Genomic DNA, 144,179 nt, shown 5'->3' on the forward strand with positions numbered 1-144,179 from the left:
AAAAATCTGGATACCATCTAATCGCTGTAATTTTCCCTTGATATAAGGAGCTGCTTGGTCTATGAAGGACAGTATCACTGTTGCCTTATATCCAGCTGCCGTAGGGTCAGACGGGGTATACATAAAAAACCCTTCTAGAAATCTTTCTAAAAAAGCAGCAGGGCTCTCGTCCTTTCCTTGAGTGATGGTTCTTACCTTGGCCAAATTAGTAGGGTGCCTTCCAGCTCCCTTGAGCCCCTCCAACAGAGCCTGGTGATAGACACGGAGACTCTCCCTACCTGCATTTCATAATCTACCTGGGTTTCATAATCCTAGTTAGGGTGTGTGAGGGGGAATCCCGCATTGATCTCATTAAGGAGTGTGGGTATGCCTCCCTGACCAGGGACATTTATTCTGCCTCCCAGGAGGACCCGTTGTTTCTCATCAGTTGTTAGGAGGACCTGGAGAAGTTGCTGACAGTCATCCCAGGTGGGCTGGTGTGTCAGGAGAATGGAAGTTAGAGCCTGGGGATCCTGGGAGAAAGGGGGGTTGTGAGATTTCCAGTTATAGAGGTCTGAAGAGGAGAAGGGCCAGTAAGTGATCTCTCCATTGGTTGTCTGGAGAGGGAGGATTGCCATTGACTCTCAGTAGGGCCTGGGCGGAGGCAGAGACGAGGTGGAGAGGGAGGGTGTGCTAGGGAAATAGAAGGAGGGTTGGGGGTAGGGGAGGCGGGGCGGTGGGAGAGACAGTAGAGGGAGTAGACGAGAAAGAGGTAGAGGGAAGGGATGGAGGTGGAGGGGTCAGGGGTTGGGGGTGAGGAAGAGGAGGAGGATCCAGGAGGAGAAAGTCCTGGGCAGGATCTGAGGGCAGGACAGGCTTCTGACTTTGCCGGGAATCAGGGTCCTCGGTATTCAGAGTCTGGCCCTGGGCAGTTGAGGAGGTCACCGGTAGGAGCATAGATTCAGGTCTCATCGGCGGCTGAGGTGGCAGGAAAGGGCGGACCCAAGGAGGAGGATCAGAGACCAGGTTCTCCCATGTTAGAACGTAGGGCACCTGGTCAGGATGGCCATGTGGGCCTGGGCTAAAAACAATAGACTTGACCTTGGAGATGATGAGAGGGTTAAAGGTCCCCTTAGGTGGCCATTCTACATTGAAAGTGGGCCACTCTAAGGAGCAGAAAGTCTGCCAGCGCCCTTTGCAGACATCTACAGAGAGGTTGTGCACTCGGGCTCGCACATCTTTGAAATGGTCAAGAGTCAGAGTCAAGGGGGTGGTCACAGTCTGTCCCATGTCAGTGTTGGTTGTCTCAATCAACACAAAAAGGCCGATAACACACATAAACAGAATTAGAAGACAGGAAGACACAAGTCACGTGGCGAAGAATCGACTCCAAACCAAAAGTAGATTCTGATGGCGGCACAGATGCACTGTTGCCTATGGAGTTGAGGAGACTGACAGTATCGTCAGAGTTCCTCCAGACCACCACCAGAGCGTCCTCCAGTGTGTGGGGGAGAAGATGCCAGACACGTCTGTCCCCTTTCTCGTCCCACTACTGGCTTGCACGCTACGGAGAGAAAGGATACACATGAAAACAAAGCGAAAGTAACTTATGTACACGTTAGTCCATTAGTCGGCGGCGGCACGGGCCAGGGGAAACCTTCAGTGGGTGAGTCAGGGGTCTCAGGGTAACCCCAAAATCCTGGACGAGCCCCCAAATGTTGGACCCTAACGCCCAACTCAGGAAGGGGGTCTCCGTGAAAGACCACTCGAAACACACAATGCACTGATGCAAAAGCAAAGGTTTATTTCTGACGGGTCAGGGCCCCTCAGCACTCGGGAGGTGAAGGACCCCGAGCAGCTGGTACAGGCTAGTTTTAAAGGCAAAAACTGCAAAGCAGGTGTGGTTGCTTATCAAGTTAAACCATATGGACATTAGGACATCTGGCACTGAGAAACCTCTTGTGGGGACTTGGGTGTGGGTCCCTAGAGCAGTTATTGGAAACCATATGGGGACATCTGATATTTGGAAACTTGCATGTAACTATTCTGGGAACTAGGGAAGAACTCTTGAGGTTAGCAGTTCCAAGAACTGGGAAAAACCTCTGAGGTCAGAAGTTTAGGTTCTAGGCAAGCAAGGTTGGGCAAGCAAACAAGCATCTTATATTTTATAATTTTACGGTTTCTCAAGACATAGATGGAGAAAGTAACTCATTGTAGTCGTAGTGAAATAGACAGGCTCCAAAGTCAAGCACATCACCTGGACCAGAGTTAAAGAGCTGCCCTATGGACTGGTGTAGGTTGTCTAAGCTCACTGAACTACGTGTGTGTGTGTGTGTGTGTGTGTGTGTGTGTGTGTGTGTGTGTGTGTGTGTGCATATATATGTATGAATAAACATGCATATTCCATCACACACCAAGATATGTTTTGAGAAACATGTTGCTACATTTCATTATTATATGAGTTTCACAGAGTATACATACACAAACTAAGGCATCCATGATATTTTACAAGATAGAATCTCCCAAGACCACAATCATATCTGTGCTCTGTTTTTAACTAAAAAGTCATTATGCAACACATGATTCTGTGTGTCTGTATATATGAGTGTGTATGTGTGTATATGTGTGTAGATCTAATCAATCATTTTTCTTAATTGGGAAAATGATCTCCTTATGTCTTGTGGCTGCTTCCTGTCTTCTTTTGTTCCTGAATTCAAACTGTCAGCTCCTTTCAAGCCCATCCCGAATCTGTGTGTGTGCATATGCGTGGATGTTCATTGTGCATGTGCGTATGTGTGTGAGCATGTGTATATGTGCATGTACTCGTGTGTGGTGCATGTCCATATGTGTGTGAGTGTGGTGCACATGAGGCTGTAGTACTGCATGTGTGTAAGTAGGACAGAGGTGAATTTCAGGTGTTGTTCCTCAAGGGTCATTCTCCTTGTTTTATCAGTCAAGGCCTCTCATTGTGACCTGGAGCCTCACCAAATAGGTGACCTGGGGCTCACCAAATAGGTTAAGCAGCTGGGATCCACCTGTTTCCGTCTCTCCAGCACATGGATCACAGACACATGCCACCAAGCTCAGCTTTTTTATGTGGGTTTTAGAAATCCAGCTCAGGACTTCACACTTGCACATCAAACCAACTGTTTCCTCCCCAACCCCTCCCCCACCCCCAGCCAGGCCTGACTGCACAAAGAATTTTCTTTGCAGGCTTCTATTGTCGATCTTGCCCATTCACCAAACATTCTAGCATATAAAACAGGCTTCCCAGCATGGCTGCTGCCTCCTTGCTGTGATTTCCATCTACATGTCATCCATCCTCCCCGGGATGCCCGTAGGAGTCTGTTCTGCCCCCACCTCAGTTCAGTTTGCACGGTTTCTTTCTCTGCTCTGCCAACGTTAGCATTTCCTTCTCTGTGAGCACTCTTGTCCTTTTGTGGATCCTGTGACTCAGTGACCTCTCCTGAGTGTTTCCCTGTCACTCCCCAACTAGTGCTCACCATTTTTGCAGTTACTGCCTTCTTCAAATAGCTAAGAGACACACAGTCAAGAACTACATCACATCATTTGGGGAATGCCATGGATTTTCTGTCTTCTTCCCTTCCTAATATGCTGCCCTAGCCAAGGCAAGACCAGGCTAAGTCATCTATTATGAAGCCTAATAACACAGCACAATAAAAAAAAAAGCATGTACCAAATGACAGACCTCAATTTACCCTAAAAGCACAGAGTTACTCAGAAAAAAGTACTACTGTTTCCCTGGAAAGTTTGCCTTTTCTATTTTTCCAAGAAAACTATTACACATCTCTTCTAACTTCCAACACCTTTTCTTTTATCCTTGGAAAACTGGTGAGCTGTCTTTTGTTTCATTGATAAAATAGTGCTCCTCGGAACTGCCCCTGAAAGGGAAAATTTTTAATTAGCATTAAAGCAACCAAAACAGCAGAGCTCTCTAACTCATAAGTGCAGGTCGACAGGTATGCTAGCCCAAGGTCCTAGATGATAAGTCACAAAGAATGCGGAGATAGGAGACAAAGGCCTACTGAGTGTTCCAGGGACCGGCTGGCCATAAAAGATAGGGAGGATACACAAGGACAAATTCCTGAGAGAAACAGGTACCGGACATGGTCGACATGGTTGAGTGAGTAATGAGCCAAGACCCCTCATCCGATCTTATGGTGTCTGCTTAATCCCCCCCCTTGAGGCCCGCACACAATGTTCCAGGTTTGAGTTTAACCAGATGTGTCGTTAGCTCAGATAAACATCTACCCTCAGGTTCCAAGAAAGACAGGAACCAAGGACTGTACCCATGTGATTAAGTCTGAGCTTACCCCAGATCTGTCTATGCAATTTGCTGATGTTCAAATGTTTGAAACAACCAATCATGTGTGGCCGCGCCAAAACTTCCCACTCCCCCCGACCCTTGCCCATATAAACCCCTAACCCCTGGGCTTCTGGGTCGACCCCTCTGTCTCCTGCGTGAGATACGTGTTGACCCGGAGCTCCGCCAATAAACTGCCTCATGTGTTTACAGCAAGACGGTCGTTTGTGTGTCTTTGGGTGCGCGCCATCCTGAGGCTTGAGTGAGGGTCTCCCTTTGGGGGTCTTTCACCCCAGCACCTACCTCACTACCTCTGTCAAAGGGCAAGCCTTGTATTGGACCCTGGAGTCCAATTCGGGAAGGGGGTCGCTGCGAGAGACCACTCAAGTCACACAGGCTGGAGGTATAGGTAAAATTTATTACTGACACATCAGAAGTCCCAATTGTCGATGTGTCAGGGTCCCTCAGCACTCGGGAGGTGAAGGACCCCAAGTAGCTGGTACAGGCTAGTTGTAAAGGCAAAAATCACAAAGCAGGTGGCATTGCTTATCAAGTTAAACCATATGGACATTAGGACATCTGGCATTGGGAATCCTCTTGTGGGGACTTGGGTGTGGGTCCCTAGAGCGATTACTCGAAACCATATGGGGACATCTGATATTTGGAAACTTGCATGTAACTATTCTGGGAACTAGGGAAGAACTCTTGAGGTTAGCAGTTCCAAGAACTGGGGAAAACCTCTGAGGTCAGAAGTTTAGGTTCTAGGCAAGCAAGGTTGGGCAAGCAAACAAGCATCTTATATTTTATAATCTTACAGTTTCTCACTTGCACTGCGTCTGCAATCCTCCTGCTTCTGCAAGAGCATTGCTGTCGGGCTTGGCCCACGCCTTCCTGCTGATGTGTCTTTTGGTCAAGCATCTCCGTGAATGCACAGTTATGCTGCAGCTCCACTGTGTCTGTGCTCGCAGAGGTCAGCGTGGGCTTCGGTGTCCTGCTGTGTCATTGTCTACTTTATCTCCTTGAGGCAGGGTCTTTTCCTGAACCTGGAATTAGACTGCCTGCCAGCAAGCCCCAGTGAACTTCCTGTCTCTGTGCCACACCCATGCAGGAGTTACAGGCAGCATGCACAGCTATTCCCAGCTTTTCCTGTGGCTGCTGGGGTCTGAACTCAGGCCCTCATGCAGGTATGCGTGCTCTTACCCACTGAGCCACTGACCCTGACACTCAAAAATTTTTAAATTCTTCCCTCACTGTTTATGTCTTTCTAGTCACCATCTCATTTATCTTTTCAGTTTTCAGTAAAGCACCCTATTCTGTTACCATGTGTGTCTTACACACACCACCTCACAAAGTGTATTCTTACCAAGCTCATCAATAACGTCCACAGTATTGAAATTAATGGCCAATCCTCAGTCCTCCTACAAGAATCCCAAGCACTCGCTGGTGAATCTCTGCGCCCTAGATTTTCTTGCCTCCTGCCTTGGGAGATATCATCCTTATGTTTGCAAATTTCTCTTTTGCTGAATATTCAATGTATACTAATCCCTCAGTGTTTGTACACCAAGTTGAGGCAGCTGTCTAGCCTGAGCGCTCTTCTTTGCCTCTTCCTCTGTGGGGAGCCATGCCAAATTCGGCCATGTCAGAAATCCCATGTTTAGGCTGCGTGCTGTGACCTTCCAGCTGCTGGTCTCTGCCGGAGGAGGTCTTTGTGCTCCAGGCCATCCTTGGACTTTTTACCTTTTAAAGAAGTAGGGAAATCCCTACTGAGAAACACCTGGAGGGTTAAGGAAACCATTTCAGAGAGCTACTCAGTAACAGGAAGTTCTTACTGAGAGCTACTCAGGCTATTGTGTTCTCCTTGCCTTGGGAGCTAGGGAGAGAGGGGTCAGAATAGATCCTATTGACTTTACTATAAAAAGCTTTACTCGTCCACATTAAACAGGAATCTTGATCAGAAATTTCTTGACTTGATTCGTTATTTCTCGCATCTCTGTATCCTACTTTCAATCCCCACTCCCTCTTTCAGGTGAATCCTGATTCTATTTTTCCCGTGGCCTGGGACCCGACATTCCTCTCCATTTGAGTAGGACAGAATTTTTTTTTCTGCTGTACAAATACATGGTAGAACTTACTTAAAAAGAGGAAATGCTTCTCAGCTCATGTTCCAGAGGTGTCAGCCCATGATCAACTAGCTCCACGGTGACATCACACATAGTGACAAAAGGGCTGGCTCCACAGTGACGTAGCACATAGTGACAAAAGAGCACAGGTCACACAAGTCCAGGTTGACCACAATGGGGAAACTGCCAACTTCCCAGCAACTAGGAAGTGGAGAACAGTCAGGGGGGTCAAAGGTCAAGACACACATCTAAAAGGTACGTCTCTGAGAACCCCGCTTCCTTCACCTGGACACCTCACAGCCCCACCACCTCTCCACAGGCAGTGCGAACCACAGACTAGGCCAGAGTTCTCGTTATCTAAGGTCCCTGGAAACCATCACAGACACAGGCAGAGTGCACTGTGTTAATCCCCTCCACGGCTCTCAACCCAATCTAGTTGACAGTCAATATTAGCCTCTGAGCTCTTTCTCTAGATGGAAAAAAAAAAGAGAGACTCTTTGAGAAAAGGAAGGGGACCAGTGGGACGAGTGAGGAAGAGCAGGAGGTGTTAGGGTACAGGTAAGAGCGAAGTCTAAGGCATACCTAGATGGAAATGTTATCATGAAATCCATCATGTTATATAATGAATATATCCAAATAAATAGAAAACCACATTCGATTACAGAAGTTTCCAAATGCTGTATGCTTTTCATTTGTCTGTCTAGTCAGACAGGAACTCACTATGTGGTCCAGGCTGGTTTCAGTCTCACAGCATTCTCCCTGCCTCAGCCTTCTGACCTCTCAGCTGAAAGGTGCACGTCTTACCTGGTGCCTTTGCTTGCTTTCTATCACAGAAGAAATGGTGGGAAAAAGAACAGCACACGGAATTCAGTGGAGTGGCTGCAGCTTACACATGGGGCAGACCCTGAAAGGGCCTCTCTCTCTTTGGGGAATCCCTCGGGGCAGAAGGTACATATTTTCTCTCAGATGGCTCTGTGATAGAATGCCTCTGATAACAAAATATACAGCCCAGTCCTCTTCCCTCTGCCAGGCTTTTGTAAATGTGAAACATACAAAATTTGGTGGACACAAAAGAAAAATGGTGCTATTAGCAAACACTTGGAAGTAAAAATCTCTCCAGAACCGTTTCATAAATCACATCTTAGATACTGTCAGAAAATACATATCACAGACTACAATAACAACTATTGTCTTTAACAACAACAACAACAGCAAATGGATTTTGAATCTGTCTCTATCTGTGAGAAACTTCCTTCACAGCAGTACTGTGTGGCTTTTGCCCTCTGGACTACACAGTGGTAGGGCCTGAAGGGCAGTCCTGGGAGCAACACTCTAGTGAGGGCAAGCAGAGGGACCAAGAAACAATATGGAAAGCTATCATAAATTATAGATTTTTATCAACTACCCCCACAGCAGGGAGTTTCAATTACAGAAACACACAGTTTACACAAGTAATTACTGAAGAAATTAGCGCAGGAGTGCATCCATTCATGGAGTTAGGAGGCATCAATTCTCTTCTCTGATTGCATCTTGAGCTCCGAGTGTGGCAATCACAGCTCCATACAAAGACTTTAATAACACGATCCTTGGGGGAATTAAAAAGGAAGGAAAAAAAACAACAGCAAAACATTGGATGCAAACTATATACAAGGAGAGAGGAGCAGGATTGAGGGTTTGTTGCAAAGATAAAACTGGAGCAGAGCTTTGGAAGTTGACCACTCAAGAGCCCTGCTCTAAACGTTGCTGAGGGCTTCTGGCATCTCACCAGGACAAACCTGCTAAATAAATTCCCTGGTGCAGCTAGAGTATGACCAGAGGCCTGGATGGCAGTCCACGGGCTTTTAGCATCAAATCTTTTCCTCAGGGCAACAGCTAGTGTAGAGATACACAGCGTGTTTGTATGGCCACATGTGGACAAACATCCTAGGCACAAATGGAGTGGTTTGAATATGGAATGGCCTTGAACCCTTGGTCTCTAGTGAGTGGTGCTGTTCAGTGGTGCTCCTGAAATCTTCAGGAGGTGACTAAGTGAGTCAGTGGGTGTGGGTAGACCTTTAGGTGTTATAGACACGCCCCACTTCTTATTCACTCTGTTTCCTGAGAGATCGTGTAACAACTATGACCAGATGCAGTCCCTGAAACAATAGAATGTGTGTCCCCGTCGCAAGCTCAAAATAACCCTCTTGACGAAAGGTGCTTCTTGGAAGACATTTTGGCCATGGCCATGAGAAAAACAAGCCATGTGCACATATGCACAGGCAGGCAAACCCCTTTCAGTGGACAGTCATCCTACCAACTTAACAGCACCACGGCTGTCTAATTACAAACCGTCTGCCTGTACCATCTTACGGTTGCATAGCAACTGCCAACATTTGGCCAATTTGTTCACTGCCTAAGTATAGTAAGTGCCTGCACTCTGCCAGCTGCTTTGTGAGGAGCTGTCATGAAAGGCACACAGCAGATATTTGAATGCCTCGGTGTAGGTTCGTTCTGATGCCCATTTTACCAATGAGTAAACTGAGGGTCAGCAAAATTATAAAAGGCAACCCAGGCCACCTGTGCTGTGTCCCCATACAGTCAAGTGCTTTGAATACTTGGCCCATATGGAGTGGCACTATCTTTGGCCTTATTGGAGTAGGTGTGGCCTTGCTGAAGGAAGTGTGTCACTGTGGGGGCAAAATGTGAGATCTGATACGCTCAAGCTCTGGCCAGTGTGTCACACAGTCACTTCTGCAGCCTGCAGATCAAGATGTAGAACTCTCAGCTCCTCCAGCACCACATCTGCCTGTGCGCTGCCATGTTTCCCACCATGACGATGATGGACCAAAGCTCTGCACTGTAAGTCGGCCTAATTAAATGTTTTCCTTGGCAAGTGTTGCCATGTCTCTTCCCAGCAACAGAAACCCCAACGAACACCACCCAACCTGCCATGGTGAAGCTGGGCCCTGACAGCTTGCCAGAGACCTCACCCTGAGCTCTATAATGCTTTCCCCTTCACAAGCATCACTGACCACCGTCCCTTGGCTGTTTCCATCAGTGAATCCCAGGAACTCTTCAAGGAGGATACACACTGGTGGAATTGACACAATTGTGCCTGGGACATCAATGTCCTAGCTGAGACTTCTTTCTCCAGCTACTAGGGAAAAGGAGCAAATTTAGGGCAGACACATGCATTTGCTTGTTTGTGTTGAGACAGGGTCTTGCTAAGTAGTCTAGGCTGGTCTCGAACTTCCAGCCGTCACCCTGCCTCAGCCTCTCATGGTGGCCACATTATCAGATGTGACTTTGGTGCCCTTTAGAACAGAAGACTTATACTGTCAGCAAATTGCACTTCCTGTCATCATCATCATCATCGTCATCATCATCATCATCATCATCATTGTCACATCATTGTCATCATCCACCTAACATTCCTCATCCTCACAGGGGCACTACAAACACCTAGTAAAGACCTAGGCAGCGCTGGGCCTTCACCACGTGCTACACATTTATATTTCCCTTCCCTCTTCACAGTGATTCTGCAGTGTAACTGATATCTACCTCAGTTTTGTCACTGAGAAAACAATCGGAGAAGCTGGATAACTTGCCCAGGATGACACACATGGAGATCAATTACTCAAAGAGAAGTGGCTTCACATTCTACTTGGATCCATAGCACTTCCTGCTTAACCAGATAGTACCAAGTGTCCTGGAAGAAAGTAAACACCCCGTTTAAGTCAAAGAAAACAAGGGGACATGCCAGAATCACATGAATATGACCTCTTCATCCGGGGAACGGCACGTAGAGGGACCCATCTCTTTGAGCCCGTGTACTAACAGAGAGGGAGCCTTGTTCATAGCCGTTACCCCAGGCACCACAGACCTCCAGATGGTTAGCAGCTCTTCCCCTCCCCTAAGAGGGAAACAGCTAGTCTTGGAAGCATCCGTTGTTTTAAACACTGCTGTCACTTGTAGTCATAGTGCCTACTTCTCCAGTAAATTTATGCATCTCTCCTAGGATGTGACAACCTAACCAAGAGGCATTGTCATGCTCCAGCCTATCACAGGGGCACTTGGAGCTCTGATCTATCCAAGACCCCCTTACCTTTGTCCCCACACTATAATTCAGGACTGAAAGCATGCCCTGTCATATAAGGACAGGAATAGGCCAAAGCCTCATCTCAAGAAAAGAAAGAATGCATGAATATAACAAAATACAGGTATGTAAGTTCATGTATGAACCCTGAGATGAGCAGACATGAAACGGCATGGGACAAAATCAATCACTCAACCAATCAATCAATAAATAAATCACCTTTTGTTCTATTCACATTCTCAGTGGACTGTCATAGGCCCACCTACATGGGTGAGAGGAGATCTTTACTCTGTCTACTGATTCAAAGTCTAATCTCTTCTGGAAAAAATCTCACCAACACATCAAGAAACAATGCTTTAGTGGCTGTGCAGTTGGCATAAACTTAACCATCACAGGTAAAAGGCAATAAACAGGCAGACCTCCCAGGAGAAGACTGTGGGATAAGAAATGACTTGAATGGTGTATAAAAAAATAGCATATAAGTAATCTTGGAAGGATTAACAGAGAACGAAGGTGATAAGAAAAAAAAAATAAATCACAGGACGAACTAGACTAGTGCAGAAAAGGAGAACAGCACGTGCAAAATCCCCAGGCGGAGAGAGCGTCAGGGAACAGAAACAAGCCAGTGTGGCTGGACCAGAGAGGAGAGGCCAGGCATTCTCACCTCCCTCCAGAACTGTTAAGCTCCATGGCAACCTCACTCACCTTATCCACAGGGTATCTCCAGCCATTCCAAGTTTCCTACCCTGGCCTTCGGTTTCCTCATCTCTGTAACATAAATTTTAAGCTGGTGGGAATACATGCCTTTGCCCATTCCAAGCATCTACAACTAGAACTTCCTGAAAACACAGCTAAAATACACCAGCTGTCCTGTCCCAGCAAAATGCCCGCCTATTGGAGGTTGGTCTGGTGTATTTTGATGCTAATTACCGTTTGCTGTCTCTGGACCCCACCTGTGCCTTGCCCTAAGAGCCTAACTTGTTTGACCAAGAAAAGCCCATCACATCTGGGCAGGGCAAATGGGATAGGTGTGGCTAAGGCTCCAGGGCTAGGGAGACAGAGAGAGACCAGAGAAAAGGGGACAAAGAAGGCTGTACCATGGGTTACATGAAGGAGGTGCACATGGCTGGCGTGGATGGAGAGTTGGCCCAGATGATGATAATTAGCAAGTATTTGGGCTTATGGATGGGAGGTAGCATGATAGAAGTTATTAGAAGCAGATGGCATAAGAAGTAGTTTAGGGCATTAATATCTGCCCCGCTGCAGATTAACTAAGGCCATTTTAAATTGTAAGAGGTGTCTGTGTCTTGATTGATTGCTAGTGGGTTAGAAAATACCACCATACTAATAAATAATAACACTGATAAGACAACCGCAACACCCACTTCATCATCATTTTAAGTCTGTCAAGTGGAAAATCTTATACACGAGTCAACACATATATAGGTTACCTGGTGATTTCCAGAACATTCTGTAGGATATTCAGTTCTCTTGAATGTAAACAAGGCAAGGCTCTGTGGGTAAGAATCCAGCTTCTGTAACTCTGGGCCTTTCTGAGTATGACAGATTCACTGAGGAGCATTTAAAATTAGCTCCCTTCCTACTTTAAAGAAAGCCTTCATTTTAAAAAAAATACCACTAAGTGTTCAGTGTGAAACATTAAGGTGGAATGAATTTACTAGTCAGGTTGTTTTTTTCTCTGAGAACTCACGTGGTCCTTGCTTCTTTTCCAGCTTGGCTTGTAGTGAGAACACATTTGGTCTAAGAGGTAATGGCACAGCTGGGCATGGTGTTGCATACCTGTAATCTCAGCACTCGGGGAGGCAGAGGCAGGTGAATCTTTGTGAGTTCTAGCTAGCCTGGTCTACAAAGCCCAGGGTAGTGGACAAACACTGTCTCAGGAAAAAAAAAAATAGAAGAAGGAGAAGGAGACGGAAGATGAGGAGCAGAAGTAATGGCGCAAAGATAAACATCCATTGAAAACCTTTGCTCTTCCTTCCTTGACGTGCACACACATCCGTCCGTTCATACCATGAACACATGCATCCCTCCAAGCACACATAGATGATGCAGGTGAACAGCTATCGGTAACACTCACTAAAAACACTCAAGCACCAACACCAACCTAAGTCCAGTCTTCAGTGCATGCACAGATATCATACACGTGTGTTGGGACAAACTCGTGCACAAGGTTCTGACGTTCAGAGCACAGTAGTAATAATACATATGCGGATTAGTCATCCATGAACTCACACACTCACAAACACACAAAGTGAAATAGGAAACCATCTGTATGCACATAACTCAGCTATAAGTAACAATTTACATACACACAGGTCAATGTATAAACTCTGAGATGTACATTCATGAAACGACATGGGACAACCCAAATGCACACCACAGTGTTGCAGAGGCAACTATGGGTGGATGTGGGTGAACATATATTCATATGCATAAGAAATCGGAAACACCCACAAACACACACCCTCTCACACAGAGAATTCACACACATAAACATGCACGCTAGGCGGGTAGGGACGGGTTTATGTCTTCCCCTGAATTAGTATGTCCAAAAAAAAAAACATGTTTAGTAAAGGGGTTGGTGCTGTATTTACTTCTGCTTTGTGCCTTTCTGAAATGAATCAGAAAATCAACTGTAGTGGAATAAGTGAAGCAGTCGGGACAATAAGATGCAGACTGCTCAGAATGAAGCCAGAGAGTGTGAGTTCACGCTCCACGGGGGGCTGGTTTTGTGCTCTTGAAATTCATGAACTCCTCACAGAAGGGGTCTTCCAGGCTGCTCTTCAGAATCCCTGAGCCAATATTAATGATATCCTTCCATTTCTGGGGTTCCTTTGGTTCTGGGGTTGGGAAAACTTTCTATGCTTAGGTCTCAGTGAACGTGTAAAGAGCACACGCCCTGACGCTGCCTAAGAGGCAGCATCCACTAAGCCTTAGTCACCAATAGGTGGGCATAGCTTAAGGTGCCTGGCACTGCAGCAGGTACTTTTGCTGCCTTCACTCGGTTTATCCTTTGCAACAACCCAAAGAGATAAGCCTATTACCACTGCCAATTTACAGACAGATAAAGTAAGGATAAAATCAGTAATAAGTCGCTCAGGGTCATGATTGATGTGCCGATATCGGAATCTAGCTCAGCTTCTGAAAGACAGGCTCAGAGGGTGGCAGAGGCTGGAGGGTTTTAAAATAACAAGTTATTTTTAAGCCTTGTGTTTTTAACAGTCTGTTTTGATTGAGTGTAACCAAGCCCACTTCACAAGGCCTGCCCAGCTCTCTTCTCTTCTGCCAGTTGGCCTTTGTCCATGATAACAACTCACCACAGGAAGTAGACATCCACAAAGGATCAAAAGGCAGCCATGTTGAGGTGATTGAGTACAGCAGTTCTTGGCTGCAGCACTATTGATGCTCTAGGTCCTAATAATCCTATGTTGAAGAGCTGACCTACACTTATAAGATGTTACTTTGCATCCCTAGCCTCAACACTTCAAGATGATGAACAACTGCACGCCTCCATCAGGTGTGTCAATCAAGGGTGTCACCAGATAGTGCTATCTGGCCCTAGGGAGACAAAATGACCCCGGCTTGTGAATCACTGGACTTCACCTTCTTAAACCTTGCAGGGTGTATTGCAGGGCACTTGCCCTCCCCAACAGCTCTATTCTTCCAAGATGGAAACTGAGGCACTGTATTCGTCACTTTGCTCATTGTATGACAAAATACCTGAGAAGCAGCAACTCAAGAGAGAAAAGGGTGTATTTTGGCTTATGGTTTGAGAGAATAAGGTCAGGCATTGTAGAGAAGGTGTGGTCACTGGGGCAGGTCACATTACACCCACACTCAGGAAACAGAGAAGCTAGGAAGGAGGACCAGGCATGCCATCAGGAGTAACCTACTTTCTCTAGCAAAGTTCCACCTCCCATGGGTTGCACAGCCTTCCCAAGCAGCATCTCCACCATCCAGGGACCCAGCATTCAAATCCATGAGCCCGTGGGAGACTTTTCACATTCAAACATCAATCATTGAGAGAATAGACTACCTGCCCCAAGTTCATCTATATGCGTGTGAAATGGCGCAAGTGGATTTGAAAGCAAATAATTCCCTGTGCCCCTACGATTGAGAATTAACTGCCATTTTCCTGTGAATCACTACCAAACTGTCACCTTATCCTTTAGTTACCACCAGTTAGCTCTCTTACAACTGAGCAGAGTTTACATCATTACAAGGACAGTGGGTAGGAATAGAGCTCCCGGAGTTCAAGCCTGATGTTGACCTTCACCTCTTTGTGACACAAAATGAGTGAGCCTGGACTGTTGAAGATTAAAAGTAAATTCTGCTAAAACAAAACGTGTTCTGGGTCCTCTAAACTGGTGCAAGATCAAAATGTCAAGTGTTTCAGTGCAGCACACTCTATTCTGGGAAGGTGAAAAGGAAGAAGCAGGAAAAAACAAATGCAATTGGGATCCTCCCTGTTCCTCTGGGGAAGCAAGCCCAGTTTGAGCTGAGTACTGCCCTCTTGTGTTGTGCTCAGCCTGGGTGACATCTGGGGGCAGAGAGGGGGGTGCTCCCGCTGGCTTGAACAAATCTCCATACTACTGAAAGTCACTGTGATTTTTTTAGTCAAGAGATAGGATTTGACCAATAAGATAAGCTGTTCATTTGCTAGAGAGCAAAGACTTCTTTTGCCCTACAGAGAGCCCGAGAACAAGGAAGCGTAGAGCTACAACTCTCAGCAGCCATTTGGACTCATAAAGACGGGTCATAGAACGTGTAAGACAAGAGGAAGGAGGAGAGAAGCCTCGGAGAACAACTCACACCCTGATGCTGTTCCACTGGAGTACCCCAGACCTTCCCAAGGGAGATGCAGCTTTACTCAGTATGCGTGATCCCCAACCTAAAACGGGCTGACTTATTTTTCTTCCAACTTTTCAAGGCTGTAAAACTGAAACATACCCAACGAAAATGCTGCTTCAGATTTTGAATCTCTCAGCTTTAGTTCTTCCCCCTAAGCTGGTGTTGTGCAGAATGAGACTCTCACAGAAGGGAGTGGCAAGATGAACTTCCAGTCCCTGGTACAACTGCACTAACCTTGCTGCGTTTGGTAGATGATGGGGCAGTAATGCTGTTTTGCCCTGTGACACTTCTTCTTACTATGGGTTGGCTAGGACACTCCCCAGCTCAGATAGGAGAGAGTACGCGAATCTCTTCTGTAGCTGAGAGTAACTTGAGTTGGATTTTCCAGTAAGTTCAATTGACCAGTCCTGCTGGTCAGTTATTGGGGGGGCCGAGGAGGGTCGCAACCTGTGAATAAAGAACGGGCGAGAGAATAGGCAGGGCTCAAGGAAACCGTAGCTTGTCAAGAGCCATTTATTGAAGGTGAGGGCAGGCTTTTTAAAAACCTGCTTTAGGGAGGGCGGGGGTAGGCGAGGAGGGTAATGGAAAAGTACAGGATCTTCTGGGGTTGAGCCCTGGGAACATCTGCAGGGGGAGGGGTTTTCCTAGTTCGGGGCAAAGCAGGATGTCTCTGTGGTTATCTCAGGGTCGGATCGCTCTCTTCTCAGGGTTAAGCCGGATGCCTTGCTTGCCTAGTGAGCGGCCAAGCAGGATGTTTGCTGCAGGTGTTAAATGGGTGGGGGTCGGCCATGGGCCGTTTGGTTCCTGGCATTCAATCATCCAGCTGCAGGTATCAAAGCCATGTTAGCTAAGAGCAGGATTTATCACCATGTCCTAGGGCTTTAGGAAAGGGTCAGTCGTGACTTCATAAACATGCTCATGGCAGAAGCTGTATATGCATGATTCTCTTAGTCCTCAAACAATCCCGAATGTGCGTATGCCTGCTGCCATTTTACAGATTAGGAAACCAAGGAAAGAAACCTATCTAAAGCCTCACAGCTTCAGCAGGGTTAACTGGAGTTGCCCTCCACAGGAGACAGCTCCTCTCAGAGCCATAGGTTTCCAAGTAAAAATCAAGAGATCTGATCCCAGGGTCAGGTGTGCAGTATCTCACCCCAAACTGTTGGTAAGAGGTGTTCTGGAAGCCCATAGAGTGCAGATGGTTGGCACTGTGCTTGACTGACCACCAGAACTCGGTAGCAAGATCCTGTTGCTGAAGGCACCACACACTGAGGTCATAGGAAGTGGAGAACTAAGGATGGCATTGCCCAGGAGGCTTCCTTCCCATGCCCGGCTAGTGCTCTGGTGAGGGTCCCGGGTAGTTTCTCTCTGGGGTTGGATTGAGGGTGCCCTTTTTGTTCACTTTATCTCTTGGGTGGCCAGAGCTGATGGCTCAGGCAACCGATCAGGATTGAAAGAAGAAAAGGGAAGGAAAGGGGAAAAGAGCCCAAGGTTTCTTCTCTAGGGACTGGCTGTACTGCAGCTGAGGAGAACTTAAACTGACCACCTTTTTTCCTATGGCTGAGGCTGTAAAAGCGGCTTCTGGCTAGAAATTGCACGGGGTCGTAAAAGGAGGCTCTTTGATCTGTAGATAGGCCTCTTTACGGAGATCTCCAATAAGTTGGTGTAAACTTAGGCTTATTAGCTGTAGAAGGCTGATGGCCCTGAGTCTGCTAACTTAATTCGCTAATTTATAGAAAAATAAGAAGTAAGAGAGAGATAGAAAATAAACCACTCACACACATACATTCAAGAGAAGAGGATCAGGAGAAAAAGTGGATGAAGTCAGGCATCTTAACTTCAACTGAAGTTGAGCTGCTTCATTTTTTCTCCTCTGTTCTCCAACTCTCTCCTTCTCGTTTATTGTAGAAGACCATACTTATACTTCTGAGAACAGGGAATTACCTCATAGTCAAAACAGTACAATTAATCACAAAAGCAGATGAATTCTAAAATACAACAGGTTACATGCTTTAAATCTAAACATTTCTTATCTATGTATCCATTACATAAGTTCATGGTGAGTTCAAAATGACGAAGGTTGGCAGGGTCTAAGGTTAATAAGGTCAGAAACTTACAAGAGTATACAACTTATCAGTTAGGATGGACCTGACTATACATTATCCAGCCATCTCTTAGTTCATTATGAGCTCAGGACAATAATTTTGTCTGTATTTCATTCTAAGAAACAGAGTAAATTCAGACATCTCTAGGTAACTTCATTCCACATAGGTTCACATGGAGTTTAAACAAAGTTGGCTATATTTATGGTGAAATACCAGGATTCGTGGTGCCATATGTGGTGGAGGCTTATCTGAAGCCACAAATCTGCTGGTAGGCTATCCTAGTGAGGCATCTGGAGGTCCACAAAGGTATTTATTGCAGCCATAAACTAACTTTAACTTTTAAAACTATTTGAGCCAAATCAGGAATTCCATAATCAGGGATTAATTCATCTGGATAACAAAAAGTACATCTTCAATAAGATCCTCTAGGAAGTTTGCTCAATCAGAGCTGGTCAGTACCCAGAAAATAACAATTCACACCAATGCCAGATGTATTTATTTTTGGTTTTTCGAGACAGGGTTTCTCTGTGTAATCTTGGCTATCCTGGACTCACTTTGTGGACCGGGCTGGCCATGAATGTAGTCCTGGCTGTCCTGGACTCACTTTGTAGACCAAGCTGGCCTTAGACTCACAGTGATTCACCTGCCTCTGCCTCCCTGGGTGCTGGGATTAAAGGCATGCGCCACCGTGCCCGGCTCTAATGCCAGATTTCAGAGAGATGCAGCAGTGCACAATTGACAGGGTAGTCAGAGGTTGGAAGCAATTCTGGGGCACATCACGGTACAGACCTTGCAAATATTGGATCACCTCCAGAGATCTCTCATGCCTCCTGGACTTTCCCAAATCAATGGCTCCTGACAGCATGTTAGAGGCTGGAAGCAGTTTCGGGGTACATCATGGTATAAGACCTTGCAAACACCAGATCACCTCCTAGACAGCCCACATGCCTAGTGAGCCCCCTCAACAGGGCAGCTCTTGGCAGGGGCTGCTGTGGGTGGAGGCAGTCATCAACAGTCTCACCCAACTCTAAACAGGACACACCCAGGCATGCAACAGTGACACAAATATTATAGGGAAATCAAACTGCTTTGTAATTGGATTTGAAGCCTTTTCCACAGGATGGATTATATGCCTGGTACCAGAAATCTGGCCCAAAATCCTTGGTTGAGGAATCCACAGACCCTATGCCTGAAGCTACAATCATTATTTTGTTAAATGGATGTAGTATCAAACTGCCCTCTGACGTTTTATACCTATCCACAGATTAGTTAGCGCAGCCTGCAGACCTCATCAGAGAAGCAGCTAGTTAAAGTGAGGAGAGCAACTGTCTGCTCAGCCCTAAGTGGAACATTTATACCTCCCCTATCCGGAACAGAAGCACGATGTGGCATGCATCTCCAGGTCTATGAGCAAAACTAATTTCCCACACAGAGTCAATGAATAGAGCAATGGCCTCTGTGAACATGCAAATGATTCATGGTTTATTGGTTCCTTCAAGTACCCTGCTTAATAAATTTGTGGGAAAAAATAATAGCATCTTTGTTACAGAATTTTACATTTTTTTTAAATTTTTAATGCTTGAGAGTCTCACACGTACACTGCATCTGTATCACTCTTCTTTTCCTCCTTTTTACAACTCCTCCCATGTCCCTATACTCCATTCCAAATTCATGGCCTCTTAATTATTATTGTTTTACACACACACACACACACACACACACACACACACTCACACACACACACACTCACACACACACAGCCTACTGAGCCCATTTAATGTTGTGCATATGTAAATGTTTTCAGTGCTGGCCACTTGGGATTGGACTGTCTATGTGGGAGCTCGTCCCTAGAGAAAACTGATTCTCCCTCTCTTAGAAGCCATGAACTGTAACATTCCATCTAAGGGTGAGACCTCAGCTTGAAACTAAGATCTGGAACTGCCAAGGTGGGTGGAAAAGAAACGTTGCTACAGGTTTTTGGAGTTCAAAAGAGCTTCCTAGTTCCACCGAACAGAGGCTACTGTTACCAAGGATGTTTCAAAAACTCCTTTGCTAGTACATTGGAGTTTGTTTAATTCAATATCACTGTTGAGGTTCAATGTAGAAAAATGGATTAAAGCAAATTTAATTGTCCACCAGGAAGAGGCACATGCTCTACATCTGAAGTCACATGTCCCCTTGATCTCAAACAATATGCCAAATAAGCTACTGGGAGTAAACAGCAACTCCAGCCTTGCATCCACAGATTACACAGAGCACACATTGCTTGGCTGCTTGTCATCTGTCTGTCTGTCTGTCTGTTTTTTGAAACAGTGTCTTGATATCTGGCCCAGGCTACCTTTGGGCAAATAAAAATCCCTTTGGATTGTGATAAGAATGAAATGAGAAAGTAACAAATTTTCAGTGCTATCCTACTCTTGCCTTTAATAGTCACTTGTCGAGTTTTAGTAATTACTATCTCTAGCATATTCTACCTGAACAAACGCTTTGTTTGTATTGCAACCTTAGCACTTGGTCTGGGTTTAAGAACATTACTACTCTCTCTTCAGCATAGACTGTCTTTGAAGAGGATGCTATCATCTTCCTTAAAATATTGATGAAATATTGATTGTTTTTACCTAAGTCCAACAAAGTTTGGTAAGTCCTAACAAAGGGTTCACAAGGCTCTTGGTAGTTAACATTGCCAACTTGACAGGCTGAGGTCACCTAGGAGATAAGCCCATTGGCATGTCTGTGAGAGGTTTTCTGGACTGGGCTGTTAGGAAGACTCAGATTAATGTAAGCAGAACCATGCCACAGCTGGAGGACTTGATGGAATGGAAAGGAAAGGAAAGGTTGGCTAAGAACCGCACCCACTTCTCTTCTTCCTCACTGTGACCAGCATCCTTGCTGTAGGGAAAAGATGGAGGCTTGAGCAAATGCTTTTGACTTTATCATGGCCATGTCAATGTCCCCAGTACCTGAGACTCCTGAGAATGGCAAAGTCGTCCCATGGCCCATGTGTAGAAGTCAGTATGTGCAGAAAGTGTCACCTATAGCTTCCTCCTTTGGGATATTTGCCAACAGGCCCTCTACAAAGAACCCCTTCCAAGAGTGGTTAATAAGAGTAGAAAGTAAACTTTCCTCCTTGTTCAGCTGGGTGCAGTAAAGCCTCCTTGGCTCATACATAAGTGAATGTGTTGACATTCCAAGCTGCTTCAAGCATGTCTCCATCAGAGCATACAGCCCACCCAAGCACAAATTTTCTACATGTCTGTCTGTCATTTCTTCATTCCCCTCCCATGATGTTTGACCAATCTCTAACTCTTGGCGGTCACAGAACCTCACACTCATGCTGTCCTGTTTGCCCAGGACAAGACTGTGGCCAGAATAAGCTCTTCCTCCTCCATTAGATTGTTTTTGTCACAAATTTGTCACAACAAATATGTGACAGAACCCTAACTAATGGAATGACTGGATGAGAATAAATAATCCTAAATGAACAAAAAGTCTAAAGTGTGCAAGAAAATTATGGTCAGGAATCACAAGCTACTTGGAAGGCTGAGGCAGGATTGCAAGTTCCACACCAGCCTGGACAAAAAGAGACTTCAAGGACATCGTTAAGTCATTTTTCCAAAATTAAAATTAAAATTACAAAAAGGGCTTAGTGGCACAGTGCATGCCTGGCATGTGTGAAGCCCTGAATTCAATCCACAGTACTGCAAGGGAAAATGAGCATGAGTGAGAATATATTATCTCATACGACTGCTGTCTGCAAATATCCAAGAGTTCTGTGGATAACACAGTGTGATAGATACTTTTAATTGTCATCGTGACTCAGTGGAAGATTGCCTTGGGGTGTGGGGAGGAGCAGCGGAGGCAGTGGGAGGCTGTCTACCTTAGGTTGCCTATGGGCTGTGTATGGGGATTTTCCTGATCAGTGGGAAGACCTGCCTACTATCAGCGGTACTGTTTCCTGAGCAGAGGATCCTTGGTGTGTAAGGATGAATAAACAGACTTGTACATTAGCTGGTGTGATAGTAAACATTATGTTTAGAAGATAATTTTACTGTGCTGGGCTTGTAAAATTAAAAAAATGTTTTTAACCTGTGTAAGCCATGAAGACGTTGCTCCTACCTTGTATGTTCTCTGTCAGCTAGCCTGAGATGGACCACTTCTTTCTGCAGATGGGTTATTCTTTAAAAACTTGACTCCGCTATTCTTACAAGGTAACGGTCACAAGATTAGACAGACTAAGAGCTAAATTCTGCTTTTGTATGAAACACTTGATTGGATAGATGAGGCGCCTGCTGGACATCTGTTACAAAATCAAGCCATACCCACACCCAGACACGATATGAATTAATTTGGCTCCCCAAAATTAGAACATTGTGGGTTTTGCCTTTATACTCTTGGCTAACAATAGCCAGGGCCTTACCTAGAGAACTCTCTCTGGTTTGGTCTTGGTCAGTCTTACAAAAAGTCCCTAATTTACTAAAACCAAAACTAGAGTTCTGAGTGACCTCAGCCCACAGCAGTATGCATGCATTAAACTACTGTTCTCTGTGCTTCCCTAGGGATGGGACAGACTCATGGCTCTAAGTTCTGGCTGCCTTGACTTCCTCACAATGATGGACTGTAACAGGAAGTAAGCCAGCCCTTTCTCCTTCAAGTTGCTTTTCTCAGGGTATTTTATCTCAGCAACAGGAGGTAAAAATGAGACAGATGACCTGCATGGTGGAGTAGTGGGCCATGAAAAGTCTCAAGAAAGCACATCTTTGGATTGCAGCAAGGCAGCCCACTAGTGCCACGTTTCATTGTTCTCTTTCTATAGGTTGTATCCTGCATGCTACTTAGATGGAGGGACTCCCAGGCTCTTTTGTATTTAGGAGAAAAATAACATTAATCTCCAAGCCCTATAGTGAGCCAAAGCCTGGAGAAGTAGATTGGCAATCAACCCTCTCTGGGTTCAGTTTGTCTTTCTAGGCTTAGAGCTCTGTCTGTGAGCTCAGTGATAAGCACCCCGACACTGCTGGGTCTCACCATCTTCATTAGTTTCCAAGAGCTAGGAGGACATACAGCCATTTCCCAAGTTTTTGCAGAGATCTAGATGAAGTGATCAAGCATTGCCGTAAGGCTCACTATACCCTGCCAGGTCCCTTTACAGTCAGGTCCCACTTTGTGCCCACATGGACCATATGTGCATACACTGGGCCTACCAAGCACTTCAACCAGACTACATCACACATGTGATGTGCTCATTTCTAACTAAATGCACTGTGACCCAGCTGCTTGCTCATCTCATTTTCCTGCTCAGGACTCTGAGGGATGAGGTGGGTGGGTAAATGACCTGTCTAGAGGCACACAACTTGTAGGCACCAGGGAAACCTCTGAACACAGTCAGGCTCCAGAGCACATATCTCAGCCAGGATGTCATCTCACTTGTCATTTAAGTGAGCACTGTGTTAGTCTTGGTACCCAGATCTTCCTCAGTACTTGAAACAATGCCTGGCACATAGTAGGTATTCAAGAAATATTAACAACGAATAGGTGAGCGCATCTGTGCTCAACAGATCCTTCTCCCTTCCCTCTCCCAACAACAGTAAGGAGCTGGTGAAACCAGCTACAAGCTTCTTACCCTCTCCTTGAATCAGCACCGGGGGACCATGGGCGCATGTAATTCATCCATGAAGATGAATTCAGATAATAAGATAAAAATACATCCCCATATGTCAGTGCAATGGATTTTTCTGGAAAGACGTTTGGCTGGAATTTCATCTGAACTCAGAGTTCCTTGGGGACCACTAAGGAGGGCTCAGCCTCGTGATGAACAGCACATCTGAGAGCTGCATTTAAATGATGATTAGGAGAGACCCCTGGAAAAGCAGGCTCATAACAAGATTAATTTGGGGGTGAGGAGAGGCTGGGTATGAGAGTGTCCAGAAAAGATGTCAGGCACTGTTGCCCCAATGAAAGGTGAATTTTGTGTTATTTATAACCACTGCTCAGAAGGAGCAGGGCACGGGGCACCAGAGGACAGAACCACACAAGGTGCACTAATGGGACTTTGAGGATAATTTACAGCTCAAGTTCAAGGACTTTGCAATAACAGAGAGCCTTTCAAACTCCCAGCAACCTCTGCCGAGGGAGGAGGCCTCCAGCATCTGAGCAAAGCTGTCAGCCTGGGCCTGCATGTGATGTCTTCCTTCTAAAATGCTCTCTTTTCAGCCGTCCCCTGCCTCTTACCCCTCCAGCCACAACCAGAGGAGCCCTACTAAGGGTGACCCTGACATTGGGATAGCCCGTTCAGTAAAGTGCTTGCTGTACAAACCTAGGCACCAGACTGCAGTCCTTAGAGCCCAGGAAGTCTGGTGTGATGGTTCACACATGCAATCCCAGGGGTGAGGCAGGAGAGGCAGAAGATCCCTCCATATTGGCGGCTGCCAGCCTAGCTGACTCAGTGAGTCCCAGATCCTCATGGTGGAAAGAAAAACCTGTCTCAAAGAAAATGAGGCAATCAAACCAAAGTAGGCGATCCTAGGAAGTGATGCATGAGGTTGTCCTTTGACCTGCACACACACACACACACACACACACACACACACACACACACACACACACCTGAAGAATGTGGCTCTAAGCAGACTACATAAGGATGCCTGTTTAAAGCACTGTTGTCAAAGCATCAAGGTGGCTCATCCTCAGTGGGAACGTGTGCATAAATGACCCACACATTTTCCAGTTTTATATGTGTCTGTAAAAGACTACCACAGCAAATACGATTATTTGCATTGATCTGAGGCATACAAGTAAATTCAGCAAGTAGTTTTTCTAATATGAGACCTGGAAACAATGAGAATGATATTATCAACTAAATTCCTTCCCCTAACATAATCTCCACAACTGTCGCTCTCTGTTCTACTCACTGTTGTGTCCGTAACAACTAGAAAACGGTAGCTGCTTGGCAAATGTTGGTTGCAGAGGTGAGCCTGGAAGTGGATTGGGATAGACTCACCAGCAGATCTGTTTACATCATCTGTCAGCAGAGCTGCACCTCGTTAGTGCAGGGGAGGGCTAGAGAGGCCTGCCAACCGGTGCCCTCACACCACAGATGCAAAGCAAAACCCCAGAGGGGGATGGTGACTTGTCGAGATCACACAGCAAATGTGAAACAGAGAAAGCGTGAGTTTCTGAAGCCTCTCCGTTTCCTTCCACTCCATTCTACCAAGAGCACCTTGCAGACTCGATCTTTGTTATTACTGGAAGGTCTTGGAGCATCTGGCTTGGTGCTCAGAACCAAGGGACTGTTCGATAAGTGCTGACAAGCTGGATTACAGGACAGGTGGGAGGTGCTCCCAGAAGAGCACAAGGCAGATGTGCCCTCAGCTACAGTCAGTCACATCAACTGAAAAGACTGACTTGATCTTACGCAGTGGTTCTCACTAAAAAAGAAAAAAGTTTATGGGGGAAGAAAGTAGAGCTCTGTGTGTTGGTAAAGACTTTACACACTCTAAGGTGTGAAGAGGTAAAGGCAGCTTGGCTTTAAGGTAAATAAGAGAGAATTTATCACCTCACCCAACAGAACACACCCTTTGTCCACACTGCATTTCAGGCATGGTTTCCCAAAGATCAAAAGCTCAAAACCACCCTTAAGTTTGCAGCACTGAGGTTCCATTTCCCTGTAATTCTAACAACTGTGTCTGCAGGATGAGATTACCTCACAGCAGCAGACTGTCTGCAGAGGTACAGAAAAGAGCCCAGTGCTTCAGACTGCCACCAAAAATCACTTGTTCTTGACCATGAATCCAGATATTGGTGATAGTATCTGAAAACATCATCAATACTTAGGGTTTATTTTCAGGGGGGACAGGATATGGATCCTAGCTGAGTTTAATTTCTACTGTAGCACACACACAGATGGGGCAGACGCCTCCAGGGACTCTAAGGAAGAGAGTTTGAGAAAACGTCATCCTCTGAAGCAAAATGTGTTCCCCTATAAACATCTTTGTGTGGAATCTCGTGGTAGTGAAAAACTCCTGATTCACACTTCACACTCACGATAAAGTTCAACTACCTCTCACAGGTCACAGACGTGTGAAAGAGGGAAAAGAAGCTGAAGAAATGACAGCGCCACCTAGCTCTGACACACATGAAAGCATTGTTTTCATGGGCTTTCTCTTCTCTCTCTCTCTCTCTCTCTCTCTCTCTCTCTCTCTCTCTCTCTCTCTCTCTCCCCCCTCTCTCTTCCCCCTCCCCCTCCCTCTAACCACCACCCCCAAAACATACGAGAGAATCCCACAGTTTTACAGGAGCTCTTCAACAGACAGCAGTTCCAGTTCCCAGGGAGTGTCTTTGCATGTGTGTGTGGCGTTGTTATGTCTGCACATGTGTCTGCTTGTAAAGTCCAGAAGACACCCTTGGGTATCATTGTTATTCAATGTTGTTTGCTTTGTTTTTTGAGGCAGGGTCTCTCATTCACCTAGAACTTTCTAGGTAGGATAAGCTGGCTGGTCTGAGAGTGCCAGGAATCCACACCTCTCTATGCACTCCCCAACACTGAAATTACAAGTGCTCATAATCGTCACCAAGCCCTGCTTTTTCTTACTCAGGTTCTGTGGAATTAAACCCCTGTCCTCGTGCTTGCGCTGCAGAGCAAGCACTGTAGTCACTGAGCTCAAAGGGAGTGTCTTCATGTCAGTGGCCTTGCCTATCAGCCACCATACACTCCTTATAAAATGTGTAGGGTCTTAAACTGGGAATGCTGAGTCTCACATGCATGATACAGGAGAGAGAATCCCCATGACTCTCTTCTTATGCTGTGGTCATGTTCCACAAACCACCCCAACCCCCCTCAACCCGGTCCCCCTCACCCCCCACAGCCCCCACCTCCGTGCTAAGCCTTCCAGGAAAGAAACCCCTCTGAGCAAGCTGCAAGCCCCTCCCCTTCTTACACTGACAGGATCCTGGGAAGGGAGGGCTCACCTGCTGGGGAAGAGGATGGCTAAATGGATGGAAGAAATTTCCCTTTGGCTCAGTTTCTCGGTAACATGCTCCCCAGTTCTGGAAGAACTCAAAACTTGTTGGAGAAACTGAAGAGAAACAGAACTGTAAGCCAATATAAACTTTCCCTAAGGTACTGGGAAGATAGCTCAGTGGGCAAGCTGTCGTACAAGCAAGAGGGCCTGGGTTCAAATCCCCAGCACCCTCTTAAAAAATGAGGCATAGTACTGTAGGTCTATTGCTCCGGCATCTGGAGCAGAGACAGGCAGATCCCTAAAGCCCACTGGGCCAACCAGTCTAGCCAATCAGTGAGCTCCAGGTTCAGTGAGAGGCTCTGACTCAAAAACTAAAGTGAAAAGTAACTGAGTAAGACACTTGATATTGACCTCTGTCCTCCATACAGAGGTAACACAACCTTGCACACACATACACACAGCCACATACATATACATACTGCATGCAAAACTACACACATATACCATAATACAACTAATGAACAAATGCATAGATAGATAGATAGATAGATAGATAGATAGATAGATAGATAGATAGATGAAGCATCCCCACTGGTTTCATGGGATGTTAATAGTTCTTAGATCTGGAAGAAGAGAAGTTGAGTGGCCAAATGGGTTTAGGAAGGCCTGGGTCTCTGCTACAGAGCTCTACCTACTTCAGTTGTCCAGGAAAGAGAGGGGGGGTGGTGGATCAATTTCTTCAAATGCTTCTTATCATAAGAAGCTTCTAACTAGAACAGATTCAGGACCTTGCATTCTGTGGGAACCACAGTGCAGTGGTAAGCTGCAGCTGTATTAGTGAATAGAGGCCCACACTTGTTCCTCCAGAGTGTACCGTGGTACCACTGAAGAATGAAACTCCAGAAAACCCTGATTATGTCTCACTGTATCTAAAGCAAAGAGGCAGGGGATGTGGCTCTGTCCAAACATGCCCAGCCCCCAGAACTGGGGTACTGAATTCTGACCCAAGCGAGCTGCCGTGCCTCAGCAAGTCTTTCCTGCCACCTTCCAGGCTTTTAGGTTATATCTCCCAGCATGCACTAGGACATGAAATACAGGGAGAGATGAGCAGAGCTTGAATTTCTGTGGTGCCTGGATATCCTGTTCTATTACTGCCAGTTCATGAAAATTAAGAACAGAAGAAAACTGAAGTCAAAAAGAGAGCTCTTTTATCAATGAAGATACAGTGTGGGAAAATGATTTGACTGGCTGGGAAAAGGCCTCATTAATCTTGACCTCTAGGCACAAACTGGGCGCTGCTAATCCCTTTCCATCCACTTCTTCAGCGGCTCTCAGTCATTCAACAGAGAGATGGAGACAACAGCATAATCACCTTAATCGTACTCCGGGAAAGAAGTGTGCAGTGAGTGCTTTCTGCCCTCCACAGTGGTCTGCCTCATCGTTTTCTCAGCCACGCCATATGCTGCCTTCCCATGCTGCTCCTCGCTTGGTATATGAGTGCTTGTCCAAGTCTGCCCTCTGCCAAGCTTCCTCTAATGAGCAGCGCCAGGAAAGCTCCTGTTCCCTTTGTGTTCCCGACCATCCTCCACCTTATGTTTGATCTCAACATCTCATTGAAAATTGGATATTGGTAGTTGCCTGTGACGATAATGAACCATTCATGTCTCAATTTGAAAAGGCATTTGAGACACCTGTTTTCATTAGTAATTATAGATAATTGCTATGGTGGAGAGTTTTTTCTTTAATTATTGCACAGAAAAAGGTCTTTAAGAAATGGAACAATTAATTTCCTGAAACCTTACTGAGAGCAAATTACGCCGTTAGCCCTCACTTTGTGAAGTATTTGTACGCAATAGAGCTTGGCTTCTTGCACCAGGAAGAAGTAAATCATGTTTTAGAACTAGGCTCCTGGCGTATCCCAGCCATAGCTAAGTATTTTTTCATGTCTTCTTCAGCGTTCAGTCATTCATTCTGTTATTGGATGACTGCATCAGCTGCCCTGTTAAATGCCAGGATTGCATTGTATTCATTTTATTTTATTGTTCATCACTTTATTCATTCACTTGTTCATTCGATGATTACATAATCACGGTGTACATGGCACTGGGTATTTGAAACACGCGGTAGTTATGCAGCCACAGTAGACAACGCAGGTCTGCTCTACTAAAGAAGCATTCCTATTCTCTAGCCTGCTTCCCACATCTGAGTTTGCCTAAACTGTATGAGTAAGAAGCAATCCAAATATTTATCCGAAGTAAGAAACTGTTAAATGAATCGTAATAATCTGTAATCATTAATAAATGTATTTCTCAAAAAAGGATTCAAGGAAATGATTTTTGATACATCGAAAGGCGTTAAAAAAAAACCTATTGAACAATTTCAATTCTGCAAAATAAAAGAAACTGGAAGAAAGACCAGGGAGATGGCTCAGTGAGTAAGTGCATATGCTGTGCAAGTGTGAGGACCTGAGTTCAAATCCCCAGCACGCTCATAGGAAGGTGGCATGGCTATGTAACCCAGCCTCAGGGGTCAGAGATAGGATCCCGAGAACTCACTGTCCAGCTAGCCTACTTGAGAAGGAGAACGGCCAGTTCAGTGAGAGACCTTGTCTCAAGGAGATAAGGTAGACACACACAGGAAGGTAAGAGACCATAAGCAGAGGAGGGGACGGCAGCAACCACCTTCCCATTAGCAAGCCCATATCTAGATAACTTGAAATCAAGATCTTGATGAGTGCCTGTGATTCAGAGCTTTGGAGGCTGAGGCAAAAGGTTCTCAAGGCTGCCTGGGAAACACAGCAAAACTGCCTCAAATAAAGAAAAGTAGCATAAAAGATTTACAAGAGATATCAACATTTGGTGTTAATTTCATCAAAATGTGGGAAGTGAGAAGAATGGAGTAATCTGAGTATCCTTCATCCTGGAAAGTGACCACAGCCTCCAGGCGGAGGGGCACACAGCGTGGATTAGTGCTGCGGAGGCGACACAGGTGGAATAGGCCCATCGCAGGGTGACAGCTACCTCACAGTCTCAGTTATTCCCAGTGTGTAAACTAGTCAGGTTCTCAGAACCAAAGAGGAGAAAGATGGTTACCAAGGGTCTTGGGGGAGGAGAAATAGTAATTAAGAAATTAAGAAATAGTAATTAAGTAATTAATAGGCATTTTTAATAAAGATGACAACACTCCAGAGTTCTGCTGTATGAAACTGTACCATGGTCAAAAATAATAATGAACACCTTTTGTTAAGAAAGGAGTATTTTACTAAGTATTATTACTACAATAAAAGAAGATATAAGCCAAAATTAAAGCTGTGAGTATATCCAGCAACTACTGCTAAGGCAGTCGTTGCATTTGGGGTGCTCTGGGGGTACACTTCCCTGTACTTCTTAATTCCATAGAATATACAGGTGTTGCTTGTACAACTGGGGAGAGGGGTTGAGGGGTACGGAGTGAGGGGGAGTGTAGAAGTTAGGGCTGCAGGCGTTGGGCGACAATGCCATGGTAAGAGCATCTGGTATGCAAAACCAGGCATGGCCACACAAGCCTGTATCCCTCAGCACTGGAGAAGGGAGACGGTGGGTGAAGCAAGCTCACTGGCCAGCCAGCCTAGCCCACCCATGAGCTTCTGGTTCAGAGAGAGACCTTGCTTCAAGGGGATAAGCAGAGACTCGACTAAGCTCCTAGATTATAATAAAATCCCGAAAGATAACAGTACAAATCCCCAGGACCCAGGGCTGGAGACAACAGGAAGTCAGGCCCTTCTACATCTTTGAGTGGAACCTCATTACAGAGCCTCAGCCTGGAATTCTTTTGTGCCATGCTCCAAGCACACACTTCTCAAGAGATTCATCCTCGGATGGGTCCAGGCATTGGACTGATCAGATTACCTGCATGATTGTAATGCGTAGTCACCAGGACTGATTCTCAACCTGGCTGTGCATCCAAATTACCTGGGAGATCTTTCTGGTGCCACCCGAACAGTCTGTTTTTATTTATCTAAATGCAGTTTGGTTTCCTGAGTTTTTAAAAGAGCTCCCCAGATTATTCTAGAAAGCAAACGATTAGGGGGATTGTCTCTCTTTATCCTTTTGCAGAAGTGGCTCAGGGACCAGCAGCATTGGTACCACCTGGAGCTTGCAGGCCATGCAGACTCAGCCCCCTCCTCCGATGCTCTATCCTGAGATCTCTGTATTAGCACACTTGGGTAGCGTATGTGTGAAGTAAACAACTTACATCATCCAGGACAATAAACTTGGGATCTCCAGCACTCTTTTAAGTCAGATTGCACACCCTTTCATCTCTAGGGCACCTCCACCTTCTTGAGGAGGAGGAAACCTAACTTGAGTTTCACAGATGACAAAATAGGACTCTGTTCTCACCAGTGAAAATCCAGACTGTTAGCCACCTCCCCCAAGCCCACCCAGCAGGCAGGCGTCTGCTCCGAGAAGCTGCAGGGGTCTATTGGGATGGGCAGAACAGGCCCAGGAGAGGACATTTCACCACAGATCAACTGCAAAAGCTCCCTCCTGCTCCAGCTCAGACTTCCTCCCAACAACCAGCAGCTGCCAGCCTATCTGCACTTGAGGGTCATGGAAGACAGCCAGCGTGCATGCGGTCTCAAGGAACCAGACTAATCAGCCCCTTTGCTCTTGACATTCAGGGCTGCCACACTCTGAAGGTGCAGTTCTTATCTCCAGCATCCTCATGAGGGATTCAGGTCACACCAAACACCCTGGGCCTCCTGCGTTAGAACAGGATCAAAGGGAAGAAATGGCACGTCTTCAAGAGCCCCATGTGCACCGTGATTACTTGCTAAGATTAAATTTTCTTCTGTGTTTGCAGCATCTCTGGAGAGGAATTCCTAAATACCATTTGTGTCATTAGCCTTGGGCCAAAGCAGTTCTGAGCCTGCCCTGAGGTGGGAGATAGGCACGTGGTACTCCTGTTGCGTAGCCATCTCCATCTTCAGCATCTTCAGAGGCCACATGGTGCAAGCAGAGGTACAGGTGAGGTCTCCTGCATCCTGACATGTTCTCCAGAGCAGACACACATGTCACCAGTATTGCCTGTCACCAGTACTCTTGCCTTCCTCCCTCTGGAAGGAACCCCACCCCCACCCCTACTCTGGCCAGATACAAATCTGTATGGTTTCAGACGAAGTGACTGGACTAAAGAATGAAAGCAGGAAGTTAACTCCTGAGAACATTTATAACAATCCGGCAGCATATTCCTCCTCACAGGGAGATCCTGTCTGACTTAAACCATAGAAAGAACAGTGGCGCCCTGGGGCAATCCACACCTGAAGCCCCAAGTAACATATGACTCCCTCGAGTCCTCTAAGCCATGTGAGTTTGGCTTGTTAGTTGCAAACAAATGAGTCCTAGTTGGGTAATGGGTATTTCTGTTCAATTCTTGTCCATGGCACCACCTGGGCTCTGTTTGTCACATCCTCTGCACTGGAGACAGCATATCATAGCAATGCGCCCTTGCCAGCACCACCAGGGAGGACTTCTTCTTTATGGGCTTAGGTTACAAAGGCTTAGGGTGAGCTTCGACTCTACAGATGAAGGAACCAGTGCTCAGAGATGTTTACCAAGCTCCCGTCCAAGGCCACCCAAGAAGCAAACTAAGACCAGAAATCCAGTCTAGATCAATGTACTTTATCACCATGAACCTAATACCCACGTCTCAAAAAAGAAAAACCTTGGCCAGACTACACTGGTTGGGAAAAAAAAACATTAAAACTTTAACCATCATTAAATTCCATTTTACACAGATCCAAATTTCGTGTATGTGTGTGTGTGTAAGTGTAGGTGCTCATGGAGTCCAGTAGAGGGCATCAGGTCCCCTAGGGTCCAGGCAGTTGTGAGCTACTCAACATGGGTGTTGGGACTGGGTGCTTGTGTCCTCTGCAAAAGCAATAAGCATACTGTACCACTGAGTCAGCTCTCCAGCCCAAAGCTTGAAATGCTGAGAGTTCTGAAAGCATCAGACTAGGATCCTCATATGGCAAGGCCTTGCTGCCATGAGGAGAAGCTGTGCCCCTGAACCACAGCACCGTTGCCCACCTCCCCAGTCCCTTCCTGGCTCCTCTTTCCCACTTTAAGTTTGCTTCTTGGCCCTTTTAGATACTTGTGCTTGCAGACTCTGTTGTGAGTGCTGGGGTGGGCATGGGAGGCTATGGTGTTCCTCCTTGTCATTGACTGTGCTGCTAATTTTGTCAACTTGACACAAGCTAGAGTCATCTGAAAGGAAGGGACCCCAGCTGAGAAAGCGCCTCCATAAGACCGGATATAGGCAGGCCTGTAGAGTATTATTTTTTAATTAGAGATTGATGGGAAGAGCCCAGCCCATTGTGGGTGGGACCATCTCTGGGCTGGTGGTCCTGGGTTCTATAAGGAAGCAGGCTGAGCAAGCCATGAGGAGCAATCCAGTAAGCAGCAGCCTTCCATGGCCTCAGCATCAGCTCCTGCTTCCAGGGCCCTGTCCTGATTTCCTTTGATGTTGAACAGTGGAATAGAAAGTGTAATCCAAACACACCCTTTCTCCCCGTCACCCAAGTGGCTTTGGTCTTGAGGCTTTACCACAACAACAGCAACCCTAAGACAGTGACATATCCCCCAGTTTCCAGCACAGAATCAATGGGGAACCACTCCTTTTTTCTACCACGTGAGAAGGAAGATGAGGAGATGAAACCAACCTATCTTCTTGACATTGCATATGATTGAGTCTTCAGGAAGGCTCAGATAGGGACAGAGGAACAGATGGAACCAGCTCTGGGACACACAAGCCATGTTGGTCTCCTTAATCTCTGCAGAGGAAATGCAGAGCCTACGGCCACAGCTTGGTGGTAGAGAGATTGCTGTGATGCACAGAGCAGGGTTTGTTTGATTGATAGTACTTCAAAAGAAAAAAAAGACAAAAAAAAAAAAAAAAAAAAAGAAACAAAGAAACAAAGAAACAAAAGAAAAGAAAAGAAAGAAAGAGAAAGTAAGTAAGAAAATGCAACCCCGGAGCAAGAAGGGAGAGCGAAGTCAGAGATAGAAACAAGTCAAACATCCCTGAGACGGATGAGATGATGCAGCAGGACTTATTTTCACAGAGGTGGTGAGGAGTTGAGGGGAGCGCACAGTCTGTCACTGAATGTTCACTGTGTGCCAGGCTCTGTGTGCTCAGGACACAAACATGAAATGCTGTCCTTGCCCTCCGAGAGCTCACACTCTACAGGGCTCCAGATGAGATGTGCTCACTCCGGATGCTGTGAATAGAAAAGTATATCAGAGAGCGAGCACTGAAGTACCTATGGCTGGAGCACGGAGAGCAACGGCGTCTGAAGGTCTAGATGATGAAGGTGGCAGAGGCCTCATAGTGAGCTCTGGCACTATGAGGGTGTGAACTCCGTTCCTTAGATCTTATACGACTTTCTGGTTGACCATAGGCAAATGACATGATTTTTTTTTGCCTCAGTTCTTCCATCTGTAGAATGAGAAGGTAGCAGGAATTATCACACAGGCCTGTGCTCAGATGCTATCTTGGTTCATATATGATCTGTCTTACCCAAAACAGGAGTACTGAAATTGTGATCCCCAGTACAGTGCTCAGACGCAGGTCTCTGAAGAAATGATTGATTATAACAGTTCTGGCTTAATCAGTAGATTCATTCATCCATGGATTCATAATTTGGTGGCCTTCTTGAGAGAAAGTGGAAACCAAGAGATGAGGGCCTACTTGGAAGAGTAGGTCCCTGAGAGTGAGCCCTTGAGGCATAGACTTGCCCCAGGCCCCTCCCTTCCTCTTTGCTTCCGGGCTACCATGAGGTAAGTACCGTTGTTCTACCATGCACCTTCAGCCAAGATGCTGAGATCCAAGGTAACGGGACTAAGCAACCACAGACTGCAGCCTCCAAAACTGTGAGCCCAACAGACGGCCCCTAGTTTAACTTGTTTTTCTCAGTTATTTTGTCATAGAATGGACAAACACAGATGCTGTTTGTGTCTTGCACTGAACAATTTTTAAAGACAAGTCCTGCAGAAATGTGGTCCTTCGGCTCCCATTGAAGATCTCTTCTGCCTGCCTATCCCCATCCCATTCAAGAGACACATCAAATGCCTAAGGAAGACAGTTTCAAGAGTTCTCGGCTTAGAAATGAAATGTGAGGCTTATTTCTCAATTTTCACTTCTGTGAATGTGTTGATGCTGTAGGTCACTCTGAATCACTTGGGCTCTCTATGAACAATGTCTGTGACAGAGAGGGTGCTTTGGAGCGGTATTTTCAGGACAATAGCATTTGGAAGCTATCAGAAACACTTCCTCAGACATACCAGAAGTTGCATGGTTAAGACCAGTGCTAATCATTTAAGCCTCCTGCAAACAAGGAAGGTAGAAGTAATGGAGGTAGGAAGGCACTGGTGTGCACTCGTGGCTCACACTGCAGCAAGAGATGGGTTGTGTGACAGCTACATAGGCAGGATTTGAAAGAGCGGAGACCATGGAGAGAGGTTGGTCAGTCATCCCACCTGTCCTGTCAGACTGGCACTGTGCCTTGTCACTCTACTATGCCTGTCACTCCACTGAGTCTGTCACTCCACTGAGCCTGTCACTCCACAAGCACTTGAAACCTGACAGCTCTGTGATCTTTTTTGAATTTTCAAATTGTAGCTTAGCATTCAGTAGTGTATGTGTGTGTGTGTGTGTGTTCACGTGTGTGTGCATGTACATGTTGAGGCTAGAAGTTGATGGCAGATGTCTTGCTCAATCATTTCCCATGTTATTTACCAAGGCAGGGTGTGGTGTCTCTGAAAATGCTGTGGCTGACAGGGAACCGAACTGTGAGATCTGGCTCAGCATGACTTAGCTAACCTGGCTGCTTCGAAGTTCCGGAGCAGCAGCCCTCTGCCTGTGGGTCGTGACCCCTTTGGGGGTCAAACAACGTTTCACAAGGGTCACATATCAGATAGCACGCATATCAGATACTTACATTATGAGTCATAACAGTAGCAAAATTAGAGTTAAGAAGTAGAAATAAGATAACTTTCTAGTTGGGGGTCACCACAACATGAGGAACTACATTAAAGGGCAGTGGCATTAGGAATGTTGAAAACCTCTGGTCTAGAGTCTGACATCAGGCGGTTTATTTTGCATACAGTATGGGTTTGGACAAAAGCTTCCTGGTGACAGTTATCTCAACCCCGTGTGCACAATAAAGCCTATAGTCTGACGTCATCAAACTCTGCAAAGTGTGTGGCTCTGCTGTGAAAATGAGTTCCGTAACTCAAGAGCCGAGGATCTGGCGTGGTCTCTGATTGAGATAGCGTAGAGGTCACTAGGGTAGAAAATACACGTGAGAGTGCAGAATCCTGACTACTGGACCGGGATGCTGCAAAGGGGGCACTTCAGGACTCTAGGAGGGCAATCCTAGCAAAGACCCCTAATAATGGGGGATGCAGATCTGAACCAGCCATCTTTTGTAACCAGGAATCTTAGTTGGAGTTTCTATTGCTGTGAAGATACAGCAGGCCCACGGCAACTTTTTCTTTTTTAAGTTTTTATTGATCCTTTATGAGTTTCACACCGTGCACCCCAATCCCTCTCATCTCCCTGTCCATCCTTCCATGTTCACCTAACACCCCTGCAACCTCCACCCAAAAGGAAAGCCAAAAGATTAAACACACATGCATACACACACACACACACACACACACACACACACACACACACACGCATACATGCACACACACACACACACACACACACACACACACACACACACACCTCCTAGGTTGTCATATGCAGCCTCAATATGAGGGGAGGTACCTAGCCTTATTGGGCTTAATAGGCCATATTTGGTTGATATCCCAGGGAGGCCTGTCCTTTTCTGAAGGAAAATTGAGAAGTGGTGGATCTGGGGTAGGGGAGTAGGGGGAGGAACTGGAAAGGGAAGAGGGGAAAATGTAATCAGGGTGTGATATATGAGAGAAGAACACATGTTTAAAATATGTACACGTGACATCCCCCCTAAGGATGGGCTCTATCGACTGAAGAGCAATGCTCAAGATACAAGTCTAAGGAGGGAGAATTCAGGATAAACATAATTGCCTGGGGGATTCAGGGATGACCCGGTCCTGTAGGTAGCACAGTCTAACAGGCTATTAACTGCACACACACCCAGGCTTCTGGGTGGGAAACAAGACTCCACACCCCTTCTGCTGGGGAGGCGAGCTGCGCACCTACCACTCCTGCTCTCCCTGTGCTGCTGGCAAGCTTGCTCTCTCTACAGCAGGCTCTCTCACTGAGCCTAGAGTCTAGTGCAGCCAGGCCAGCTTGCTTCAGGGGTCGCTTGACTCTATTTTCTGAGCACTACGATATCAGGGGGTCAGCACCCTCTCCTGCCTTTTATGTGAGTGCCAGGAAGCTGATCCTCATGCAAACATTTTAGCCACCAAGCCACCTCCTTGGCCCCTCCTTTTAGATTTCTTCTGGAAAATGCTAATACTTCTGGCAAAAGATGAAGACTTTCCAAAAATCCCAGATATGTGCTCTTGTACTTAAAAGAGGTGACCAAACAAACTGTGCGTAAGGGAACAGGAAACAGGTAAAGGCACGTTCAGCAAATGCACAAGTGACCATGGGTAGTGACGGGACCATCACAGAAATAATTCAAGGCCAAAAAACCACAAACTCTTCAAAGTGAGGGATCATAATCCTTGACCAAATGCTATAGTGATGAAACTCTGTTCGTTGAAATGGGCGCAAAAGAAAGAAATATGGTACAATTCAAATATATACAAATTCAGAAGCAGGCAGATAAATGTTTGAGGATCCTTGCTATGAAATGTTATGAAGACTTTCAATGTTTTACACCTGATGATACTGGCCTCAAGTACAGACCCTCAGCCATGACTATACAGGAGCCTTTGAAAGGCCTGGCACTCATTGTGACTAAGCTGGCCCTCATGGAAGACTCCCCAGGCTCTGGTGTATGACCAGGGAGGAAATACGGGCTTCTCAGGAGGCCTCCGTAGCTTCACTAACGAATAAGAGAGAAAGTGAGGCAAAAAAGGAAAAGTCAGACGTGAACAAATAAGAGCAAAGGCAATGTAATGTGTGCTTCATATGTCTTCACATGAGCAGTGTATAAGGTGGAAAACAATGTGAAAAATGGACTTTGACTGTCCAGTTCAGGAGCTGTGGAGGATGGTATTTGAATTTGTATGCATATTTTTCTCTGTGTATCCTATGTCAAGTCTCTCAACAAAATCATCACTAAAAATACACAGGATGAAAAAGTCCACATCTATTTGGTCTATGCTTATCACTGTTAAACAGAACTGACAGAAGCAGCTTACGAGAGGACAGGTTTATTCCACCTCCCCTCAGTTCACTGTGAAGAGATACAGATGCTTTGTTTAGGACTGTGCTGTGTGAGGATGTAAAGAAACTAGAATTTTCGGGCTGGAGAGATGGCTCAGAGGGAGGTCCTGAGTTCAATTCCCAGCAACCACACAGTGGCTCATAACCATCTAGAATGAGATCTGGTGCCCTCTTCTGGTGGACAGGCACACATGCAGGCAGAGCACTGTATACATAATAAACAATCTTTAAAAAAAAAAAGACAACAAACAAAAAACGAAACTGGAATTTTCCTACACAACTGGTGAGAACTTATCAAGGTACAGCTATACTGAAATGTAGCCCGGCTGGTTGGTTAAAGATTTAGGCATTCAACATATTTACCAAGAGAAGGAGAGATACACACCCTTATCGGGAGTGGTACACATGCAGGCTTAATCTGCTTCCATTTCAAAATTATTTATTTCTGTGTGTGTGTATGTATGTATGTGTGCATGTGTGTGTGTGTGTGTGTGTGTGTGTGTGTGTGTGTGTGTGTGTGTGTGCGCGCACCGCAAGAGTGTGGGTGCCCATGGAAGGCAAACACATGGCTTCAGATCCGAGGAGTTAGAGTTATAAGAAGTTGTGAGCTGCCTGATGTGAGTGTTGGGAACTAGAATCAGGTCCTTTCAAAAGCAACAAGTATCCACTGAGCCTTCTCTCTAAATTCAACTTTTTGTTAAAAAAAAAACAACAACAGAAAATATAAGCACCCAGGCTCGAGCTTGGGTCCTCAGGCCGCCCCTGCAGCACTTTACTGGCAGCCTTTCTCCCTGTCCCACGGCACCAGGGGTTTGTTTTGCTTTGCTTGTGTTTGATTTTGTTTTTTGAAAAGGTTTCCAAAGATGTCTACTTTTAAATGCACAGGTATGGTTTTGAAACCTTGGCATTTGAGGCCAGGAGGCAAAGCAGCACATGCTGTGCGAGAAAACAGTAATGGTTGAAGAGGAAGAAGAGGCTAATCACACACACCTTTAATCCCAGCACTCGGGAGACAGAGGCAGGCAGATCGATGTGAGTTCGAGGACAGCCTGGTCTACAAAGGGAGTCTAGGACAGCCAAGGCTGTTACATAGAGAAACCCTGTCACGAAAAAGTTAAAATAAAACAAAAACATAGCTTTTTAAATGCCCTCAAACTCACAACCACAGTCAACAAAATTCACTGTGTCAGTAGAAAAGTTTGTGTGACTCAAAATGTCTTTTGTTTGGGTACCTTTTGTTTTCCGTGTGTGCGTGCATGTGTGTGTGAAGCGTGTAGTGTGTGTGTGTGTGTGTGTGTGTGTGGCGACCAGGATGTGTGTGCCACAGTAGGCATGTAGTGTAGAAGTCAGGGAAAATGTTTGGAAGTTGTATCTTGCCATCTACCATGTTGAGACTAGGTCTCCTGCCCTGCTGTTCCACTGTGGATTCCAGGTCAGCACACCCTGGAGCTCCCAGGAATTCCTCATCTCTGCCTCGCACACTGCCACAGGGGTGCAAGGATTACAGATGCTCATGGCTCCCACATCTGGCTGCTACTTCTTTGGTTTAATGTGAGGTGCAGGAATCAAAGTCGTCAGGTTGTCAGGCAAGTGCTCTTCCCCATGGAGCCATTACCCCGGCCTTGAAAGAGTGTACTGCTTGATTAGCTGGTTGGTTTTATTCTAAAATCATTTCTGTCCATCCTGAGACATTGCCTACTTGCAGGTATGTTTTACCCTTGCCTGCCTTTCCTACTCACTTGACTTCCTCTCTTGCTGTGGCCCACCTTAGCCTCTGCTGACCGGGAAAGCTGGCTGGAAGGTCTCCAGGCCAGAGGTGGGGGAAGTGTTGGTGCGCTCAGAGCATTGTATTCCTTGTCTTTGTTTCAGAGAATGAAAACTCAGTTTGGTAATCTTCCCCAGCCTGAACGTTTCTTTTTACTCAACCAAAATTCTGTTTATATAAGTAACAACCATACCCCTATAAACAGGACTGGACTAATTTTCGTATTGCTTCTAGGTCCATTACGGTATTGATAGCAGTTGGACTCTGTGCTGAAAATACCCAGAATTGTCAGCTCAAAGAACCAAGCAAGCAACATAAATAAATAACAAGGGGCCTGGAGAAGCATCTCAGCACACTTGCATTACAAACATAAAGCCCTGGGTTTGAATTCTAACACTGAATAAAACTGGATGTGTTGGTGCACACCTGCAATTCCAGGATTCCAGGGGTGGAGACAAGAAAATTAGGGTCATCTTTGGCCAGACCTGACTACATGAGACCTTCTTGTCACACAAATTGAAAATGTAAGAACAGCACTATCTTCAGGCATTCCTTGATTTGAGGATGGAGTTGGGGGCTTCTTTGTTTCACTTCTTGGCTCTGCCAGCCTTTGGGGGCTTTCATTTTTCCACACCCTTGTTTAGCCCTGACTGCTCCAGCCCATAATCTCATAAAGTATAGAAAAGGCCATGCAGCTGACTTCAACCCCTCCCCCAGCAAAGGCTTCTTGTGCCTCACTTTCTCTCATGATGTCACATGATCATCCTTGACTCTGTTCCAGATCTGGTACTTATGGCCCAGGACCAACATTTACCCTGTTATTTGGGGGTCTGCCAGAGGCAAACCACAGTGCGCTAGAGTAGGTGACACTGGTGCTCTGCTGCTGGGTCCATCTCAAGTTTCTGGGGCTTGGTTCACGTGACGTCCTTTGCTGAAAGATTAGCTACTTCCCCAGACATGCTTGGGGAGGGAAGGCTTCCCATGGGGATGGACTAGCTCACATGGGGATGCGCAGCCCAGCTCTCTGCCCTCTAAGGAGGACACTCTATACTAGATCCATGCTCAAAAGCATCCCGTGGGATCAGGCTTAGTGGGACTTTCCTCTGGAACCATTACCTTCTATTTTCCCTGTTCTATCTCTCCTACGGCTCCTTTATCCATGGCAGGGGTGTCTGGATAGCAACTCTTTCGAGAAGCCATTACTCACGCAGCTCTACTGTAAGTGCTGCTTCTAGCCAACCCAACTAAAGGCAGATAAGCATAGTACAAGCATGCCAGGAACAATTTAATTGACCCAGATTATGATGATGCCATCATACATCAAGGACTATGTTATGTACTAACCGAGCTGATGAAACACACACACACACACACACACACACACACACACACACACACACACACACATACATACACACACACACACACACACACACACACACACACACACACACACTACTCCTCCTCTACAGTCTCAGAAGATGGCCATCTTTAATCCCTATTTTGAGAAGAGGAAGCTGAATCTTGGGGAAGGAATCAGAACTGACCCACCTCTCATTGTTAAAAGTAGGCAAAGCTGCATAACGAGCATCCCTCCTTCATCCCAGGTATTGCTGACATCAGTCCCATCTGCAGGACTATCCTGTAAATGTATATCGGACACTACCAGCCTTAGACAGGCCACCTCCTTCAGTTCTCACAGCTGCCCCATGTCACAGAGATGAGAAAAGGTTAAATAAAGAGCATTCCAAGGGACGACAATCTGGGCTTGAAACATCTACCTGGAGGTTCGACATTCTGCATGTACTTGGGTCCTGCTAACTGAAGGCCTTCCAAACAGCTGTAAGGAGCCAACTTTTATACAGACACAGGAAAACTGAACAAAGGAGTTTTCAACCCTCTCTGAGCACCGACTTCCTAAATAGGTAAGAAGTGCTGAGAAGCCTGGGTCATTAACCACACCTCAGTCAATTTAAGTCAATTCCAAAAATTGCCAGAGGCAGATATCAACTATCTCTTCTTGCTTTTGAGCTGAGGGAAGATACTGAAAATCACATTTTAAATTGTGAACCATTTTTCTAACTAAGTAAACAGAAGTTAGCTCTTTTTTTTTTAAATGTATTTGTCACAATTTCCCTATAGTTTATTTATGGTCTGGATCTCTATTGTCTTGGCTCCCTGAAAACACGGTTGTCTCTGTCTTGTTTGTCATTGTACTCCCACTGCCTCGCCCCAACATGCCAAGAACGTGTGCTGTAAAGATCTCTTTAAATGAGTACGTCTTCTTCTTCAAGGAAGGGCAGAGCATCCACACCAGGCTAGGTGTCCTTGATGTCCAAGTTCCTTTTAAGGAGAGAATTAAATGATCAGGTTAGAGGTCTGCCAACTCCCCGTGGTTCTACCAGTGATTAAAAGCCAATAGTTCCGTTATTTTGTTCTGTTCTGAGGTTTCTAGAACTTAATTCCGTCTTGTAAATTGAGGTCAGAAAACTGGTAGAGAATCGAAATCCTCTGGGCTGTTTCTTTCTTCCGGAGACCACGGGAGCCATCAGCGCTGTCTTAATGAATCTCCACTCTATTAAACCGCTATTTCCTTCTGCGGCCTCTCTTGCTCAGAACAGAGGCAAGCTGTGGAAAGGAACGGAAAACAGAAGGCAGAATGAAACTGAGACACATCCTCCAAGGGGGTTTCTCATTTAATTGATTTTTTTTTCCTGAACAAAATGCTCTCAGATGGTAGGCTTACATTGTCAAGGGGGTGACAGGTGGGGAAAACATAACATCCGATAGTGGTCCGGTCTAGAGAAACTCAGGTATACACTGTCTGTTTGGAGCACCGAGTCTCTTGCTGCTGCTGGGAGCCTGGAAAAAATTTAAACTTAGAAAATCAACTTAACTCAAATGGGAATTAATTAATCATCTTCTCTCCAGCCTCCGATCACTATGAAGTTCCTCATTCTATTGTTTCATTATCTTCTGCAAACTGAGGTGCCCACCACTGGTCCCCCACCCCTCCACTGCAGTGCTGATGTGATGGGCTTGCTCTGCACCTGGATCATCTAAGCATGCGACAGAGATGAATTCATTTCAGCCACACAAGGACACAGCAGGGCAGGCGGGACCACCACACTGGTTTTGCAGAGGAGGAAAGAGGGGCTTAAACCAGCAAGTGGTGTGCAAAGCCCCACATCCTAGGCAAGGGAGGGGGCGAGACCCCAGCTCTGGCAGCTCCCCTCCATCTGGGATACCAGCCTCTTCTTCTTTTCCTCCTGGAATCCTGAGTGGACATCAGTCCACATCCTCTGCGAGGCCCCAGTTGACTCGCAAAGAAGAGGAGAGTAGCTCCTCTCCTGTGGCTCCCAGAGAGCTCTTCAGACTCTTCCGGTCACAACGCGAGTTCTTCATCATCACTTTTTACGTGTTCCCCATGCAACTTGCTCAAAGATGGAAAGACCTGTTCTCCTTGAAGTATGCAGGATGTTTCTAGTAATTCCTGGCCTACAGCCTTATGGGATTTTATCCTTCTAGGGGATAGTTAACAGTATTGAAAGACTTTTTTCCTGTCACTGTTTCAGGAGAGAGGGAAAGCTATTGGCTTCTACAGAGTAGAGTTCAAAGGGCTAAATACCCAACAAGACAATACATAGGATGAGCCAGACAAGAAAACATTGTCCAGTGCTGGCTCTCAAGAAAGCTTAAGTTCAAGGCCAGCCTGGGCTACATAGAAGAGATCCTGTCTCAAACAACAAAACAAGCCAGATGTCATGCTCAGCCCAATAACTCCATCTATTTGGGAGGTTGAGGCAGGAGCATCACTCTAAGTTCAAGGCCTGTATAGACAACATATGAAGACCTTTGTTTCAAACAACAACAACAACAAAAAGGCAGAAAAAATGCAAAGACTCCAAGTTCAATCTCCAGTTGTGAAAATCAAAGACAAGAATTGTTCATTCTATCAGAGAGACTGGTTCAATTTCACTGTTATTACCACTCCGGGGGTGGGGGGATGCTGCTGAACCCCAAGCTCACCCTAGAGCCTGGTCATGGCACGCACATTCAGTCCTGTGGCTTTCAGGCCTCAGGTTGCCAGGGGGATATTTGAAGGCCCAGGCTCCACCCTTGAGCACCCAGCTGAAAACTCAGACAGTCAAAGATGGTAAAACCATCAGGAACCTGCTGGGGGGAATCTGAGCAGCTGCAACCTTCTGCCTTTTGTGCATATGGCGTGTGAAGAACACAGACAAAGGCAGGAAACCTTGTGTGGCCGAATATCATTCCGAAGAGAAGCTGCACGGATTCTGTTGTACTGCAAATGCTATGTCCACTGTGGAGAGAAAGCATTGTCAGAGATATAGGGCTGCTCGAGTCTGAAGGATAGGAAGTGTGAATCATGCACGGCCCTAAGCAAGCAGAAGATGTGTTGTTAAGTTGTTTAAAGTAGACTATAAAGAAAGCGCAGGCTCAGAGGGAGGAAGATTACAGTAGAGTACTCAACAGTGATTTGGGAAGGTCTAGGAAGAAACAAATGGACTATCGATAGTTATATAACATTTATTACATAATTTGGGAGACTGAAAATAACGAAGGGCATAGTTTGTGACAATTAATAGTTCTGGAAGGGTGTCAGTTTTCTGTCAACTTGACACAAGCCTGGGCATTCTTAGGATTGGCCTGTGGCCATGTTGTCAGTCATTGTCTTGATTGCTGACTGGTGTGGAAAAGTCAGACCCCTTGTGGGTGAAGGCATCCTGGGCAGGTGGGCCTAGGATCTGAGCATGACGTGGAAGACTGAAACTTCGGTTTCTGCTCAGACCCGGCTTCCCAGCTCCCACCGCGACTTCCCTTGATGATGAGCTGAAACCTCTAACCCAAATAAACCCGTTCCTCCCACATTGTGTTTGGGGACAATGATAATCAGAACAGTAGAGAAGCAAACCAGGACAAAAGAGTATCAACTGAGACTATGCCAGGGAAACTGGAAACTTAAAAAATATCCTATGGCAACATTCAGTGTTATCCAAGCCGCACATGCACGGCATACACACAGCCGTTTCTTACTCCTGTGTCTGCAGCAGACATTAGTAATTGAGTACAGATCCCTCCCTAGTTTGAACTAGTGAACTGTTCTCAATGGAACATCCCTACTATTGTCTATAAACTGAACAGCACTACATGAGAGCAGACTGTTCTCCCAGCAAACGTCCCACGTTCCCATTTGTTCAATTCATCTCTGTCTTGTTCTCCCCCCATGCCTCAGCTCTCTCAAAAACTGAGAATCCCCCCATTTTCAGATCCCTGTACAGAGGGAAGATCCTATCCTCAATGGTTGCTAGACAATTTTCTGAGTTTTTAAACATCTGTGCTTTTAAAACGCTTTGTGGTGTTTTATCAATTTAGTGTCTAAGGTCAATTAGGCACAAATATGACACTTGCTTTTCAAGTAATAGTTAATAAGCTAGAACCCTCAAATGAATTTCTGCATGTTGGAAGTTGTAAGGTTTGATTAGCATAGGGATTTTTTTTTCCAGGGAGAGATTCTGGTTTCTTTCTTGGGAAATGCACCGGAGAATCCCAGTGTGCTTGACTAACAACAACTAAACTGAACAGATCTAACTAAGGACAGTGATGGATCAGCTCAAAGTCACAGCAATCATGGGGCCGTATCTCTTTGTGAATGTTAATATTCTTCCTGCAGCAACTTAGGAGGACAAGGTCACAGGGTGGGACAGGAGCTTCTCGAGGACGATACACTAATTTGGCTATTTCAACCATAAAAAGCATCGGTTACCTGGAAGCAAGGTATCTATCTTGTGTGGTAAAATACTGGGCCAATTTGCCAAGGAGTAATCTAATTCCATATTGCTGTCCAGGGAACAGTATGATGTTTCCCACTGAAGTTTTACATCAAGCTCCCAAATTGGACTTTAACAGAATCCCGTCAATGCAGTGCAGTTTGCATGCTCACTAAGAAATGTAGTACTTCATATTAATCAGTCTCATTCAGTGTAAATTAAATGTTTGTTGCAAACAAAATACTATTTCAGCTGTAAAGCATTCTCTCTTTCAGATTGACAACTTATAACTAGCCTAAAAATGTGTTTTATTTGGTTCACACAATATGGTAGAAATTGTGTTTTCTAAAGTATTGAAGTCTAAAAATTATGAATGCTTACACATTAAATCATATTTTAAAAAAATAAATTTTAAGAAGCTGAAAGAGTAAACCTAGCAACACTGAGTATCCTCTCACCGGAAGACACTGGGCATTTTCCAGTTATAACTAACTTCACTTGTTTGTCGTGTTTCCTTCTAAACCCTGAGGTATTGTGGTTTGCAATTTCTGGTTTAGCTTAATAAGTCAATCACAAAGGAATCAAGCATGAAATTGAAGATGCAGTCACCCAGGAGTGTATTTTAATTTAAATTTAACATTAACCAATGTTCCAGGCTAATGATGAACATTATCGAGGTACAGAGAGAGAGAGAGAGAGAGAGAGAGAGAGAGAGAGAGAGAGAGAGAGAAGGAGAAAAGGGGGTGGACAGAAAGAGAGAAAGAGACAGAGGAGGAGAAGAGACTTGGGTGCCTACTATGTGCAAAAGTGATGTCATGTGTTTTCATAACAACAGGCTCTTACTTGGTTTCAGATAGCACAGAGACACACAGAACAAAGCCATAGGAGGGTGCACTGCAGAGAGAGAATCACTGGCTCAAATTATAGGAATACTGATGGGAAATATTTCTTTCAGAGTTTTAAAGGTACCTTTTACAGGCTTAGGCTGGAGAGAATACAGATGAACAATTTTCCTTTTGAGTTTGAAGAACTATTTAGGAATGATCACACACACATTTAGAGAGACAGAGGGAGAGGGGAGAGGGAGAGAGAGAGAGAGAGAGAGAGAGAGAGAGAGAGAGAGAGAGAGAGAGAGAGAGAGAGAGAGAGACCCATATGTATTTTTAGGACAGATACTAATTCTGCACAGTGGCTTGAAAAAGTGGGTCACTCGGAAGACACTAGGGAAGGCCTGGAGGGATGGCACAGTCAGTAATGTGTTGTCTTGTAAGCCTGAGAACTGGGAGCTCACAACTGGGACCCACATTAAACCATAACATCCAAACTCTGGGGAGGTGGAGACAGGTGGTGAGCTTCTTATGACTGCTGGCCAGCCTATCCTGCAAGGCAAGTTCCAAGTCAATTAGAGACCCTGTCTTAAAACAAACAAACTAATTAAATAATTATTGATGCATGGCACCTGAAAATGATAACTAAGGTTGTCCTGAGCCTCCACAGTCATGTGGACACTGGTTCACTTGCACCTGCACACACACACACACACACACACACTTAGGGAATACTTTGCTTTGCTTCCAGCCACTGCTATTTACTAGCCCCTAATTCCAACACCTTCAAAATCATGATGGTAACAAATATGTGCTGAAAGTGATTTCCATCCCATGGACACTCATCTAGAGAATGTCCCTTTGCACAAGAGTATCTGTGCTTCGGGAGAGGGTCAGCCTAGATCATTGCACCACCATTAGGAGCTCAGAAGAGTCTCTCTTAGTTGTGCTGATCCAATTCATGTTTGACAGGATGCTGAAAGAACATCTGTTCCTCAGAGTGAAAGAACCAAATCGAAAAAGAGCTCACTAGATGGGAGCAGGAAGCACAAGGCAAAAGATGAGCACTGGCTTGTCTAAATATTGCTTTGCAAAAAAAGAGAAAGCCATCAGAGGTAGGAAGACAGCTTAGTTTGGTGAAGTGCTTGATGCACAAACAAGAAGACCTAAATTCAGATCCCAAGAACATCAATAAGCAGCCAGCCATGATGGTGCATAACTGTAACCTCAGTCCAGAGGAGGAGGCCCTAGGGGCTTGCTAGCCAGCCAACCGAGCTGAAAGGGAAGCTCCGGGTTTAGAAAGAGACCCTGCAGAGAAAGTGGAAGACACCTATGTTGGCCTCTGGCTTCTACTCATGGGTACATAGATAAATGACCTAGAATATTGGAGAAGTTTGTATGAGCAAAGAAGTGACACATAAAGAGACACTAATAGAGAAAAGCTGCTGGCTTATAATAACAAACATGCACCACACACCAGCTAAAGCCACAGAGGAAATGTGTTAGATCACATGTACCGCAGTCTGGGGAGGAATTATTAATATTACCCAGATTTTTAATAGTTAAAACAAGTGTTGTCCCAATCTTAACGGCTTTCAACAACAAACATTCATTTTATTTTATTTATTTATTTCCTTTAGGTCCATGGGAACCTGGACTTGGCTGAGCCAGATACACTCAAAACTTGTGTTGATCATGAGAGCTCTGACCACATCAAAAGTCTGCAGCGGCTAGAGCAAAGCCACCTCACAGCTGGAAATACAGACACTTTGAGGGCTCTACTTGAACACAGACTGTGAAGGTCATTTCTACCCACTGGATATTGGCCATTACAGCCCTGTGACTAAGGCCACCACAGAGCATTCTATCCTGCTTACTGAAGGGTACAGTGGCTGAATGAAAATGTACATGGATGTGTAATTGTGTGTGTTTCCGTGTATGTTTGGTTGTGTGTGTGTGTTTTGTGCATGTGTGCAGCTGCGTATGCCTGAGTGTGCATATATATGTGGAGGCCATAGGACAATACTTAGTGCTGTTCTTTAGGCACGGTCCACATTATTTTATGACAAGATCTCTTGCTGGCCTAGAACTACCTGACTAAGTAAGAGTGGCTGGCCAGTGAGCTCCTGGGAACCTCCTGTCCTTGAATACTCAGGCTTGGGAATTAAAAGAGTGCACTCCCACATTAGCTTTTAGTATGGGCACAGGGTTGGTTTGTTTTGTCATCCATCCATCCATCATCCATCCATCCATCCATCCATCCATCCATCCATCCGTCCGTCCATCCACTCATTCTTCATTCAGGTCCTATGCTCATGAGCCAAACACTTTACTGGATGAGCCATCTCCCCAGCCCCCAATGGGTATATGACTCTACTGTAAGGAGCTGAACTGCCTTCTGGCTTCAGTGTGTCAGCATTCATTAACTCAAATTACTCTAGGTGAGATCTCTCTTCCCTCTCTTGGTTTTCCACCATGCTATCTTACGTCCCGAAATCATTCACAGCTTCTGTTCATATTATTAGGGATCTCCTATTCCAATGTCTTCATCATTATAATCTTACTCTTCCAGAAAGATAAAAAGTGCATTTGACCTTACAGTTAATTCAAGCACCTTTCATGAAAAGACCCAGGAATTCTTCTACCCAAATCATTAAACAGCTTAAACATTCACCCTCCTTGTCTCAAATCACTGATTTTTCCATATGTGCCCATTCTTTCACTGTAGTTGTGCCAGTTTAGTTTTTAACACAACGTCTTCCCATGTGGCCCATACTAACTTCAAACACGATCCTCATAGCACAGCCTCCTGAGGGCTGAGACTGCAGGTGTCTACCAATTATCACCTGCTATATTGCAATCTTTACCAAACCTATTCAAGTAGAAACTAGCCTTAAATTAGAATTCAAAAATATCAACACCTATATCTTCATTTTGTTATACCATCTCCGGAAGCCAGCGCAGACGCCATCAAAGCAGGGCCTCCTCCCTACAGTAAAAGTCAGCTCAACCTGATGATATCAAAAGGTTGTTTTGATGATATTTTGGGGAGCCGGCACTCAATAACCCCATTCTGAGGTACACGCCATAAAGAGGCCAAAGCGGCCATCACACCTTCCAGGTTGATCTTATTAAAAATCTGAGCATCCCTTAAAAAAAACAAGGAAAATCTGTTTACAAGTTCCTGCCAAAGTCAAGTGGAGTGTCCCACGATAAAGGGGTGAGGCCAGAGAAATCTTGGGCTCTGATGGTTCACACCTGCACCTCTCCATCACTGCTAGTGGTGTGGCCAGACTACATCCCTTCCATGTCACTACACTGAGAACAGGGATATGGAGTTCTCAGGAGGAAAACACGGCATTGCATCCCAGAAAGAGGAGTGGAGGTTGAGTGTGTGAAAATGAATGTTTGCCCATGTTCATTACAGAACTTACTGTGTCCCAGGTAGGAAAAAAGCTTTAGTGCCCTGGTTAATACTGACCTGTGACTGCTGAGGATTGGGTAAGATCAACAGGCACCAAATGAATGGTGATGCTTCCTGTGTTTGCTCCGGACAAAGCTATAGTGTCCTAAAAATACTTTTGGCCTTTGGCCCTTGTCTGGGCTTAACATTCCCTACGCTCTTGGAGAAGTGCCCGAGGTGACAGGTGAATCTTCTTTTATAACGAGATGATAGGTGCTTTAGAAAGCTTCAGGTTGAGGCTGGTCACCAAAAACAACAACAACAACAACAACAAAAACAAAAACAAACAAAAAACAAAACAAAACCTACATTAAAGTAAACAATACTCAGGGTTTTCAACTGTGGTACCTATGTGCAATGGCAATTTCATCAGCCAAGAACAAGAACCAAGTTATGTCATCTGTAGAAAAATGAGTGCAACCAGAGATGATCATACTAAAGGAATCAAGCCAGTCTGAGATAGACAATCACGGTGTGTTTCTCTGCCATATTATTCTTGGGCTTTATGCAGGTACATAGAGTCATAGTGTGTACATGTGGGGAAAACCCTGAAACTTTCTAGAGACAAAGGGGAATAATGGGAAGGGAGAACAGAAAAGGGGAAGACGGGGTGCAGGAGTGACATGGCTAGTGTCATTCCTGCATAAAATGTCCTTGTGTAACTCCATCATGTATAATAAATTGATACAATGGAAAATGCAAGGCACCATTTAGTTCCCCAACCCACCCTCCAGCTAAGGAAGGACTGAAGACCGAATAAGCCACTGATGGCCCACAGTTGAATGGCTCAGCCTCCTCTAAGGATCCTAAACACGCTGACACATGGCTGCAGAATCTGGGATGGGAGCATTCAGGAATGCACTGGAAGTTCTTTGCTCCTCCACCAACATGGCTTTTCTATTTAGCCACTTATGAGTCATGTCCTTCAAGATAGAATTGGTAGGAGTGAGCAACATCTTCCTAAGATACGTGAGCTGTTCTGGAAAATCATCATGCCTGGAGGAAAGGTTGTGGAAACTCAAACGTGCAGCTGAGCAAGTGTGTTTAGCTAGAGGCAGGATCCTCACACCTGGGGTCCCATGTCAGGGCAGTCTTGTAGGACAATCTGTCAGCCTGTAGGATCTGACTGGCTCAGGGTAGTTTTGTCAGACAATTGGAGGTGGGGGCATTGGAAATGACGCCATATGTTAGTGCCAGAGCAGAAAGAAAAGATGTTCCCCTCGGAGAAAACCTTACAGGCCTGCCCATACAAACTTAACTCACTCCTGACTCACCCAATTCAGTGCGACAGAAACTGGATTTCACATGAGTTTTCTGCACAGCACTTAGGACTTCAGCAACATTTGACAAACTTCCTCACTAGATTTTGACTGTAGCAAAAAATCCTATTCAAAGCACTGAGACAAATGCCAAAACTATGTCCCAAAAACGGCCACAAAGTGCATGAGTGTTAAGAAAAATGACTCAAATTTAGAAATAAGGCTGAAAGGAATTAATTTAAAAAAAAAAAGCACAGCACAGCCCTCAATATTATATCAGGGCACTATGTAGCATTTTATATTTATGTATTTGTGTGTGTTATGTATCTTTGTATGAGTGTGTGCCTTTGAGTATTCCCAGAGACCATGAGAGGGTGTCATCCACATGTCCTTCTCACTCACTTTCTCTTTATTTCTTGGTGGCAGGGTCTTTTCTTGAACTTGAGACTTGTATTTTTCTCAGCTAAAAAACAACAGTAACAACAAAAACCCAAAAAACAAAAACAAAACAGAAAGTCCCAGTGATGTCCCTGAACATGGGTTATGTGGGTGCTGTGATCTGAGCTCTATCCTCATGACTATGTGTCAATAACTATTTAAGTCATCTTTCCAGCTCAATTTTCTTAGAAGATATATCTGCTGGGTATAATAATCTAGGTCAGCAATTGTGGTTTTTCAGGACTTGGGATTCATCTTCTTATACCTTTCTGCCTTTAAAACATTATGTTGAATAATTCAGTCTTCTGATAGGCCTGCCCTTGTAATTGTGATATGATCTCCTCTCTCTCTCTCTCTCTCTCTCTCTCTCTCTCTCTCTCTCTCTCTCTCTCTCTCTCTCTCTCTCAGAGTTTAATGTAATTACAATATTTCCCCTTCTTCCTTCCAAATTTTCCCATATACTTTTCTTCATTCTCCTTCAAATTTCTGACCTCTTTTTCATTAATTATTGTTTCATGCATTTATATTTGCACATTCATATATATTCCTAAACAAGCACTAATTGAATTTATATGTTATTAATTGCATGTGTATTTTCAAGGCTAACCATTTGGCAGTGGACAACCAATTGGTGTACACTTCCCTGGGGAAGCCCCGCTCTACTGCTTCCAACTTTCCTCAGTTGCTTGTAGTTCTTTGTGTAGGGCTGATGTTTCATGGACTTTTTCCCATTCAGTTTGCCATGTTAGTGTCATCCTTGTTAAGCTCACATTTGGGTTGTCATGTTGGTAAGACTTTATAGGTATAACATGTGATGTTACTAGAAGACACAATCTCACAGCCAAGTCCCTGCTCTGCTGGCTCTTACAACCTCCCCACGCCCACCTTCAACAATTTTCCCTAAGCCTTGGGCGTAGGAGCATTTTGTAGATGTGTCCACTGGGACTAGACCACAATTCTGTGTTTTGATTAGTTGTATTTCTATTACAGAGAAGTTTCCTTGATGTGAGGCAAAGACTGCACTTATCTGTACATATAAAGACAAATGCTTATTTATTATTATTATTATTATTATTATTATTATTATTATTATTGATTATACTAATTTAATATAATTCTCCTCCAATAACCATATCTTTACTAGCACTGAGAAATAAACTAGGTTTCTAGTACAGGCAGTTTCCCTCTGGGTGAACAGTTCTCAACTCCAATTATAGAATGGTTGATTACTGCCAGGGTATGTGTGCCACTACTGCATCCACAGGGTTATTGTACCATGCTGCCATTGACGTGGTTCATGGGTGTTATGGCTGGGTGTACTGTCCGTTGATTCCCTCTTACAAAAGCTTGAATTGTGTCTGATACCATGAAATCTAGTCCTCAGAGATGGGATTTTCCAGTCAGTTCCAGCTCAAGGGTTGTTGGACCTTGTTGCTGAAGTACATGGTGTCTTCAGCAATAGGTATTTACCTTCTACTTCTCAGGGTAACCAAGAGCAACAGCAATAGGCTATGTGTTTTGGCAGTCTCTTAGACAGCCAACAAGTCAAAAGAAGAGTTTTGTTAAGTTGCCTTTTGTTCTCTGAGGGTACACCACACACTCAGATGAGAAAAGTTCAAAAGTTCACATATACATATACATATACATATACATATACATATACATATACATATACATATACATATATATATATATATATATATATATATATATATCAGTTTTTAAAGGTTTTTGCTAATAACATGCTTCCATGTGGCTTTTTTCAGATATCTATATTGTTATTTTACTACCTGTCTTTCTGTTGTTTTTAGCTCCTTCCACATTTCCTAAGAAGTACCCCCTTTTCCCCATTTCTCCCCTGAGAACACTTTTATTCTACAATTTGCCTTTACCTTATTCCCACTTTCTTCTGTACCTACCTCCCTCTCCATCTCTAAGGAGGCCCCTTTTCTCGTGTCCCTGGTCAGATTCTTGTACCCTGCTATTACCTTCCCCTATTCCTTCACAATCTCCCTATCCTGGCAATGATCCCATTTTACTTTATGTCGGTAGTTACTACAGGCCATGTACCAAATAAGAGACAACATACGACATTTGCCTTTCTCAGTCTGAGTCACCGCACCAAATAAGATCTTTTCTAATGTCACCCATTTATCTGCAAGAGTCATGATTTCCTTTTTCTCTACAGCTGAGTAGCATGCCACAGTGTGTATATTTACCATATTTTCATTATCCATTTGTCAGTTGTAGGACACTTAGATTCTTTCCACTTTCTAGCTATGTGAATAGAGCAGCAATGAACATGGGTGAATGTCTGTATGGTATGATGTCAAGTCCTTTGGGCACGTGCCAAGAAGTGGTATGGCTGGGTAAGAGGCTATATTCGTTTTTGAGAATTCTCCACACTGATTCCCGCAGACAATGCACCAGTTTACAATCCCACGAAGAGTGAATGAGGGCTCTCTTCTTCCATCATTCCCTCCAGCACTAATCTTGCCATTCGGAATTGAGTAAGATAAAATGTTAAAGTTGTTTTGATTTGCATTTCCCTGATTTCTAGGAATGGCAAAGATTTTTTTTTTAATATTAGTAATTTTTTTCTTCTTTTGAGAGCTCTCTATTCAAATCTCAGGTCCACTTTTCAAATAGTTCATTTGTTTTTCATTTTTCTTAATTTTGATTTTAAGTTCTTTTACATTCTAAATACTAAGCCTCTATCAGATTCTCTCTCATTTTGTGGGTTTCCTCTTTACCCAGTTGGTTATTTTTCTTGTTCTTGTTCTTGTTGTTTTGCAGACACTTGTCAATTGTTGGCCTTAACTCTTGAGCAAATGGAAGTTTTTTCATATACCTGTGTCATGTAGGGTCATGCCTATGTTTTCTTCTAGTAGTTTGAGTGTTTCAGGTTTCACATTTAGGTCTTTGATCCATTTGTAGTTGATTTTTGTGCTGGATGATAGATTTGAGTCTAATTTCATTCTTCTGCATGAGGACATGTGGTTTCCCCAGCACCAATTTTTTGAAGATGCTTTCTTTTTTTCCAAGATTTGTTTTTGGCATCTTTCCTAAATATTAAGTGCCTGAAGTTGTACATGCTTGTGTTTGGGTCTTCAGTTTTGTTCCATGGTCTTCATGTCTGTTTTTTATGCCAAAAGTATTTTGTTTTTAATACTATGGCTCTGCAATATATCTTAAGATCAAAAATTGTAATCCTCTCTCATTCATCTTTTTGCTTAAAATTGTTTTGGTTATCTATGGTCTATTGTAGTTCCATATAAATTTTAGGAATTTTTTTCTATGTGTGTGAAAAATTATATAAATTCTTTGTTTGGGATTGCACTGAGTCTTTAAACAGCTTATGGTAGAATGATCATTTTCACAGTGTTAACTCTACCAACCTACGAGCATAGGATGTCTTTACATTCGTTAGTGTCTTTTTCTCTCTCTTTCCTCAGAGGTTTAAAGTTTCAATTGTACAAGGTTTTTCTTAGTCAGGCTTATTCCTGGATATTTTATTTTCTCTGAGGCTACTGTGAATGGAGGTGTGTCAATGATCTCCTTTTTTTTTTTTTCATGTTTGTTGTTGGCATAAAGAAAAGCTATTTATTTGTCTAAAGATCTCTTCAAAAGAGACCTTTCTGTATTCGGCATTTTTAATGTGTTAACTATAATACATTTTGGAGAGCTTTCTTTTTGTTCTTTTTTATTTGGTGTTCTGTGGGCTTCTTGTACCTAGAAGGGTACCTCTTGCTCAAGGTTTCAGAAATTGTCTTCTATATCTTACTGAAGATAGCCTCTGTGCCTTCACTATGGTTTTCTCATCCTTTTCCTAGGCCCATACTTTGTCAGAGTAGTCTATAATCGTCCTGTGTTCATATTTTTTTAAACTTCTCACTGCCCTTTGATTGACTCAGTTCCTCTACTTTGCCTCTTATCCCTGACATTCTGTTTTTGGCACAACCCATTCTTTTGGTATGTAGTTTTTAATTGACTTATTTCATTTTTCATTTTTAGCAGTTTCAATTTGAGTTTTATTTCAAATTCAGACTATGTTCTCATGTCTTGGATTGGCTTCCTTATTTTATTAATCTCTTTTGCTTCTGTCTTCTTTGAGTTGTTTGACCCCTGTCATAATCATTCTTTTGAATTCTTTGTCTGGAAGTTCTTTCATGTCATTTTCATTAGGGACCATTACTACGGTTTATATTATTTGGAGATGATATGTTACTTTGGTTTCTCATGTTGGTTTATTTCTGTGTTCGAATTTGTACATCTGGAGCTATTTTTTTTTTTTTGGTTTGGTTTTTCTTTTATGTTCAAATCATCTTTCTTTTTTCAACAGAGGTATTTATAATGTTTAGAATAGGGCTAATTGTAGAAGGGTAAGGATGTCAATTTTCTCTGTTTGTCTACTATTTAGGATTACAGTCTCTCTTTCATATTGCTTGCTTTTTAGCTATACTCTGATTTGATCAAGTATCTTGTAATAAGTATCCTCCAGCACTGTGGACAGACCCTTAGCTTTAAGGCTAGATAGGACAGCTGGGGGTGGGGCCCTTTCAGACCGCTGCCAGGGCTCTGGTATATCCTTAAGGGAGCTCTACTAGTTATTTGTTCTAGCAAGAGGTCTACAAGCGATTTAGGGCAGGCAGAATGAGAACTGTCCCGAAAGCTGGAAGAGGGGCTGGAAGGAGGTAGCAGTCCTCGTCAGGCAGTGACAGGATGGTATAAATGAAGAAGACTTCTGAAGGGGACAGGTAGCCTAGCCTGTATTTAAGTACCATATGGGCAGGCTGGAAGGTGCCTTTTTGTGTGTGGGGGGGGGGAGGGGTGTCTTGAATCTGGAGAGTCCCAAAGGGAAACAGAGCAATCAGGAGGTAGTTGAGCAATCAGACTAGCTAGAAAAACTAGCTTACTAGGTCTGGATTAAACAGAGAGGTTCTGCCTCAATTTAGAAGGTCATGTATAAGTCATGGAGGAAGACGCCCAACATCAACCTATGATCTCTACACACGTGTGTTCACACATGGTACATGCTCATACACATTTGAGCATACATATATGTGTGTGTGTGCCAATTTTATACACACACACTTGCCACAAAAGAAAAAGGCTCATGGGGAAGAGGATGAAAAGGAAGAGGGAAGTAGGGATGAAGAAAAGAAAGTCTGTAGAGTAAAGAGAGCAGGTTTCTCCATCTAGTGGAAAACTGAAGAAAGTCTTACCTGCTGTAAAGGTTTGGGGATGTCCCTGGAAATAAAACAAATTAGTGGGGATCAGTGAAAGGAAAGAAAGCTTGAAGTGAAGTCGGCTGCTGCAAGGCCCATAGTCCGGGGTTTTAAAAAATGTAGGCAGTCTTTAAGTACCATTAATAACCACTAATATGCAAAAAAACACTCCAGGGACTTCCAGGAAGCCCCACATCCCCTAAAGAGAGACTAGAAGGGATACTTAAAACCCCATCCCCAGGCAGCCTGGCATATGGCTTTGACATCTGCATAAGTTTTCAAGTGGCTCCCACAAAAGAAATAGCTAAAGGGATCATCCCGGAACTAATCTGCGCTACTTTACAGCTCAGCCTCAGAGCACAGGGAACATCTCCAGGATCTCAGGATGTGAGAACAGTTTAAAAGCCTGACAGGAAAAAACCGGCTCTCCAGAGCCAGTGTCACAACAGGGTCTAATTAAATCAGCACCATTAAAGGCATTGGACAACATTTGGGTTCCGCTTTGCAGGGAGGGGTTTTGGGTAATAAGCACAAACTGCTTCTCACTTGGTTTCAAATTTCATAAGGCAAGGGGAAATTAAAGAAAAAGAAAAGGCCTGGGCTGACGTTGCCAGGACATTAAGCCATTCAACAACAGAACTGGAACAAGGAAAAAAGAGGGGGCTTTGTTAGTAAGCTTTGACTTGGAGAGATTCTGACAAAGTGCTTTGCTCATGTTCAGTCAAATTCATGTCAGCTGTGTGAAGAAGTCAGTCTACAGTGTGACACAGATAAAGGAGAGTAGTTGAGAATTACAATCATGATGATGATGATGATGATGATGATGATGATGTGACAATGTTTGTTGTGATGGTAAAAAACCAACTCTAGGAATACTCATAATGATTTTGGTACCTGGTTCTGCCATTTCTTGCTTTGAGACATTTCAAAAGTAAATTCAATTTCATCTGTGTTGGAAAGGGATAATGGTCCCTTACCTACTATGGCTTGAATGCTTGCATGATGCAGACACTAAAAGCCTACTCTTCCATCCTCGAGGAGATCAAGTTAGGAGGTACAGCTTGTGGGAAGTGAATAGGATGAGCCCATGACCCTGAAGATGCAGCTCCATGAAGAGGATCAGAACCTTGTAGGAGAACACTGTTTCAGCACTGTAGAGATGGCTCGGCAGTTAGGGGCTCACACTGCTCCTGCAGAGGACCAGGGGTAAATTCCCACCTGCGTCTGCACCAAACAACAACTTGCAGATCTAGTTCCAGGGTACCTGGTGCTCCTTTCTGGCTTCTGTAGATACCTGCACATACTTGCCATTCACACACACAGACACACACAGACACATACATACATACATACATACATACATACATACATACATACAGTAACAAAAACAAATCTGAGAGGGAGAGAGGGAGAGAGTATATTTCTCTTCTATGCCAGGTCAGCAATACAGAAGAGAGCTTTTGCCAGGACTCAACCACTCTCTTGCCTTGCACCTGAGCTCCCACTCTCCATAGCCTGGAGAAACGAGTTTTCACTGTTTCTCCAGTGATTCACACCAGTATTGATATATATTGCTACAGAAGTCCAAGCTAATACGCTGCCTCATGTGCCACTCAGAACACAAAGTGGGGTGATACATACACAGTGTATATCAAGAGTCCGATTGATAACTGTCACTATTGCAATTATGATGATGATGTGAGGGATCATAAAGCTTGCCTATAATTTTTGCTGTTACCAGGGTCTGACTTAAAATTCTACAGGGTCTGAGAAACTGTAAAATTGTAAAATACAAGATGCTTGTTCGCTTGTCCAGCCTTGCTCGCCTCTCCCAGTTCTCGTTAATGCTAACTTCAAAAGTTCCACCCTAGTTCCCAGAATAGCTACATGTAAGTTTCCATATATCAAATGTGCCCATACAGCTTTCAGTAACCACTCTAGAGACCCACACCCAAGTCCCCACAAAGAGCTTCCCAATGCCAGATGTCCTAATGTCCATATGGTCTAACTTGATAAGCAACCCCACTTGCTTTGTGGTTTTACCCTTTAAAACTAGCCTGTAACAGCTACTCGGGGCCCTTCACCTCCCGAGTGCTGAGGGACCCTGACACATCGACAATTGGGGCTTCTGATGTGTCAGTAATAAATTTTACATATACCTCCAGCCTGTGTGATTTGACTGGTCTCTCGCGGTGACCCCCTTCCGGAATTGGACTCCAGGGTCCAACAGGTCTGTTCTTTTATTTTCCTATTGCAATTTATCTTCAACTGGTTTGGAGGAAGATGGCAGTGCAATAGGAAAGAGCACACATCTTGATCACCCTCACTGAACTTTGAGAATCTAGAAGTGGGTGCGATATATTTCCAGCCAGGAGATGGTAGGGTGATGAGTAGCCTGTTTGCTCACTCCAATTTTTTTTCCAGTTTCAACACCTAAAGTTGGTCAAATGCCTGCCATCCTGGGCCAGCCTGCCACAGTTGCTCTAATTCTTTGCCCAATTATAGACTACTTATGAGTCACAGAGCCAGGCCAGATGCAGGATTAGAAGCCTCCTCACATCCAGCATGGCGTCCATACCTGACTCCACCCTCGGCTGCAGAGCAGGACGCACTCACAGAAGCTCTGGTTTACACATCCCAGGGCATGAGGTGACCCCTCCTCTCTTGCAGTTGGTACAGCGAATGCGTGAGACAGACCAAGGTACTCCTACAGTAGGCTGTGTGTTTCCTGTGTTTCAGCTATGACATAAGGACAGCCCTACTGCTTTCTGGGAAAGTAAGCCTACAACTGGCAGAGATGCCAGATGGAAAATACCTGAATTTTTTTCAATGTAAAAATGTCCCTGTTTACACAGGTGGGAAACTAAACAGAAAGCTCCATTGGCCAGACAGCACCCCTTCAAGGGCTGGATGAAGGCTGTTGGTCAGCAACTTATCGTCCTGACTTTCAGCAAGGCTTTGTACCCCCGGGTCTTCGCAGAGGCAGGCTGTGCTCTTACCTCTCTTCAAATCCAGTTTACTCTTCTTAAGAATCTGGTGCTCCTATCCAATGGTCCTGAGGCTGTGGAGTCCAGCATGGGTGATGGGGAAACATAATAACCATAGTCTTGAGGTTTTTAAATGGTGCTTTGCCTCCTGCAATAGGCAAGAAGTATACATTTTCTTGTGGTTCTGTGTCCTAGTAGGAGTTTTCCATTTCTCCGAAATACAGGCCGTTACCCCATTTCCTGTCACATGTGGTGGGTCTCTATGTGCCAGTTACACCATCGAAGGAAGAGGAGTTTGGGGTGCCCACTCCTATGCAGCTGATCTACAATTAAGACAAGGGCGTGACTACAGCTGCATCCATGCACACACAGCAAGGCTGGGGCTTCTGTTGCACTTATTGCACTTATTTCCTTGCTATGGACCAAAGCAGTACCCAGCCCTGCTCTAGAAGAGGTCCATGGATAGCTGCAGTCTGCCAGATGGAGAGAGGTGGGAGGGGTAACCTGCTGGGACACCCTAAACCCAGCACAATCCCAAATACCCTTAGAGATCATATCACTTAGGTGAGTGTTCTCTTCTGCTCTGAGCACTTTCTCCATCCTTATCTCTTTAACTGGTTGAGAGAGAGAACCCACCAAGCCTCGCGGCTATTGAGCCAATGTGTTCCTTGTATGCTTGCCTCATTTTGGAAGATGCCAGGGCTCTGTCCTGTAAATTCTGCCTTCTGCCCATGGCCGCCCTTCTATACTTGATCATTTTTCAGGTCCTTACACTGCATAGTCACCAGCCTGCACATCTTTCCTCACTGCAGACAGACATGCATCTGTCTACTCACCGTCCACTCTTGGTGTCTAATAGGCACTTAAATATGAACAGGTTGGGGCTGGAGAGACGGCTTCACAGCTAAGAGTGTCTGCTGCTCTTGCAGAGGACCTAGTTTCAGATGCCATTCCACTCATGTCAGCTCAGAACCACATGTAACTCCAGTACAAGTGATCCATTGACCTCCTCTGGCTTCCTTGGGCCTCAGGAATGCATGTGGTACACACACATACACTTAGGTAACACACACACATACACAGGCATACACATAATTAAAAATAAATGCAATCTTTAAAAACAGTATTCAAAAGATTAGCGCTCCTTAAAGACCTACTGTGGAGATTTGTCTCCATCAGGGTAAGTGCACTTCTGTTCCACCAAATTAAAGTCAGAGAAAAATTATGTAAGCCAAGAAAAAAATGTCTGCAGTGCTACAAAGAAAAAAAAAGTGTGGAGTTTTTTTTCTCTCACTGTTTCAAAGAAATAAGAAAATTGCCATTATATTGGTGGAAAATTTGGTGAGGGGCACAAAGTATCAGTTCCCAGGTAAGGGAGGGGTGCTAAATCACTAAAGAGATGCTAATGAAGACACCTAGACAAAAACTTTCACCCAATAACCTAGAAAAACATAAAGAAATTTGTCAAAAGCATTAGTGAGGCTACTGGGGGACAGGGAGAAAGCAGGTAAATCAAGGCAGTCCTGGGAAGGTGGTTTTTGCCACCACTGTGTAAAGGACAGATCACATACTCTATGACCCACTAGAAGTTTATCTTTTCCCTCCAGAAATGCATCAGGATATATGAACAAAAAGGTTTATAATATCAGTCATAAAACCTAGACTGCCAGCAACCAACAATCCAAGTCTTCTTCAGCAGAAGGCTGGTTTTTTTTTTCCAGTGGGCCAGGACTGTTACATTCTCCAAGTAACAGTAATACCTACTTGAGGGATTATGAGATTTCAAGCTACAGAACATGTATTTTCTTATTGCCTTTGTTAAAATGGAGGTGAGTGTTGTAGATATACATTTTTATGTCTAGATTTATGCATGCACTAAATAATTTATTTTTAAAAAACACTCAAGAAACTATTAAAAATGTCTGTTCTAAAATGGGAAATTTGAGGTGGAAGATCACCTTTAATATCACCTACATTTTCAAGGTATTTGAATGATTTGTACTTGTTTAATCTTCTAATAAAATGTCTTTTAAAAATATCATCCCACACACAAACGCTGGCAACTGTGATCCATAAGGGTCCCAGGCTCCCCATTTTTCCAACCAAGTGCACAGCTTTGTTCCTTTTTACTGTGATAACCTTCCTCCTGCCAATCTGAGTATGAAGGCTCCTCCTCCATCACCCGGGCCCTAACACAACCCCTTCTTGTCTGCCAAAAGATAATCACATTTAATGGCTTGTCCCCCTCTCCCCAGGCTTGGTCCTCAGCACAAGCTTTAGGATAAAGAACAGTCCTGGGGAGCTTTTGTCCCTATTTTAAAATTCACAGTTCAAAAGCTCAGCAATGACCTAAAAAAGGAAAAAAAACGGAAGGCTGAGTGAAAATTGTAGGCCCAGGATGCTTTGCATAAAAATGTAGTCATGTTGGGCATATTAGGATAAGGGAGGAAACCATGCACCTCAAGGACAAGTGCTCATCCTTGTTTTTGAGCTGAAACTCAAATCCAAGCTTACATACTAAAGCAACGGTTCCACTGAGCTTTGCTGACTGTGATGGTCATGAAAATAGGCTTGTGAATGCCTTGTGTTTCCTGCTAAGTTTTCATGGGTACATGTAGTTTACATCCATATCCAGTGGAGAAAATCTAACCTTCCTAGGTACTTAGGAAGTCAGTGGTCAGTGTGGGAAGTGGGGTAAAAGCCGAGGTGTCAAAGAGAAGAAATCAATGTTGACTCAAAAGTTGACTTAAAAAAAAAAAAGATTTAAAAGCACCCAGGACAGCAGCTATCTGACCTTCACCTAAGACCATCAGAAAACAGAGATATTCATACTATGTTTCACAACAGTAGCAAAACAACAGTTATGAAGCAGCAATGAAAATAACATTATGGTTGGAGGTACCACAACATGAGGAGCTGTACTAAAGTCCACAGCATTAGGAAGAATGAGAAGCACTGCTCTAGGGGATTAAGGAAGCATGTGTCTGGGTATCTGTGAGGGAGTTTCCAGAGATGGCCCTGACCTACTGCATCCTTGGTGGGTTTATAATGTGTTTGAGTTAACTGAATGTGGTGGAAAGGAGGAGGTGGGGTCCACTTAGAAAGATGTCACCGTGGGGAGAGTGGGTGTCCTTGGAACTGTATCTTGCCCTAGCTTCTCCTTATGCCCCTTTCTCTGCTTCCTGGCCACTGTGCTGTGAGCAGCTCTGCTTCACCACATGCTCCCCACCTGATGGACTGAGCCTCTGGAACCATGGGATATTTTCTCCACTCAGTTGTTAGGCATTTGGCCATAGGGGCACCAAAGTGATTAGTGGAAGAAGTGACAATGACTAAGAACAACAACGGAGGTCATAAAAAGTTATGGGAAACGGTTTTAGATTTTGCAGTCATACAGATATTATTAGGTCAGCTATCTCTTTCCAAAATGACCAGTGAGGGTGTTGTGTCCTTAGTTTAAGTCTGCCAAGGTCAGTATTCCATGTCTTATGATCATGGATGCAGTTCTAAATCCCAAACTCTCACCACAGCTCACTGTGTCATTGGCCTGCTCTTGTCTCCTCCTGAAGTACCACTCCCTGACACACCCAGCCAGCCTTCATCATTTCCAGCCAACTTCCCTGACAGCACAATTGCCATCTTTGCTCTCTCAATCACACCAAGCTCAGAGTTAGGAAGACTGGAGAGATGGCTCCATGATAAAGTGCTTGACGTACATGCAGCAAGAATAAGAAGCAGATATCAGATTCTAGAACCCAGAGCCCACATCGATGCTAGATGGATATGCTAGCTTATTTGTAGTTCCAACAATCAAAGGGTGGGACAAGGGATCACCGGCACAAGATGACTAACTAGACTACCCATTTCAGTGAGATTTGCGCAATTGAGAGACCTTAACTCAGTAAACCACACAAATGAAAATTCACATACATGCATAAACACTACATACATCTACACACACACACACACACACAAACACACACACACACACACGAAGTACTTTCAGCTCACCATGGATACTAGTGATATTTCAAGTGCTCAAATGGTTACATATGGCTAGTGACAATCGCAGTGAACAATACACGTAAGGAATGTTTCTTTCTAGATCACAGTGAATGCTGTTGGATAGGCTGGACTGTGTGAGTTTAATGCACTGTAGTTTTTGTGAGATCTGAGACCTCATCTAAAGCATTTCTGAGAACAGCCATGTGTGCCTGGGATATCACTTGTCTTGAGGCTCCAAATCATTGAAATGCCCAATTTAAATGGTGCAAAGAAAGGCACCAGTGGCAGCCCATGAGGGCCCCATGTGTTGTGTCTTGTTGCTTTGGATTGTTTGGTATGTCACACAGTATAACGTGCTCTACATGAGATATACACTTGTCCAACATCTGAAATAGCTTTCCTCAGCCTTCAACAGGGGCACAAAACACGGGACTCTTCAAAGCGATAACTATATGCTCACAAATCTTTCAATAAATGAAACAATAACAGAAAGTCCTAACAGGAGAGTTGAGAGGTACCAGGGCTGTGGGAATGTGAAGATAGTAGGTCAGAGAACTACAATCCATGGCACTTGGGAAACAGCTATGCTACCCTCCTTTGCTGTGACTCTTCTGCAAGGTGGCACAGCTCAACTACCAGGGGAAAAACTAGCATTTTTTTTTAGCAGCTACTGCTTCTCCAGGCACTGAGCAATAGTCTGTGCCCAGACTGAGCCAGACCAAACCAGGCTCTACCCTCTCTAGTTCCTCTCATCACATTTAAAACACAATCTGACACTTTTCCAGGGTGACCAAGAATGGCACTGGTATTGCTTTTCTGCCATGATCTCCTGTCACCCAGTATGTGCCACTGCCTGAGTCTCTTCCAGGCCTTCATTCTTGCCCAGGGCACTTCCTCCCCGGCCACTCTAACAGCTCTTACCTATACAAATGCTCCATTCCGCACCACTGCATGAACAGCTCCGTCCTGTCACTCAGCTTCTGCAAGGTTCATGACACTGATTTAGAGTAAGACCTTCTTCTCGGGCCATCCTCACTCTCCCGTCTCATGTGTAGTTCCCTTGTAGCCCTCATTACTCCTGGAATTACCTTCTCACTCTGCCCAGGCTCCCCAGCAGGAAAGCCTGGGGATTCTTGTACAAGGATTGACTTCCTGAGGCACTGTCTCAGACAAAGCTTGTAAGGTACCAAGGGAAGTAAACCACAGTATGAAAAAAGATGAGCAGAGATGGAATCTGGTGATGTCTGGTCCTCTGCCTCCCTTTGGGAGCCCTGGAGCAGAAAGCTTTTTCTCTCTGAGTCAGCTTACTTTGTGCAAGGGAGAGGATCTCTTGTCCCACACAGCCATCAGTCATTAACTGGTGGCTGCCCTGGGGAAATGGACAAAAAGCTTTAGGCAGCCCTACTTATATAACACCAAGACTCTGCACAAAGATGTAGGTGTGGGCTGCTCAGCAGGAACAGCTAGGGGATGGACACCCAGGGGCCCTAAGAGAACCTTCACAGCATGCCACGTGCCCCCAGGGGTCCTAAGAGAGCATGCTCAGTATGCCACATGCACACAGGACCCTAAGAGAGCCTTCACAGCATGCCACGTGCCCCCAGGGGCCCTCAGAGAGCCCTCACAGTATGCCACATGCACCCAGGACCCTAAGAGAGCCTTCACAGAATGCCATGTGCCCCCAGGGGCCCTAAGAGAACCTTCACAGCATGCCACGTGCCCCCAGGGGTCCTAAGAGAGCATTTTCAGTATGCCACATGCACACAGGACCCTAAGAGAGCCTTCACAGCATGCCACGTGTCCCCAGGGGCCCTAAGACAGCCCTCACAGCATGCCACGTGCACCCAGGGGACCTAAGACAGCCCTCACAGCATGCCACGTGCCCCCAGGGGACCTAAGAGAGCATTCTCAGTATGCCACATGCACACAGGACCCTAAGAGAGCCTTCACAGCATGCCACGTGCCCCCAGGGGCCCTCAGAGAGCCCTCACAGTATGCCACATGCACCCAGGACCCTAAGAGAGCCTTCACAGAATGCCACGTGCCCCCAGGGGCCCTCAGAGAGCCTTCACAGCATGCCACGTGCCCCCAGGGGCCCTAAGAGAACCTTCACAGCATGCCATGTGCTCCCAGGGGCCCTAGAGAGCCTTCACAGTATGCCACATGCACCCAGGACCCTAAGAGAGCCTTCACAGCATGCCACATGCTCCCAGGGGCCCTAGAGAGCCTTTGCAGCATGCCACATGCTCATTTGTTAACCTGTCTGTCTACTCTGCTAGGCTTTAAGTTTCATAGCGGTAAGGATATTGCCTGCCTCATTCACTGGGTTCTGCCCCTTGGTGTATAAGCACTAGTAAATATTGGTTGGAGATATAATGGATTAATTCACAGTCTCACATGCTTTATTTACTCCATCTAGACATTCCATACAGCCATCCTGGAAGTCATGACTTTCAAGTCTACATCCCTTCCAGCCCTGGAGCCAAACATGTCTGTGAGCTAATTAACTCAATGGGGTGGATAAAAATAAACCATAAAGGCAAGCTTTTCTGCAGCTTTTACCCTGAGCCTCCCCCAACTTCTACAACTTCTGCCACACATATCAACAGTTTCTTGCGTATTTCAAAACATTTATTCCCCCAAGGCTCAGGCCATACGTAAGATCAAAGAGCCACAGAGAATGAATGTAAGGGACTGTGTTCTGCCGTGCTCAGGTTTTTGTTGCTATGCATGTTAAGATACATTTTAAATAAGCACTAATGGCTCATACAGGGTGTGTGTATAGTTTCCTAGAGGATGCATTAAGGGACATTACAGCTACATCGCATTTTTATATTAAATTTCTATGGATTACTTCTGTAATCCCAGCTCCAGTGTCTTACTTAAGGTTTCTGTTGTTGTAATGAAGTATCATGACCAACAGTGATTTAGGGAGGAAAGAGTTTGTTTCAGCTTATAATTCATAGGTTACACTCTTATCACTGAGAGATGTCAGAGTATAAACTCATGGCAGGAATCTAGAGGCAGGAACTGAAGCAGAGGTCGTGGAAGAATGCAGATTACTGAATTGTCCTTTAGAGCTTGCTCAGCCTGCTTCCTTATAACACCCAGGACCACTTGCCCAGGGGAGCACCACAGTGGGCTGGGCCCTCTCACACCGATCATTAAATTAAAAAAAAAAAAACACCCTACAGGTTTGTCTATACAGGCTAATCTTAAAGTGGCATTTTCTCAATTGAGGGTTCTTCCTGTCAGATAACAATAGCTGTGTCAGGTTGATAAAATGACATACCCAGTTCATCTAGGGAAGAACAGGTAATAGGATCACTGAGGCTGTCTGACCAGCCACTCTAGCCAAGTCAGTGAGCTCTAGGTTCAGTGAAAGTCCTTTTCCTCAAAGGTATGGGGAGCAGGAGATCCAAGATGATGGTGTCAAGTACACACAGTATCTGAACAGGTGTCAAGTACACACAGTATCTGAACAGCCAGACAGCAGTGAGACCAGAGCAACTGAGTGGCCATGCTGTGGCCCCAGAACCCTAAAATCTGTATTTCCCAGGTGAGACAAGAGCCCACGGTGTGGGAAACTTGTGGGTCCGACCTGAGGACACCTGGCTAAACCTGAGAAAACCTCCCGGGCTTCTGCCAGCTTGGCCTCAGCCTCAGGCCACACACCTGCTCTCGCCTTCTATAAATACCTTCAAGGTACTGGGGGCTGTGCAGCCCCAAACACAGGTGCCCACTCTCACTGCCACATTGCAGATACTTTCCGAGTTCCTCAGCTCTCAGCCCAAAACTCGGACATTCCCATGGAGTAGAGACCTTCTGATACCTGGGCAGGCACTTCTAACCTTGGGCTGCCCGACTCAGTGAGCACATTGTCTGGGCAGTGGGACATTTTTAAACCTGGAGCAAGAAAGCCAGGCAGGCATGTAGCAAGGCAGCTGACATCATGACAAGAATATACCTTCTTGTCAGCATCTCATGGAGCCTTCTCAGAAATTGACCACATCATTGGGCATAAAGTAAGCCTCAACATATACAAGAAAATTGAAATAATCCCTTGTATCTTATCAGGCCACCAAGGACTAAACCTGAACTTCAAAAACAATAGAAATAACAAAAAAAGCCTACACATACATGGAAACAGAACAATGTTTTACTCAGCAACAACTGGGGCAGTGAAGAAATAAAGAAATTAAAGACTTCCTAGAATTCAATGGAAATGAAGGCACAATATACCCACTCCTATAGGACATAATGAAAGCAAGTACTAAGAGGCAAGTTCATTGCACTTTATGCCTTCATAAAGATATTGGAGACATTTCATACAAGCAACTTAATGGCACACCTAAAAGCTCTAGGAGACGAAGAAAGAAGCAGTCATGCCCAAGAGGAGTAGATTGCTCGAAATAATCAAACTCAGGGCTGAAATAAAAAAAAATACTAGAAAAAAAGAAAACAATTCACAAATCATTGAAACCAAGAGCTATTTTGTTGTTGTTGTTGTTGTTGTTGTTGTTTGTCTTTTGGGTTTTTTTTTTAAATCAACAAGATAGAAAAACTCTTAGTCAAAGGACCTAAAAGGCAAAGGGAATTTATCCAAACCAACAAAATAAAAAATGAAAAGGGAGACTTAATGACAGACACTCAGGAAATCAAAAGAATCATTAGGTCTTACTTCAAAAGCCTATATGCCACCATATTTGAAAATGTAAATGAAATGGACAATTTTCTTGATAGATTCCACTTACCAAAATTGAGTCAAGATCAGGTAAACAGTTTAAATAGTCTTACAACCCATAAGAAAAATTTCTCCTATAAATATTGGTGCAAAAATACTCAGAACAAATAAAAAATATCATCCACATGACCAAGTGAGCTTCATTCCAGGCATGCAGGGGTGGTTCAATATTGAAAATCCATCAATGTGATCCACCATATAAACAGAGTGAAAGGAAAAAAAAAACACATGATCATCTTATTAGATGCCAAAAAAGCATTTGACAAAATCCAATTCCCATTCATCTTGGGAATAAAAGGCAGGGATAAATAGAGAAAAGGCAATATATAGCAAGCCTATAGCCAACACCAAACTAAATGGAGAAAATCTTAAATCAATTCCGGGACACGTCAAGGCTGTCCACTCTCTACTTATCTCTTCAGTATAGCACTTGAAGTCCTGGCTAGAGCAATAAGACAACTAAAAGAGATCTTGGTGATATAAAAATCGGAAAGGAAGAAGACAAAGTATCATTATTCGCAAATGATATGATAGTATACATAAGAGGCCCAAAAAATTCTACCAAGGAACTTCTACCACTGATTAAAAAAAAAAACCTTCAACAAAGTGCCTGGATACAAAATCAACTAAAAAAAAAAATCAGCAGCCCTTCTGTATACAAAAGACAAAAAAACAGCCTGAGAAAGAAATTAGGGAAACAATACCCTTCACAATAGCTACAAAAACAAAGTATTTTGGTGTAAACCTAAGCAAGCAAGTGAAAGACTAGTATGACAAGAACTTCAAGTCTGTAAAGAAAGAAATTAAAGAAAATAACAGAAGATGAAAAGATCTCCCATGCTCATGGATAGGCAGGATTAACATAGTAAAAATCACCATCTTATCAAAAGCAATGTACAGATTCAATGCAATTCCCATCAAAATGCCAACACAATTCTTACACACCTTGAAAGAAATTCCTAACCTCTTATGGAAGAACACAAAAAAACCAGAAGAGCTAAGACAATTCTGTACAATAAAAGAGCGTCTGAAGGAATCTCCATCCTGGATCTCAAGTTGTACTATAGAGCAACAGTAATAACAGCTATATGGTACTGGCATAGAAATAAGCTGGTGGATCAATGAAATTGAATCAAAGACCCAGAAATAAAACCACACACCTATGGACACCATTCAATAGAAAAAAGACAGTATCTTCAACAAATGGTGCTGGTCTAACTGGATGTCTACATGTAGAAAAATGCAAATAGATCCATATTTGTCACTTTGCATAAAACTCAAGTCCAAGTGGATTTAAGACATCAACATAAAACCAGACACTAAATATGTTAGGAGAAAAAGTGGGGAAGAGCCTTGAGCTCATTGTCCAGGAGACAACTTCCTGAACAGATTACCAGTAGTTCAGGCTCTAAGATTGACAGTTAACAAATGGGACCTAGTAAAACTGAAAATCTTTTATAAGGCAAAGGACACTGTCAGCAACACAAAATGACAGCCTAAAAAATGAAAATGTTCTTCACCAAGCCTACATCTGACAAAAGGATAATATCCAAAATATATAAAAAACTCAAGAAATTAAACACCAACAAACCAAATAATACAATTAATAAATGGGGATCAGAGCTAGACAGAGACTTCACAACAGAGGAACAAAAAATGGCAGAGAAACACTTAATAAAATGCTCAACTTCCTCAGTCATCAGGAAATGCAAATCTGACTCTGAGATTCTACCTTACACCTACCAGAATGGCTAAAATCAAAATCTCAAGTGACAGCACATGCTGAGGAAGATGTGGAGAAAGGGGAACACTCCTCCATTGCTGGTGGGAGTGCAAACTTGTACAACCACTTCGGAAATCAACCTGGCACTTTCTCAGAAAATTTGGAATAGTTCTACCTAAAGACCCAATCATACCACTCCTGGGTATATACCCAAAAGATGCCCCACCACACAACAAGGACATTTGCTCAACTATGTTCCTAGCAGCCTTATTCATAATAGCCAGAATCTGGAAACAGCATAGATGTCCCTCTGCAGATGGGTACAGAAACTGTGGTACATTTACACAATGAAATACTACTCAGCTATTAAAAACAAAGAAATCTTGAAATTATCTGGCAAATGGATAGAACTAGAAACAACCATCCTAATGGAGGTAACCCAGGCCCAGAAAGATAGGCATGGTATATACTCACTTATAAGCAGATATTATACATGTAATACAAGAAAATCATACTACAATCTACAGCTCTAAAGAAGCTAAATAACAAGGAGGTCCCTGGGGGGGGGTGTGCTTAATTCTCATTCAGAAGGGCAAACACAACAGACACTGGATGTGGCTAAAGTGAGGGAACAGGACAGGAGCCTACCATCGTTGTCCTCTGAAATCCTCCACCCAGCAAGAAATTGAAGCAGATGCTGAGACTCACAGCCCAGCTTTGGAGCAGAGGACAGGGAGTCTTATGGAAGAGTTGGGGGATAGAAGGACCTGAAGGGGATAGGAGTTCCACAAGGAGAAAAACAGAACCAGCAAATCTGGGCCAAGGGGGACCTGCGCAGACCAATATACCAACCAAGGACCCCCTGCTCAGATGTAGTCAATAGGCAGCCTGGTCTCCAAGTGACTCCCATAATATGGGGAGTAAAAGTTGCCTCTGACATAGACTCTGTTGCCCACTCACTGATCACTTCTCCTTGGTGGAGTGGGCTTGCCAGACTGCCCAGGATGAAGATGCAGGCAGTCCAGATGAATCTTGGTAGGCTGGGGTCAGGTCATAGTGGAGGAGGGCTCTCCCTCTCTGAGGACTAAGGGAGGGGGAGGAGGAAGAGGCAGGGAGGGTAGGACCAGGAGGAGCTGAGGGACATGACTACAATCAAGATGCAAAGTGAATACATTAAAGATAAACACTATTTTTATGTATGGTAGACAGCAATTGAGGAAAACACCTGATGTCAACCTCTGATTTCCACAGGCTTATGCACTCACACTCATGCACCCACATGCACCTGCATATTTTTTTAACTATGTTGAGGAATTATCTGGCCAACAATAATATTTCAATGCCTCATACCATTCATTCATTGTTAGGAACTCATCACTCATGTTAAAGCATAATGTTTTAAGACCTCTCTCTTTTTTAAATATAATATTTACATTAATTTCATGAGGATTTTGTACAATCAATTTTGATCATATTCATCCCCACTCTTTCCCCTAACTTTTCTCAGATTCCCTCGCATCTCTCTCTTAACTGTATGGCATATGTGTGTATGTATGTATATATGCATGCATGTACGAATGTATGCATGCATATATGTATGTTGGCACAAGGTTATCATGTAAATCAAATGCTGATCTCTGTACCCCCCCATATATTGTTGCAAGCTTTGTTCTGAGAGTCTTCTTCTCAATGTTATATAAACACTGTTCACTGTTCCCCAATTGTTACCTGGTATGCTAATAAAGCAGTTTATAGCCAATCGCTGAACAGGGAGAAAATAGGGTTGGACTTCCTGCCAGGTAGAGGAGGAGGAGTTAGAAAAAGAAGTACAGGATTTAGCAGAGGTGCAGGAGAGATGACGAAAACTCAGGTGGAGCAAAGAACTAAAAAAGCAAGAAACTTATGGATTTTGGCAAAGATGGAGTCAGAATAACATGGAGGGTTTGGAACAGACTTAAACTGCTCAAGATTTATAAAGCTGTTATAAAGCTTTATAAACAAATATAAGAGTCTCAATTATTTTTTTGTGATAGCTGTGTTAAGAGTGAAGCTAAGAGAAACACAGTTTTATAAAAATAACTTCAACATATATATATATATATGTGTGTGTGTGTGTGTGTGTGTGTGTGTGTAGGAATGTATATATGTATACATATATAGATATACATATATACATAAAATTATATATATACACACATGCCAGAGTCTACACCCTTAAAGAAAACTGAATCTGCCTTCTCTAGAAGCCATCAACTGTCCATAGACCATCAGGGTTTAGAGCTCTTCTGTCTTGCACAGGTCATGTGATGGCAACTACAGCAGCAGTGATTTTATGAGTACAGAGAATTCTCAATGATTCTTGGGCCTTTGGTATCAGCACCACCTTCAGCGTGCTGCTCCCCTCCCCAGAATCTTACAAAAAAGAATCTCTATTTTAGCTTATTCCCCAATCTGTTCCTGTGTGGGTGAGGGCTTTAGAAGCTTTGCCCTGGTGCTTGCATGCAGACTTTGCCGTTGCTCTTCCCTTGTGGAGGCAAATCTGCCTGTAACACAATTGGTTATTCTCTAGATTGCTCCTACCTAGAGCAATGGAGGAGCAGAAGGAGGGCCTAGATCCCTCTTCTGCTTTATAAGAGTCAGTTTGGGAGAGCTGTACTGAGGCTTCACATCTGTAGGCCCAGCATTCCAGGGGCTGAGAGTTCAAAGTTAGGCCAAGCCACAAAGTGACTTCAAGGCCAGCTTGGGCTACTTAGTACCCCAGAATTATTTCAGAAATAAAAAAGAAGCATCAACTGGGGTCTTCAAAATCAGATAACTTTTGCTGCTTGGTTGTAATGTCTCCTAATATACATCTGGGACAATTAAATTATTTGCAAGGTGTAGCTCAAAACAGAAATGTGGGAATCCATTTTATAATTTTATGTGCTCAGATCTTGGTCCTTGGCATGATTCTGGCAAAGGGTGTGGTCCTCAGCATGATGATGGCAAAGGGTGTGGTCCTCAGAATGATGCTGGCAAAGAGTGTGGGGCCTTTAAGCAGTAAAGCTGAATGAGAAGTGATTATGTTAAGCCAGGAATGGTGTACTTCTTTGATCCCAGTACTCAGGAGGCAGAGGCAGGCTGATTTCTGAGTTCAAGGTGAGCCTAGTCTACAGAGTGAGTTCAAAGACATCCAGGGCTACACAGAGAAACCCTGTCTCAGTGAGAAAAACAGGAGGAAATTCTGTTCTCCAGAAGGCCTGATTAATTCCACTGGAAGGGCTGATATGAAAGACCTAACATGGAGTTGCTCGCATTCTGGATCTCAATCTGTCTGTGTTAACTCATATACACACATTCCTGTCACTATAATGTCATCTGCCATAAGGTCGCAATCAGAACCAGACTGACAGAAGGACCTAGCCCTTGAGCTCCCAGGACTGTGAGCTAAATCAACCTATTTCTCCTTATACAGTGTCCGTCTTCAGGGATATCAATATACAGTAAGAGTAGGGCTAAGACCCTTGTCTTGGTTCCAAGTTTCCCAAAAGGGGTAGGATTTCTGATTCTAGACAGACAGTCTTCCACAGACATCACAACCCCAACTCTTTACTCCTGAATATCATAACTTCTGTGGTTTAACTGTGTTGTTGTTTTGAGGTAAATACAGGGACTCTCCAGAGGCCAGTGATCCAGGAGCACACTGTGAATCTATATGAGAAAAGGTTTACTTTGTGTATCTGAGCGAACAGTGTCAGGTGTAATATATTTAAACTTTTTTGTTCCTTGGGAGTGATAATTCCTGGACTAGATCCTTTGATTCTGAAGATGGCAGTGCTGGAAATTGAATCCAGGGCATTTTGCATGAGAGACAGTGCTTTTTTTTTTTTTTTTTACTGAGCTGCATTGGTGTAATGAGACAGTCTTACTATGTAGCTTAGACTCGTGCAGACTTACTGTACAGCCCCCACACTGCCTCAGACCCATACTTTTCTGCCTCTACCTCCCATCCACACCAAGCTGAAGGTGTTTATTTTTTTATTATTTAAAAAAAAAAACAAATTCCAGTCAAGGTGGGAACTGATGAGTTTGGTAATTACTGTACACTAAAAATTTCCAAATTTACTTGATTATTTGTTAATCACGGGGAATACATTTAAAATGCTAATTCTCAGGCTCATTTCCTGAAGAGTCAAACACAGAAGCACACAAGAATACATAAGCCATTGAGCCAACTTCTTGCTAAAGGTGCAAGGCTCTAAGCTCCCCCCATCATCTTGTTTCCTGATTTTTTTTGAGTGTGTTGCTCAAGTATTCTCCAGCTTAATTTCTCCATCTGAATACTAGGTATAAAAATATCCTTATTACAAGGCTGATGTAGCAAAAATTAGAGAGCTAAACTATAGGAACATGCTTTATAACTCTATCAAGTGCCATGACAGATAAAAAAAAAAGTCCAGTTGTCAGCTAACTTTGTTGTAATTGTTGTTGGTTTATTGGCCTTCCTGATCTGGTAGGAAGAGGTCCAGAAAACCCACAACTCTTGAGGCCTAGGAAGGTATCCCAGCTCTGTCCCAAGGGAAGGGCATGTCCCAAGTCATGGCAGCAAATGTTGTGTTTTGGTTGACCTTCCTGGGACTCAGATGGAAGAGTATCCCAGGACTCAGAAGCCCAGGAACTGCACAGCTCTGAGAGTAGGCATCCTCTGCAGAGGCGGTGCAGCTCCCAGGGAGGGTTACATCAACCTCTGATCAACTGGGGAGCATAGGAGCCTGAGCTCTGCTCCTTCTCTGTCATCTTCTCTCTCTTTTTTTTTTTTCTTTTCTTCTTCCTCCGATGATGGAGTCCCACCAGGTGGTAAATCTCCTAAAGAGATTTATAAGAAGGACGAATCCAGGAGGGGAAGGACAAATCCAGGAGTGGCTGCCTCTGCTCCCAGAAGAAGGCAGAATGGAGCTGGGCAGGCACAGCTTTATATAGGCACAGAGCTTAGGTGGCAGAGCTTTCTAGGGCTGGATTTCCAGAGTGAGGATTTCAAGTCCTGAGTTTTGGGAGTTGGGGGACTGATAGGTTTTCCTATTCAGGGATTGGTCAGTTGTCCTGATCAGGGATTAGTAGGGTTTTGTTAAGATTTTTTTCATCTCAAATTAGCATAATTGGGAATGAGTCCTACTGAGGGACTGAAAATGACAGTTACAGAGGTCTAGGGGAGGAGCTGGGCGTCCTGAGCTTTCTCAGGCAGTGGTCTGGTCACTTTGTCCTTGAGGGAAAAAGTCTACAAAGCACAAAATTTACAAAGAGTCCATGGCAAGGAAGCCTTTCCCTGCAGCATGAATAGCTGACAGAGACAGAAGAGGAGGTGCTGCCATTTTGTCCCCTCCTGTCTCCACAGCCCCAGAACAAAGGAGAGCCCTGAGGTGGGAAGGAGGGGCTGACAGCATGCCATGCCACTGAAGTTTTAGTGGCCCTCTGCTCAAGAACTAGACATAGCTCTTGGGGGGCAATGCATCAGGCAACCCTTGATTATCTGTGGTAGGGATGGCAGCAGCAGGTCACTACAGCTGGCTGGGGTGGGGCAGTGGGCCTCCACAGCAACTGCTGCAGCTGCAGGAGACAGCAGGCTGCCTGAGGCTGCCATGGCTGCAGTGGACAACAGCCAGGTGAGGCAGCGTGGGGCAGTTACTGCATCATCGACAGAAGTCCTACAGTAATGTCTCCCAACTTCTATCTGGGACAATTAGATTATTAGCCAGGCATAGTTCACAACAGAAATGTACGAATATGACTTAAAAGTTTATTAAGAATTCATAGATGGAGAGCAGACTATTAAACCAAATGTCCCTTCTAAGCTTTAAGACCTGGGTACACGACATGTGTCAAACACACGGAGCCAGCCTTCCTAATTCCAGCTGACTCTAGAGCTCAGTCCTGCTATGTGCTCCAGTTTCATTTCTGTTGCTGTGATAAAATATCCTGATTAAACAGCAACAACAAAACAAAAAGGAAACGTAAGAGAGAAAGGGTTTATTTTCGCCCACAATTTCACATTACAGTACATTACTGTAAGGAAGTCGGGGTGGGAGGAGCTTAAAGTAACTGGTCACATAGTACTACATCAAGAGCAGACAGAGGATGAATGCACACATGCTTGCTTGCCTGTGCTCCTCCACTCTTACAGAGCTCAGGACACCCAGCCTAGAGAACAGTACTGCCTACAGTGTACTGTGCCTTCCCACATCAAATCACTCAAGGCAATGCCCCAACAGACAGTCCCCCAAGGCAACCAATGTAGGCAACCCTTCATTGAGACCCTCTCAGAGTGATTCGGGGCTGTGTCAAGGTGACCACTAATGCTACTCCCACACCTGGCGTTCAAGATTAGTGAAGAGGATGGTAGCGTGAGGCTCACATCTGAGAACCTCTTTGCATTTACAGAGCTTGCTCCACATAGGATGGGTCAGTGTGACTCAAACTGGCTTTGTTGTCAGACACTTGAGAGATTATCAAAAATCATGACCCATGATGAGGCACACCCAGAGTTCTCGCAGTTTGGAGGTAGAGATGTGAGTTTAAGTCCAGCCTGGGCTATGTGGTGAGACACTGCCTCAAAAAAAAAAATAATAATAATCAGCCGAGTATGGTGGTGCATACCTTTAATTCCAGCACTCGGGAGGCAGAGGCAGGTGGATCGCTGTGAGTTCGAGGCCAGCCTGGTCTGCAAAGTGAGTCCAGGACAGCCAAGGCTACACAAATCAAAACACAAATAATCAAAAAGAATCTGGACTCTTATGTTCTTCTCTTTAAATGTTCAAACATGAGAAATGTGGCTCTAGCAGGGTTAGGGGTGCCTTAAAATGCATGATGCTCTAGGCCCAGTCTGTATATAGAATTACAAAAGATAAAGAAATAAATCATTGTGTTCAATCTTTAAAAAAAAAATTCCTTCTGCAAATTTATAGGATTAAAAAAGAATCTGGAACACTTTTGGTAAAGTATTTGTTTCTCACATGGCCTTGTGAGGTAACAGAGTCATCAGTAGCTTCCCCAAGATCAAGAGAGGTTTGGTCAAGTTTTGGGGAAAGCTAAAGCTGGAATTGAATCCCAGGCATCCAAGGCAAAGCTTTGTTAGAGCTTTGTCATGCCACAGTTTGTGTGAACACATGTGTGCATGTGTGTGTTTGTGTGTGTAAGACACACAGAGAGAGACAGAGACAGACAGAGACAAACACAGAGACACAGAGACAGAGACAGACAGACAGACAGACAAAGAGAGAGAGAGAGAGACAGACAGACAGACAAAGAGAGACACAGACAGACAGAGACAGAGAGAGGAATCACTAAGAGTAAACCTTCCCACAGCCCAGCCAGGCTTTTTGTGCACATCTAGAAATGCTGACCTTTGTCTGATGCTAGCCTAACTTTAAAATACACTTCATTGGTGGCCTCTACTCAGGACTATTTTTCAAATCTTGTTCTTTATGTCAAAGGGGAAGTAAAGACTGCCTGACCTCACCTCCCCGAAGGCATGCATTTACGACTGGTCCAGTTGCTCATCCACTCTGTTTCATTCTCTGGCAGTCCTTTCTGCACCTTCAAGCTAACATGGCCTGGGAAAGATGAAGGCACAATAGCATGCTGTGCATCTCCTCAAACCCCCCAGGCCCTACTTCACTTAGTGCAGTAACCTCAGCCTACACAACATCCTACAAGGATTCACACAGCCAGTTTCCTCCCCTACCTCACCCCCAAGACCTCCTTGGCAAGAATAACTCAAAATGTGTTCCCTCAGTCCCAGCTGTACCTGCTGACGTTTGCTGTGTTTCACATGCTAGACCTGCTCTGGCCTCAGGGCCTTGGCACACCTGTTCCCTCTGACTGAAACACTGGTCTCCACACTCCGTATGGCTCCCTCCTCTTTGTTCAAATCAGCATCTTTCTACTGAGGCCTTTGCTGATCATTCCTCTTTGAGTTGGTACCACACCCATGGCTCTTCCAATGCACAATATTCCCGCGTTTGATTTCCTTAATACTGTTGACTACCTTCTTACATATGAAGCTATTTCAACATAAGTAGTATGTGCTCCCATCCCTTGACGCTCTGACATGAGCTAGGCCAAAGGTTCATGCAACACCTCTTCAAAACATAGCCAGGGCAGATTAGATTCTCAACAAATGCTTTTTTTAAAATAGAATGAGCATGTTCATTCACCCACTGAACTGTAATTTCTAGACCCAGCATAGCCATTGATCATGCAGAAATAAGCAAGACCAATTTCTCCTGAAGACCACACTCCACTGTAAGACAGAAGCCCAAACTCAAGTACATTCAGCTGGAAGCCATGAAGAGAATACAGTAGAGGTGTGCACAGGCAGGCGTGTGTGTTTGTGTCTGCACCTCTTGTACTTGTGTATCTGTACATGTACATATAGTTTGTGTGTCCATTTGTGTGTCTGGAACATGTCTGCCTGCACGTACATGAGCTGAAAGGGAAAATTTTTAATTAGCATTAAAGCAACCAGAACAGCAGAGCTCTCTAACTCATAAGTGCAGGTCGACAGGTATGCTAGCCCAAGGTCCCAGATGATAAGTCACAAAGAATGCGGAGATAGGAGACAAAGGCCTACTGAGTGTTCCAGGGACTGGCTGGCCATAAAAGATAGGGAGAATACACAAGGACAAATTCCTGAGAGAAACAGGTAACGGACATGGTCGAGTGAGTAATGAGCCAAGACCCCTCATCTGATCTTATGGTGTCTGCTTAATCCCCCCCCTTGAGGCCCGCACACAATGTTCCAGGTTTGAGTTTAACCAGATGTGTCGTTAGCTCAGATAAACATCTACCCTCAGGTTCCAAGAAAGACAGGAACCAAGGACTGTACCCATGTGATTAAGTCTGAGCTTACCCCAGATCTGCCTATGCAATTTGCTGATGTTCAAATGTTTGAAACAACCAATCGTGTGTGGCTGTGCCAAAACTTCCCACTCCCCCCCCCCCCCCGACCCTTGCCCATATAAACCCCTAACCCCTGGGCTTCTGGGTTGACCCCTCTGTCTCCTGCGTGAGATACGTGTAGACCCGGAGCTCTGCCAATAAACTACCTCGTGTGTTTACAGCAAGACGGTCGTTTGTGTGTCTTTGGGTGCGCGCCATCCCGAGGCTTGAGTGAGGGTCTCCCTTTGGGGATCTTTCAGAGCATATATCTTGTGTGTGTGTGTGTGTGTGTGTGTGTGTGTGTGTGTGTGTGTGTGATCTTCCTGTGTCTGCATTATGTATTTGTGTGTCTATGTCTTTGTGTGCATGTGTCTGTTGTGCATCTATCTGTATGCCTGTATATACAAAAGCATTCTCAGTTAAGACCAAGATAGGGAGGTACTTTAAAGTTTATAACTCCCTCTGTCTTCCAAACCAGTCTGTTTAAATGAAAAACATTTCTCTCACCCTTTTCCCACCAGATGTGTCTGCTCTCCCTTCACACCCCAAGAAGCAAATTGAGAAGCTATTTGCACACATGGAGGTTCATGATATTTCTTTCACCCGATACCCTGAGGTGACTGTTGATGTCTTCCTGCAGTACTATGAGAAGGTGTTGTTATTCCATGTTTTTCACAAGTTGGCTTCAAACCCCTGTGGCCCAGCACATCAACAACCAAGCCAGAGCTCAGGTCTGGCTGAGTGAAAGGCTGAAGCAGCAGCTCCTGCCCACCACCACCTTGTGGGAAAGATTAAGCTTTGTCACAGGTGGAAGCAATCTTGGCAGGCTTTACCCTTGGGACACCCCATGAATACCTTGTGACAGACTGAGTGGAGCCATCCTGGGCCTGGAATTCAGGAAGCAGACCTGGGAATCCCTGGACTATTGTTTTTCTAATTGACGCTCAACTGGAGAAGGAGACCGCCCTTCCCACGTGACTCAGGCAGGTGGGGAGGAAAGAACAACAGGTTCAGACCGGGCTGGAGCTCCTGTGGAGCAGCAAACAGGCTGGACCAGCACATGGGCCAGAGAGACAGACACCTAAGGACCCGTCCCTTGGAACGGATACCAGAAGGTTCACTCTTTTGTCCCTTTAACCTTTCTTCCTTCTTGTGTAAGCTAGTTGGGTTGTATAATAAAGTTTAATTGTTAAGAAACAGCCAACACCACCGAGACACAGGGCAGCAACTGACGAGTCCAAAGCAAAGCAGAGAATTCATCTTCCCCCTCTTCTTTTCTCTAGATCCAAATGAATATTAATTTCCTTTGTCTTTGCAAATACAAAAGTTGACGAAGACACACATCATAAAATATGCAAGAGAAAACGTTCACCTTCATTTCAGCTTTGTATTGAAAATGCATATGAATGACTTTCTTCCCTGCCGCCTGTGTTGACCAGAGATCATCTCTGCCCTTGGTCAGTGTCACTCAAAAGAACATGGCGTCTCTGAGCCAGCGGGTAATCAAGGACAAATCCCCACCAGGAACCTGACAGTCCTAACTCTGAGCATCAACCAACACTGCACTTTAATTTTTTTTAGGAGACAAAAGGCCCAGGAAGAGTCTGCTGTCTTGCCAGCCTAGATGAGGAGACAGGTTGAAAGGGGGAAATTGGAAAGTTGCGCTCAGTGGATCCAACAGGACAAACGAAATCAACTGCTTATTGATTTCCAAAAGGAACCTGAGACCTGCCGTTCCTGGCTTTTTAAAAGTTGGTAACTCTTGACCTTTTTTTTCCCCTTGGAAAATATCATGACCCAATATTTCCAGGATGAAAGTGTATGGAAAGAAGAGAAAAGTTAACTGTAATCCCCTGGAACTGCTCCAGTTGAACAGCATCAGTCCCTGTGGGGGGTGGGGTTGCCATGCGAAAGTGTTTTCAAGAGGATTTCTCTCTTTGACTCAATGTTGGAATCCTGGACATTCAGTTTGGTGCTTCTCTGATAAACTGCTGATACATCTTAGATAACGCAGAAGAAGTGTTTGAGAGATTGTGTCTCCTGTCTGGTGCCTCACCTCTGCATGATGAACCTTATCATCAGACCATGTGCCAAAGAGACCTCTCTCAAGCCATCTTTGACAGATATTTGCCACAAGGAAAGTAACAAGAAGTTCTTAGGCTGGGGATGTGTCTCAGGCAGTAGAGTGCTTGCTGTGCAAGCATTAGCACCTGAGTTCACATCCCCAGAGCCCATATAAATAGATGGATGTGGTAGTACCTACCTGTAAGCCCAACCCTGGGAAGCAGAGACAGGAAGTTGGTGAGCTCCAGGTTCAGTGAGATGCTATCTCAAAAAATAAAGTGGACAGGAACTGAGGAAAATATCTGACCTGATGTTATCCTCTAGTCTCCACATGTATGTGCACATGCATGCACACACAGAGAGAATTAGAAATAGTGCTTTGATGGATGGATGGATGGATGGGTGGATGGATGGATGGGTGGATGGGTGAATGGATGGATGGATGGATGGGTGGATGGATGGATGAACTTTAAGCTTTACTTTGCCTCTGGGATTCTATTCAGGCCCAATGAGAAAGCAGGTCTTTCCATGTCTACCCTGTAAACACCATGAGAGTTAGATGCACTGTCTTCTGTAGACTGCCTCTCCAGTTCCCTACATGCACATAGCTGACAGATGAGAAATGAGCCTCACTATATGTTTATTTTGTTCTTTCAACATTCTTGCCTTACTTTATAGAGAGGGGTACCCACCGCTCTACTGAAAGCATTCTCATTCTCTCGTTCTCTCTCTCTCTCTACCTCTCCCCTTTCTCTCTCCTCTCTCTCTCCTCTCTCCTCTCTCCTCTCTCTCTCTCTCTCTCTCTCTCTCTCTCTCTCTCTCTCTCTCTCTCTCTCTGGCAGATACAATGAAGAGCCCTGGGATATTCATTTTAATATAATCCCTTTGAACCTCAAAACACATTTGACAGAAAATAGGACCACACGTGCAATTTTACCCTTTCTTCCAGCTAACTGCTGTTTACAAATGTTGCTCACTCCAGCTTAGCTCAGGAAAGCTTTTCAAGGCTCTGGTGGTTAATTACAGCTGCCTCTGGGACTGTGAAACCTGAGCCACACTTGGAGATCAATAGCTTTGACTAGACTGGGAGGGAAGAAGTGTCACTCAGGCTAGAGGAGCTGAATGCTTGCAACCCCAGGAACCAAACTCCCTGTGAGTTGTTAGTGGGCTTTCTCCAACTTCTATTTGCAGTAGCTCCTGCAAACCCTTAGCTGGGACTAAAGCAGCCTGTGTTTCTCAAAGAGAACCTGATAGGTTAGTCACAGTTCCCCAGAGAAGAATAAATAGTATTAATAAGTATGGCATACAAATGCATAAATAAATACAATGTGAAAAATATATACTATATAACACACAGTATATACTACATGTGTGAAAGACAACTATCAGAACGTTTATTGTAAGGTATTGGTTTCCCCTGCAAACAGAAAAGCTGCTGGTAGGTTCCAACGCCCGAAGAACTGGACACTCAACGGTGTGCGTTTCAAGATGAAGCTGGTGGCTTGAGAATCAATAAAAGCAGGTTCAAAAGATTAAATAAAGTACCAGCTCAAAGAGTGAGACAAAAACATGTCCTATCCTTCCCCTCTTCACTCTTGGCTATATTTGGGCCCACTCACATTAATTTTTTTGTTGGTGTCTCCATCCATTTGCACTCTAATTTCTCCCAGAAAGACTCACAGGCACACCCTGAAATAATGGTTAGCCAGCTACCTAGGCATTGCCCAGTGAGCCCCGTTTGACACATACAATTAGCCTCGATTCTGTGGTGGGAAAAAAATACGACATGGTTCATCTATTTGACTCATATCTACTTAATGATTACCTACTACATGCCAAGATCTATACTGGGTACTAAGTAAGGATGTGCAGTGAATGAGATCTGACTATCCAAAACCTCATATTATCCCGAAGAGAAATAGAAGACAAATAGAAAAAGAAAATATAAAGGGATTAGTGCCTTTTCAAATAAATTAAAACAGAATGAAATAATAAAGCATGGGAGTGCAGTTACTTAACATTAGGTAAGTAAAATGCTTAGCGAAGAGAAGAAATGGGCTTTACAGAACCCTGAAAGTATGCTGGGAAGGAAAAGCAATGAGAGCAAAGATGCTACACGGTATATTAGTTAATTTTCTGACCTCTGTGACAAGAACATCTTAGGAGAGGAGATGGCTATTTTGGCCTATGGTTTAGAAGCCCATCAAGAGCAGAAAAGACACAGCTTACTACAAGGTCACTGTCCTAGTTATCCTTAACTGTCAACTTAGCACCATCTAGAGTCACATGAGAAGAGACTCTCAATTGAGGGATTGCCCAGGTCAGATGGGCTTATGAGCCTATCTGTATGAAATTATCTTGATATAGGATGGCACAGCCCACTTTGGGTGGCACCATTCCCAGGGCAAGCAGTCCTGGACTGCGGAAGCATGAGCCTGTGGGTGTGCTAGCTCCTGTGGTTTCTGCTTCAAGTTCTTGCCTGAGTTCCTGCCCTGACTTCCCTGTACTACGATGTGTAAGATGAAATAAACCATTTTCTGTCCTAAGTGTCTTCTCATCAGAGTGCTTTATCTCAGCAACAGAAGTCAAACTCAAGAAGGTACAGTCTAACCAGGAAGCAGAGAAAACTCAGGCAGGAGATGGAACTAAGTTACAGCCCTCAGAATTTCCTCCTCCCTTCGACCTACTTTTTCTGGCTTGGCCCCACCTGTTAGAGGTGCCACAGCTTTTTAAAAAGCACCATCAAGTAGGAACCAAAGTGTGCATGCCCTCGAGTTAGGGGGACTTTTCACAGTCAAACCACAGCAGATGGGACACTTAATAAGTGAAAGCAGACTTGCAAACAATATTAAAACGGTCCAGAATTGCCTTGAAAGCCGTGTCAGAGAGTTCCATTTGAGCCTAAGAGGTACGGAGAGCCTTCAAAGTGCTCTAAGCAGGAGTATAATGTGGTGAGCCTTGTGTTTTCATAAGATTTCTCTGGCTCTTTGTGGGAAACACGCCACACAGGGTGTGTGGAAATCATAAAACCGCCCTGAAGGGCAGATCAAAGGGACCTTGATGAGCCTGAACACTGAGAATGCTTATCTTGTCTGCTATCCTAGCAGAAAAAAACTTCCTCTGTACTCTCCTGGTGGGGGGCAGGGGGGGCGGGGGGAGAAGCTGCCGCTGGGTGGCAGAGGCAGAGCAGAGCATCCAAGCTTCAAGTTTATGTACTTGCTTACAATGTTGTGTGGCAGGAGGGAGTGAAGGTGAGAGAGAGACAGAGGCACAGAGACAGAGACAGACGGAGGGAGGGAGGGAGGGAGGGAGGGAGGAAGGGAGGGAGGGAGGGGAAGCTGGTTGCATGCTGATGCCTGTGCGTAGACCGTTACTAAACAGTACAGGACTTAAAGTTCACAACGCACACGTTTTAGCATTCCCATGCTCTCTTGGGCTGGGATTTTGTTCATTTGTGCACTTTTACGACCTTCCCACCAATTAAAATGTCAGCTCTGGATGGAGGAGCTTGTCTGCTTTCCTCTGCTGCTGTAGCTAGAGAGATAAGTGCTCAGAACTACTGATACTCATTGTTAAAGGACTGGATAATGCGAAAGGCCGGAAGGATAGCAGCCACGTATGACAGAGATTGCTCATTATGGGAAAGCTTTTTATGCATTGTTTTTATGCATTTTAACTTTTGCCAATTTTTACTTGAGTGGCATGTTTCTAAATGGAATGGGTATAGTTTTTGGGTAAATTCCAAGTCATCAGTAACATCTGACAATAAGTAAAAAGTGCAGTCAAGTTCAAGCTTGTTAACGTTCACATGAGCTCACAAGGTGACAATGACACAGTGCTTCATGGTTTTATTCATGCTACAACATTTATTGCTAGCCACCCTGAAACAGCCCTTGTCCTAGGCAACAGAGAAAACTGTGAAATATAACTTTCAAAAAGAGCAAAATCATGCAGATGCAAATGAAAATATGCTGAAGAATTTACTTATGAGTATCCTTGTTATCAGTGTCAACTTGACATAGCCTTAAGTTATGAGAGGAGATCCTCCTCTGGGGAACTGCCTACAGCAGATTGTCCCATGGGCATGGCTGTGGGGCACTGTGTCCATCATCACTTGGTGCTGGACGGCCTAGCCCCACTGTGGGCAGCAACATCCCTAAGCTAGTGATATTGGGCTGTAAAAGAAAGCTAGCTGACTGTAAGTCATAAAGAAAGCCAGTGAGTGGCATTCCTCCATTGTTTCTGCATCAGGTTCCTGCTTGAGTTTGCCGTGGTCCCCCCTCAGTGACAGCTCCAAGGGTAACATGAAGTAGACCCTTGGTTCCTAAAGTTGCTTTTGGTCATCGGGTTCTTATCGCAGCATCCAACGAAACTCTGACAATGTGCAAGTAACTGATTGCCAGCATCTCAAAGGAGTGGGCAGACCAGGTACACATGCCAGGACAGCTGAAGCGACTCTGCAAACAAGGCTGGCCTCTTCCACAGCCAAAGAACACCACTGCACAGAACTAGACCTCTGGTCCAAGCAAATTTAGCATGTGGGTAAATTGGAATTATTTTGTTACTACTAGTCATTTGTAGCTAAACGGAATTGTCAGATAACTCAATAAAGTGAGAGGTCACAGAATAATAATAAACGAGAGGAGTGGACTCACGACAACGCGTCTGCTATGGACTGTAATTTTTCCAGACATAGGGGAGACAGTTAAGATACTGTTTCTCACTTCTCATTAGTGTTTAGAAAACCCAGATCCACAATGGATCTGCTTCATTCTGGATAGGAGGGGGATGTTTCCTTGTCCTTTTCTGTTTATAAGGCCACTTTGGGAAAACTCCTATATATGTATTGTATGAATACATACATATGCCTCCACACATGAATACACAATACACCCACATGTGTGTATACACACACACACACACACACACACACACACACACACACACACACACACACATCACTCTACACATATAAATTCAAATTCCAGCTTGCAAGTCTCATGTCATTATGGCAGCAGAGGGCAATGGAAAACACTGAACCAATACAGGGCAACCCTTTGTCCTCTTTTGGAGGGTAGCTCTTGTTCCCTTTGCTTCGATTCAAGTCCCTGAACTACAGTATCCGTTCTACCAGCTCACCAGTTGGGGGCGCTTCACAGTCTTGTCTTCTCATGTGTTGAGTTTATTCAGGGTTCTGAAGGTGTAAACCGACATTATATATGATTTCACAGCCTCTACAGATGAACTGAAGGCCCAGAAAGCTGGTTAAGTTAGTGGTAGAATGAATATTTGTTTTTGGATCTCTTCCCTCCATGATGCATAGGATGGAGGTTGTAAGAGTGCTAACAACATTGTCTGGAAGATGGGCCTGTGGCTTGGTACCCAGGATGGAGAAAACACACATCACAACGTGAGCCGAAGAGGGATGGACTGGGCTTAGAGACCACCAAACCTTCAAACATTCTCCTTAAATCTCTTGCGATTTTAACATAATTCCTTTTTTCCTCTGACTCAGCCCCATTGGTGAGGCACAGGGCTCTATGTCTTCCTTAACATTTCCACTGAGAAACCCTCTGTGCTTCCATCTGCTAGTCTCCTTTCTCCATAGTCATATGATGTAAAGACTTCCAGCAGAGATTTGCGGTGCTCTTGATGGGTGTAGTGTGGCTTCAGTGTAGCAGCGCTTTTACCATGCACACAGGTATCAAACCCTGTGTTGTAATGCCTTCAATGGACAATGAAAATTTAAAAAATCAAAATACATGGTTGTGTTCATGTCTGAAAACTTCAAAGAACAAACAAACAAGCCAATAAATAAATAAATAAATAAATAAATAAATAAATAAATAATAAGATGTATGGTGCTCCAATCTAGGCTCTGGGGAACCTAGAATATTTGCCTTCTATTCAGAGATTTTTGGTGGAATCTAGAATCAGTTTTGTGAGTCTTTCTTTTCTTTCTATTCGTGTGTGTGTGTGTGTGTGTGTGTGTGTGTGTGTGTGTGTGTGTGTCTGTGTGTCTGTGTGTACGTGCGCACAGGTGACTGCAGAAGTCAGGAGAGGGCTTCATGTGTCTGTATGTGTCTGTGTCTATCTGTGTCTGTGTGTCTGTGTGTCTGTGTGTCTGTGTGTCTCTGGGATTGAGGTGTGGGAGGTTTTGAACTGCCAGTGAGCTCCCGAATTCATCTCTCAGCCAGTGCCCAGTTTTACATGGCTGCAGGGGATCAAATATCTCGGGTCCTATGGCTTGTAAATTACCCCCTCAGTGACTTCTGTTGTCGGTTGTTGTTGCTGCTACTGTTCCTGATAATTTTAGTTGTTCAGTGGCTGATTTTTTTTGTACCTGGTATGTCAATGGAGAAAAATGGTCTTCCAACAGTCTCCAGCTCACTGTGGTTTAGGATTTCTCCACTTCGCAGCTCACAATGGAGCAAAAGCAATCCACAGTTACAAGGAACACTCCATTTTTCTCCTGCACTTTTCTCCACCCTAATCCATGATCCTATCTTACCATGCTGATTGGTAGCCGTGCAGTTTGGGAGCAGTAACTGGGGATGTAGCTTTATTGGTACAGTAGTGTCCTGGCAGGCACGAACCCCTGACTTCCAGACTGTCAACTAGAGAGAGGGCGTAGAAGCCCAAGGTCACTTTCAGCTACGTCAAGAGTTCAGTGCAGACCTGGGATACGATGACAACCTGTCTCAAAGAAAACAGAGGAGCAATGAGGTGGCTCGGTGGGCAAAGCAGCCCCTGTCCTAGAGCAACACCATGCAACCCAAGCTCCAAACTCTGTAAAAAGAGCTGGGACAGTAGCGTGCATGTCTGTGGTTCCAGACCTCCTGTGCTGAGTGGGCAGCAGAGACAACTAAAGGCCCCTAAACTGGGAGGCCAGCTAGCCTGACTTACACAATAGGAAAACCAGAGATGCTGTCTCAAATAAGGTAGAAGCTGAGGCCTCACATCTGACACTATTCTTCAGATGCAGACACTTCAGAAAACATACACGCTTGGGGGGGGTAGGTGGTTACCCTGATATTTTCAATTTATAGGTTTATTGGAATCTAACCCACCAACAGTCAAGGATCACCTGTACCTCATCATGGTAGTAGAAGTTTTTAAAAATGTATTGGCCGTATACAGTCTTTACTGCAAATGAGTTTGACAGAAGCAAGCACAAGGTGCAGTGGACAGAAAAGGCACAGTCACCTTACCACACAGGCACACTTTTCTCCATCCAGTTCCTTTAGTGTGAATGCAGGCAGCTGGTTTGATCCTGAATCCCCGATGCTTCCTGGAGCCACATCACCTGTTCCCAAGCCTCACTCAGGCCAGGTCCCTTCTTATGCAGATGCTTGCAGCCCTGCCTTGTACCCCAGAGGTGTTAGTGGCAGGTCAGGTAGTGCTCTGGACACACGGTAGGAGTCAGAGAAATTAACACATTTCCAAGGGCCTCTGTGACGTAAGACCATCTGCTCAGACAATTGGAGCAAATTTAGTGTGGGGAAACGAGGGTACCAAGAGCAAAACCACAACATAACCCATATAATTGGCACGTTATTGGACAGGGGAGCTCCCTTCTGGATGCCATGATACGAAAACCAATCCAGAAGCTTACAAACCATGTTATTACAGTTTGAAAGAAAAACAGTCCAGGCAGCTTGGCAGCATGGAAAATGGTGAGAGGAGACGATTGGGCCCAGGAGAACAATGGACAGGATCAGTGAGAGCATGCTCGGGACACTGGGTGGCATCCAGAGAACACATAGAAAGGGTTAGCATGCCTTTTGGTTCAGGTTTCATTAAATATATGCTTTGGGCAGATTAGAATGTTATCTTTGCCCAGGGCCAAGGTAGAACCCAGATTCTATTCTTGTCCACAAAGAGATAGCTTTCCTGTAATGAACCTCTAAATAACACTGCTTTCTCCACCCACTCTCTTGTGGTATTTTAATTTTTTATTATTTTTTATTTATTTATTTATTTATTGGTTTTTGTGAGACAGGGTTTCTCTGTGTAGCCTTGGCTGTCCTGGACTCTCTTTGTAGACCAGGCTGGCCTCGAACTCACAGCAATCCGCCTGCCTCTGCCTCCCGAGTGCTGGGATTAAAGGCGTGTGCCACCACGCCCGGCTTTTTGATATAAGGGGCAATTATGGTTCCTTTTCCTAAAATTGGTGTCACCAGGGAAATGGGGTGTGAAGCTGACCCCCTTGAGGATAACAGGTCACAAAGACAGTGGCTTCCTTTCTGGCTCTCAGGTGTTCCTTTGCCTTTTTTTTTTTAAGGTTCTGAGGGTTATTGGCAAACTTTACCTTATAAACACATCACTTATCCATGTCTCTATCATTATATGACATTCTGTCCCCATAAACTTTATTCTAAGCTGAGTGAGCAGTCTATATGATAAAGTTTATTGTAAAAGAGGGAAAAGTAGATTTGGGGAGCTCTCTTGCAGGCCTGTAGCCAGGATGCTTTGGAAGGCTACTGTCATGCCTACATCTCTGCTGAATAGGATCCACCTGAAGACTCCTGCGCCCTTTGCTGCCTCTCTTCTGCCTTCATCCTGGCCTCGGGATGTCCTGCATGGGTCCCTCTCAGCAGCTGTGTGAGTCTGCTCAAGAATGAGCCCAACACTGTGACTTCATAATTTACAGGGCTTCAGTACCTCCTGGCTGGCCTCTGACCTCGTGTCTCTTCCTGCAATCCCTCCCTTTGGGGTACCACTCTTTTCCTCTTGGGTGGCAGGCAGCAGCAGAGCTGTAGTAAATTGGCCCTAATCCTCTTCTTCCACCTCTTCCAGACCCTGCACACACCTTGGACTGTGTCTGCAGTCCCACTGTGCTGTGTCTCTGTGGGAACCCTGACAACATCAAGTATGGGTGTCCTCTTCTCTAGGCAATGGCGGGGAAGTACAGGCAGGACAGCACTTCTTTTCAGCCTCTTCCCTACCTGATGGCTGTCCTCTGGAGAGTCACTTTTCGAGGATGCAAGGACTTGAAAGGCTGGCTTATCAGCTGCCCTCTTTTGATGCCCAGGGAAGTCAGCCGGATCTGTGGGAGTGGGGAAAGGTGTTAATCCTGGTTGTACTGACTCGGCTTGGCTGATGGAGTCATCCTGCTGGCGTGCCTGGCGTTTCAATAGGCTGTAAGTTGCCATGGGTTCATTGAACAACCTATGAAGTAAAGATTTCCAGATGTCACTTGTGTCAAATCCCATATCCACCATGGCTGCCATGATTGCAGGGTCCAGGCTCCTAGGATCCATATCATCGCAATGGTTTGGTGAGCCCTCATCTCCTTGCCTAAGCCAAGGGTGCTCCATAATGTCCTTTACTGTTGGTCTCTCTGTAGGATTTACAGTTAATAAGCATCGGATAATGTCCTGCAGTTCTTGCGAGAGGTATGAGGGAACATCATACTGTCCTAGCAAAACTTGGCTCCCTAGCTCTTGAAAAGTGGTACCTTCAAATGGCAGGGTCCCAGTCACCATAAAGTATAGAAGAATACCCATGTTCCATGTGTCCACTTTGGTGCCATCATAGGGTTGGTGCAGGAAACATTCGGGAGCACCAAATTGTAAGGCACCACAGAACCCAGAAAGCTTCTTGCCCGGCTTGACTAAGGCACCCACGCCGAAATCTATGATTTTGACTTTGCCTGTGGCATCCACCATGATGTTATCTGGTTTGAGGTCTCTATGAACGATGCCTAGGTCGTGGCAATAGCACATGGCATATACGATCTGCTTGAATATTTTCCGAGCCACACCTTCCTGCAGGTAGCCAACTTGTTGGATCCAGTCCAACAGCTCGCGTCCGTCAGCCAGTTCCAGGATCAGAAAGATACTCTCTTTGGTTTCAATGACCTGGAGCAATGAGACAATGTTGGGATGGTTCATCCTCTTCATTATCTCCACTTCGGACCTAGCTGGGAAGGCCTGTTTTCGCCCTTTCCGCAGGACTTTTATCGCTACCTCAGAGCCGGTGAGGCGGTGCTGGGCCAGCTTCACCTGGGCACAGGCCCCCTGGCCAATAGTCCTCAAGATGGCGTACTGCGCCCGGAGCGCCTCATAGGTGAGGATGGGCACTGGGCTGGGCCCTACTGTCAACCCACCCCTTGGACCACACATCTCTGGTGGCAAAGCTACCCAAACAAATGTAAAAAATTTAAAAGTAGAGTGAAAATAAAATTTCCAAGCATAGAACAAACCAAAACAAAATATATGCTCTCCCAGATATACACACATCAACAAGGAAATAAAAACCAAACACCCAAAAGCAAAACACATTCACATACAAAGGCACACACGCATACAAACAAATTCACTATCAGTCAAATTCCACTGAACACTGCACCAATCAGACCACCTCTCAAAACACCCACAGAAAGCCAGCCTAGCCCATCCTCCCTTTTACCTACTGTTCAGACTCCATCACAATGACCCCTCCTCATGAGATCACATCAGGACAAAGACAAATTGCTATGGGCACAGCTCTTCACCAGCTCCTCCATTGTGACCTCTCACCTTGCTCCCCGCCAAACAGCCACAGGCAGTCCTCGAAAACCATAAATAACAGAATAAAAATACCCCTTTTTAAGTTGTTCTGGTCACGTGTTTTATCACAATGGTTATAAATTCGCACAGTTTGTGACTGAACACACTAGTTTGCCTGCACTCAGCTAGAGATAGATCAGAAGGGAATCCAGGACTGAGTGGACAGGGGAGAGAACAGCTGAGCTGCAGAGGAGACTGTCTTCCACCCAACATGCTTATTTTACTGGGAGAACAGGGACCAGAGAGAAATAACTCGCGAGAGCAATGGTTGGCAGGCAGAATGCAGCCCACAGATCCTGCCTCCAACCCCAGAGGTCTATGTGCTCCTTCTAAAGGTGGCTGATGACTTCAGCATTCGGGTTGAGACCTTCCACCCCGTGCTAGGGCGGCTTTCCACATGTAACGGCCTTCACATTTTTATATGCACACACAGGTACATGAGAATACAGGAAGAACCCTCCCACACAGTGTTACAAAACCTCATTGTTAAAGCCTGTATTAGAAAGTTGAATGGGAATCAAAACCCAACCATAGTTAATTAGCTTCTATGCCTCCTTGATTACACCATTGTGGAAACTTTTGGCTGTAAAGAAATACCTGAACTGTAGACAGAACTAGTGCTATATGCACAATGAAAGAAATTCAGAGACAAGGGTGGGAGCGCTTGATAATGGCACAGAGGGTCTCACAAAAGCAAGGAGAACTGGGAAAGTGTCACAGGCTCAAATCCCTTGTTTCTTAATTACTGCCTTGACATTGCAGCCCAGGAATAGAAAATCAAGCATTATTTTCATGCCTAACCCTATGGTGATATTCCCTGAGCTGATCATCATTCACAGTATAAAACAACATAATAATTTTTTTAACTTTCTTCTACGTCATATTTCTGCATGTACTTATCCAGTAATATTTGACCTGTCAAAGAAACTTATAAGAATTTAGTGTTTGTTTCATAATTTTTTAAAAACCTAGTCCTTTGAAGAGGTATTTCTCCTGTTCTTTTCAAATTGGGCTATTATAGTGATTGCTCAAATGTTGCTAAACACTTTGAGAAACACACACACACACACACACACACACACACACACACACACTTGCATATGGATAGATGGAGAGAGAGAGAGAAAGAGAGAGAGAGAGAGAGAGAGAGAGAGAGAGAGAGAGAGAGAGAGAGAGAGTTTTGTTTCTTTGTGGGATCTCTTTGAGACAGGACTTCATGTAGCCCAAAATAGAATCAAATTTACTATGTAACTGAGACTAACTTGAAGTCCTCATCATCCTGCCTCTATTTCTCTAGTAGAATTACAGATATGTGCTGCCATATTCAAATTACATACAGTTTTATGCTTCCATTGTCTTTGTTTATCAACTCATTTGATCCTGGCAACTACTCATTCGGTTATCCCCATGCCCATTTCAGACTCGGAATGACCGAAGAGGAGGAAATGTGAGGGGATTGCCCAAATAATGCCACACTGTGGAAACAGCTCACCTAAAATCCTGAGGTCAAACCCTCTCCTCTTCTCCAAGTTTCCTATCTGTCACATGACAAGTTCAAATACAATCTGTGACAGGCACACACTTCTCTAGAAAGGAGAAGTTGTTTTAAATAATATATTGGTGAAAATTACATATTTGGAGTGTTTTAAAACTCAAAAAAATAAGTACTCAAAGAAGAAAAAAATGACAGGTGTTCAAAAAAATCTAACAAAGACATAGTACAGGAAACCTCTTGCTCTATTACGGCTTATATCAGAAGTGCCCCTTGAAGACCCATGGGCCTGAAGGTTCCCCATGGCTTTTCGAGAGTGCTTAGATCTTGGGGACTCTGGCCTCCTCAATGAACTACTAAGTTAATGGATTCATAATTTGATTGATTGATAGTTGAGAATTACTGGGAGGTGGCAGAAACCTAGAAAGTGGGACATACTCAAAGGAAGTAGGTCCCTGGGTACACCCTCAGGAGGATGTGTATCCCTCCCCCTCCCCCAGCTCTCAGCCTCCCATCTGCTTTGGTGTGTCCCAGTCTGCATTACCACACACATTCCTCACCATGACACTCCACCTGACCATGGACCCAGAGTCAGTGGGCCAATAGAGCATAAACTGACAGCTCCAGTGCTGAGCCAAAGCAAACATTTCATCCTCGGAGCTGTTTTCTCAGGGGCTTTGTTACTGTGATGGAAAGCTGACTCAGCAACATTTGTTGAAATGAGAACAGGGATGATTAAGGTCTAGAACAAGATATGTCATAATAGCAGGAATGTCTAGACCAATGGTTCTCTACCTAGGGTAGGGGCTGGCACAGTGGTGGGAACAATGTCACAAGTTACCCAGGGACAGAGGCCAAGGGTGCAGCTAAACAACCATGATAAACACAAAACTGCTGCTTGATGCCTACTAAATAAAAATAATAGTATTCAACAGATTAACATAACCACCCCAAGAATATTGTCTTTGTATTGGCCATTCTATCTGTAAAAATAACTCATTCATAATCCAAAGCAAACTGAGGGAGACGCCAGGCCTGACAGTGAGAGGCTGGTGGATGGAGAACCCTAAAGGAGTCTTCTGTTGGCCTTTTATTCTGCAAAATGTTAGTCTTATTCTGTATAAATATCAGTCATGGGAGAATGCCATAATCACGTTCTTTTTTCAAAGCTTCTTGGACCCCAGATGGATAAGAACGTTGGCAAGCTTACCAATTATGTTCTCTGAGATAATAATCACCTTGTCCCTCATTGAAATCCTAGGTAACCCAAAGAAAACTCAAGGTGACTGAAGCCCCTTTGTCATTTTATATTTATTTCTTTACAAAGTGAGAATAAAAGACATATTTGTTTATGGTAGAGACTGTTATTTGCTTCCCCATCAGCTGTTATTATTCCCTTTCTTTCTCCCCAGGAAAATATCTGTAATAATGCCCCATGTATCCCCTAGCCTGGAAGCTACAGCTTACGTTTAAGCCATCCTGACAGCTCCCTTGTCTGTGGATGGACAAAAAGTGAATCTATTGGAGGAGAGAGCAGAGTTCAGGAGTCTGAAAGGCCATCCTCAGTCCTGACACCAACTTCAAGTCTAGAGGTCTCTATAAAATCCTTGCTTGGTCACAGTGATTACCGAGGACATACAGAATTCCATGGACTGGAAGCTCTGAACCCAGGAGCCAAAATAAACGTTTTCTCCAAGTAGGTTTGTTTAGGTATTTTGTTAGCACAGTATAGAGCAACTCACATAGCAGAAGCCTGGCAAGCCCAACTGAAGCGACATGTTAAATGGTACCTCCCTGTGTGACGGTGAGCAGTTCTCTCAATTTTTCTGAGTCCCCATTTCCTCGTCTGAGGTAGAAACTGAACAAATAATTTACTTAATTGGTAGTATTTTTGGGGAAAATCATATGTCAACTTTTGCCTTTGAAGAAAGGAAACCTAATTAAAATAGCTTAAACTATTCTAAGTAGAAATAGAAAGTTCACTTGGTGGCAGAAAGTATTTGTGCACATGATTTCAAGGCCACATGGCAGTTCTGGGGTAAGCAGCTTACCTACAGTATTACAGGGTCCCATTGGAAGTAGCTACCCTAGGCTGAGTGAAGGTACATATCCATAGTTATATCTTAAAGAGTGGATTGGCCAGGTCTCTGTGAAGTGATCAGTGGTCTTCTATGGAAAGATAAGGAAGAAATATGAGACATACATAAGAATATTTATTTTATATGGGCAAAGAAGAGGTCCTATGACCAACAACAAAGCATTGCCAAGGACTAAGCTTCGCATAAGAGATGACAGTCTGGGCAGGTCTCCAGGGACCACTTTATACAATGTCTGTGCCACATAAATGCAAACACATTGGCTTTTCTCTTGTCTGCCAGGGGACATAGCCAGCAGAACTCTGTAACCTTCCCTCTGGAGAGGCCTAACAGCCCCAGGAAGAGCCAGGTAAGAGCCTATCCAGCTTTTCTCATGCCTGCCTGGGGACACAGCCTGCAAAGCTCTATAACATGCCCTCTGGAGGAGGTGTGCTGGCCCAGGATCATCGAGGCCTGTGGGACCCCAGGAACAGCCAAACTAAAGTCCACCCAGCCTATCTTCTGACTGTCTGGGACATAGCCAGCAAAGGAACATCCAGGCTTGCATGTCTCCAGGAACACCCAGGCAGCAGAAGTGAGCAGTCTGCTATTCCCAAGGCTCTGCTTGCCTCCTGGAAGAGTCTTTTCAGTATCAGAAACATCTAACCAAGACCAGGAACAATCAGATGGCTAAAGGCCAGAGTAAGAACACAATCAACAAGAGCCAAGGCAATATGGCACTGCCAGAACCCAGCTACCCTACTACATCCAGCCCTGGACACCCTCACACAGCTGAAGCAAAAGAAGATGACCTTAAATCCAACCTTATAAAGATGATAGAGGCCTTAAAATAAGATATGAATGAATTCCTTAAAGAAATACAAGAAAATTCAATCAAATAGGTGAAGGAAATGACTAGGCTCCTTAATGAAATAAAGGAAAATACAAATAAACAAGTGAAGGAAATTAATAAAACTGTCCAAGACCTGAAAATGGAAATAGAAGCAATAAACAAAACACAAACTGAGGCAATCTTGGAGATGGAAAACCTAGAAAAGAAAAGAAGAACTATAGACACAAGCATCATCAACAAAACACAAGAGATGGATGAAAGAATCTCAAGTGTAGAAAATACAATTGAAGAAATCAATACCTACGTCAAAGAAAATGTTAAATCTAAAAAGTTCCAGAAACAAACAAACAAACAAACAAAAAAGTTCTAGAAACAAAACATCTAAGAAATCTGGGACACTATCAAAAGAACAATAAGAAGAGGAATAAAAAAGGAGAAAACTCCAAGCTCCAAGGACCAGAAAATATTTTCAACAGTGCTGTAGAAGAAAACTTCCCCAACCTAAAAATGAGATGCCTATAAACATACAAGAAGCTTACAAAATACCAAATAGATTAGACCAGAAAAGAAAATCCTCCTACCACATAATAATCAACACCCTACAAATAGAGAACAAAGAATGAATATTAAAAACTGTAAAGGAAAAAGGCAAAATCACATACAAAGTCAAACCTATCAGATTATACATGACCCTTCAAGAGAGACTCTACAAGCCTGGGCATATATGTTGCACACACTAAGAGATCCCAGATATCAGCCCAGACTACTGTACCTAGGAAAGTTTCAATCAGCATAGATGGAGAAAACATGATATCACATGACAAAACCAAGTTTAAATAGTACCTAGACAAAAATCCAGCCCTACAGAAGATACTAGAAAGAAAACTCCAACCCACTGAGGCTAATTACACCCAGGAAAACACAGGAAATAAATAACTCCACATCAGCAAACCCAAAAAAGGGAAGCACAAATACACATATACCACACACATAGATGTTTTCACCACCAATATCAAAATAAAAGGAACTAATAATCATTGGTCATTAATATCTCTCAACATCAAGGGACTCAATTCACCAATAAAAAGACACAGGCTATCAGAATGGATGTGAAAACAGGATCCATCATTCTGCTGCATACAAGAAATACACCTCAGCAACAAAGACATTATATCAGTGTAAAGACCTGGAAAAATTTTTTCTAAGCAAACAGACCCAAGAAACAAGCTGGAGTAGCCATCCTAGTATCTAATAAAATAGAACTTCAACCAAAAATAATCAAAAGAGATAGGGAAGGACATTTCATACTCATCAAAGAAAAAAAGTTCACCATTCTCACTTCTGAATATCTATGACACAAATGCAAGGGCATCTACATTCATAAAAGAGACATTGCTAAAACTTAAATTAACACCAAACCCCACATATTAAAAGTGGAAGACTTCAACACCTTACTCTCACCAATGGACAGATCATTGAGACAGAAACTAAACAGAGAAATAATAAAACTAATAGATTTCATTGATCAAAATGACCTAACAGATATTTACAGATAGAAAATTTCACCCAAACAAAAAAGAATATATATTCTTCTCAGCACCCCATGGAACCTTATCCAAAATTGAGCATATACTTTGTCACAAGGCGAACCTCAATAGATACAATAAAACTTTGTATCTTCTCTTCCTCAGTCACAGACACAGGGGAAGGGAATAGGGTGAAGGAATGGGAGGATACAAGGGATTGGATAACAATTTAGATGTAATATGAATAAATTAATTAAAAGACTCTTTGTATCTTATCAGACTACCATGGATTAATGATAGATTTCAACAACAGAAACAAGAGAAAACACACAAACTAATGGAAAATGAACAACTCCCTACTTAGTAACCACTAGACCAGGAAATAAAAAAAGAAATTAAAGACTTTCTAGAATTCAATGAAAATGAAGGGATAACATACCCAAAATTATGGGACACAATGAGAGCAATGCTAAGGGGAAAGTTCATAGCACTGAATGCATGCATAAAGAAACTGGAGAGTGACAATACTAGCAATTTAAAAGTACACCTGAAAACTCTAGAACAAAGAGAAGCAAACACACCCAAGAGGAATAGATGGTGGGAAATAAGCAAACTCAGGGCTGAAATCAATAACTTAGAAACAAACAGAATAATACAAAGAATCAATGAAACAAAGAGCTGGTTCATTGAGAAAATCAACAAGATAGACAAACTCGTGGCCAAACTAGTAGAAGGCAGAGAGGAGAGAAGATATCCAAATTAACAAAATCAGAAATGAAAAGGAGGATATAACAACAGACACTGTGGAAATCTAAAGAATCATTAGCTCTTACTCCAAAAGTCTGTATTCTACAAAATTGGAAAATCTAAAGGAAATGTATGAATTTCTTGATAGATTTCACTGACTAAAGTTAAACAGAGATCAGGTAAACAGTTTAAGCAGTCCTATAACCTCTAAGGAAATAGAAATAGTCATCAAAATCTCTCAACAACAACAACAACAAAAAGCCCAGGGTTTTAACACAGAATTCTACCAGACTTTCAAAGAAGAGCTGATACCAATACTCCTCAAACTATTCCACAAAATAGAAACAGAAAGATGATTGTCAAACTCATCCTACGAAGACACAGTCACCCTGATACCTAAACCACACAAAGACTCAACAAAGAAAGAGAATTTCAGACCAACTTCCCACATTAACATCAATGCAAAAAATACTCAATAAAATGTTCACAAACCAAATCCAAGAACACATTAAAAACATATTTTTTTTTTGGTTTTTCGAGACAGGATTTCTCTGTATAGCCTTGGCTGTCCTAGACTAACTTTGTAGACCAGGCTGGCCTTGAACTCACAGCAATCTGCCTGCCTCTGCCTCCTGAGTGCTGGGATTAAAGGTATAAGCCTCCACCGCCTGGCAAAAACATAATTTACCATGATCAAGTAGGCTTCATCTCAGGGATGCAGGAATGGTTCAACATATGAAAATCCATTAATGTATATGTATATACTATAATAATAATAATATAAAATATAATAATAATAAAATGTATCTACTATATAAACAAAGAAAAAATCACATGATCATCTCATTAGATGCAGAAAAATTTCTTGACAAAAGCTAACACTATTTCATGATAAAAGTCTTGGAAAGATCAGGGCTACAAGACCTACACCTACAAATAATAAAGGTAATATACAGCAAGCCTATAGCCAACATCAAACTAAATGCAGAGAAAATCAAAGCAATTCCACTAAAATCAGGTATAAAACAAGGCTGTCCTTATCACCATGTATTTTTAATAATATTTGAAGTTCTAGCTAGAGCAATAAGGCAACTAAAGGAGATCAAGCAGAAACAAATTGGAAAGGAAGATGTTCAAGTATTCTTATTTGCAGGTGATATGACAGTATACATAAGCAACCCCAAAATTTCTACCAGAGAACTCCTACATCTGATAAACACCTTCAACAAAGTGGCTGGATAAAAAATTAACTAAAATAAATCAGTAGCCCTCCCATATACAAATGACAAGTGGACTGAGAAAGAAATTAGGGAAACAACTCTCTTCTTGATAGCCACAAATATACTGAGGTAGTTCTAATGAAGCAAGTGAAAGACCTGTATGACAAAAACTTCAAGCCTCTGGAAAAAAAAAAAAACTGAAGATGGAAAGATCGCCCATGTTCATGGATCAATAGGATTAACATAGTAAAACTTATCATTTACCAAAAGCAATCTATAGATTGAATGCAATTCCCAGCAAAATACCAACACAATTCTTTACAGACATTGAGAGAATAATTCTCAACTTCATATGGAAAAAAAACTGAGAATGGCTAAAACAGTCCGACACAATAAAAGTATTTCTGGATCTATCTTCATCTCTGACTTCAAACTGTACTACAGAGTGTAGTAATAGAAATGGCATGGCATTGGCATAGAAACAGATTGGGTGATCAATGAAATTGAACCAAAGATCCATAAAGAAACCCACACACCTATGGACCCTTGATTTTTGACAAAGGCTCCAAAACCATACAATGGAAAAAAAGAAAACGTCTTCAACATATGGTGTTGGTCTAACTGAATGTCTACATGTAGAATAATGCAAATAGACCCTTATTTATCACCCTGCACAAACTCAAGTCCAAGTGGATCAAAGACCTCTTTTAGAGGAGGAAGTGGGACCCAGCCTTGAACTCAATGGCACGGGAGACAACTTTCCAAATAGAGCACCAAAACCTCAAGCTCAAGATCAACAATTACTAAATGGGACATCATGAGGCTGAAAAGCTTCTGTAAGGCAAAGTGCACTGTCAATAGAACAAAATGATGGCCTACAGACTGGGAAAAGATCATCACCAACCCTACATCTAACAAAGGGCTAATATCTAAAATATATATAAGGAACTTAAGAAATTAAACACCAACTAACCAAATAAGCCAATTTTAAAATGGGGTACAGAGCTGAACAGGGAATTCACATCAGAAGAATCTCTAATAGCCAGGAAGCACTTAGAGAAATGCTCAAGGTCCTTACTCATCAGAGAAATGCAAATCAAAAAGACTCTGAGATTCTATCTTATATCCATCAGAATGGCTAAGATCAAAACCTCAAGTGACAGCACATGCAGGTGAGAATATGGAGAAAAAGAAACACCTCTGCATTGTTGGTGGTTGTGCAAAATTGTACAACCACGTTGGAAATCATTCTGGTGCTTTCTTAGAAAACTGGGAATAGTTCTACCACAAGACCCAACTTACACCACTCCTGGGCATATACCCAAAAGATGCTCTCCCATACCACAAGGATATTTGCTTAACTGTGTTCATAGCAACTTCATTCATAATAGCCAGAAATTGGAAACAACTCACATGTTCCTCAACCAAAGAATGGATAAAAACAAAAGAACAAAAAACAAAAAAACAAAAATCCTGTGGTACATTTACACAATGGAATACTACTTGGCTATTACAAACAAGGAGATCATGAAATTTGCAGGCAAATGGATGTAAATATAAAAGATCATCCTGAGAGAGGTAATCTCGACCCAGAAGGACACGCATGGTATATACTCACTTATAAATGCATATTGGCCATATAGCAAAGGATAGCCATACTACAATTCACAGACCCAAAGAAGTAACAAAAAAGGTCCAAGGGAGTATGTTTGACTCTCACATAGAAGGGGAAATAGAATAGACTCGGAAGTGATTGCAGAGAGGGAACAGGATACGAGAGGGAGTGCTGAGGAAAATAAGGCTGGGGACATCTCTGAGACATGCTGGAAACCTATGGCAGGTAGGCTCATGGGAGGATGTAAAAGTGGTTCTAGCTGAGACTCCTAGTAGTGGGGATCATGGACACTGAAGAGGCCATGCTCTAACCAGACAGGACCCCTAGTGGGGGGAGGGGAGCACCAACCCACTCACAAAAACTTGGACCCAAAATTTACCCTGACTACAAGGTGTGCATGGATAAAGATAAAGCAGAGATTGAGGGAATATCCACCCAATGCCTGGCCCAACCTGAGACCCACACGAAGGGAGAGAGCCAAACCCTGCCACTATTAAGGACAGTCTGCTTTGCTTGTAAATATGAGCTTAGCATAGTGGTCCTCTGAGAGGCTCCACCCCTGTTTTGTTGGATCGAAACAGATGCTGAGACTCACAGCCAAACATTTAGGGGGAGCACAAGGAGCCTTGTGGAAGAGTGGCGGGAGGAGAAGGAGCTGGAAGGGACAGGAGCTCTACATGGAGACCAGCAGAGCCAACTAACCTGGGCTCAGAGGGACTTGTGGATACTGAAGCACTAACCGAGGACCATGCACGCATGGTCTGGACCTAGGGCCCCAACACATATGTACCTGATGGGCAGCTTGGTCTTCATGTGGGTCCCCTAGTAAGGGGAGTGGAGGCTGTCTATGACATGCGCGCTGTTCCTTCACTCCCTAGTGGGGCTGCCTTGCCAGGCCACAGGGGAAGAGGATGTACTCAGTCCTGATGTGACTCGATGTGCTGGAGTGGGTTGGTGGGGAGCTCCCCTTTTCTGGGGAGTAGGGCAGGGAGAAGAGGGTAAAGAGGGTGGGAGGTTGGGACCAGGAGCCGACGAGGGAGGGGTTACAATTGAGATGTAAAATGAATAAATAAATAAATAATATTTTTTAAAAAGATGCACACACATTGACTTTGAACACCCCTTTTTTACTGTGCAAAAATAACAGGACCCCCTCCAGGGGATTCTTAACCCAGGCAAGCGCGCAAGCGCGCGCGCGCACACGCACACACACACATACACAAACACACACACACACTCACACAAACACACACACACGAGCTGGGGTGGGGAGACAGAGAGAGAGAGAGAGAGAGAGAGAGAGAGAGAGAGAGAGAGAGAGAGAGAGAGAGAATGCTTCTACCACACCAACACACAGTTTCACTCTGCCCTTTTTTTTACTGTATCCCCAGTCAGGAGGTAAGTATCTTTGTCATGGCCCTTACTGGATTTTCATTTCAAGCTAACTTGAAATGCTTGCTTGGGGCTACAAGTCAAAGCAGAGTTTACAAGAAAAAGAGCAACCAGTTCTCCCTTCTCGCCCAGTGTTCATCTCCTAGGAAGGAAACAGACTTGTCCACCTTCTCCCCATTTATATAGCTGCATGAAATGGTGTGCAGGCCTATGAATGTTTTCCTCCACTTTTGGAAAACTGAACCATGCTGCTCTCAAAGCAGCGCAGCACTTGTCTAGGTTAATACATAATGCACGCAAGTTCATTCAGTCCTTCAGATGTGGTACAGCCTCTATAGAGTGAACAACCGTGCTTAGCGCTGAGATGTCTACCCTCTGTAGCCAATCTTAATAGTGTAGTACCCAGATATCCCAGATCGCGAGACTCCCCGAAAAGACCGCCAGGACTCGATACCGATGCAACACACACAGGGTCCTGTATTACAGGCTCGAGCTCAGGCCACAATCCTTCCTAAGGCAACATGATAGGAGAGTGACTCAGAGCTTCAAAGGTAGTGGGTTTATAAAAGGGGGGAAAAACATAAGTGGGGGTTGTGGGTCACAGGAATGGTGACCTTTAGGCAGGTTGGGTGGAGGTTGGATCCCAAGGAGAAGTTTGTTGTTGTTTTTTTTTTAATCTCAGAGGAACATTAGGTGCTGATTGCATCTAATCGCTTCAGTGGAGTTTCTGGAGACTGCTGGCAGGTGCAGTTGACAACAGTACATGGTCATTCCCAGAATGCAGGGGGAAGTAAGGGTCACCTAGAGGACACGTTCTCACAGAACGTACAGACCACAGTATTTAGTTACAGAACACACAGGACATGGCGTTAGTTTGGTCCTTGCAATAGCACTAATAAATATGCTAGTGCATTTATCTTTATGCTTTAGTGCTTCTATTTGTATAGAGAACATTCCTTGAGGTTGGAACAATAAAGATGTTATTATATCTTATCTTTGGAGATTTCCTGAATTATCTTTACTTATGTGTATGTGTGTGGGGTGTGGGGTTTATGCACATGAGTGCGGGTGCCCATGGAGGTCAGAGGGAGGTAGCTAGAGTGACAGCCAGTAAGGTGCTGAGAACTGAACTTGCATTCTCTGCTCTAGCATTAACTGTTTTGCCTGCTGACCTATGCTACCTTAGCCACTTCTGTGTACAGTTTAACGGCTACAGAGTCTATGCCTGTGTGTGGGTTCCTTTCTCTGGGAGGCTGGGCTGAGAATCTGGACACAGAGTTTTCTTCAGCCTTCTGGAGGCCAGCTGAGGAAGGCTCTGGCCTGAAAACCAGTCATGAAGAAGGCCTCCTGGGCAGCTTTCCAGCCAGATCGCCCAGCTCTAGGGAGTACAGAGTAGCTAAGCTCAGCTCAGCCACTCACCAGCTCACCCAGGGTTGAGACCATGGGAATCTGGGTCCCTTCCAGAGCGGGAAAGGAGCCTCTGACTTGTGAAAAGCTTGATTAAAATGAAGACAGTCAAGAGTCAAAGAGCTAGATTTTAAATCACTAAGCTTAATGATAACAGAAAGACAAGGACAGAGAGCTAGGTTTTTAAACCAAGGGTCCCTGAATAGCAGGAGCCACTCCCAGGTCACTTCCAGGGGCTTGTCTCCAGGGCACTTTGATATGTTTTTCTTCAAAGAGCCAGCTTTTGACACATTTTGTGTGGGTTTGGGGTGGGGGTGGGGTGGGAGGGAACACACAGGAGGGGAGGGGGGGAGGGTCTGGGGGCCTCCTGTCATCAGGGCCCACACCTGTGACCATCTATCCAGTGGCCCCAGCTCACCCGCCCCATCTTACTGCCTAAGTGAATCCAGGTTCATTTTTTTTTAAGTAGCACTATGTTTGAGGGTTTTGTTGTTTGCTTTGCAGTATGTGACCTAAATCCTAGGCCTTGCACATGCTAAGCAAGCATTTTACCCTGACATACATCCTTAGCTCTTTAATATTTTATTTTTATTTTGAGACAGGGTACCATTACATTTCTTCCAGTGGTCTTAAATTCGTTCTGTAGCCGAAGCAAGCCTTCAGCTTACAAATCCCCCTAGCCTGGCAAGTGACTGAAATTACAGGCCCATACGAAAACAAGCAAACAACCCACAGCATTATATTTTAACTTCTGCATTGTTCCATTTCCCAGATAAGTAAGTACCAAATGGGCAGACACGTCTTATTAAGTATACACATGCATAAAAATGTTACACAAAATGAAGGGACAAAAATGAACAGCTCTTGAGAGATATGCTAAACACCTGGATGCTGGGGCTTCTGTGATTCTCCCTGTGGTCTTAACACCTGGACCAGAGACATTCATTTTAAGTTACTCACTTGGATACACAAGAAAGACCACCGCCTGTGCAAAAGAGCCACACACAGTCACTCTGGAACAACTTGCTTTAAGTAGATCATCTTAGAGCTAGAGCATTTTGCCTAATGGGCACAAGGCCCTGGATCCACCTTCAGCAACACACACACACACACACACACACACACACACACACACACACACACACACGTTCTTTGGCAGGTGAGGGAACTAAGCCTCTGGGAGGTTGTCACTATCCTTGGGATGCTGGACTAGTAATTCTGGAGGGGGCTTACCATCTAGTTTTGCTGACCTCAAATCTCAAATTCTAATCATTATTTTAAAAAAGAGTATTACATGTATCCCCCCCTTCCTCCCTCCCTCCCGCTTTCACCCTATTTCCCTCCCCTAGGTCTAAGACCCAGTCTCATCTTGGTTGCCTACTTATTCTTTCTTTGAGTGCCATCAGGCCTCCCCACCAAGGGGAGTTGGACAAATAGGGGGCCCCAGAGTTCATGTCAAAGTCAGTCTCTGCTCTCCACATGAGATAACAATTGAGTTGTAATCTGAATAAATTAATTTTTAAAAATTTAACAGAAAACAAAACAACAACAACAACAAATATTACAATAAAAAAAAAGCATCAGATGTTTTCAGTGATGGTTCCTGGATGTTATATAGACACATACCATCATGCATGACCTGGTGGTAGGTGTGATAATATGAAGGAAATACAGAAAAGGTAGGGAGGTGAGGGGAGACTTATCAACACACAACCTATAGTTGTATTAAAGCTTACAGAAATCACTAACTGTATTAAAAATGAATTCTGCTGAGCATGTGCCTCCTTTAATGGGCCCATTGCTTTGTAAACACTCCATATTTTCACAGCAGCCTTACCCCTGCATGAATCTTATGAATGGAACCAAGCTGTCAAGCTCTACAGTAAGTGGCACGCGACGTGGTGTTACCCCAAATCAAGCTTTCTGTGGCTAATTTTTCACTGAGTAGCAGGCCTTAATTTAGCTGTCAGGCCCTAGGTCTTTTGCCAGCGCTAATGGGGAACTGTGGCAGGGATAATTATTTCCAGACTCCAGCACCTCCTTTCTTTACCTTCTGGTCGCAAACACTCAACAGCTTCAAGCTAATTTCCTCTCTTATTTTCTTCACTAGTTTGCAAACTACCACTGCCAACAAAACAACCCATCTGATAAAAAAAAAATTCTCACATAGAGTGCTCAACATATTAGAAGGGGAGGGATTGATAATTGAGGGACTGGGGTGAGAGTGGGAGGAGAGGATGGGGAGGGGCCGTGATCAAGAATAAAGTGAATAAATAAATTAATGGGAAAAATTAAAACTATCAAATAAACCTTACATTTTTACATACCAGCTCAAATGGGTCGTATATGTGGAAACTGATTTCCAAAAATAGATTGTATAGATTATTAATTTGCTGGACTTTTTTCCCCTACATTATCAAGGCCCACAGTGACGGTTCTTGTTCATGTTGGCCCAGTGTCTTCAAAATGAGCTTCCAGTCTATTCTTGGACAAGACTGATTTTTGTCTTCTCTTAATGCTAGTATCAAATGTCCCTCACTCAAATGAAGGCTACTGGGCTTTTATACTCAGTGAAACTAACAGGAGAATTACCTGAAGGAAGAAACGAGGATTTGGCTTGCTGTTCGTATTTCATTCTCCCCACCACTAAATGATGCAGACAGAAAGTGGATCCTGTGGACCACTGCTTATTATCCAGGGTGCCTTTCTCTAGAAAATCTCAGGCTAAGCATCGTGATTCAAATTGCTAGGCAGCAACTAAAATTGAAGATGAGAATAAAAGCGACAAGGATAATTGAAAACCAGAGAAAAAAAGGTAACTGGCCTTGGGTAGGGCTGAGCTCCAGGAAGAGACAAAAGAGAGAAGTACGAACGGATGATATTAAATGAGACTTCAAAGCCAGAGGCAGAATTCTTCCAAACAGGACGCTTGCTTGTTCAAGTAAACACTATCATGTCTGCAGCATTTTATAGAGAAGGACTTATAGACAAAGAATGCTTTACTGAACCTCTCCACTTGGCCTAATTAAAGGAGGCTTTGGAGAGAGGGCAGTGGGACAGGATGCGTTACTGAAGCTCACCTTCCCTTGAAAAAAGGAGTAGTTAGTACAAGGTGAAAGCAGCAGCTGTGCACGGCATGAGCATGTGTGGGCGCACATACAATATGCACTATGCGCATTGTTTGGGGACATGCTAGAGAAGAGCTAGAAACACAGAAAAGTAGACAAAAGCAGAAACCAAGAGAAAGATGGAGAGATGAGCTGACAGAAGACAAATTCACTGAGAGGCTGGAAAAAAAAAGGGCAAACTGGATCGATTTATGAATGAACGACAGTTGCACGTTCATTCAATCAGGACTTGGTTATGAGTCTTTGCACGAGTTTCTTAAAGCTTAAGTCTATGCCAGGGAGAAACAGAGGAAGCAAGGACTTGCGTGGGCTCCCACACACATTCAAGAAAATGAGCAAGAGAGATGTTCAAGTCTACCAAGGAACATGTGGGCAAGAGGAAGAGATCAGAATTTCTAGTTCACTACAGTGAGGTTTCCATGGCATTGCCTTTTGCTTAATTTTTAAAAGATTTTGCTTTCATTTTGATTTATCTGTGTGTATCTGTGAGTGTGAGTGCACACATGTTTATGCAGTTGCCCAAAGACGGACTTAACTCCCTGGCCATGTGAGGCACCCAACACAGGCGCTGGGAGCCAAACTTGGGCTCTCTCTGCACGAGCAGCACGTGCGTTTAACTACTGTGTCACCTTTCCAGCTGCATCACTGCATCTGAAGGCTCCGGGTTCTGCAGCGTTTGAGATTCCAAATCCTATCACCTTGCTCCTTTTCAATATAGATCTGCATAACAGTGAACACTGATAACTACACTACGGGGTCAATAGTAGGCTGTTTTGAGACTTCTGCCAACAAAATTAATCCAAAACTCATCACTCTGGCCTCAGGCAGACTTTTTGGACAACAGCAAAAAGCAGCCACATTCTTAACCGAAATATCACAAGAACAGTCTCTAGACCACATACTAAAATTCTTCTCTGAAACCTTTTGAGCCAGGACCCCACAGTTCAAATCACCCCCAGCATCCTTGTCTTCCATGTGCCTACTAATATGGTACATTAAGGTCTGCTGAAAGCATTCCACTGGTATCCTAATCCAAAATCTACATTCTTTCAAATAAAAGCTTGGTCAGAACTATCACAGCAATATCCCAGTCCTGATCCCAACATCTGTCTTAGGCAGTGTTTCTATGGCTAGGAAGAGACACCATGACCAAGGCAACTCTTGTAAAGGACAGTATTTAATTGGGGCTGGCTTACAGTTCAGAGGTTTAATGCATCATCATCATCAGTAGGAAAGACATCGGCTGGCATGCGGGTAGGCGTGCCACTGAAGGAGGAGCTGAGATGCCTACATCTTGATCCCCAGGCAGCAAAAGTGACTGTCATACTGGGCATGGCTTGAGCATATATGGGACTTCAGAGCTCACCTCCACACACTTCCTCCAATAAGATCACACCCACTCCAACAAGGCCATAACTCCTAACAGGGTCACTCCTTGTGGGCCAGGCATTCAAGCACATGAGTCTACGGAGGTGGGGGGAGGGAGGGTATTCCTATTCAAATCACCACAATCATCTTCCCTTTGCACATGAGAACACTGAATCACAGAAGACTAAGTAATTAACCAAAGTTCCATAGCTGGAAGACATGGGGCTGGGATGTAACCTAGGCAGATCTGACTTCCATGTTTAACGTTCTTAAAACTACAGTATCTTCAGCCCCTTTTATCCTATCTTGCATAGGGTACATTTAATTCTAGTGTACAGAATACAGTGATAGAACTTCCAAAGATACAAAGTAACAGAGACAGAGACTCTCTTATAAGCTAATGCTAGGGAAGATGGTAAATATTGTCACTTGGATGGGGCCTCCCTGCTTGTAGGAGGAACCAGACCTGCTTTGAGCAGGGTCAAGGCCCAGGCCTGGCGACATGCATCTGTGCAGAAGGGGGCCTTTATGTAGAGTCGGATCCAGACCTACCTGAACATGCCCGGGCACACCCAGAGACTGACTGCCCAGAGTCTGGTGACATCACAATGGGAAGCAAGGAGGAGGAGCCACAGCAACAGCTTGCAGTTTGGGAGCCAATGGGACACTGGGAGGCGGGTATAAAGGCATGTCCTATTTCAGTAATAAATGAGTCAGCTTCAGCCTCATGCATGACTCCACACCAGCTCACCCTCCCACCCCCAAGGGTCCTGGGCGTGGGTCCCAGAGACACCTGCGCATGTCTATCAGGGAGCTTCTAGACTGGGTTAACTGAGATAGAAGGAGCCACCTTGAACATGGGTGGCGCTATTATATGGAGTGGGGTCCCAGGCAGAACATAAAGGGGAAGGAAGTCTGAGCATCTGCGTTCACCTCTGGTTCCTGATTGCAGATGCAGTTTGACCAGCCGCCTTACATCTCTGTTGCATGATGGGCTGTTCCCATGACTATGAGCAAGAGTAAACCCCTCAGTGGATTGAACTAGAAATGACCATAATGAGTGAGTTAACCCAAGAAGCAGAAAGAGTCAAATGGTATATACTCACTTATATTTGGACACTAGCTCAAAGGATATGTCCTATGAAAGTCTTCACTTAACTAGGAAAGTGGGACAGAGGGGAGGACATGCTACTGGGACTTTAGGTGAGAGAAGCATGGAAGAATGGGGAAATAGAAGGATCCAGAGGGTCCTAGAAACCTACAAGAAGAACATTATAATGGGCAGATCTGGGCCTAGGGGTCCTGCTCAAACTATGGCACCAGCCAAGGACAATACGTGCAGTAAACTTCGAACCCTGACCCAGATCTAGCCAATAGACAAGAGATTCTCCACAGTTGAGTGGAGAGTGGGGTCTGACTTTCACATGAACTCTAGTGCCTCATATTTGACCATGTCTCCTGGATGGGGAGGCCTGGTGGCACTCAGAGGAAGGATAGCAGGCTACCAAGAAGAAACTTGATACCCTATGAGCATATACAGGGGGAGGAGGTCTCCCTCAGTCACAGTCATAGGGGAGAGGAGTAGGGGGAAAATGGGAGGGAGGGAGGAATGGGAGGATATGAGGGAGGGGATAACCATTGAGATGTAATATGAATAAATTAATAAAATATATTTTAAAAAAGAATAAACTCCTCTTCTTTAACTTGTTTTATTGTGATCCCATCTTTCAGGAGGCAGAGACAGGTGACACTGATGTGAGTTCAAGGCCAGCATGGCCTACAAAGTGAGTCCAGGACAACCAGGGCTACACAGAAAAACCCTGCCTCAAAAAAACTAACAAACATACAAAAAGGATAAAAGGAGTGTGAAGAGTTACCAGCACCCCCAGCTGTGTTGGAGCAGGAGAGGCCTGGGAAACTGCTTCCTCCATGGCAGTCCTTTCTGCCTGTCCTGGCTTAGCATACATCACAGTTCCCAGGATGAATTCCTTCCAAGCCTTTCCTGTATTCCCCTGATACATTTCTAATAAATCCAAAGACCTCAGAGCTAGACTCAACCAAGCCATCTGATTATTATGTCTGCCTGATGGCTGGCTGGAGTCTGAGAGGAAAATGAGTCTGTCTGTGGTCCTAAACAGGTATCAGAGGCGAGGGAATGGACCAGAATAACAAACCAGATTTAACCACTGTGCTGCTTATCTCAGTGAGACTGTACATTTTTCAATTTTTATTGTCCGCAAAGGATGCTACAATATAGGCAGCAGCTGTATTGAAAAATAAAAGAGGTATTCCTGGCTCAAGGCTGAAGCATTCAGATTACTAATGAAAACACCCACAATATTTTAATTCAATAAATTATTAATTAGTGGCAACCTTCAATTAACAACAACCTCCATGGCCTTGGCTTTATTTTACACTCTCGGTTCAAGATAATGAAAATCTAATAAACCCACAACTTTAGTGTCATTAAATACTAATTTTTTTCTTAAATCATTGCAGGTTAAGCTTCCTTCATTTGTATGCATTATTTGAGAGGGTTTTGAGGCGAGGCAGAAATGTGATTTTTTTTTTCAAAAGCAGTCCTCTGAGCTTTGTCAAGCTTTTTCCTCTCCACGGTTGGTGACTACAAGAAACTCTCTAGCTCTGTTTTTTGTTTATCAAGTTTCAGAGAACTTGTATCTGTTCATTTGGATATGAAAGAGAGAGGAAATGGGATAGATTGCAGATAGGACAAATAGGTAAACTGATGACAGATAAATAGATGATAGATAGGTGGATGATAGATAGATAGATAAATAGATAGATAGATAGATAGATAGATAGATACATACATACATACATACATACATACATACATATACATAGACAGATAGATAGATACATACATACATACATACATACATACATATACATAGACAGATACATACATACATACATACATACATACATAGATGATACATAGATACATAGATAGATAGATACATACATACATACATATACATAGACAGACAGATACATACATACATACATACATACATATATACATATACATAGACAGACAGATAGATACATACATACATACATACATACATACATACATAGACATAGACAGACAGACAGATAGATAGATAGATAGATACATACATACATACATACATACATACATACATACATATACATAGACAGACAGATACATACATACATACATACATACATACATATACACATATAGATACATAGATAGATAGACAGACAGATAGATGACAGATAAAGGTAGATGATAGGCAGAGAGAAAGAATATATATTAGATGAAAACAGTAAAAAACATTTATGTCCAACCACAGAAGAAAATACACACTAAAAACATCTTTGTCGATCTTCATAGGAACACTATATAAACCTTAAATTTATTTGTCTGGTTTGTTGGCTTTGGTTTCTTTGAGGCAGCATCTTTCCATGTAGACCTGGCTGTTCTGGAGCTTGCCACATAAACCAGGCTGGCCTAGATCTCACAGAGATCCTCCTGGCCCTACCTCTCCAGTGCTGGGACTAAAAAGATACCTCATCATGCCCAACATAAACTTTTTAATCCCCATTGTGCATGAATAAACTGAATCTGAGATATTAAGTAATTTGTCCCAGTTACTCAGTGTAGGCACACAAAGGAAACGCTGAAAATGACAGTGTGGATGGCTCCGGTGCTGCTGCTGGCAGTGGTGGCCATGGTGGTAGCTGATGGTTGTGATGGAGAGAAGATGGAGACAGTGATGGTAAGGGAAAGGGTAATGATTGAGGTGGGGTGCTGATGGTGAGTCATGACAACTCTTTAAAAATCTATGTGGGTCTGGAGAGACAGTTCAGCAAGTAGAAGCCCTCACTGCTAAGCCTGGTCACTTAAGTTCATCCCTGCAATACACATGGTAGAAGACGAGAAAGGACTTCCGGAAGTTCTCCTCTGACATCCACACAAGCACCTTGGCAAGTGCTCTTCTCTCTCTCCCTCCCTCCCTCCCTCCCTCCCTCCCTTTACTCCCTCCCTCCCTCTCTCCCTCCCTCCCTCTCTCCCTCCCTCCCTCTTTCCCTCCTTCCCTCTCTCCCTCCCTCCCTCCCTCCCTCCCTCCCTCTCTCCCTCCCTCCCTCTCTCCCTGCCTCCCTCCCTCCCTCCCTCTCTCCCTGCCTCCCTCCCTCCCTCCTTCTTGCCTTCCCTATTCCCTCACATACTAAATAAAAATGCAAGAAAATTATTAGTGTGCCAGGCATTACACTTGCATTTCATATATGTATCTATTATGTCATGGGCACAATAGCACCACTTTACCTGGCACTCTCTAACAAAAGGAGCTAGAAGACCAGAACCAGAGCTGATTCAGCATAGCACAAGGCACCGAAGTAAAAATGCTGCAGGAGCCCACAGCATTCCGTTTTCTCATAGCATATTCTGCCTCTATTCACGTGGCCTTTTGGAATTTTAATCAGTGTTGAATCCCAAACTCAGTAGCTTCCTCTGTGCTCATTTCAGAGGTCTGCTAGGAGGTCTCTGAAACTCTTAGCACCCTTCTGGTTCTGTGCTTGCCCACAGAAATCACAACTACAGAACATCAGAAAGGCTCTGCTGTGAAATATCTCCTGGGTATTATATTTTGAGAGTCAAGTAAATAACAGCTTCTTTTAAGACGTAAGTACCACTGGAAATTTTAAGCCTATTAGAAAGTCACACCTTAGTTTTAACAGATACTTCAGCTTAAACCTGAGTAGCATGCTCAGTGTGTATGCAACTGTGAGCAAATGAGTCAGCACCTTCTTTCCTTTGAGCCTGAGACATTGAGAAAGAGAAAGGGAATTTTTTAAAAAAAAAAAAAATATGTGCTTTTCAATTTTTTCCTAGGTTGGGATTTATGGGGGAAAGTCGTAACAATAAGGCAAAATTGGTACTGTGCATTTATCAAAATTAACCAACCAATACAGTATTATGAACAGTGGTGTGTAGTTACTTCAGTTAACCCTGTGTCTGTCTCATGCCTTCTGGCTGCCCCAGGATCCCAGGCGGACACCGCCACACATTTAATAGCAGTATCCCCTTAGCATCCTTTAGCTGTGGTACTATCTGAGATTGATATGCTTTTTATAACCTCATGTTTGTCAAGTATCTGTGGCTGCTCCCATGGGACTGTAAGAGGAAGGACACTGGGGTAGAGAGACGTGATACGGAGGACACACACTATCAAAGCGACTGGACCCTGCTGAGGCTAACCTTGACTGTTCTCTAAGGTTCTCCATTTGCAAGGTGTGGGAAACGCTGACAGGAAGTGATGTAAGGGAGGGAGGGTTTTACTTTGTGCCACAGTTCAGAGGGATATGCTCCAACATGGTGGGAAAGGCGTGGGTTGCAGAAGCAGCAGGCCACTTGACACATTGCACTTCCTCCTTCAGAACTCTGCTTTCTAAGAGCACCACCATCTGAGGGCCAAGAGCTCTGGCTCTGAGGAGCATCTCACACTTAAGCTACAGCACAGGCTTACTCTTTTCCTTCTTTTCCATACCATAGTCTCCACAGGAAGGTACCACTCGTAGCCTCCACATGTGGAGTGGAGGCTCACACTTTCTTCCTTGAGGAAGTAGTAGCTATACACATTATTTGGGTTGCTTCTGCATTAGAGGAGTTTGTTTGTTTGTCAGCATTTACTGGTTTGTTCGATTTATCTATACAAGCATAGATCCACGGGTATTTATTTTACGCTGTGGTCTGTCACCAAACACTTCTGTTGTCTAATTGAACTCTGGCCGGCCCCTTCAAGAGCTCTTTAAATTGACTCCTGTACATCTTCGGCCCCATCATTTTGGAATTTTGTCTTTAGTGGTTCCGTACTTCCTGTTACTCCAAAGTGCTACAGTTTTTCCCTGTGAAAGTTTTCTCCAGTCTTATAATCACATCTCTTTAAAGGCCTCTAGTTTCTTTTATTAGAAATTGGCGTTATTATAAAATGCTATTGTAAAAAAAGAAAGAAAGAAAAAAAAATGCTATTGTAACTAGGATATAGTGGTTCCTAGGATGCTTTTTGGTACTGGAGTGTCATTGCTTCTAGGTTATCACAGCTGGCAAAAAAGTATGCTAACAGTGGATCGATGGGAGATAGATGATAGATAGACAGATAGATATGATGATGATGAAGACAGATGATTGATAGACAGACAGACAGATAGACAGATACATCTACATAAGCACTCACACATATTGCATTTCTATTAGTTCCAACCACTGCATCCCTGTTACTTAAACAGGAGTCGTACAAATGGCTGAAATCAGTTGAACAAGAATCAATAAGCACTTCCAAGATGGCATCTGATGCCAAGCCTGCTGGCAAAGCTAATGCCAGAAATTTGTTTTCTGACCTCCACATATACACCATGACATGTGTGCACCTGCATACATATGAGAAATATATTAATGAAACTCTTCTTTTTTAAAACAATCAGTTAAATTTTAATCCAGGAAGGCGGAGGAGCTGGAGGGCACTGGCCACGTTTTGCAGTCTCCTCAGGAAGCTGAAATATGATCTTATCCTTCAGAGTCAGGGGTGGAAACAAGCCAGCAGATGGAAAGGTACAGTGAGGCATTCCAGAGAAATCACTAAATTACCAACAGATGAAAGAATTAGCAAAAGAGTTTTTCTAATCTCTCACACCGTTATACCATTAGAGTTTTCCTATGTTTTTATTTGATTGGATATTCACTAAGAGCGCAGTGGAAACAACATTGATACATAAGAATTAAAAAGAAATGGAGTCACCCAAACCTATTAACAACAAGAACCAGGTGAGAAGAAAGGTTCAGGTAAAGAGAACACACACACAATAAAATATTCATAATTCCCAAGGAGACTGCAAGTCACTAGACCTCAAGAAGGCAATGGAACACCTATGATGTATAAAGTACTGTGCTAGGGACCTAGGTTAGAATGTGATACAGCAATACTCTCCATTAAAAATAGTGGTACATTAATAATATAAAAATAGAAATTTTTTCTTTGTCTTTGTTCTTCCTGATTGGTCCTTAGCACAGAGTGACAAACAGGATGTAGGTGCAGCACAGCAGCTCTGACCACCAAGCTCAGGGATGTATCTAGGGATGGTCCAGGACGTAGGTACAGCATGACTGCTCCAAAACAGCAGCGCCTGCTTGTTCAAAACCTTGCTGTTCTCACAAGTCTTCATGTGGCTGTCTCTGTCACTTCTCTTGATGTGGTGATATTAAATCCAGTACCTTACAAGTAAAGACAGTCTCTATGCTGTTACTCACCAGAGGAGCAGCCCTCTGAGGACATGTCACAGGCATGAGGATACGAAAGGCTGCTCGGGAGATATTTGGCTATTAGACAGATTAGGAAAACCATCAGCAAAATTTCTCAGTTAAACAAATAGAGTCAGCCAAAAGAAAGTCAACACACACACACACACACACACACACACACACACACACACACACACACAGTGGCAAGCACATGATCACCTTGAGTGTTTAATATTCTCACTGATGTAAACCCTGCTCCTCTCATGGGACTGGCATGCCTTTCGGCTTGGGGAGTTTGAGAAGGCAACCGTACATGTTACTTTTCTCATGCTATAACCAAATACCGGACAGCAGCAACTGGCAGGAGAAAGGACTTATTTTGGTTCATGGATCAAACACAGTACAGTTCATCATAGAGGAAAAAAAACATGGAGCCTGGGAGTGGTATAAGCTTGTGGCTCAGCTTTCTTGCATATTCAAGGCTGCAGACATAGAAAAAGAGTTGGCAATAAGGACAACTTATAACTCTCAAGGCCCACATTTTAATCATAGTAACTTTGAGGGGAAAGAAAGGCTTAAACAACTACCAGCCTAGGCATGCATAACTGCAGCCAGTGGTCCTCAGCTCACTTAGAAACCACCTTCTTTAGAAACTGCACTCTTAGGAGATGGCTCAGTGGATACAGTGCTTTTTCTGTGAGAATGAAGGCTGTAATTAGAGACCTTGGGACACACACAAGGCAGAGACTGGAGTCCCAGGTATCTTAGTCAGTATTCTATTGCTGTTAAAAAGGCACTGTGATGAAGGTAACTCTTATTAGAAAGCATTTAAGTGGGGGCTAGTCCACTGCCAACATGGCAGGGAGCATGGCGGCATGCAGGCAGGCATGGTGCTGGAGAAGGAGCTGAGAGTTGTACATCGAAATACCTAGGCACCAGGAAGAGAAAGACTGGTCCTGATGTGAGCTCCTGACACCTCAAAGCCCACCGCCCCTGTTAACACACTTCCTCCATCAGGGCCACATCTCCTACTCGTTTTTTTTAAGTAGTGTCACACACTTTTTATCATTCAAAATATGAGGCTGTGGGGGGCCATTCTTATAGAAACAACCATAGGATGCCAAGCTAGAGTTAGTAGGGCTGCTAGAGACCCTGCCTCGGTAAACAAAATGGAGAGCAAAGCAATGGAGAAACACACACGTAAAGTTTCTCGAGCTGTCTGAAGCCCTCTGCTGAGTCATTTCTTCTCAGAGCAATGGTCACACAGCCACCCCCACATTGATCTCTCTCGCCGTCTGCTCAGGCTGCTCTGACAAAACACTGTAAATTGACCGGGTGGCTTAAACAGGAGAAACTTATTGTTGAAACCTGGAGACTGGACTTTGAGATCAGGTGCAGCGTGGCTGAGTTCTGGTGGGGACTCTGCCTTAGAGTCTGCTTCGTCCTGTGTCCTCACAGTGCAGCAGGAGTGAGGGCCACAGTGCTGTCTGGTCTCTTTCCTTTCAAGGATACCCATCCTATCAGAGAAGCCACCACGCACAGGACTTCACATAACCTTAATTACTTCCGAGGAGGTCTCAGCAGGAAACACCATCACATTATGAGTTAGGACTTTCATGTATGCATAGAAGGGTGAGCAAGTATTTATCTCCACTGTGTACACACGCAGCATCCTCTGCAGGTATGAATTAGCACAGCCCAGCAGGTGTGCAAACTCACTGACCTGGATGCCAAATATAGTAGCGAGTTAAATGCCCATACGATGCGGAAATCCTGCACCTGGATACGGAGGTAGCCACGGGGAAGCTGCACTACCCCTCTCTGTGTGAGGCCCATGAGGTAAATCATACACCTGCTGCTGAGCTGGAACGCCCTGTGTCTGTGGAAACAGCTTCTCACAGAGAAGGGCTCAAATTTGAAATGTGTAGCGAGCATCCATGCAGCCTGGAACAGGCCAGCCAGGAAAAGAATAAGGCAAATTGCAAAGCCCCCGAGAAGAAACACTTCTCTGCAGGTCCCTGGGCTGAGCCATGACAGCAGAGGAAGAAGCTACTGTCAAAAGCCTATGAAATGTGCCACCTCACGGTTGTTTCACTCCCAGCAATGGAGTCTTCGGTTAGGGTCAACAGCCACTTGATCACAGTGGCTTCCGAACGGACCTGGCATGGCTCTCAGCCGCCCAAGTGGCTGCTTTTGAACTTCCCTGTGGCAGGTGACACAAGACACAGACAAAGGAACAAAAGTTTTAGGGTCAGTGGAGGGCAAGGATTAAAGTTACTTTCGTCTCTTACAAACTACCATAAGATGCAAGTTCTTGACCAGGAACTTGCCCTGGAAGATCTTTGCACATCTGTAGAACAGATAATGGGGTGTTTTCTCCCAGGGACAAGTGGAAAGAAGAGTTCAGTGTTTACTGCGGCTAAGGTATCATGTCAGACTCACAAAACCCTCAATAGTTGTGAAATAGACATTGTTTGCTTGTGCTTTGAGACCTGGATAGTCCAGCAATGTGCCTGCTCCTTGCCATGATGCTAATGAGAGCAAACAGGCCACCCAGGAAGACTCTCAAGAAGTCTTCTCCTCCCCAGGAGGTGCTGGCACTTGAGGTTTTTAATCTTAGCCATTCTGATGGGTATAAGATGGAATCTCAGAGTTGTTTTGATTTGCATTTCTCTGATGACTAAGGACATTGAGCATTTCTTTAAGTGTTTCTCAGCCATTTAATATTCCTCTGTTGAGGATTCTCTACTTAGCTCTGAACCCCATCTCTTAATTGGGTTATTTGGTTTGGTGGTTGCTGGTGGGAGTGCAAACTTGGACAATCACTTTGGAAATCAATCTGGTGCTTTCTCAGAAAATTGGGAATAGGGCTACCTCAAGACCCAGCTATTGGGCAAGGATGTGGAGAAAGGGGAATACTCTTTCATTGCTGGTAGGTATGCAATCTTATACAACCACTTTGGAAATCTATCTGGTGCTTTCTCAGAAAACTGGGAATAGGTTCCTCAAGACCCAGCTATTCCACTCCTTGGAATAGACCCAGAAAATGTTCTACCACACAACAAGGACATTTGTTTAACTATGTTCATAGCATTTTTATTCGTAATAACCAGAATCTACAAACAACCTAGATGTCCTTCAGTCAAAGAATGGATTAAAAAAAAACCTGTGGTACATTTACACTATGGAATACTACTTACTTGGCTATTAAAAACAAGGAAACCAGGCTGGGGAGATGGATCAGCAGATAAAAGCAGTGCCTGCTCTTTCAGAGGTCCTGAGTTCAATTCCCAGCAACCACATGGTGGCTCATGACCATCTATACTTGGATCTGATGCCCTCTTCTGACTGACATGCAGGTGTACATACAGACAGAGTATATATATGTGTGTGTGTGTGTGTGTGTGTGTGTGTGTGTATGTATGTGTGTGTACATATGTGTGTGTGTGTGTGTGTATATATATAATCTTTAAAAAACAAAACAAGGAAATCTTGAAATTTGCAGGCAAATGGATGGAACTAGAAGTGGTCATCCTGAGTGAGCTAACCCAGCCCCAGAAAGACACGCATGGTATATATTCACTTATTAGCCCAACACGGATGTCCTCTGAGAGTCTTCACTCAGGGGGGATCCAGACAGATGCTGGGATTCACTACTGAACACCAGATGAGAGTGGTATGAAAGAATGGGGGGTATCAAATGACCCAGAGGGTCCAGGAGCCCCACAAGAAGACCATGAAGACTGGCAGATGTGGACGCAGGAGAGCCTACACAAGCTCTTGTACCAACCAAGGACAATGCATGCAGTAAACCTAGACCCCCTATTCAGATCTAGCCAATGGAGAGCGCATTCTCCACAGTTGTGTGGAGAGTGGGGACTGACTCTGACATGAACTCTGGTGCCCTCTATTTGATCATTTCCCCTTGGTGGGGAGGTCTGGTGGGCACACAGAGGAAGGGTAAGCAAGCTACCAAGATGAGACTATGAGCATGGTCGGGGAGGAGGTCCCCTTCTGTCACAGGTCTAGGGGAGGGGAGTAGAGTGAAAGAGGGAGGGATGGGGAATGGTAAGAGACAAGTGAGGGGATAACAATTGAGATGTCATCTGAATAAATTATTTAAAATTTAAAAATTAAAAAACAAATCCTTCTCACCCACCCAGCGTTATTCATTCTCACCAACGAACTTTGGGTTTAGGCAGCCAGGCCTCTTTAAAATGTAGATATTTTAACTAGGACAGATAGCACTTCAAAATATACCAGCCATGAAATCCAATTAGCTTAGCCTCTTGTTTTCTAAATTTCCCTGAAGATAAAAATCACCTGGGGCACTTGATGTATCTCTCCACATCCCAGGACACAGCCCTAGAGACACCAAGGGGCTGTGGCCTGGAAGGGGTGGGGATTTGTGTTCCTAGAGCACTTCACAAGGATGTCATCTGTTGCTGAGGCTCAGGAAGTCAAGGAGACAACACAGAACATCCCTAATAGGAATCCTGTGTCTGTCTAAATTGCACCAGCAGTAGGGATCCTGGACTTGGTTTAAAAACGGATCTTCATTTTATTGATGGAGAAACTGAGTGCCAGCGAGAGAAAGTGACTTGCCCAAGGTCACACAGCCTGGATCCCTGAAGCTTGGGGGCTACAGTGGGCATCCTGAGTCCTCAGTTACCTTCCTCTAACATCATTGGTTTAGAGTGGGAGGCACAAAGCTCAAAGGCATCAAGAGCCCAGGGAGACAACTAAGTAGAAAGAGCCTTGGTTTCCCAGCACAGCGACTCTAGTTAATAACAAGGCCTTGGACACTTGACTGTCATCACTTAGACAATAGCTTGAAATGTCCTCAAGGAACTAACTATGAGAATGCAAGCTAAGAGACACAGTAAGGAGGTCGACTGAGTCCTTCCACCGTATAAGAACGCCAAGACACCTTGCTGCGCACAGTAAATCCATACAACTTTTAGCTGTCAATTAAAAGGTAAACATGTTTCTGAAAACTGTGGAGCCGACACCTGTGGGTCTGTGCCTGAGCACCCCAGGAGGAAGCATGAGGGGCGTGAAGGGGCGAGTCCAACAATTGCCTCTGATACGCTGCGTGGGGACCGCCTTCCTTGCCGTCATTCATTATTAGAGTCTTGCTCCCAAGCTGCTCTTGTCTGTCTGTCTGTCTGTCTGTCTGTCTGTCTGTCTCTCTCTCTCTCTCTCTCTCTCTCTCACCTTTCCTCTAAACAAAGTGCAGAATTCTTAAGAGTTCTTATCCAATGCCTGAAAAGGGCCAGATTTTTCTTTCCCTTGGCGATATCTATTTTCAAAACAAAATGTCAACAACAAAACACTTCTACTTCTCAGAGAGGACTCCCTTATTGGCCACTCCGTCTGCTTCATTTGTGTAGCAGTCCTTCAGAAAGCACACAAAAGCACCCAGGCACTACAAAACTGCACGTGCCTGGGGTTTGAGGTTGTGAAGCCCCATCCTGGGCTATGAGGCAAAGTCTGAGCATCACGTACAGTTTTATTCCTCTGTACAAGCCTCTGCATTGAGGGCACATCTTGACTTCAACAAAGAGGTATGCAAAGGAAAACACAAGCCAAAGGGAGGTGCTTAGCTTTGCTACAATTGACTTCCCAGAGTAATGGGGAAAGGCATGTCTGGGCTTCAGAAACAAGCAAGCCACTGGTCCTTCCAGGCTGGGAGGGAGCAGTCCTGATTCAGATGGAAGCCAGGGGCACAAGACAGACTCAGAGGAATCCTGTCAGCAAAACACATTCCTGTAGCCCCTGGGGAAAAAACATCTAATCAAGAGGTTAGCCACAGGCCTCTGCTGATGCCCTGGATTGGAGGTTTTCCAAAGTGGATCTGAACGTGGTCTCATATTCCTCCAAGGTGCTGACATCTGAGAATGTCAGTGTAGAGCCATAGAAAAGACAACCTCTCACTCTTCTCCCCAGATATAATTTACCAACTCGGGAGAACAAGCCAGCTGCAAGATGGCAGGGGCAGGGAGGGCGAGCTCTTTCTATGAGAGGCAAGGGGAAGCCTCCCTCAGCCTCCACTGTCAAACCTGCTTAGCTTCAAATCCTGGCTCTGCCACTTAGCAGCTGCATAGCATCTACCCCACCCAATCAAGCCAGAATTTCTTCTTGTTTTAGTTGAAAATAGATTATTTTTTCATAAAATATAGTCTGATTATAGTCTTCCTTCCCCAGCTCCTCCTAGAGCTCTTTCTCTCTCTCATTAGAATAAAGACAGGCATGGGGAAGAAGAAGAAGAAGAAGAAGAAGAAGAAGAAGAAGAAGAAGAAGAAGAAGAAGAGGAGGAGGAGGAGGAGGAGGAGGAGGAGGAGGAGGAGGAGGAGGAGGAAGAGAAGGAAGAAGATGAAGATGAAGATGAAGAAGAAGAGGAGGAGGAAGAGGAGGAGCAGGAGGAGACAAACCATAATAGGACAAAGTAAACAAACAAGTAGAAGACACTCCCCCAAAGCACAAGAAACACATACAGACACTGAGACATGTACATTGTCAAACACAGAAACCACCCCCCAAAAAAAAATTGGGAACCACAATATATAAGCAAAAGATTTGTATGGAAAACCAAAGAAAACAGCAAACAAAAATTCCAAAAACACTATTGAGTTCATTTCATGTTAGTCATACACTGCTGGGCACAGGGCCTGTCATGGTTTGTATACCCACTGAGACCAATTCTTTCCTTTGCTAGTGGTTAGCAATTGGAGAACCCTCTGGATTAGGGATGGAGGTCTGTGTTCACTTCCCCTCCCAGCATAAGTGTAGTGGACATAAACATGGTTTTGTCTTGATCCCAAGTGTGGGATGGGGAACAGACTTGTGAGAGAGTGGGTGATATTTATCCACTTGGAGGTTGAACCACCTCATGTAGGGGTTTGGTTTTTGCCAGTTGAAAAACATCCTAGTACAGACTCTGAGAGGATAGAGGCGGGGCTTTTTGGGTCTTGGTATTGTTTGGCTGTTCATTGCTGTACTTCAAGATGCTCCAAGAGAGAACCGCTCTAGCAAAGGCTTCAAGGCTTTGGCGTCCAGCTGAGGCTCCGGGTTCCAGTTGCTCCTGGTTCCAGCAGCAACTTTGGTGGAATTGCTGGTCTGCTGAAATCCTGCTGACTATGCCAAGGGAATTGCTCCCAGGAACTGAATTCAACAAAGTCTACTTCTCCTGTTCCCCTAAATCTCCTTTCTCTCCTATCTAGAGTAGAGAGGGTTGGAAGGGAGGTATAAGCACTTAAAGAACCCCAAACAAAGTAGGTTTGGAAAAGTTGGAGCCTACACACAAGCCAGATTTCTTCACCTGCAAAGTGGTAAGGGACTACCGTAGGGGGATTGTGAGGAGTGCATGAGATGGCAGGTACAACACCTAGAAAAGCAGCTTGGCTTGAGGCAGAGCTTTAACTAATAGTATAGCTACAGTTGACTTGGCTGATTATTAAAACTTGGTTTTTCAGTGAAGAAAAAAGCCCCCAAGTGGAAACAATCATTCATGGACAGTGGAGACTCTTCACAGCCATTTGCCTATCCTAAAGCAACAGCCAGGGCCGTAGAGTGCAGCTAATGAGGGTACCAGCTGATCATGCCGAGGCTGCTTTGATGTGACCTTTCAGTAGCTGGTTCACCCTGCTTGTTATTTTGTATTGTAGTTAATATTAAAATAAGCATCTAGGTCCCCAAAATGCTTACATGGCTTATATTTATGGTGGGTTTCAGAAGGAAACCCTTGCTTATGCTAAGGTAGGAAATTGGTAGGTGATGCCAACTAATCTAGGAAGAGAGTTAGGCTCACCAAGGTCAGGATTCTGTTTTTGATTTTTTGATATTTTGCATACCATTTGGGGGCCATTCTCTGCATTCCTGAGCCATTGTCCCTTGCCCTGAAATGGAGACTGTGCTAGCAATAACTTCCATAGTGTATTGCAGAGACTAACTAAGAAGAGTTATAGCTACTCAGATCTCTGTCCTCCTTCTGCTTTTGGTGACACCCCCAGGTTCTCTGGACTCTGTGACTCATGGGCAGAGAACATGTCTGCCATTTACCATTCTATGTTTAGAGCCTGAATGCCTTACTCAGGACAGGTAATCAATAAATATCCACGCAAAGGGGGTATGTTTGGATGGCCACCAGCTTTCGAAAAAACCTGGGAGCCCTGTGTTTTTTCATCAGTCCCTTCCTTCTCCCTTCCATGCCTATCCCTTCCCTCCTTCCACACCCCTCAGAATCATCTGAGCAATATTCTGGCAGAAGACATCTGTGGATGAGGATGCTGAGCATTGTGCTCCATCTCTCCATCTGTCTTTATCCTGTGCTACCAAGAGTTTTTGTGAGGCTCCCCACCCTCCTCCCCCCACCCCCCACTTCCCATCCCCCACCCCCCACCCCCACATAGAATGAATGACAGCTCTTAGCAAAGAGTACCTTTTGCAGTGACCCTGAGGGGTGAAATCATTTTAAACCCATAATATCTCATCAGTTGGGCAGTCAAAGGTGAGGTCTATAGGCCTTACTATAAATATATATCACAAGATAGATGCTCGAGGAACAATATAGTGAGGCTTCTCTTCCATGCCCAAATGCCAGCTGAGGGCAGAGAGCAGTCATGGACCTTGATGCTGTTAAAGCTTAGCTCATTGTGAGCATTGCACACTCACATCTGTGGGCCCAAACATAGAGGCAAGATTAGAAATAAGAAATCTGGCTTCACTGACCACCCTGTCCATCCTGTCTTCTCACTCCAGCCTTTGTTGACTTTCCTGAAAAGCCTATGGCTCCTCAGTGTTTATATTTTATTTCATTACCATAATTTCACTCTCACAGTGTCCCCAAGCTTCTTTTTGCTAGTCTATGTTTTAAACTCACATTTACATGTTGCTTAATGAACTAATTTTTCAACTTACTTACAAAAACAAATTGAGCTTTCTTTGTTATTTCTTAATGGGCTTGCCCCCAAGTCTGCATCCCTCAACCACCAGCATTGCATCAATTAGAAACTGGCACAGAATTACATAGCTGGTAGATTCTCAATTAAAACTCAAGGAAAGTATAAAATCATGGACTACTCTAAGAAGAAGGAACTAATATTAGGATTTATTACAACTAAAATCAAGACTATCACCTTAAAATAAAACATGTTTTCCCCTCTTATATAAATGTTTTGAGGTGAGCAGTTCATGACTGATATGGTAACCCTATTTCATTAAGAGAGTGGGGAATAAGGGAAAAAATCTGTGTTGATTTAAACACTTTGAAAGTTTTAAAGCTAGAGAACATCCTGTTAACTGAAATAAGGCAAGCACAGGACAAGTATTGAGTTATTCTTTCTCATACGCAAACTATAAATTTAAATTTGTACATTATTGTCACCTATATGATACAAAAGTAGAGGTGGGATTATTAGTAATTATATAGCAATTATATAGTACTTACACATTACTTTTAATAAATGAATTAGCATATATTCAAATAGTGGGTGTTTTATGGAACTTAGCTCACTATGTCTTTTAGATCCCAGCCAATGATGTGGTGTCACCCCGACACCAGTAAGCACTCCTCTTTAGGTAAACCTTTCTGGGGGTGCCTTACAGACACACCTAGAGGTGTTTCCACAAATACACCCAGTCAATTAGACAGTAACAACCAAGTGTCATGAGAGCTGAGTACCAGACTTGGCCCTTCTACATAATGCATTCGCACACCTGCTTTCGTGAGCTTTCTTCCTTTTACAGTGCCTAACCAGCATGGATGTGTACCATTGTCTTTCCAAGTCATGTCTTCATCAAGACTCGCCTCTTCCATCTCTCTGGTCTGGAACTGGCAGGCAGTGTTTGACTCTAAAAGCCATACAGGTCAACACATTGTTTCTTGTTTAATACACACTTTGCACCAACCTCATCTGAATCAGAGATCCTAACCTAAGACTTATTTAAATTAAAATCTTTCTCCAAGGAAGGGCCATGTCACAGGGTAACTCTAAGTCTGTAACCAGGAGGTCACACAGTTGGTCTGTGAGAGGGCCGTGTCACAGGGTAACTCTAAGTCTGTAATCAAGAAGTCACATAGTTGGTCTGTGAGAGGCTTCTGATTGCTCTTCTAGTTTTGATCCCTTCCCACATGTTTTTTTCCTGACCTTATACAAATAAACTTTCTTTCTTAGCACCCCCTCCTCCCCTCTCACACATGCTTGGCTTTCAGCTTTTGTAATGTTCTCCATCGGTTACTTCTTAACCCATCTTTTTTCCCTCAGATTTTCAAATTGTGTCGGCATGTCTTGCTTACTGGTATGCCCATGAGAGGTGTTTTCATTTTTTACTTCTTGTCGTGTTGTGGACTTTAGGTGGGCCCATCCAAAGGCTTGGGCAATGTATCCCACTTACAACACTGAGCTCGTGTGTCTTCTTTCAAAATCAGAGACATCAGTATTCTCTATTGGGGATGTAGAACCAAATACTAAGATCAGGAAGATCTGATACCAGGTACTAAGATGCCCTGAACAAAACACACAAGATGCATACGTGTAACAAGAGCCTATAGCATAGCTTTACTAAAATACACTTCTCAAGCAATCATCTGGCTTGCTGTCTACAGTGAAGGGCCAAAGACAACATGTTTAATTTTATTACCATGTAGCAGGAAGAAACAGATAGGTTCACAAATATTGACTGTCTAGGATGTGTAACGCCAGTGCAGACTTTCCAACTGCAAGCATTGTGCTATTCTCATGTCACTTCTACTGTGTTCTAGATGTTTGGGTCCCCCCCAAATCCATGTGCTGCAAGCTAACCCCAATGAGGGAATGTAGCAGTCTGACTTTACCCAAGATTTTTTTCCTCCGGTGATCTAGTTTGCTTTCTTTTACTATGATAAATACCATGACCAAAAGCAACAGGGGGAGGAAAGGGTTATGTCATCCTGCAGCCTGTAGTCCATCATGAAGAGGCGCTCAGGAACTTGAGGCAGGAACTGAGGTAGAGGCTTCTCACTGGCTTGCCCCTCCTGGCTAGCTCAGCCTGTTTTCCTAAACACTTCGAGACTGCCTGCTCCCAGTGGGCTGTGATCCCTCAAGCCAATCATCCATTAAGAAAGTACACCACAGACCACAGGCCAAGACTGAAAGAGGCATTTTCTCAGTTGATACCTCTTCACAGATGACCCTAAAAAGCCAATAAGCACATCCGCTTTCAGTTCCCTACAGTTACCTACATTGACTCCATATATTAAATGGAAAATTCCAGGGGCAAACAAAGCTATGAGCTTGAAGTTGTGTGCCATTCCTCGTGGAGTGATTGGAACTGGCAAAGTCTCCTCTGACCCCTGACCCTGAAAAAGCCCCTAATCAAGCTCACTAACCAAGCAGTATCAGAGGGATTGTAGGGGCTGAGCCTCCTTGCCACCCAAAAGACAAAATTATTATAAAAACCAAGTGAGATAATGCATGTAAAACAATTGGTGTACTGCCTACCATGTGATCTGTCTTCAATACATGTTAGCTCTTGTATCCTGCTATCTTGATTTTGAGCTGTGGCCTCACAGCTCCTACAAAGCATGTAGGAGACATACTTTGAGAGACTCGTTTAATGACATTCATCCCTCACCGTGTTTTTCTGGCTCCTATAACCTTCTTCTCATAGAGATATTTCTTGCTGTTTTCCACTGTAAACCAAGAGGCTTTGAGCCGACCCTGCCATTAAAAAAGAATAACAGAAAGAAAAAAACAACAACAATAAAAAACACCCTGTGGCACAAGCAATGTTTAAAGTGTGTTGATTTAGCTCCAACATTTTAAGACCCTTCACTTCTCACTGTTCCTGCCTGGGTTAGTATAACTTACATCTATTTCTTTGAAGATGACACTCTCCATCTCTAGCTTGTAGATCATTACTAAGCTGCAGTCACTTAGTGTGCGGCCTGTGCGGTGCTTTCCTCAGCCTCTGGACAGCGTGGGCAGGAGGGCAGGTGGTGAGACAGTGCTCATTACAATAAATGTGAATGTGCCCATGCCTCATCTTAGTCCTTAAACCTGCCTCACAGGCGGGAAAAAAGCCAAATTCATAAATTACCCAAAACCTAGTATAACTCACTCTCTGCCTTTTCCCTGTTTATTATGCTACTATGCTGTTTTTTACATGAAATATTTCAAGAATACCCGGAGTCCAATGGTGGGCTCCTCTTACTAATTTCCAGGGACGTTCACTTTTCTCTTGAAGTCTTGTCACTCGCTGATTGGTTTTCCCAGATCTGTACTATCCCGGACCTGAGCATCATTTTATTCTGCTTCGAAAGGAAGCTATGGATGTGTCAAATTTGTTGATTGACCTCTACACTACCTCTCCCTGAAATTGCTAATGGGAGGGGGAAACCGTGGCTGATATTTTCAGTTAATGACATTTCCTGTCTGGTTTTCATGGTAGATTTGGGGCAGAGCTTGCTACATCCTTAGCTTGCCTGTAGGTGCTCAGTGCTTGTTAATTCGGTGAGTGCATTAATTATATTTCCTACCACTGTGACAAAATACCTAAAATAAGGCAACTTAAGGCAGGAAGGGCGTACTTCAGCTTATACATTAAGGGGTACAAACCATCAGAACATCAGCAGGTGACAATATGGCAGCAGAGCAGCACGTGGGCGGTCACATCGAGTCTAGTCAAGAAGTAGAAAGTAGACATAAGTAGACTAGGCTGTGAAGCCCCAAGGACCACTTGGTGACACACTTCCTTAACAAGTCTCCATCTCCTAAAGGTGATGCCAGGAGGGGACCAAGTGTCCAAACATAGAAACTTCTGAGGGAAGTTCACATTCACGCTACAATCAGGACTCAGTTTTGGGGTGTGGTGCTGGAGACCATGCCTAGGGCCAGACAAGTGTTCTACCACAGAGCTGCACCCCCAAGACCCTACTATTCAGCCCTCAGCAAAATGCGCAGCTGCCTCTGCTGCGCATCATTTGGTTCTGCAGCCATTTTGGTGCCGTATCCTTTAAACGGAGCTCATCTCCATCCCTTTATCCCGTCTCCAGATCCTCCCTTCCAGTGACTGGCACCTCTTCACTGGATTCAGCAGTTTCTAACCTGGCGTCTTAGCTGCCCTTCCTGATAGTCTACGATCTGCTTCTCACACAGAACGGTCTTAAATCAGATGCTCCGTAGCCCCTGATAACACACTTTCACTTTTGATTCCCAAATCTTCTTTCGGCGACTCTTACTACCACGCGTTACCTTGTGCCCCGCCCCCCACCCCCCATCTCTCAGACCCCGTCTCCTTCACTCTGCTCCCACCATGTCAGCCTCCTTTTCTCTAGAAACTGTGTGCTTTTGACCTTGCTGGCCAATGCCAACACAATGGCCCCCCGGCTGACGTCTGTGTGACGACGACCATTCTTTCTCCTTCACAATGGCCCCCGGCTGACGTCTGTGTGACGATGACCATTCTTTCTCCTTCACAATGGCCCCCGGCTGACGTCTGTGTGACGACGACCATTCTTTCTCCTTCACGTCACTCCGTATAAGTCTTGACTCATCCTAACACCACGCTGCTTCTTACTTGCAAACAAGTCTGTTTGTGTGACACTTAGCACTTGTTTAAATGGTCCAGTTAGCATTTTCTGGCTTTCCTAGCAAATGTGTTATCAGAGCAAGGAACACAAATGTTTTGAAGTACATAAATCTAGGAGGCACAATTCTGAGATAGTCCAGGGTCCCAGCCTTCTACCTCCTTACAGTACAACCCCCCCCCATCCTTTGAATGGAGGTTGAATTTATAAGTAAGATGAGAATTTACACTTATGATAAAGTTATATTATATTTGAGAAATATTAAGACATCCTGAGGATGTCTTTGAGTTTATTATCCTAGCTGTGCTGACTTAGACAAGTCTTTAAATGAGGTCAGAGTCAGGTGGCAGCAGCAGGAGCCTGTGACAAGGCTTTGCAGGTGGCCCTGAGAGCAGAGCGTGATCCTCAACTAACAGTTAGCTTGCAGTAGGGATATACAACTTACAACCTCAAAATAAATGAATTTTACCAACAGCCTGTTGACAGCGTGAAAGGACATCCCAGGTATCACAGGGCTTTAGGTGAAAGGGCATGCAGATTTTAACGTGGTGAGACACTCATCTAAGCCATGCTGTGGGCTTGACCGACAGGAAGTACACAATAACAAATGTGTGTCATCTACACCATGATGAACTGTACAGCAATAGACAGCTGAGACAAACAGTAAAGTGCTTGGCTCCTGTCGGCCTGCTGTATGTGCTGTCAAGTGAATAGCTGTTGAGTTAGTATTTCTAGGCACACATTTAGATATGAAGAGGGCTGAACACATGAACAAACTGAACTCTTGAGTGAGAGCACACATAAAGAAAGGGAGAGAACGATCATTGGCCTGTGTTTCCCACCTGCCCTGAAGATGAGCCCCACCCTTCCAGCACAGCACAACATCCAATACTTACTGCTCAGACACATGGGCCTGGGTGAGGCTGGGAATGCCAGGGAAGTGGAAAGGGAGGGGGCGGGTTACTGGATGTAAACCGAGGAAGGTTTTATCCAGAAGAACAACACAGCAGAAACTCAAACAAGACCTCCACTCAAGAATGGCAAAATGGGGGCTGGAGAGATGGCTCAGTGGTTAAGAGTGTGGCCTCCTCTTCCAGAGGTCCTGAGTTCAATTCCCAGCAACCACATGGTGGCTCACAACCATCTCTAATGTGATCTGATGCCCTCTTCTGGACTGCAGGTTTACATGCAGGCAGAACACTGTATACATAATAATAAATAAATAAATCTTTCAAAAACAAAAAATAAAAAAGAATGGCAAAATGAAGTTATAATTCCAGAAACCCAAACAAAAGCAATCCCTGGCTCACTCTGAACCCCTCAAGTCAATGGTCAGAGAAGAAGGGGCTCAGCAGTTTTGTTTGTTCTTTTTCCCCTACAATATCTTGAGCCTGATGTGCACATCTTAGTTACAGTAACAAACCACACCCCTGAACTTCATCAGAGCTGCTCCAGGGACCGCCAAGGACTGCAGCCCCTGTGAGTAGGTGGAGAATGCCAGCAAGGTTGGATCACATTGATTTTCTTTGCAACGCCTGCACTGGGAGGCCAGTGACAAGTCCCTTCACTTCGATCCTGGTTGCTATGCAAGGGAAACAGCAGTCATTCAAGGCATCCATCATTTCTCCAGGATGAGCTCAGGCCACAGAGACAAGTGGAAGGAGCTATGCAAATGTGCAGCTTAGTCAAAGTGGGTCACACAGAGCAGTCAGGAAACCATTTACTGGCAAAGATCTGGCCCCTCTCTGTCTTCTGTTTGGAAATCAGCTAAGGGATCCAAGGAATAATCAATCTCCCAGGGATGTTGCTGAAGGACTTGCTCTGTTAGTTGTCCAGGGAGCTAAACACCAAGAGAATGTGAAGCAGCCATTGGCCACAGGGTGATGGGACCCATAGGCTGCTCATGTTAGATCGATTCTGATGTAGGCTTTGTCTTGCTACGTATGCAATGGATGAGCATTCAATATGTTGAATGTCTGACTGTAAACATTAGATATATGACAGAAAATAAAATAAACCCCTTTGCTCCACATACATGACAGGCTGAAAGGCAATCTTTGTCTGTTGTGTGTCTCTAAGACTTTAGTCCACCCACGTGTACATGCAAGTCACTCAAGCATAGCCCACTGCTGGGACTCCTCCTTTATAGAGACTTCTCTGGGTCTTCTGATTGTTCTTAGAATATCTAGCCATACGCTTGGGTCAGGAACTCCTCAAGGGATGTCGTATATATTTCTCATCTCCTCTCCTTTGAGAAATTTAAAGGAAAATAGAGCAAGTTGCAGGACATGTCACCTAAACTCAAAGAATGTCCATCAATACTAAAGGCTTTCAACCTGGTTTTATATAAATTTTATGTAATTTTCTTTTGACAAAAGTATGACGTTTATAATGTCTTTACAAGATGAACTAGGGGCTATTTAAGGTCCTAGGTCCTGTCCTCGTTCAGTTCTTGCTGTTATGATCAAATGTCCCGACTAAACAACTTTAAGGAATAGCTGACTCAGCCGAAAACTCTAGGTCTACCATCACAGAGAAGGCAAGGCAAGAACTTGAAGGCATCAGTCAAGTCCACACACTCTCTCCAGGGTGCCAACACTACAGTCTGGGCCATCCCAGCAACATAAGCCCCCAGACCTACCCACGGCACAGGCCAAGCAGATCGAGGCAGTCCCTCTCTGAGACTCTTCTGTGGTGGTTCTAGGTTACACCAAGTCGACAGTTAAAGCTGAGCAGGAGAGCCCCAGAATCACATGAACTTGACTAGTCTCTTGAAGGGAGGATGAAAAGGAGGCACTATCTCAGGGAATAGCGGCATTGTAATAATTTGAATGTGAGAAAGGCCCATTCATCGCGGTGGGTCCCCAGTGAGTGGCACTATCTGAGGAAGTGCTGGGAAGTGTAGGAGGTGACTCTTAGGTGGAGGGGGTGTGTGGAGACTACACATATCTTGCCCTGGGTGCATTTCACTCTCCCTTCCCTTCTATTCCCACCTCCACCTGTTCCTCCTCTTTATCCTCTTCTTTCTTTCCGTTTCTCTCTTTCTGATTCCCAGCAACCACTAAGTGAAGACACTCCACCATGCACTCTCACCACCATGAAATTTGCCAACCAACAAAGGCCAAAACAATGGAATAAATCACAGAAGCCATGAAGAAAATAAGTTCTCTTTCATTTAGTTTATTTCTCTTAGGTATTTGGTCAGAGTAACAGAAGTCTAATTAATAGAAGTTGATAGTAAAAAGAATTCTCTCTCTAAACTATCTATAGCTAACCAATGTTCACAGAGTGTTCCACAGCCTTCCAGTTTCTTCTGTGCCCGTAAATAAACCTGTGCTATCCTGGAGCCATACTTTATAAAACACAATGGCAGAGGTTATATAATGTTCCTTCATTTAGTCTACGTTTTCTGGGTGGACTTGGGCTTGGCTCCTTTTTCTTTTGTGTTTAGGTGTACAGTTCTTGTTTTGTTTTTTGTTTTTGTTTTTGTTTTTGTTTTTGTTTTTGTTTTTGTTTTTTTGTTTTTGTTTCAAAGCAGGTCTTATTTGAAGGCCAGACTGTCTCCAAACTTATGCTACCCAGGCTTGCCGCAACATCTGGATTCCTCTGCCTCAACCTCCCCTACTGAGATCTCAAGCATGCGTCACTGTACCCAAATGACTGCTTATTGTGTCTTTTTTCTATTATGGCAAGTTTTATTAGACAGTTAAGGTAGTTAAATGCTACATTTAATTAAAATAATATTGCAGCAAACACTTGTGTGCTAATGTGACTGAGTTTAAGGAGACGAAATGCTTAAAACTCCCTTTAGCAGTATGGCAACCCAAAGAGCTCCCTGCCTCTGACCCTGCAACACTATTCGTTAAAATAGGGGCCCCTCCATGTGGCTCCTTACCTACAACTCCAAGTTTGTTCTTTTACAATAAATTTAGAACAACACTTTGGGAAGAAAAAACTACAACCAAAAAATTTAGAATGCCCAAAAGGCATAGTGATGTGTCTTCTGCCAATGACAGTGGAGGACGGGCAGCCAGGGTACCTACCAACTGAAGACACACAGTACAAGCCCAGGGCCATGTGCAGCGCCTCAGTTTCCTTTGGCTTCTGTGAGGATTCTAGTCTGAGGAAGCTCTTAATATTTGCAGTCTGATTTCCTCAGATTAGGAAACTGACCTAGAAAAAAGTCTTAGGTGAGGGATCCTACTTGACCTCTCCTGCTGTTTATCATCTTTATTTCAGACCCAGGAAGTGGCACTTTGGGATCTGTTCCTCGTTATTGCATCCCTGTTGCCTGCACAGACAGGAAACTTAGCGCATCGGAGGGGATCTGTGGGACCAGTGTGTTAGATCAGTGGGGGAGGATAACCACTAACAAACACAAGTTCCTGAACTTGATCCCCAGGCTCTATATGGTAGAAAAAGAGACCCAACTTCCCTCAAGTTGTCTTCCGACTTTTACACACACACACACACACACACACACACACGCACGCACGCACGCACACTGAATTAATAAACATATGTGTAATAATTAACAATCAGATGAGTTATTCAACCACATTCTAAGACAAGCTTACAGAACGCAGTGAGAGCCTTCCTAGAAATGGAGCAGTTTGCTCAACACCACATGGCTGAGCATGGGCAGAAACATCACTGACCACCAAAAGGCCATAAGCTCTTGGGACACAGTAGCATGTGGAGTGAGTCCCTTCAGGCCAACAGAGAAAACCAAGCCCACTGAAATCCTGTTATTTTGTCAAGCCATCCGTGGACTTATCTCAGCGCTCACACAGCAAGTGTTTTAAAAGTATGCCTACATGAAGCTCCGATTCCCAGTCATGGATCAGCCAAATTGAAACAGAAATAGGCAAAGCCCACATTAAGAAAGAGCCTCACCGCTCTATGGTTTTTCTGAATGGCAACCCAGGGTGGGCATAATGTGACTCATCAAACTGCTGTGAAAAAAAGAAAAAGGCCACAAAGGCAATCATGTAAAACTTTAAATTGACTCAAAATATGCATAATCACCTTCCCCACCATGGCCATCAAGGTCTAGTCTGTTCTGTCACATAAATGAACAATTAAAAAAAAAACACCTTTCAGATGTTGTAGCTAAGGGGGATATGCAACAATGTTACACAGGAAGTGACACAGTAGGGGATCCTTTTCAGCTTGGACATGTTGAAAATTTCCTTTCCTGCCTACAAGGGATAGAAATAAAAAGCCCTCCTCTTTTTACCCAGGCTCAAACAGAATGCAGAAGCAGCAGTAGGTGAGACACAGAATATTCCATAGAAATAGAGAAGTTATTTCTGGATAATTGGCAGCAGACATGTTGCTGAGCACATGGGAGGAAGCGTCTCCATGGCAACACAGTTGATGATGGCTTCATATTTAAATAAAATGTTGAGCTTTTCTACTTCCAGAGACAAAATTTTCAGTAATTTTGGTATTAAGTTCTCTAACTCAGGAAAGCAGTCTGGCTGAGGGCAGAGGAAGGCAAGAGGAACATAGAAAAAGAAAGAAAAATTCAAGTCAGCTCAGAACAGAACTGTTGGGTGACACTTTTCGTAATTCCTCATGAAGACCAACTGGACTCTATCACACTGTACGGGTAGTTTCTTTTACATAGTTATGTTCATAATAACAGTGAGACATTATACAATAACATGTATTTATCCTCCAGAAGTACCTTTTATTCTTCATAGAGAGTTTTTGTTGTTGTTTTGTTTGGTTGTTTTGATTTGGTTTGGTTTGGTTTGGTTTGGTTTGGTTTGGTTTTTCGAGACAGGGTTTCTCTGTGTAGCCTGTCCTGGACTCACTTTGTAGACCAGGCTGGCCTCGAACTCACAGCGATCCGCCTGCCTCTGCCTCCTGAGTGCTGGGATTAAAGGTGTGCATCACTACTGCCCAGCTCTTCATAGAGTTTTAAAACTGAGATATAGATGAACAAAGGCCCAGGTCATAAAACGGCTTCATGTCTGTGGTGGGTTCAGATTGACCAGGGATTCTCTTCTTACTTTTTACTTTTTTGTTTTTGTTTTTGTTTTTTTATTTTTGGAATCATCAGAGATACAGCACACTCCTACTGTGAAGCACATCAACCTATGGTGTACATTTTCATGTGCTATTACCTGCTTGAAAATATAATGAGCTGTGCGACAATCCTGATTTTGATGCCCCACGGAGTTTACTCCCCTGCTCTTTTCTTTTTGAAGACTAAGTACATTGCCAGCCAGCCAACAGTGGATCTGTAAATTCATATCACCACTACATACCACACCCTGGTAGCCTTAACAACTTCCTGGCAACCACTTTGAACCACTGGTCATGACTCTTCCACCAATCATATCTTTTATAAAGATGCAATAAAACTAAAATGTTTTTCTTAATGTATAACCTTAAATTGTTAATATTCAAACTGCTAAGAGTCCTTTAGTCTATAACAGGTAGCTTTTACAGACAGATATATTATGACACTTATAAGAATAGAGGCTGGGGCTATGGTTCAGTAGGCAAAGTTCTTGCCGAACAAGCACAAAGACATGAATTTGAATCCCTAGCATCCAAGGAAAAAGCCCGGTGTGGGCATCTGCTTCTGTACTCATGTGAGGAGGTAGACACAGACAGATTTCCCCAGGCTACCCAGCCAAGGAGTCCAGCCTAAGGGACAAGGTCTAGGTTGAGTGAGAGATACAATGTCAAAAAATAAGATGGAGAGCAATAGGAGAAAACAGCCAGCATCATCCTCTGGTCTCCACACATACACAAGGAAGGCACACCCATGCACACCCATGCACACACAGGCGTACACCCCTCCACACACAGAGAGAATTGGACACTGTTCTTACACTTAATTTTCAACTTCCTGATAAGTAGTGAAATTTATATCTAGCAAAATAAATGGGAATTTTATGTGTAACTTTTGGAAAGAATCTATTATAAGGAAGTTTTTTGATCATCATGTAGGATAAATGATAATGGAAAGACATATATATATATATGTAGGATAAATGATAATGGAAAGACATATATATATTCACTACTTAAAACATAAACCCTGTGTGGTGTATATGTATGGAAATTTGTGTGTGTGTGTGTGTGTGTGTGTGTGTACACATTTCCTTTGGAATAAACTTTTATTACATTCTAGATGTTACTTTTCTACTAGTTGTGACTTTCAGAAAAATAAAATGTAAGATATGAATAACAGTCAATCACTATTATTTTGTCAATAATATTCCGCTTCCTGGACAGACACAATTATGAGTCATGTTGCTAAAAAGAACAAACTAAATACACACATCCTTGATGCAGGTTATGCTTCTCACAGCGTGAACACCAAAGAGAACCCGGAATCAGCAGTCATTGGATAAAAGGACAAAAGATGCTGTCTCCAACTACACATCCTGAGGCACTGTGAAGACAAAAGGAGAAGTCTTGATGGCTCTACACTGTGATGAAGTATTACAGTGGCACAATAGCCACAAATCCGGTCTTTATTTCCTTCTTTGACAGCAAACAGTGGTAGAGAAATGATTTTAAAAGACTAAATCGCTAAATGCTCAGTCTTTGAGGACTTTATTTGAAAGGAAATATGTTGTGTTGTCAACTTAAGTTTACACAGATAAGGAAATTCTTAAAGTACTTTTCATGAATCGCATTTTACATTTCTGTGTTACTCGATCCAGAATTTCCATTCTGGTAATTCATCTTAAGTCACACAAAATATGAGGGTTTTTTAAAATCAGTGTTAATACAATGTCATTTTAATAGCTAAAAATTGCAAATAATCTAAATGTCTGTAATTAAGTGAATTATCATGTATTCAGCTATGGTGAGATAATATCCGGAAATATTAATCTTTTTTCCACTCCATTATGCATGACCCTTCTCCTAGTTAATCAGAGGCATTGAAAAGAAATCGGGATTGTTATGGTAAGATTGGGAAGAAATAGTCAATAGTCAGTCATTTAAGCTTCTAAAATAGCTCCGGCTCATCACCAGAAGTTATCTTAGAGGGGCAGAAGCTGATGAAGTTTATGTAACAATAGCCAGCCAGAAAGGAAAGAGTAGGTGCTCATGGCTGCCATCTTTTCTGACACTCACGTTGAGGGAACAAGGGTGTGGTCCTAAGGGATAGACAATGCCTGAGATTAGAGGCACAGGCATAGGCTGGGGTCGGGAGGGGGCACCACTAGAAGACAAGTCAGTGCCAAAGGACAAGCCGAGCATCCACTTCTAAAAAGCCTACTCTAGAGGACATCATGAGACCTTAGGAGTCGCTCTCCCTGTCATCAACATGCACAGGTTACCTGTATGTGCTCAGTCACCTAGTGGGAAGGTGACCACCTGGGCCCTGAACTTTGAGGGCATCTGAACTACTTTATGGGCATCAATGTGCCTCTTAGGACATTTCTGAATCTTTCCACCCTGACTTGTGTGCCCTTTACGTACAGATGACATTGAGAGGATGTCAAGGAAGGTCCTAGCACTGGCACATGCTTGGGACCAAAGGATATTAAAACTCACCCTTTTATACACACAGTTAAAATAACCACTATCACTTACTACATTGTACAAGTATCAGACTCCATTGTCACAGTGTTCCTTCATGAAGGTAGCTACAGGTTTTTTGTTTGTTTGTTTGTTTGTTTGTTTTGGACAGGGTTTCCCTATGTAGCCTTGGCTGTCCTGAACTCACTTTTGTAGACCAGGCTGGCTGTGAACTCACAGAGATCTGCCTGCCTCTGCCTCCCCAAGTGCTTGGCCTAGCTAGGTATCTACTCTTATTAGTCTATTTTACAGTCAAGAAAACTGTGGCAAGAGAAGTTTAGTAACTCTTCCACAACCACCCAGCTAAAACAGAGCACATGCAAAATATAAGTGTAAGAAGGATGTCCCTAGATCAATAATCCTAACTGCTATGGTACTCTATATCGACTGAGCCACTAAAATTTATACATTAAAAATATTGGTTTAAAAAAAATACACGAATGGGGCTAGTGTTGTCTTAACTGGACTGATCAGAACTCAATACTACACCTACAATACCCCTATGTAATACACATAATATAAACAAGGGCAAGATAGATGGCTCAGAGGGTAATAGTGCTGGCCACCAAACCTGAGTTTGATCCATGGCCCCCATGCAGTAGAAGGAAAGAACAGATTCCTACATGTTGCATACACCACATGTGCACACACACAAATTCTTTACTTACAAAATCAAATTCCATAAAGGAGTTGTATATTTCAGTGTTGATAAGAGATGCCAGGAAACAGTTCAAGATGCTAAGGATACCCTCCAAGACAATTACTTTGGTAGGGGAACAGGGCATGGGTTGGGGAGGCAGAGATGAGGTCAGCACAGTAGTCTCATTGAGCAATCCTGCCACTTTACCACATGCTTGCGGCCGAGGACAGTCAGCATAATTAGTGGAAGTCAGCTGTGTACCTTCATTTTTCATTCTTTGCAGGTCTTGTGTCAAGTGTTTATGCAGACCATGTGGTTCAAGTGATTATTCATGTTCTTCATCTACTATACTTTTGGGTCTTGTCTTTAAAAACTTCATATTCAAAAGCAACAAAAATAACCTTTTATGTGGTTTTCCGTTTTGCACTAAGCTATTAAATCCACTTAGAATTAATTCTGTACGTATGTAGAGAAGGGGTCCAACTGAATATGCTTCACATACCTCTAGTTAAAGCAACACATTTGAGCCAGGAGAGGTGAGCTACGTGCTATCCTTAGAGCCTGCCTTCCTGAGAAGACCTACAGAGGCCCAGATCCATTGTTGGGCCACTGCACCAGGACTGCTCCAATAGGAACATCCAGGTTAGGGATACCTTTCCAATACCTAATACACCAGGAACACGTGGGACAACCAAGTGGCTAAAGGCCAGCCTACAAACACAAACAGCAAGAGTCAGAGCAATATGGCACCTCTAGAGCACATCTATCCTACTGCAGCAAACCCTGGATATCTTTTCACAAAACAATGACTAAAAGTCCAATCTTATAAAAAATATAGAGGCCTTTAAGGAGTAAATAAATAACCCCTTAAAGAAATACATGAAAACACAATTAAACAAGTAAAGAATTTTAAAAAGGAAATAAATAAATCCCTTAAAGTAATACAGGAAAAACAGGCACAGTGCCACATGCCTGTAATCCAGGCACTTATAGAGGCAAAGGCAGGAGGTTCTCTGTGACCTCGAGGCTAGTGTGGTCTACAAAGCAGGTCTATGACATCCAAGGCAATACAGAGAAACCTTGTCTCAAAAAAAAAAAAAAAAGAAAGAAAGAAAGAAAGAAAGAAAGAAAAGAAAAGAAAAAGAAAATTAAAAATTTAATTAAAAGGGCGAGGGAAATAAATAGACCAGGGTGAGGGAAATAAAGACCAGAAAATGGAAATAGAAGCAATTTTTAAAAAACCACAAACTGAGGAAATCCTGAAGAGGGAAAACAACAAAAACAACAGATGCAAGCGTCATTAACAGAATAGAGGATATAAAAGAGATAATCTTAAAGATAGAAGATACAAGAGAAGAAATTGATACACCAGTTGAAGAAAATATTAAATCTAAAAAATTTCTGACACAAATCATCCAGGAAATCTGGGATGATATGAAAATGCCTAACCTACAAATAATAGGAATCAAATAGGACCAGAAAATATTTTCAACAAAATCATAAAGAAAGTTTCCTCAATCTAAAGCAATAAATGCCTATACACATACAAGAAGCATATAGAACACCAATTAGATTGCATCAGCAAAGAAAATCCTCCTTCCACATAATAATCAAAACACTAAATTACAGAATGAAAAAAGAATATTAAAATCTGCAATGGAAAAAGGCCAAGTAACTTACAAAGGCAGACCTATCAGAATTATATCTGACTTCTCAGCAGAAACTCTAAAAGCTAGAAAAGCCTGGGCAGATGTCCTGAAGCCTCTATGAGACCACAGATGCTGTCATAGACTCCTATTCCCAGAAAAACTCTCAATCAACATACATGGAGGAAACAAGACATTTCAAGACAAAACCAAAATTTTAAAAATCTGTTCACAAATCAAGCCCTACAGAAAATACTAGGAGGTGAACCTCAACCCTAGGTAGTTAACTATACCCAATACAACACAGGAAATAAATAATTCTATACTAGCAAAAACAAAATAAGGAGAGTACATGCACACATAACCACACACACTAACACCACCATCATCAAAATAATGGGAATTAACAATCATTGCTCATTAATATCACTCAATATCAGTAGACTCAGTTTCCCCAATTAAAAAAAAACTGAATGGATGGGAAAACAGAACTCATAATTCTGCTGCATACAAGAAACACCCCAGCAACAAAATAGACATTACCTCAGAGCAGAGTACTAGAAAAGATTTTCCAAGAAAATGGACCAAAGAAACAAGCTAGAGTAGCCACTCTACTATCTAAAAATAAATAGATTTTCTACCAAAATTAATCAAAAAGATGGAGAAGGACACTTCAAACTCATCAAAGGAAAAATCAACCAAGAAGACATCTCAGTTCTGAACATCTACGGCCTACCTACATGCAAGGGCGTCAACATTTATAAAAGAAATACCAGCAAAGTTTAAATCACACATCAAAACCCACACATTAATTGTAGAAGACTTTATCACCACTCACCATGGAAAAGTCATGGAAACAGAAACTAAACAGAAATAATGAAACTAACCAAAATTCTGAATCAAATGGACCTAGCAGATACCTACAGAATATTCCACCCAAACACAAAAGAATACACCTTCTTTTAGGCACCTCATGAATGTTCTCCAAAATTGACCACATAATCAGAGATAAAGCAAGCCTCAACAGACAAAAGAAAATTGAAATAACTCCTTTTACTTTATCAGACCACCATAGATTAAAGCTGAACTTCAACAACAATACAAAAAACTTCATGGAAATTGACCACCTCTCTACTCAGTGACTATTGGGTCAGGGAGGAAATAAAGAAGTTTAAAACTTTCTACAATTCAATGAAAATGAAAGCACAACAAGCCCAAATTTATGGGACACAATGAAAGCAATACTAAAAGGAAAGTTCATAGCACCAAGAGCCTTCATAAATAAATTGAAGAGATATCATATTAGCAATTTAAAGGCAAGCAAAAAGAAACAAACACATCCAAGAGGGGTAGATGCAGGAAAGAATCAAACTCAGGGCTGAAATCAGTAAATTAGTAACAAAGAGAACAATACAAAGACTCAACAAAACCAAGGATTGGTTCTTTAAGAAAATCAACAAGATAGACAAACCCTTAGCCAAACTAACTAAAAGACAGACACAAGTATACAAGTTAACAAAAACAGAAGTGAAAAGGGAATGTAACAAGATGCACAGAGGAAATCCAAACAATTGTTAGGTCTTACTTCAAAAACCTGTACTTCTTCAAATTGGAAAATCTAAATGAAACGGATGATTTTCTTGATAGATACCACTTATCAACATTAAATCCAGATCAGGTAAACAATAGCACCTAAGGAAATAGATTGTCAAACCCCCCTCCCCCACCTCTAAAAATATGCTCAGGACCAGAATTCTACCAGACTTTCAAAGACTGAAACAATTCCACAAGATAGAAACAGAAAGAATATTGCCAAACTCATTATGAGGCCACAGTCACCCTCATATCTACATTACACAAAGACTCAACAAAGAAAGGGAATTTCAGATATATCTCCCTTATGAACATTGATCCCAACATACTCAATAAAATATGCACAAACTGAGCCCAAGAACACATCAAAAACATCATTCACCATGATCAAGTAGGCTTCATACCAAGGATGCAGAAGTGGTTCAACATATAAAAACCTACCAATGTAATCCACCATATAAGCAAACTGAAAGAAGAAATGCATGATCATTTCATTAGATTGCAAAAAGCCTTTGACAAAATCCAAGCACCCCTTCATGTTAAAAGTCTTGGAAAGATCAGGGATACAAGGCATATACCTAAACATAATAAAGGCTATATACAGCAAACCAATAGCCAGCATCAAATTAAATAGAGAGAAACTTAAAGCAATTCCACAAAAATCAGAGGCAAGACAAGGCTATCCAGTCTCTCCATATCTCCTCAATATAGTAGTTGAAGTTCTAGCTAGAGCAGTAAGACAAATAAAGGGGATCAAGAGGACACTAATTGGAAAGGAAGAAATCAAAGGATCACTATTCACAGATGATATGACAATATCTAACATATATATGTGTGTGTGTGTGTGTGTGTGTGTGTGTGTGTGTGTGTGTGTGTGATCAAGTCTCTGAAGAAAGAAATTGAAGACAATATCAGAAGATTGAAAGATCTTCCATGCTCATGGATTGGGAGGATCAACATGGTAAAAATGGTCATCCTACCAAAAGAAATCTACAGATTCAATGTAATTCCCATCAAAATTACAACACAATTCTTTACAGACCTTCAAAGAACAATCCTTAACTTTATATGGGAAAATAAAAAACCCAGGATGGCTAAGACAATCCTGTACAATGAAAGACCTTCTGGAGGCATCTCTATCCCTGAGTTCAAGCTGTACTAGAGATATATATATATATATATACGGTATTGGCATAAAAACAGTCAGGTTGCTCAGTGGAATTGAATCAAAGACCTAGAATTAAACCCCCACACCTATGGACACCTGAGTTTTAACAAAGAATTCGAAACCATACAATGGAACAAAGAAAGTATCTTCAACAAATGGTGCTGGTCTAACTGGATGTCTGCACGTAGAAGAATGAAAATAAATTCATATTTATCACCCTGCACAAAACTCAAGTTCTAGCAGGTCAAAGACCTCAACATAAAACTGGATACACTAAATCTAATAGAAGAGAAAGTAGGAATCAGCCTTAAACTCATTGGCACGGGAGGCAATTTCTTGAACAGAGCACCAACAGCTCAGGCTCTAAGATCAATAATCAATAAATGGGACTTCATGACACTGGAAAGCTCCTGCAAGGCAGAAGAAAAAAGAGTAGCCTACAAAATGGAAAAATATCTTCACCAACCCTAATCTGATGGGGAGATGAGGGGGGGAGGGGTATTTTTATGCCTATGCTCAGCACCACCCTATTGCTTTAATTACTGTTGATTTATAACAAGCCTTAAGAAATAACAGCAACACTAAAATGTAAAACCTCATGCATTGCTGAGATGCAGGTGGGAAACTCACTTTAGCATCGCCAATTTTAAGCATGAACAAAAGAACTACAAAACAAAACAAACAAAAAATGCAGGCCTTTAATCCCAGCACTTGGGAGGCAGAGGCAGGCAGACTGCTGTGAGTTCGAGGCCAGCCTGGTCTACAAACCAAGTCCAGGACATTCAAGGCTACACAGCGAACCCCTGTCTCAAAAAACAAAACAAAACAAAAACAAAAAAACAAAAAAACAAAAAATGAGAGGTGAAATTGGCAGGTATTAGTGCATTGCCCTTAGGTTTTGATGGCCTTTTCTTTGTTTTTGGTCTCTCTAAGTCCTCCTGCCCCTGCCAAACGAATGCACAACTGTTCTGGACTCACAGATTTCTCATATACCAGTTTCGCCATGATAAAACTAGAAGAAAGTTTGAGAAGCTTAAAAACAAACAGCAGAAACCAGTTAAAATAGGAGAACTGAGTCATGACTGAGGCATCCTCATGCACACCATCCAAAACGAAGGGAGCCTCCTGGTCCACATTTCCTGCATCCGCAGACACACCAAATGATGCAGGTGTGTGTTAGGGGATCATGTAGATTTCCTGGCCTCACAGACTGGCCAGTGTTCAGAAAACTCACAGATTTCACTACAGCAATTCAGTCACATGAGAAATTTAGATCATCACTGGTATGTGGAGTCTGCAGAACTGTCCCAGGGACTGCTGCTCTGAACCTGACATGGC

The 144,179-nt window shown here is 43.8% G+C and overlaps 1 protein-coding gene and 1 long non-coding RNA gene across 9 annotated transcripts; both read right to left on the bottom strand.

Moving 5' to 3' along the window:
• Positions 1–7,830: 7,830 nt before the first annotated feature.
• Positions 7,831–93,751, bottom strand: LOC311587066 (sperm motility kinase 2B-like). 7 transcript variants are annotated; one of them, XM_084763504.1, is made up of 9 exons: positions 89,956–91,399; positions 88,214–88,476; positions 87,519–87,703; positions 59,571–59,706; positions 33,730–33,905; positions 11,204–11,266; positions 9,964–10,111; positions 9,393–9,559; positions 7,831–8,008 (listed from the first exon to the last, which is right to left on the bottom strand). In XM_084763504.1, the coding sequence occupies exons 1-2, from the start codon at positions 91,291–91,293 to the stop codon at positions 88,348–88,350; spliced, it is 1,467 nt and encodes a 488-aa protein (XP_084619630.1). In that variant the 5' UTR covers positions 91,294–91,399; the 3' UTR covers positions 7,831–8,008; positions 9,393–9,559; positions 9,964–10,111; positions 11,204–11,266; positions 33,730–33,905; positions 59,571–59,706; positions 87,519–87,703; positions 88,214–88,347. The 7 variants fall into 7 exon arrangements, with proteins under 7 accessions (XP_084619630.1, XP_084619628.1, XP_084619629.1 ...); XM_084763502.1 differs by lacking the exons at positions 7,831–8,008; positions 9,393–9,559; positions 9,964–10,111; positions 11,204–11,266; positions 33,730–33,905 and adding exons at positions 41,707–42,192; positions 42,311–42,426 and having other exon boundaries at positions 88,219–88,476; XM_084763503.1 differs by lacking the exons at positions 7,831–8,008; positions 9,393–9,559; positions 9,964–10,111; ... (1 more) ...; positions 33,730–33,905; positions 87,519–87,703 and adding exons at positions 41,707–42,192; positions 42,311–42,426 and having other exon boundaries at positions 88,219–88,476.
• On the bottom strand, positions 34,015–108,951 carry LOC311587068. Of its 2 annotated transcripts, none has more exons than XR_014775769.1 (3): positions 108,936–108,951; positions 95,104–95,221; positions 34,015–34,120 (listed from the first exon to the last, which is right to left on the bottom strand). It is a non-coding gene; the product is annotated as an uncharacterized lncRNA (long non-coding RNA). The 2 variants fall into 2 exon arrangements; XR_014775770.1 differs by lacking the exon at positions 34,015–34,120 and adding an exon at positions 64,523–64,543.
• Positions 108,952–144,179: the final 35,228 nt, after the last annotated feature.

This window comes from Acomys minous (assembly GCF_964271855.1).
Source record: "Acomys minous genome assembly, chromosome: 16".
Classification (NCBI taxonomy): domain Eukaryota; kingdom Metazoa; phylum Chordata; class Mammalia; order Rodentia; family Muridae; genus Acomys; species Acomys minous.

Bases quoted from the DNA above. Each gene is read 5' to 3' on its own strand.
- LOC311587066 (XM_084763504.1), bottom strand. From the start codon at position 91,293: ATGTGTTTTGCTTTTGGGTGTTTGGTTTTTATTTCCTTGTTGATGTGT. The intron at 88,477-89,955 runs GTAGGGAAGAGG...TTGTCTGAGCAG, and splicing joins CTCCAGAGGACAGCCATCAG to ATGGTCTTACGTCACAGAGG.